This window comes from Ranitomeya variabilis, chromosome 7 (genome assembly GCF_051348905.1).
Source record: "Ranitomeya variabilis isolate aRanVar5 chromosome 7, aRanVar5.hap1, whole genome shotgun sequence".
NCBI lineage: Eukaryota > Metazoa > Chordata > Amphibia > Anura > Dendrobatidae > Ranitomeya > Ranitomeya variabilis.
Window position 1 is genome coordinate 181,235,553 of NC_135238.1, and position 109,108 is coordinate 181,344,660.

The 109,108-nt window shown below is 45.1% G+C and overlaps 1 protein-coding gene across 1 annotated transcript; it reads right to left on the reverse strand.

Annotated features, from left to right (window-relative positions):
* Positions 1–42,410: 42,410 nt before the first annotated feature.
* Positions 42,411–107,954, reverse strand: LOC143785118 (NEDD4-binding protein 1-like). The gene is made up of 8 exons (XM_077273794.1): positions 107,615–107,954; positions 57,618–57,694; positions 56,093–57,537; positions 45,702–45,832; positions 45,186–45,282; positions 44,449–44,556; positions 43,996–44,103; positions 42,411–42,628 (listed from the first exon to the last, which is right to left on the reverse strand). The coding sequence occupies exons 1-8, from the start codon at positions 107,952–107,954 to the stop codon at positions 42,508–42,510; spliced, it is 2,427 nt and encodes an 808-aa protein (XP_077129909.1). The 3' UTR covers positions 42,411–42,507.
* Positions 107,955–109,108: the final 1,154 nt, after the last annotated feature.

Consider the following 109,108-nt stretch of genomic DNA (forward strand, 5'->3'; position numbering starts at 1 on the left):
GTTGCTGTCGTATTTGAAAATGACAATGGAGAGCCACCATTTAATCGTGATATTTTAATACATTTACAACCGGACCCCAAAAATCCTTTGGCGCCAAGAACACAACAGGTCAGCATTCTACACAGTAATTTAGATGCTTTACTCTATCCTTTATTTTTCCCTTACGGAGACCAGGGCTGGCATGATGGCCTCAAGCAACAAGGGCAAAGTCCACGCAGAGTTACACAACTGCAATATTACTGCTATGTGCTGTCTGTCCGTAATCAGTTTAATCCACTCCTGAATGGTGGCAAACTCACTCAGCAGTACTTAGTGGATGCTTATGTGAAAATCGAGGCAAATCGCCTAAATTATATCCGTCAACACCAAAAGGATTTGAAAGTAGAGGATTATTGTGTACTCCAGGAACATCTCCAGAAAAAATCCATTGAGAAGGGCATCCCCATTGGAAAAACGGTCATTTTACCATCTTCGTTTGAAGGCAGTCCCAGGAATATGCAGCAGCGGTACCAGGATGCCATGGCTATTGTGACTAAATATGGTCGTCCTGATCTATTCATCACCATGACCTGTAATCCGAAATGGAATGAGATTACTGAGAATTTGGAACCTTGGCAGCGTGTGGAACATAGACCTGATTTGGTGGCACGTGTTTTCCAAATAAAACTGGAAGCACTCTTAAAAGACATTAACAATGGATTATTTGAGAAAGTTTGCGCTATGGTTCATGTAATTGAATTTCAAAAACGTGGCCTTCCACACGCTCACATTTTGATTATTCTGGACAGCAACTCCAAATTAAGGACTGAGGAGGACATAGACAATACAGTGTGGGCTGAAATTCCCAATCCTACCCACTACCCTCAGCTCCATAAAATTGTTCTCCAACATATGATTCATGGTCCGTGTGGAGAACACAACCCAAATTCTCCCTGTATGGATCTGAGGAAGTGTACAAAAGGTTTCCCTAAAGATTTGCAACCAAGAACCATCATAGCTAAGGACGCCTATCCTACTTATCGCAGACACTTTGGCCCATCTTTTCAACACCATTCTAACATGATTGACAATTCGTGGGTGGTTCCATATAATCCGTTCCTGCTATTAAAATACAAGTGCCATATAAATGTCGAAGTTTGTGGTTCCATTCAGGCTGTGAAATATTTATTTAAATACGTCTACAAAGGACATGATAAAGCCAATCTTGAAATCTGCCAGACTAACATCCAACATGATGAAACACACCAATTCATGGATTCAAGATATGTCAGTGCACCAGAGGCAGCTTGGCGAATATTCTCATATCCAATGCATAAACAATCTCATAGCATCATTCGCCTTGCTGTACATCTACCGCATTCTTAGCCACTCTATTTTCATGAGGATGACTCTATTGGAAACATCAAACAAAAGCTCCATCAAAATTCTACACTTATGGCCTACTTCAAGCTTAATCAGAACGACCATCATGCTCATATTTATTTATACCGTGAAATTCCCGAAAACTATGTTTGGAAAGAAGGTTCTTGGGAAGTTAGAAAGCGAGCAGGTGGTTCTGTGATTGGACGAATGTATACTGTCAGTGTGAAAGACCAAGAACGCTACTATTTAAGATTGTTATTGTTACATGTCAAAGGTGCAACCAGTTTTGACAGCATAAAAACTGTACACGGAGTCACACATGAAACCTTCAAAGATGCGGCATTAGCTCTGGCTTACTATTTGATGATAGTCTGTGGAGAAATACATTACTTGATGCCAGTATTCTCAACATGCCAGCACAGCTACGTGACATGTTTGCCTACATTTGTATTTTTGGTCCTCCAGCTAAACCTCGGGACTTATGGGATGAATTTAAGGAACACTTTGTAGAAGACTACTGCTATGCATACCACTCCGACACTCTGGAGTGTGTCAATTGTGAAGGCTATGCTATGACAGATGTCCAACATGTTCTTAAAGCTCATGGCAAAACTTATACTGATTTTAATTTGCCACGTCCAGTCAAGAAACAACACCTCCTCCCACAGTATGATAAAGATTATGAGTTATCAGCAGCTGCTGAAATGAAAGCTACTCTAAATGAGGACCAACTTTTTGCTTTTGATGCTATCACTCAAGCTTTAGAAGACACTAATTCTACAGCAAAGTGTTTTTTCCTTGATGGTCCTGGTGGCAGCGGAAAAACGTACCTATATCATCTACTCCTACATCAGCTAAGAGGACAAGGAGACATTGTGTCACCTGCTGCCACTACTGGAATTGCCGCCAACTTGCTACAAGGTGGACGAACCATTCATTCTCTTTATGGGATTCCAATTCCTGTGAATGAAACATCTGTTTCCAGGATTAAGAATGATACCAATGCAGCAAAAGATTTGCACAGCACTAAACTTTTTATTATTGATGAGTGCACAATGCTATCCAAATATGCATTGCATGTCATTGATAGAGTTTTACGTGATGTCATGACAACAAATGTAGCTCACAAAGAAAAAACACCGTTTGGAGGTAAAGTGATTGTTTTTGGAGGCGACTTTAGACAATGTCTTCCTGTCATCCCTCATGGGACAAGAACTGATGTTGTAGAGAGCTGTATAAAATATTCACAACACTGGCAACATTTTACTCGCCTGCCACTTATTAACAACATGCGCTCCATTGATCCTCACTACAGCAGTTGGTTGCTTCAACTGGGAGATGGTGAACTATCTAATGAACATAACCTTGGAGATGATGTAATTGAAATTCCTCCAGACATGGTATGCACTGGCTCTTTAATAATTGAAATTTTTGGAGATAATCTTTGTATTGATGTGAATGACACCGAAAGCATAAATACAGCTGCATCTCATGCAATTTTATGTCCAAAAAATGAGGACGTTGAGAAAGTCAATTCCCAAGTCATGGATTTATTGATAGGTGACTATACTGAATATATCAGTGATGATTCCATCGATCCTGATGAAGTTGATGACCTCGATCAATACCCACTTGAGTTTTTGAATTCACTAACACCAACTGGAATGCCTTCACATCGGCTGAAACTTAAAATTGGCACCATTGTCATGTTATTACGTAATCTGAACACGAACAAAGGTCTCTGCAATGGTACGCGGCTCATTGTCACTGCCTTACATGCCAATATCATACTGGCTAAAGTAATTAGTGGGTCAGCAGCAGGAAATGTGGTATTCATTCCACGAATTGATTTGTGTCCATCAGAGACTGGATTACCTTTTAAATTAAGACGGAGACAATTTCCCATCAAGCCCGCATTTGCAATGACCATAAATAAATCTCAAGGCCAGACCCTCCATCGAGTTGGCATTTATCTACCAGAACCTGCTTTTGCCCATGGTCAATTGTATGTTGCTTTTTCCAGGGTGAAGCAATTGCAATGTGAGGGTTAAAGTGGTTAATACATCACTTCAAGGACAATTATTGGCTGATAGTACTAAAGTCTTCACACGTAATATTGTCTACAAAAATATTTTAGTTTAAAGTTACTTTTCTTTTTTTTCATTATTCAGTTTTTCTAATAACATAGACAGCAATAGGCAAATTCTATGTATAGAGATAAGGAAAAAAAACAAAAACAAAAAAAAATTAGTGTAGCCATAGACATATAGATTTTAAGTACTTATGTAGGAAATACGTACCGTATTTTCCGGCATATAAGACGACTGGGCGTATAAGACGACCCCCCAACTTTCCAGTTAAAATATAAAATCTTCTTAAAAGTCGGGGGTCTTCTTATACGCCGTATGTCGTCTTATAGGCCCGGTGACTAATGTGCCTTTTGGGGGGGAGTGGTCCTGATGATGAAGAGGGGGCATCTCACAGGAAAGTGTGAGTGGAGTATCCCCCATTACCTCATTGTAGCTGCAGTGTGGGGTGCTGGGGAGCGGCGGCGGCCACCGCCCCACAGCACAGCACCCATGCGGCACAAAGAGGAGCAGCAGCTGCCGCCTCTCCCCAGCACAGAGACCCCATGCTGCAGCTACAATGAGGTAATGTGGGATACTCCACTCACACTTTCCTGTGAGACGCCCCCTCTTCGTCATCCGGACCACTCCCCCCCCACCCACCATATACACATTGGTGTCTGCACTCGGCGTACAAGACTGCACCCGGCGTATAAGACGACCCCCGACTTTTAAGAAGATTTTCAAGGGTTAAAAAGTAGTCTTATACGCCAGAAAATACAGTATATAACATACGTACTCATTAGCATATAGGGTTAATAACTCTATATCATATCTACATAAATTTAGAAATATGATATATCAATACATATTTTTATAGGTAAGTAGAACACACATTAAGTACAAGATGTAAGATGTGTATCATCCAAATGCCTGTATTTGGTGATAGGAACCTGTATTTGAAGCTCCAGCAGTATAGCTGCTGAGAGATTTCATTTTGTTTTTAAAAAGGATGAGGTTTTTGTGAACAGGTAAGAGACGGGTGGGATGGCTGTTCACACACATCTCTATCTCCAGGTGTGTTCTGTACATAGAAATAGATATATAGATAGGTACATATTTAGATAGATAGGGAAAGAATAGAGATTTTGCTTTCACATCAACATTTTTCTGCTATTTGGAGAATTTATGGTGGAAAAAAGCTATTTCTGCACTTCCTGCCTAAGGGCTAACCCACGCCACTCTTGCTGTAAGTTGCATGCAATGTATACGGAATTTGTACTTCACTTGCGGCAGGTGCGGCACATGTGGTTTCTGCAGTTTTCGCCACAAAATCTCCACTTACCAGTGTTTTTGTTGTGGCTGCATTTAATGCAATTGTCGAAGCCGCGTTTGCCGCATTTACTGCAAGTTAACTCCAAGCTTCATCTACATTGCATGGCACTTGCTGAAAGTGTGTTGTAGGTCAGTTCTTTGGTGCCAAGTGTGGAAGTTGTATTGTTTTTAACATTACTTCTGCAAATATCAGAAACATGCAGATGTGAAAGAGGTTTGAGTATTAAGAAATAGGAATCAGTTAGTTAGGACCCATCAGTTCAAAGGCTACTGTGACGTGGTTGATGGGCATGCTTATATTGGCCCATCGGTGTACTATGAACGTTGATTTCTTAAATTTTACACTTCTGTAAAAATAAACACAAAAAATTTGGGTACACAAAAAGGCTTTTATTTCTGTTGTACTTATTAGAATTATTTAAAATGAAGGCTTAGCTAAGCCCAAGAGATGATTAAAAACGTTTCATACCAACCCATCAGATGTAAAATTACTGTGAAAATACCTGATGGGCACACAAGTATGCGCCAGTATGGGTACTAAGAGCTTTTCCACATAATAATGAAATATTTTAAAATGTCATAGAACATACCAATATACATAGTTATTGATACATATTATTTATTATTTACATTATTGTTCTTAAGCAAAGAACCGTTGTTGTGGCATTTGCCACAACACGCAAAGTTGTTGTCTGATGTCTTTCATCACTCCCCTCATAAGCATGTTCATGGATCCTGTGTAACTGTACCTTAAATAACAAGAATTGTCAAGAGCTGGTGAGTGCAGCCATTTTTTGTTCTTTCTTACTATTATTTATTAATTGTATTATTCTTACATTTGAATAAATAAAGTATATATGGATTCTAGACTCCCGATTCTTTAGAATCGGGCTGCCATCTAGTGACTTAATAAAATCTCAGAATCTCTACCTTCATTACCTTGATTGATCATCGGTGATGACTTACCTTATATCTAATGAAAAAAGCATAGATTCTTTTTTTTAGAAACAGCGCATATAATCAACAGGAATACGGCTGTGATAAGAATAATTTCTCCATTAGTCGTCTTCCAATTTCATGCTTCATTAGTGATTTTAATCTAATTAAGGGATATTTGCTAAAATTCATTTTACAGTAGGTTATTTTTTTTCTGCATATACAGTATTTAAGTGTATGACTCTGGACCATGCTTTAAAGTATCACATAATTCAGTATGGAGGATTGGAGTTTAATAGACGGGAGACATCCACACGGCTGAATTTCTGCATTTTAAAGCTATGAGTCTCATGATATTTATTGCAGCGGTAGATAAACTAACAAGTGCACTTTTCAGGCACTCCAGAAGGGCAGTCCTTCCTGCTGTGATGTTTTGTTATGGGGTTATCAGGTTGAACTCTCCATCTTGTACCCTCACGTTTCTTGGCTCATGTCCTATTGTGGCAATTGTGTCTGTGTTGGGGAGCATAAGCTTTGCTAACTTTTACTTATTAAAGGGGGTTTCCATCCTCTAGTACTTTTACAGCAAGCCATGTAGGTCTCTGAATCCTAAGAGTGTGTTATGTACACATCATCAGTATTCATCTCAGCTTGTCTATTCCAGCAGACGTACGAGGGGCGTTCATTAAAGATTTCCCATGACCACTTCCTGTGGACTGAGAGCAATGAAACTTGGCACAGTTATTAGTCCTTCTCTACATTGGTGCCACCTATGGACACACACTTCTCCTATCTCTTTAAGCAACTGTAAACACCTCGCTTGTAGAAGTCGACAGGTTGCTCCAAGAGCCATGTTGCGACTTCGGAAATTAGAGTCTCATCATCTGGAAAATGCTTGCCCTTCAAAAATAACTTCATTGTTGGAAAGAGGTGGATGTCCGATGGTGCAAGGTCAGATGAATAAGGAGGATGCAGTAGAATTTCAAAGCCACAGGAGCATGCTACCATTTGGGCAACATGTGAGTTTTGAACAGGTGCATTATCTTGCAGAAGGCGGACACCTTTGGTGAGCATGCCACGTCTCTTGGCTTTGATGGCCTCCCTCAATTTCCGCAGCCGTGAAGCATAGTATGCCCCAGTGATCATGGTATCCTTTGCTAGGAAATCCATCAAAACTACTCAATGCTGGTCCCAAAATATTGTGAGTATGACCTTGCCTGCCAAAGATTGGGCACGTGCCTTTTTTGGAGGCGGTGAGTCATGATGCTTCCATTGCATTGTCTCAGGATCATAGTGATAGACGTAGCTTTCATCCTGTCAGTCTGTTGAAAACATCCTTCTAGTTTCTATGGCACATTGTTAATAGAGCCTGAGAGCATCCGACTCGTTCCTGTTTCTGGAAAGGTGTGAGCAGCCGGGGAACCCAGCGAGCAGATACCTTTTGTATGTGAAGATGGTCTTGGATGATTTTTTCCTTGGCCCCCACACTAGTCTTGACATTTTGGGCTAGATGGCGAATGGTTACTAGGTGATTTTCCACAATGGCGACCTCCACTTGCTGGATGATGTGTTCATCAATAGCAGAGTGGGGTGACCCTGGAATTGGAGCTCTTTGCAACGAAGTCCAACCACATTTGAATTGACGATGACAGTTCTTGACTACATTATATGATTGGGAATCATCATAAACCTATTTCATCTCATCGAATGTCTCCTTTGGTGTGCAGCCCTTCAAGTAAAGGAACTTGTTTACCACTCTGTATTCCACTGGGTCCATCATCAAACCTCACACCACTTCAGCACCTGTAAAATCAAGACCGTTATCAGTTCTGAGTTGCAATAACCTATAGAGTCTTATTTCATTAGACGTGCAGTTTCAGTGTCCTGTGATAAATAGAAGTGGGTCAGGGGAAATGTTTAATGAACGCCCCTCGTAGCTCCAATCACAGCAGTTTAACCCCTTGTAAGAAACTTTCAATCATGACAGCAGCACTTAAGAGGTTGGAAATGGGAATGAGATGTCCCCTCCTAATACTGACCAGCCCTCATTACACAATTCTAGGGTACCTGAATACGTTGTCATGTAACCCGGAGCCTACTGATGGGCCCCTTGTTTGTCATATGTGTACACATATGAAGCCCTGCTGCAAGGAGGGGGGAATAAAAGAAAGGTAAATGAGGAAGAAAAAATATATTATTGTAAATGTGCTAAATTTAAATATACCCCCCTTCCCCAGAACATCAATTAAATCTAAATGAAGTAAAAAAAAAAAAAAACAACTGTAAGTTTCCCAAAGAAATAAAAATATAATAATATTTTTCCCATGTGGTAAACATTGAAATGAATTAAAAAAGTAAAAATTGAAATGGCAGAATCACAGTTTTTAAGTCACTCCCCCTCACAGCCCAAAATAATAAAAATAAATCAGACATTAATATGGAACTGAAAACCCTAAAACCAATAAAAACTACAGATTGAACCATCCTCCCTCAGACAACAATATTGAATGAACAATTAAACATTTTGGGTGCTTTCACATTGCGTTTTATGTCCCTATCAGGGCCTACGTCCGAAATCCCCCACAAAATTGAATCCAGACGTATGCGCTAGTGGGGCCATAGACTGTAAATGTGATGGCAGAGCGAACATGCGCTATGACGTGCACTTTTTTTGGGAGTGTACGTCTACAGGAGGTGGACACTCAGATGTAGGAGACAAAAAAAAACAGAAGAAATGGCAAACTGGACATAATTTCACACAAAAGCCCCAAAATGAGCTGGAAAAATTATTGGCATCCTTCCAAAAGTGTAAGTAAACAGCTTTGCTTCAAGCATTTGATGCTCGTTCAAACTCACCTGTGGCAAATAACAGATGTGGGCAATATGAAAATCACACCTGAAACCAGATAAAAATGGAAAAGCTGACTCAATCTTCACATTGCGTGCCTGTGTGTGCCACACTAAGCACGGAGAACAGAAAGAAGAGATGAGAATTGTCTGAGGAATTGAGAACCAATATTGTTGAACAATATCAATAATCTCAAGGTTACAAGTCCATCTCCAGAGATCTTGATATGTGCAACTTTAGCTCTCCCTGTCCCTATCAGCTCCTGACTGAGCTGCTCTAGTCAGTCCTGCTTAATCACATTCCCTTTGCCCTCAGCATTGGCAGTTTCCAGAGTAGTTCTAATCACAGCTCTCACTTTCCTTTGATTATTCAAATGCCTTGTTATCTCTATATGCAAATATAATAACAGTGTAGACTTCAGAGCAATGTCCATAGCAGAAGAAAACGCACTGGAAATTTCATTCAAGGTGCCCCCCATCCTCAGTCTGCAACTAGGATGTAGGAAGACTACAGAGCTGTGAGTTGACCAGGATACAACTTAAGAATACCCTTTTGATCAACACGTGCCTTCTGGCTTTGGGATTTTAACATATATTCATCAATTGATACTACCACTGTGTTACACTTTTTTGCTTTCTTTTGCCAAATAAGTAGTATTTCAGAATTACATTTTATTTTGAGTTGACCCCTGTATTCAAGGAGAAAAATGGCAACTCACATTTTTTTGTTCACATTGTTAGTAAAAAAAATAAAATAGGAATAGAAATGGATGTCACGAGATTTCAAAATGGTGACATTTTTGAGACCGCTTTACCAAATTTCACAATTTTTCCTTTCAGACTGCAGAGATAGAACAGGCTGCACTTTCCCCAGTGGAATGAATTCTCTTTGGGCAGCACCATGGTCAAGTGGGAACCATGGGTGGACCCCAGGAAGTTCATAATTACATCATTGCACATCAAATGGGACTTACTGAAACATCAGATAAGGAGTAGGCAGCTTTTGAGAGCCTTCAGCACTTTTGCTAAGCTGCTTGAGACAAAATTAAAAGCAAGTGTTTTCATATGACCACAAATATAAAAGCTCAGAGAGTGCACAGAATTTCATAAACAGCTAGCTTATAAGGAGCACGTGGCTTGAAAAAGCTTTGTCTCAATGGTTCAGGCTTATGTGTTACTCCAAAAATGGGGGGGTGGAAAAATGTGTGAAGCTCAATGAAGTACTTTGGTGAAGAACTAATGCACAATGGCTGCATCATGTTCCCTAACTTCCATATTCTCAATAATCATGCTGATAAAGTAGAACATGGGAGCATGGCAGCCATACATATTAAACAGAGAGTAGGTGGACCAACCATTGGAGAAATGATTGTCTGGTGACCATATTTTAGGCAGTTACAGTCATTCAAACTTTATTGGGAACATTATTTTATGGAAATATTTTTCATAGGCTAGCTACCATTGGACAAATATTTTAACCCCTTAACGACCAGCAGCATTTTTGATTTTGCATTTTTCATTTTTGCTCCCCTTTTTCCCAAAACTTTTTTCTTTTTTGGTCAAAATGGCAATGTGAGGGCTTGTTTTTTTGTATTTTTGAACAACATCATTGGTTCTAACATATTGTGTACTGGAAAATGGGAAAACCATTCCAAGTGCTGTGAAATTGCAATAAAAGTGCAATCCCAAACTATTTTTTTTACCATGTTCATTAAATGCTAAAACTGACTTGCCATTATGATTCTCCAGGTCATTACGAGTTCATAGACAGCCAACATGTCTAGGTTCTTTTCTATTAAAGTGGTGAAAATAATTGCAAATTTTGTAAAAAAAAAAATTAAATGCGCCATTTTCTGATACCCGTAGCGTGGTGGGTGAGGGCTTATTTTTTGCATGCCGAGCTGATATTTTTAACTATACGATTTTGGTGCAGATACGATCTTTTGATCGTTCGTTATTACATTTTAATGCAATGTTAAAGGCGACCAGAAAAATGTAATTCTGGCGTTTTGACATTTTTTTCTCATTACATCATTTAACGATCAGGTAATTCTTTAATTTTTTTATATTGATAGATCGGGCAATTCTGAACGAGGCAATACCAAATATGTGTATGTTTGGTTTTTTATTTTTTTGAATGGGGTGAAAGGGGGTGATTTTAACTTTTATATATTTTTAAAAACTTTTTTTTCACTTTTGGCATGATTCTATAGTCTCCATGGGAGTCTAGAAGCTGCCCGATTGCCTCTGCTACATACAGGCGATGATCAGTGTCGCTGATCACCCGGTGTCGCTCATAACAATCTGGCTATGACAACCATAGAGGTCTGCTGGAAACCTCTGGTTGTCATACCAACCCATTGGTGACCCGCAATCACGTGGCGGGGTCACCGATGGGCAGGATTTCCGGCACGCTTGCTGGAAGCGCGAGTTAAATGCTGCTGTCAGAGATTGACAGCGGCATTTAACTAGTTAACAGCCGTGGGTGGATCACGATTGCACCCGCAGCTGTTAGAGGCACATGTCAGCTATTCAAAACATGTGCTGGAAAAGATGAGGGTTCACTTCCGGAGCCGACATCAAAGGGAGGGAGTCCGACATTGGCTTACTATTATGCCAGAAGATCGCTATCTTCCAACTTATTATTCCTTATTATTTCACCTGCGAACCATTATTTTGATTAAAATAATCTATTTTGATCAACTGTAGATTGATATGTATGACCCCCTTTAGATGTTTAGTATTTTACAGTAATCTTTTGTACAATAGATGCAAATTCTGTAGTTAAGAAATGCCACTTACTAGCTGTGAACAATAATTGCATTACATAGTGCTGTACGTTATACAGGCTTACACATCACATCTGCTTTAGCCATAAGCTCCTGCCCTAGAACTGCGATAAATCAAAACTTTGTAAGGATGCCCAGGTGTGATTCATAAAATATGAAAAACTATAATGCCTTAATACTAATATCCCTTATGGTAAATCCCCTCACGACCCAATTTCTGCGGAACGTTGCTCCTCCTTAGCATGTTTCTGGCCAATTAGTTATATATTGTACATTTGTAATTAGTGTTGAGCGATACCGTCCGATACTTGAAAGTATCGGTATCGGAAAGTATCGGCCGATACCGGCAAAGTATCGGATCTAATCCGATACCGATACCCGATACCAATACAAGTCAATGGGACTCAAGTATCGGACGGTATCCCTGATGGTTCCCAGGGTCTGAAGGAGAGGAAACTCTCCTTCAGGCCCTGGGATCCATATTAATGTGTAAAATAAAGAATTAAAATAAAAAATATTGCTATACTCACCTCTCCGACGCAGCCTGGACTTTACCGCCGTAACCGGGAGCCTTCTTTGCTTAAAATGCGCGCATTTAATGGTTTCCGTGACGTCACGGCTTCTGATTGGTCGCGTGCCGCCCATGTGACCGCGACGCGACCAATCACAACAAGCCGTGATGTAATTTTCAGATCCTGAATGCCTAATTCTAGGCATTCAGGATTTGAAAATTACGTCACGGCTTGTGATTGGTCGCGTCGCGGTCACATGGGCGGCACGCGACCAATCAGAAGCCGTGACGTCACGGAAACCATTAAACGCGCGCATTTTAAGCAAAGAAGGCTCCCGGTTACGGCGGTAAAGTCCAGGGGCCTCCGGACAGGTGAGTATATCAATATTTTTTATTTTAATTCTTTATTTTACACATTTATATGGATCCCAGGGCCTGAATGAGAGTTTCCTCTCCTTCAGACCCTGGGAACCATACACTGGAAACTTCCGATTCCCGATACCACGAAAGTATCGGATCTCGGTATCGGAATTCCGATACAGCAAGTATCGGCCGATACTTGCGGTATCGGAATGCTCAACACTATTTGTAATCCAATCTCAATAGAGATAATTGGGAGGTATTTATCTTGTTTTTTCCATGATTTCTAACAATTTTTGAGCAATCATGTTGCTAAAATGTTTGCCAACAACATTTCTTGATTGTGTAGACATACTTTACTGTAGGCGCTTGGTTTCACCATCAAACACATTGGGCCCAATTCATCATTTGTGATTTACTGAGCTCCCTTTTTTTTTGTTTTGTGGTATTGATGGTTTTTTGTGCCAAATTATTCAAAACTGTGTAAGTGGTTCATGAATTTGTCATATACTCAAGCTTGCTATTTATTTTTGCTTTTTACTGTTTTTTACAACTTTTCAACACCAAAATCACAAATCTTTTAAGAAGTTGCAAAAATGTGTCAAATTGAAAACTCATCCAGAAACCTTACACTGGAGAGTGAGATGGGCCAAAAATAGGCAACACTTGGTAAAAGTCATATTTCATGAACCTGTCTACACTCACCGGCCACTTTATTAGGTACACCATGCTAGTAACGGGTTGGACCCCCTTTTGCCTTCAGAACTGCCTCAATTCTTCGTGGCATAGATTCAACAAGGTGCTGGAAGCATTCCTCAGAGATTTTGGTCCATATTGACATGATGGCATCACACAGTTGCCGCAGATTTGTCGGCTGCACATCCCAAAGATGCTCCATACAAGGCAGGATGGATCCATGCTTTCATGTTGTTTACGCCAAATTCTGACCCTACCATCCGAATGTCGCAGCAGAAATTGAGACTCATCAGACCAAGCAACGTTTTTCCAATCTTCTACTGTCCAATTTCGATGAGCTTGTACAAATTGTAGCCTCAGTTTCCTGTTCTTAGCTGAAAGGAGTGGTACCCGGTGTGGTCTTCTGCTGCTGTAGCCCATCTGCCTCAAAGTTCGACGCACTGTGCGTTCAGAGATGCTCTTAGGCCTACCTTGGTTGTAACGGGTGGCGATTTGAGTCACTGTTGCCTTTCTATCAGCTCGAACCAGTCTGCCCATTCTCCTCTGACCTCTGGCATCAACAAGGCATTTCCGCCCACAGAACTGCCGCTCACTGGATTTTTTTTCTTTTTCGGACCATTCTCTGTAAACCCTAGAGATGGTTGTGCGTGAAAATCCCAGTAGATCAGCAGTTTCTGAAATACTCAGACCAGCCCTTCTGGCACCAACAACCATGCCACGTTCAAAGGCACTCAAATCACCTTTCTTCCCCATACTGATGCTCGGTTTGAACTGCAGGAGATTGTCTTGACCATGTCTACATGCCTAAATGCACTGAGTTGCCGCCATGTGATTGGCTGATTAGAAATTAAGTGTTAACAAGAAGTTGGACAGGTGTACCTAATAAAGTGGCCAGTGAGTGTAAAACATCTGAATAAACAAAGTTATCAAGAATAAATAAAAAAAAAAGTTTTAGAGAAGAAAGACAAGTGGTGCAACATGTTTCGAAAATATGAAACATACTGAAGCTGCTAAAAAGGACTAAGTACTCCAGAAAGCTGGAGAAACAGCAACGACGACGAATTAGAGCCATTGAGTTTGTCTTTATATAATAATCATAAAACAATACAGACTAGAAATACATGTAAAATACAATTTCATTCAGAAGTGACATTCAGATCAGTGAAATAAAAGGCATTTAACCGACAGGGCAGCGGAACACAGCACTCATCTATAGGATGGTGCCATGCATTGTTAATTGAATTACACATACTACACATAAAAACAAAGCACCAAAACGCAGTCAACACTGTCTGTTACAAACGTAGAAAACACTTTATTAGGGTAAAAACACAGGTACACAGCATGGCAGGAAAACATCCCCTATACAACCCGCACACACATGTCATAAAGGGACCGGATTAAGATGCATAGTTGTTTATAGATCACAAAGATACCAAAATCCAAGTGGAAGATCTTAATCATATAGAGACATCTATCTATGGTATCTGTGACCAGATGGATTAGAATCAGATAGTCAGAGTACATACCACAATGGTGAATCACAGTACCAACGCACAGCAATCCGGTCCTCCCCGACGCGCGTTTCGGCGATTTGCCTTCCTCAGGGGGGGTGCCCACAGACGAGGGGCATCAGTTTAAATACCTTATGCCCGGAAATAGCGGTAATCGCGCTTGTACACACTCGTGTCATCCCGTATCCGGTTCGCATGGTCTGCAGGGCCGGAAACACACAGGCCCCATGTGATCTGCCCCACAAGACACCACAGAAGCCAGAGACAAGAACGACGCAACTGCGCATGTGCGAAAAGCTGCCGCGGTCATCTTGAAAAAGGGCAAATATATTGGCATATAGAAAAACACCATTACAGCTCACAGATAAGCTGCACATGCCGAATAACCGCAGCATAGATAAAAAGACATCATAGAAAATAGAAAAACAATAAAAAGAATAAATGAACAATACAAAAAATATCTATATATAACACCAAAATACTCCGCTTAGTGACCATCCCTATTACAGAGTGCTACATATATGTTAGCAAAGGAACTTTTATTACATCAATATTACATTTAAAGGGTATAAAAGACATGTACATATATCTCCAAGATAGGCTTATAGAGGAACATATCATCTGTAATCAAACAGAATTTTGCCCATATGTAGAATCAATAACAATCCTATACATCCTCAAATCGTCTATACCGGATACATCATAACAGCGTCATATAGCAATATATCATGAATTAAATAGGCTACAACATATCCAATGTGTGAAGCTGATGTATAATAAAGGATAGTAGTATTCATTCCAGATAGTCATCATAGGTATATATACGATGAATCCACATTCAAGCACTTCTTACGGTGTGGTAGGATAATTCCCACATAGGCAGGTCACGATCCGGAAAAAGCTATAAACATGTAAAAAAATAAACACTAGTTAAAATCAAATATAGACAGCATATGTGGAATAGTACAGCGGAAAAAATGCACAACAGCCAGGCGACTAGAGGAACGGGGCAAACGACATACTCTCGTTAAGCCCATCTGGTTGGACAGTGTGTAAACGCCAGATCCAGCGTGTTTCCATCATACCGAGTTTCTTGGATAGACAGCCACCCCTAATGTTGATCCTGAGGGGATCAATGCCCCTCACTCTCAGCACCGTGGCATCACAATTGTGATATGCCTTAAAATGTCTAGGCAGAGTCTTTAGTGTGGTTGCATCAATGTGGCCGGCGGCCGCCTGTATCCCCAACACATGTTCCCTAACGCGGACCTTTAATTGGCGAGTAGTAAGGCCAATATATATTAATCCGCAGGGACATGTCGCGTAGTAGATGACGTATCTAGTGGTACATGTGATGCGTTGTCTAATTGAAAACATCTGTGTACCACTAGAGTCGGTAAAGGAATCACTCTTATCAATGTTGGGGCAGGCGACACACCGACCACATGGAAAACAACCCACACTTGGTGTAAATCTATCCAAAAAAGTCGTCTGAGATCGTCCCTCATGGTGGCTGTGGACCAATTGGTCTCTTAGGTTAGCAGCTCGCCTAAATGTGATGGATGGTCTTTTGGGGATGAACTTTTTGATTATTGGGTCAACTTGGAGGATAGGCCAAGCCTTATCCAAGGCTCTCCTTATCTGGTTGGCCTTAGAGTTATAGGTGGTGATAAACCTAACATTATTGTTGCTACTGTTACTACCACTTGGTTGTCCATATTGACTCCCATATAGTAACTCGTGGCGTGTAGTATGTTTAGCCCTCTGGTATGCCCTCTTGAGGGATCTGCCACTATATCCCCGTGCTTAATTCCTCAGCTCTTATTTCAAAATCATTCTCGGTGGAGCAGATCCGCCGTAGGCGAAGAAACTGCCCCACCGGAATAGATCGTATCATATGATGAGGATGACCTGAGGTTGCGTGCAACAGGGTATTGGTGGATGTCGGCTTCCGGAAGATGTCCGTACATAGAGTACCATATACATACTACACATACTAGACTGTTTCTTCTGAAAGCTGAAGAGCTTCATATAATATAGTGCATTTTTATTTTTTAAATTGTGAGACTAAGTTTCATTTAAATAAACTGTAGATACATTTAGGGAAGCATTAAATGTTTTTCGGACATGTGTCTACTGAATTGTTTGCACATAGCCATGGACAGAGAAACTCTATAACAGAATACACAAGTGGTCAGTTTATCACTATCCGTTTGATAGTAGATTTACATCACTATCTGCCTCTGAGTGCACTGAAGCATCCATCTTCTGGCATTGATGGAGATTTACACCTGCACCATTTATGAATTTACTCACTCGGTTAAACTTCGAAAAGCTTTTTCCAATGTTCATTCCTCCTCCTTTTATTGCCACAGATCCTGATATAGTCTCTGAAGAAGTGATTCCAACCTTGGAAAATGCACCTATTGAGATCAAAGGGGTTAACCAGACAAAATATTTATCTGTTAATAATTGTATAGAGGATGAATGGTAGATCGGTGGCAGTCCAACTATGGGAATCCCTACAGATTGGTATTTACCGGAACCTGTCATGGCATTATCATGACAGAGAGGAGCCAGAAGATCGAGCTTCTGATTTCTCCTACTCCTGCATTGATTAGAAGCACTTCACCATCATATTAAACGGTGCAGGTTTTTTTTAGCAGTACAGGGGTTAATCTCAGTTGAGAGCTCTTGGAAGCTTTCCTGTGTTAAGGTTCTCAGCTGTGCACTGTTAGGCTACTTTCACACTAGCGTCGGGAAAGACCCGTCGCTGTGCGTCGGGCCGACGTTCCCGACGCTAGCGTGGTCTCCGCCGCACAACGGGGGCAGCGGATGTATTTTTCCAACGCATCCGCTGCCCCATTGTGAGGTGCGGGGAAGTGCGGGGAGGTGGGGGCGGAGTTCCGGCCGCGCATGCGCGGTCGGAAAAAGCGGACCGTCGGGAGCAAAAAACGTTACATGTAAGGTTTTTTTCTCCCGACGGTCCGCTAACACACGCCCAAGCGTCGCAAAACGGACGCGACGTTTGGCAATGCGTCGCAAATGCGTCGCTAATGCGTCGCTAATGTTAGTCTATGATGAAAAAACGTATCCAGCAAGAACTTTTGCTGGATGCGTATTTTCGGCAAAACGACGCATTTGCGACGTATTGCAGTTAACGCTAGTGTGAAAGTAGCCTTAGCCACTCCCATCTCCTATATAAACTGGGCCCTGGCTAGCACTCATTGTCAGAGCTGGCTTATGCTGCATGGCTAGAGGTTGTTTGTGGTTGTTATTGGAGAAGGCTTTTGGTGGATTTATCTGTGACTGTTGCTAGGTTTTGAGGGTGTGATAATTCCCTTTTTTCTCCTACTTTAGTTTAGCCCCATCCTCCACTCCCCGGGGGTAACCTCTATTGTTTATGTGAGTATATTTGTATGATTGGTATTTTCCTTTATCCCTGTTCATATTACCTTGTTAGTCTGGTTGGTGTATTACGGTACACTACTACTCCCCTCTTTCCTGGGTGGGGGAAGGGTACAGACTGAGGGCCGATTCAGGAGCTACGTGGCCCCGGCGTCTTCACCATCAGAAGTAATTCAGGAAACAGGGCGAGCTAGGGCACCTCTAGCATTGGGGACAGAGAAGGAGCCCATGGTCCTAAGACACCCAACAATAGAATTGTGACAGAACCCCAGACTTTTGTTTTGCCCAGCCAGCCAGTTAGATTTAGGGGATGTTCACTAATGGTAAAAGCTGAAAACTTTAGATTGGTGATAAATGTTTTTGGTTGAAATTTTCCCATAACTAAAAATTTGCTTCAATTTTATTTAAAGTGTACTTAGTTTAATATTTTAATATGCTACCCTGTCATGATCTCTGCAGGCAGAGATCATAGCAAGCCTATAGAGGGACAAGCTCTCGGAAGATGGAACTATACTGACCATGAACTAAGCCTGCCGCGCAACTAGAAATAGCCAGGTAGCATTTCCTATTTATCGCTAGATGCCCAGCTCTGGCCTAAGACCTAAATAGCTAGCAGAGGGAAATATAAGACCTGGCTCACCTCTAGAGAAATATTCCAAAGAAGACAGTAGCCCCCCACATATAATGACGGTGAGTTCAGATGAAACAACAAACGCAGCAGGAAAATAGTCTTAGCAAATTTGAGGTCCGCTTACTAGATAGCAGAAGACAGATAGTATACTTTCATGGTCAGCAGAAAAACACTAACAAAACACCATCCAGAGATTACCTTAAACTCTGGCATTAACTCATAACGCCAGAGTAGCAATCCCTGATCAACGAGAGCTTTCCAGACACAGTAACAAAACTTCAGCTGTGAACTGGAACAAATAGGCAAAACAAAACATGGACAAAAGTCCAACTTATCTAGTAGTTGTCTAGAAGCAGGAACAAGCACTGAGAGGCATCAGATAACATTGTTGACCGGCAAGAAACCACCAGAGAAATGAGCTTAAATAGCGACACCCACTACTGATGGAACCAGGTGAAACAGGAAAGAGGATGACAAGTCCAATTCCACAAGCGGCCACCGGGGGAGCCCAGAATCCAAATTCACAACAGTACCCCCCCCTCAAGGAGGGGGCACCGAACCCTCACCAGATCCACCAGGGCGACCAGGATGAGCCCTATGGAAGGCACGAACAAGATCAGAAGCATGAACATCAGATGCATTGACCCAAGAATTATCCTCCTGGCCGTAACCCTTCCAGTTGACCAGATACTGGAGTTTCCGTCTGGAAACACGAGAGTCCAAAATTTTCTCCACAACGTACTCCAACTCACCCTCAACCAACACCGGAGCAGGAGGCTCAACTGAAGGTACAACAGGTACCTCATACCTGCGCAATAACGACCGATGAAAAACGTTATGAATGGAAAAGGACGCAGGGAGGTCCAAACGGAAAGAAACAGGATTAAGAATCTCCAATATTCTATAAGGGCCGATGAACCGAGGTTTAAACTTAGGAGAAGAGACCCTCATAGGGACAAAACGAGAAGACAACCACACCAAATCTCCAACACAAAGCCGAGAACCAACACGACGATGACGGTTGGCAAAACGCTGAGTCTTCTCCTGGGACAACTTCAAATTGTCCATAACCTGCCCCCAGATGTGATGCAATCTCTCCACCACCGCATCCACTCCAGGACAATCCGAGGATTCCACCTGACCGGAGGAAAATCGAGGGTGAAACCCCGAATTACAGAAAAACGGGGACACCAAGGTGGAAGAACTGGCCCGATTATTGAGGGCGAACTCTGCCAATGGCAAAAAAGCAACCCAATCATCCTGGTCAGCAGAGACAAAACACCTCAGATATGTCTCAAGGGTCTGATTAGTCCGCTCGGTCTGGCCATTAGTCTGAGGGTGAAAAGCAGATGAAAAAGACAAATCTATGCCCATCCTAGCACAGAATGCCCGCCAAAATCTAGACACAAATTGGGTACCTCTGTCAGAAACAATATTCTCAGGAATACCGTGCAATCGGACAACATTCTGAAAAAACAGAGGAACCAACTCAGAAGAAGAAGGCAACTTGGGCAGAGGAACCAAATGGACCATTTTAGAGAAACGGTCACAGACCACCCAGATGACAGACATCTTCTGGGAAACAGGCAGATCTGAAATAAAATCCATCGAGATGTGTGTCCAAGGCCTCTTAGGAATAGGCAAGGGCAACAGCAGTCCGCTAGCCCGAGAACTACAAGACTTGGCCCGAGCACAAACGTCACATGACTGCACAAAGACTCGCACATCTCGTGACAGGGAAGGCCACCAGAAGGATCTTGCCACCAAATCCCTGGTACCAAAAATTCCGGGATGACCTGCCAATGCAGAAGAATGTACCTCAGAGATGACTCTGCTGGTCCAATCATCCGGAACAAACAGTCTATCAGGCGGACAACGATCCGGTCTATCCGCCTGAAACTCTTGCAAGGACCGCCGCAGATCAGGAGAAACGGCCGACAAAATTACTCCCTCCCTAAGGATACCTGTGGGTTCAGAATTACCAGGAGAGTCCGGGTCAAAACTCCTAGAAAGGGCATCTGCCTTAACATTCTTAGAACCCGGTAGGTATGACACCACAAAATTAAAGCGAGAAAAAAATAAAGACCAGCGCGCCTGTCTAGGATTCAGGCGTCTGGCAGTCTCAAGATAAATCAAATTTTTGTGGTCAGTCAATACCACCACCTGATGCCTAGCCCCCTCGAGCCAATGGCGCCACTCCTCAAACGCCCACTTCATGGCCAAAAGCTCCCGATTCCCAACATCATAATTCCGCTCTGCGGGCGAAAATTTGCGAGAAAAAAAGGCACAAGGCCTAATGACGGAGCAGTCGGAACCTTTCTGCGACAACACTGCCCCAGCTCCGATCTCCGAAGCGTCAACCTCAACCTGAAAAGGCAGATTCACATCAGGCTGACGCAACACAGGGGCAGAGGCAAAACGGCGCTTAAGCTCCTGAAAGGCCTCTACAGCATGAGGGGACCAATTAGCAACATCAGCGCCTTGTCTGGTCAAATCAGTCAGTGGTTTAACGACATCCGAAAAACCAGCAATAAATCGGCGGTAAAAGTTGGCAAAGCCCAAAAATCTCTGAAGACCCTTAAGAGAGGAGGGCTGAGTCCAGTCACAAATAGCTTGCACCTTGACGGGATCCATCTCAATGGAAGAGGGAGAAAAAATATACCCCAAAAAGGAAATTTTCTGGACCCCAAAAACGCACTTAGACCCCTTCACACATAAAGAATTAGACCGCAGAACCTGAAAAACTCTCCTGACCTGCTGGACATGAGAGTCCCAGTCATCAGAAAAAATCAGAATATCATCCAGATATATTATCATAAATTTATCCAGAAAATCGCGGAAAATATCATGCATAAAAGACTGGAAAACTGAAGGGGCATTAGAAAGACCAAAAGGCATGACCAAATACTCAAAGTGGCCCTCGGGCGTATTAAATGCGGTCTTCCACTCATCCCCCTGCCTGATCCGCACCAAATTATACGCCCCACGAAGATCAATTTTAGAGAACCACTTAGCACCCTCTATACGAGCAAACAAATCAGTAAGCAATGGCAATGGGTATTGATACTTAACAGTGATCTTATTCAGAAGCCGATAATCAATACATGGTCTCAAAGAGCCGTCTTTTTTTGAGACAAAGAAAAACCCAGCTCCCAAGGGAGAAGAAGATGGACGAATATGTCCCTTTTCCAAAGACTCCTTTATATATTCCCGCATAGCAGCATGTTCCGGCACAGACAAATTAAACAAACGACCCTTTGGATATTTACAACCCGGTATCAAATCTATGGCACAATCGCACTCACGGTGCGGAGGTAACGACCCAAGCTTGGGTTCGTCAAAGACGTCTTGATAATCAGAGAGGAACTCAGGGACTTCAGAGGGAATGGACGACGAAATAGAAACCAAAGGTACGTCCCCATGAATACCCTTACATCCCCAGCTCAACACAGACATTGCTCTCCAGTCCAAGACTGGGTTGTGAGACTGCAACCATGGCAATCCCAGTACCAAATCGTCATGTAAATTATACAGCACCAGGAAACGAATAATCTCCTGGTGATCCGGATTGATACGCATGGTTACTTGTGTCCAGTATTGTGGTTTATTATTAGCCAATGGGGTGGAGTCAATCCCCTTCAGAGGAATAAGAGTCTCCAAAGGCTCTAAATCAAAACCACAACGATTGGCAAAGGACCAATCCATAAGACTCAGAGCGGCGCCAGAGTCAACATAGGCGTCCGTGGCAATGGATGACAAAGAACAAATCAGGGTTACAGACAAAATAAACTTAGACTGAATGGTGCCAATGGAAACAGACTTATCAAGCTTCTTTGTACGCCTAGAGCATGCTGATATAACATGAGTAGAATCCCCACAATAGAAACACAATCCATTCTTCCGTCTAAAATTCTGTCGCTCGCTCCTGGACAGAATTCTATCACACTGCATACTTTCTGGCGTCTTTTCCATAGACACCGCCAGATGGTGCACCGGTTTGCGCTCCCGCAGACGCCTATCAATCTGAATAGCCATTGTCATGGACTCATTCAGACCTGCAGGCAAAGGGAACCCCACCATAACATCCTTAACGGCATCAGAGAGACCTTCTCTGAAAGTTGCCGCCAAGGCGCACTCATTCCACTGAGTAAGCACAGACCATTTACGGAATTTTTGGCAGAAAACTTCAGCTTCGTCTTGCCCCTGAGATAGTGCCATCAAAGTTTTTTCTGCCTGAAGTTCCAAATGAGGTTCCTCATAAAGCAAGCCCAAGGCCAGAAAAAACGCATCCACATCGCGTAACGCAGGATCCCCTGCTGGCAATGAGAAGGCCCAATCTTGAGGGTCACCCCTGAGCAAGGAAATCACAATCCTAACCTGCTGAGCAGGGTCTCCAGCTGAACGAGACTTCAGGGACAAATAAAGCTTACAATTATTTCGGAAATTCTGGAAGCTAGCTCTATTCCCTGTGAAGAACTCCGGCAAAGGAATTCTCGGCTCAGATACCGGAGCATGTACCACAAAATCTTGTAAATTTTGTACTTTCGTGATGAGATTATTCAAACCCGCAGTTACACTCTGGAGATCCATTATTGTCAGGTGCACACAGAGCATACAGAGATTAGGAGGAGAGAGAGAAAAAAGACTGCAGCAAGGCAGACTGGAGGAAAAAAAAAAAAAAAAAAATTCCAGCAGACTTCTTATAACTCTCCTTTCTCAACCTGGGTCTTTAACACTTTATTGGCCGGTCAAACTGTCATGATCTCTGCAGGCAGAGATCATAGCAAGCCTATAGAGGGACAAGCTCTCGGAAGATGGAACTATACTGACCATGAACTAAGCCTGCCGCGCAACTAGAAATAGCCAGGTAGCATTTCCTATTTATCGCTAGATGCCCAGCTCTGGCCTAAGACCTAAATAGCTAGCAGAGGGAAATATAAGACCTGGCTCACCTCTAGAGAAATATTCCAAAGAAGACAGTAGCCCCCCACATATAATGACGGTGAGTTCAGATGAAACAACAAACGCAGCAGGAAAATAGTCTTAGCAAATTTGAGGTCCGCTTACTAGATAGCAGAAGACAGATAGTATACTTTCATGGTCAGCAGAAAAACACTAACAAAACACCATCCAGAGATTACCTTAAACTCTGGCATTAACTCATAACGCCAGAGTAGCAATCCCTGATCAACGAGAGCTTTCCAGACACAGTAACAAAACTTCAGCTGTGAACTGGAACAAATAGGCAAAACAAAACATGGACAAAAGTCCAACTTATCTAGTAGTTGTCTAGAAGCAGGAACAAGCACTGAGAGGCATCAGATAACATTGTTGACCGGCAAGAAACCACCAGAGAAATGAGCTTAAATAGCGACACCCACTACTGATGGAACCAGGTGAAACAGGAAAGAGGATGACAAGTCCAATTCCACAAGCGGCCACCGGGGGAGCCCAGAATCCAAATTCACAACACTACCCCCACTTATATTAACCTTGGACCTATAGATACTTACATTTTGTACTACTTTCAAAATTCTAGTTTCCATCCTCATGCAGATCTAGGGAAGACGTTTTAGATGAACCTAAACACACTCCACTGTTAAAGGGAACCTGACAGTAGGGGGAACTCTCCTAAGCTGTCTATATAGGCAGGGCAGGTCATAAAACGCTGAATAACATGATACCTTGATATGTGCGAGCTGATGTCTTATTCTAGAGAAACCCATGTTTTTCTTACCATGTAAATGAGCTGTTAAGATCTCCAGGACAGAAATAGATCTCCCTGAGAATCTGCCTCCAGAGCTTAATTTAAATTAAAGGGAGATTACCAGTGTGAGACATGTAGATCAGGAGAGCAGACTGTCAGTCATTATATGTCTCACACATATAATAATTTCTGGAGGCTGATTCTCAGGGAGATCCATGCCCGGCCCATAGATCTTAACAGCTCATTTACATATTAAGAAAAACATGGATTTATCTGGAACAAGAAATTGAATCGCAGATAACAAGGTATCATTTTATTTAGCTTTCTATGACCTGCATGCCTATATATAAGGCTTAGGAGGATGATCCTACTGACAGATTACCCTATATAGTTGATCTTCATGTCCATAACACATGCACTATTTTACAAATGTTTCAATAATAAGAACAAGGAAGGGATATAAACAATGTAATAAAAAATAATTAACTTTGTCTTCACATTTTCATGGTTATTTTTTCCTACTCAGCAGTATCATTGTGGCAGCCTGAGATCCTGTTGGGTGGGACTGAAGGATTATACTACAAGATTATCATGGACCGCATTCCTAATATCAATCATTTCACATTCATTTTGCAGTATGAACAGGCTTCCAATCACCTAACTAATAAGCAAAATACTCAAGAATTAATCTTTTGTGCTGCACAAAAGATCATTGTTCTTGACAGCGCATTGTCCTGTGTAAACAGGATTCCTGCTGCCGAGCACCTTCAAAGTAGCAACCAGCTTCTGTAACAGACACATAATCCTAACTTATGTACTGTTCTTGCACAGGGGCATATCTCAATAAGTAGTACTTGAAGTATCAATAATATTAGCAAATATCTCCAATTAGAAATGTAGTGTAGTTCTTCTAATTAGCTATGTCACTTATTCCTTGTGTAGGGCACTGCAGCAGCTTAGGTATCCATGGTTATGACCATACAGTAACAGTTAGTGAGCTGTTTGTGGTCGTAACCATAGATATGTAAGCTTCTGCAATGCCATGCACATGGGATATTCAACATAGCTAATCAGAAGAACTGTACTACATTTCTAAGTGGAGGTATTTGCTAATATTATTACTACACGTACTTACTGGGATAGGATCTTTAAGATGGGAATACCCCTTTAAGTTTTTGTTCTCCACTAGTCTTGCTTTACTGTTTGTGAGGCAGTGACCCCTGTTACAGCTAGGGGGCGCTGTATGTTCAACCCAGGATATGCATGGAGGCATATTGAGGCAATGGGAATGCAATGCAGTCACAGGCGTAGCTGGGATTGCAATGGTGAAGCAGTGACCGATGTCACAGTTAGGGGTGGCTGTGTAGTCTCCCCAGGATATGCATGAAGGTGTATGAAGGCCATAGGTGTGCATGGGAGTCACGGGCGTAACTGTGACTGCAATGCAGGTTACATGTAATAATTAGGGTTGAGCGAAACGGGTCGGCAATTTTCAGAAGTCGCCGACTTTTGGCAAAGTCGGGTTTCATGAAACCCGAACCGACCCCTGTGTGGGGTCAGCCATGAAGTCGGCGATCTTCTGAATCTGGAATCGGAATTCCGATACCGATTCCCGATATGTTTAAGATATCGGGAATTGGTATCGGAATTCAGATTTAAGTGTAAAATAAAGAATTAAAATAAAAAATATCGCTATACTTACCCTCTGACGGGCCCTGGTACTAACCGGGAACCTTCCTTCCTTAGAATCAGCCTTCCAGGACCTTGCGGTGACGTCGCGGCTTGTGATTGGTCGCGCGGCCGCCCATGTGACCGCTCGCGCGACCAATCACAAGCCGCGACGTCACTGTGACGTCACCGCAAGTATTAGGTATATACTCACCCTCGGACACGCCCTGCTTCTTTCCGGCAGCCTTCCTTCCTAAGAATCAGCCCTTCCAGGACCTTCGGTGACGTCACGGCTTGTGATTGGTCGCGCGAGCGGTCACATGGGTGGCCGCGCGACCAATCACAAGCCGCGACGTCACCACGACGTCACCGCAAGGTCCTGGAAGGCTGATTCTAAGGAAGGAAGGTTCCCGGTTAGTACCAGGGCCCGTCAGAGGGTAAGTATAGCGATATTTTTTATTTTAATTCTTTATTTTACACTTAAATATGGATCCCAGGGCCTGAAGGAGAGTTTCCGCTCCTTCAGACCCTGGGAACCATTGGAAACCCAATGCACTGCATTGGGTTTCGAGTTTCGGCCGACCCCGACTTTTTTATAGGATCGGCCGATTTCACTCGACCCGACTTTTGAAAAAGTCGGGTTTCGTGAAACCCGACCCGATCCTATAAAAGTAAAGGTCGCTCAACTCTAGTAATAATAAATAAGGTTAGTCTTGGACATGTTAGTGTCCAAGGAAGATGTAGCGAAAATCTGCTCTGGATGTTGTGTTTGAAACAGACTTCAGTATGATAGTGTTGCAGTCTGTTCCATTCCGGACCCAGGTTTTCCATGTGGCTGAAAGCCACAGGTTTCTATGTTAAAAGCCCTTCAGGGGGCGTGGCTTGGATCCCGAGCGGAGAGGACGCAGCTTGCTGTAGCTCCTGCCTTCAACCCACTAAAACCCACTTTTATTACCCCTATAGACGGGATAAAAGACTTACGGCGGTGTCCCCACACTGCCAAGATTACACCAGAGCAGCGGCGGTGCCGGTGGAGGAATTAGGCGGCTGTGGGCGAGTGGAGAGATCCCGGAGGGTTTTGGCGCCATTGCCTGGCAGGCGCCATCTTGCCGTGTAAACCCCCTCACTACGCCGGAACAAAGCCAGAGGACCAGCGGGGAGAAGCCCACACTGGAGCGGCAGGAGAGCCCCTGAGCAGAGCCGAAAACACCGCAGGACCCTCATCTTAGAACCGCCGAGACTCAGAGAGAGCAGATGCAGCTGTAAGCGCCCTCCCCCCTCCCTCCTCCACAGCATCCAGGCGCGAAGGAAATAGGTCTGCCTGCCTGCACTGAGACCTGACGCGGCAGAGTAGCTGGACGCTGGGGACACTCACGGGGGGAGGTGAAGACCCCTGAGAGCATTCAGACCGGACGGATCGCTATCTTGGTGCCGCAGTTCTGATCAGAGGCACCGGAGGTAAGAAGTCCCGGGACCAGCACTCGTTACAAAATAAACATTAATTATCTAGCAACAGCGTGACTATCGCTCTAGACCCGGTTAACCCCGGACGTCCTGCGCTCCATATCACACATCGCTGTACTTGGGGGCCAGGCACCCTCCCCCGCAGGGGTGTGCAGTCCACGGAAGGAGAAACTCCTGAGAGTGCTGAAAGCACAGCTATAAGCAGGAGTGGCTCTAATCTCCCCTCTGAAGGTTCTGATATTTCAGTCACAAACCAATTAGGATATAGAGTCCACAGAGCCCTATTGCCACTCTGAGAACATAGTACTTTCAAACAGCAGAAAGCAGCAGGCATCGCAACCGAGACTCCCCACACTAAGCACTGTACAAATAGCCTTCAGTCTACATTGTTTTCCCCTGCATGCAGCTCACCCCGCAGCTAAGTGAAATGAGCCAGTAGACAAAACTTTATTGATGGGGCGCATGTGCAGAGTACGGCAATGACAGGCATGTTGTGCTGAGCTCTGCTGCCCGACGGACCCCATTCAACCCTTTCCAGCGACCGGAGCACAGTACATATTTTCCCTCCGGGGACAGTTTATCTCTAAGAGCGGGGCAATCTGTAATGCCGAAAAAGGGAGGCGCAGCACAGCCGACGGGCCGCACTATTTCAGACTTCCTTATGAACAATACCTCTTCAAAGATGGCAGCAGCAACTAATCCTCCGTTTACCCCTGTTACTCAGGAAAACGGGAGCACAGAGCGGGATGATGCTTCCTCACACTCTGAAGCAATGATATCAACGGCTACTCTCACGAGGTCCCTACAAGAAACCTTTAAAGAGGAACTCTCCACCGCTATGCAGAGTATCTCATCCCAGTTACAAGACCTAGCACAGCGCACAAATAAACTGGAGGAAAAAATGGATGTTGTCTCTGACGCGCTGGAGGAGGATCAAGAAACTCTCAAGCGGCATACTGATCGCATTACTGAGCTAGAATTGAGATGTGAAGATTTTGAGAATAGGTCCAGAAGAAGCAACATACGAATTAGAGGACTCCCTGAACATGTCGTTGCCCTTAAAGATACAGCAGCAGCCCTCTTTGCGGCCCTTCTACCTGACCTGGATTCGGCCCTTCTTCATATTACAAGAATACACAGGGCGCTGGGCAAGCCAAGAGCTAATGATATGCCCAGAGATGTAATACTAAAGATGCATTATGAAGACACCCGTGATCAGATCTTGCTGGCAGCTAGAAACCACCCTATCTTACCCGGCCTCCCAGATTCAGTGCACATCTATGCAGACATTGCGCCCACTACATTGACCAGGAGAAGGGCCCTCAGGCCAATTACAACCTCCCTACAAGAAGCTCAGATTAAATACAAGTGGGGCTTCCCATTTGCTCTTATCTTTACATTTAAGTCTCAGCTCTATACCTGTCGGTCTCTGGAGGAAGGAACCCAAGCCCTGATTAAGGCTGGTATCTCACTATCTTCAGAGACATCTCCACTCCCACAGAGAAAACTCAGGCCAACAAGGGAATGGCAGAATCATCCCAGAACAAGAAGTCAAAACACTCGGGTCACCTGAATCGCATAACCCAGGATTTGACACCCTTAAAGTGATTTATGTGACTCTAGGTTATGTTAAGAGGCCAGTTGTTGAATATGCCCCGCTCTGAACCTAGGTCAACTACCTAGCAGTTAATGCTCGGTCTATTTGCAGTTGAATTACCTACTTTTGCATTATCCTGTACCCTTTTCCTTACCCACCCTTCTTCATTATTCCACCCTCCCCCCCCCCTTTTTTTTTTTTTTCCCTCTCTCTTCTTCTCCTCCCCTATCCCTCTTCCCCTTCCTTTCTCTCTCCCTCCCTCCCCTTATTATACAGCTAACCTTATATGATTCAAGGGTTGGGGTTCTGAGGGTTGCATCATGCTGCCCAACCCTGGCGACTTTTGGTGTCCTTCTTAATATGGGACCCCAGATCGCCATATCTTACGGGCTCAATGCCCTTTGGAAAACTTATGTTCTGTTCTGTGTTGACGTCTCCCCCCTGTTTGTCTCCTTCCCTCCGTTTCTGCATAGAGATTGTTGCTGCGATGGCGAGTTTGTGGGACGAGGTCGGGTGGAGGGTGATGATTTGCCTCTTATTAGCAGTGCTCACTTAATTAAGCATGTGTAGAGTGCTTTCCCATAATGTGAGGGGCTTCAACTCGCCTATAAAACGTAAAAAGGCCTTCCTCGATTATCAGAAACACAACCCAGATGTAATCTGTATTCAAGAAACCCATTTTTCCAATTCTTCCCATCCCAAATTCCTGGACGCACATTATTCAAAATTCTTCCTTTCAACCTGGGACCGCAAGACAAGAGGCGTGGCTATCCTAATTAAAAACAGCCTTCCATTCCAACCCACCAACACATACTCTGACCCTGAGGGCAGATTCATTATCCTGATGGGAACCTTGCAAGGTCTAAATATATGCATTGTTAATAGTTACCTGCCAACGGCCACTCAGACTCAAGTCATACGCTTAATCTTATCGAGGTTAGCTTCATTCTCTTATCATCATCTCATTTGGTGTGGCGACTTCAACCTCACTGTAAGCCCGTCGCTTGACAGCAGTTCATTAAATCGAGCAGACATATCAAAAACAGACAGGAAAAAGATCCTACAAATGCTGAAAGTAAATTGTTTGGCAGATATCTGGCGAGAGCTAAATGGCCCTCAGCGGGGATATACATATTTCTCTCCTGCACAAAAATCCTATTCCAGAATTGATTTACATCTCACATCTTCCAGAACTCTCCCCTCGGTTTTATACTCCCGGCATATTGTATCGTCTTGGTCAGACCATGATGCCGTCCTTTCTGTATTTAACTTTGCCATTACCTCTTCCAGACTCTTCAGGTGGAGACTGAATGAATCCTTGCTAGTAGACCCTTCGGTCTTATCCACTATAAAGGATGAGCTGAATCTATATTTCCAAACTAACAATACCGCAGACGTGTCCCCGGGAACTGTGTGGATGGCTCACAAAAAATTTATAACGGGGACTCTAATCAAAATTGCCTCTAACAAGAAAAAGCAAAGATCTGAACTACAATTGCAATTAGAAAATAAACTCTCAAAATTAGAACAAGCAAACCAAAACCTCCCCTCACTCTATCTAATTAAGAAAATTCGTGAAACTAAATTACAACTCAATACCATTTTAACAAATAGAACAGAAAGAGCCCTGGCATGGACTAAATCTACTTTTCACAAATATGCAAACAAACCAAGCAGCATGTTGGCCCGTAAACTTAGGAGTAGAGAGCTCCTGAATAATATCCCCTCCATTAAAGACCCTGCAGGCCATATCACTGCCCACCCAGACGCAATATATAAAACGTTTCAGCAATATTATCAAAATCTATACTCCCTCCCGCAACCCCCTTCCCCAACTCGCATTCAGAATTTCCTCAAAGACTTGACATTACCGAAAGTCCCGAATTCAGATATGGCATTTCTTCAAGCGCCAATCAGCTATGATGAAATAAAGGCAACAATTAAGAATTTAAAAAAAAATAAGGCTCCGGGGCCTGATGGGCTCACGGCACAGTACTACAAAAAATTTGACAGTCTACTCATTCCTCATATACAAAATTTTTGTAATGCCTTACTAAATGGTGCTCAAATGCCACCTGAATTCTACATAGCCCACGTAACTGTAATTCCAAAACCGAAGAAGGATCATCTCTACCCCAAAAACTATAGGCCTATTTCATTGCTAAATGTAGATTTAAAAATTTTTACATCTATAATCACAGCTAGAATAAATAAAATATTGCCCACCCTAATCCACCGGGACCAGGTAGGGTTTATCCCCAGAAGACAGGGCCCAGACAATATTAGGAGGAACCTTAATTTAATACACTCGGCTAGCCACTCCAAGCAATCCCTACTCTTGTTAGCACTCGATATAGAGAAGGCCTTCGACTCAGTGTCATGGTCATACTTGTTCGAGGTCCTCGCAAAGTTTGGCTTTCCGAGTAGTTTTACCTCCTGCCTTAAACTTCTGTACGACCACCCCACAGCCTATCTGAAATTACCCTCAAATCACCCTACCCCTATTAACATTCAACGTGGCACCAGGCAAGGATGTCCGCTCTCCCCAGCTTTATTCGCCCTTGCTATGGAGCCACTGGCAGAGGCTATTAGAGCCAACCCCAATATTAATGGACCTACAATTAGAGGCGACCAATACAAGGCTAGCCTTTTTGCGGATGACCTGCTGTTGTCCTTAGTCAATCCCACAATTACACTCCCGAACCTTTTTGTCGCTCTACATGAATTTGAATTGGTCTCGGGCCTTAAGATTAATGTCGACAAATCTGAAGCCCTGTTCATTAATACCCCCAGGGACACACAAAATAACATAACAGCGCAATTCAAATTTACTAGAAATGAGCAGTACTTAACCTACCTCGGCATCAATATAACCTCCCATAGGTCGACTTTATTTAAATGGAACTATGCCCCATTAATCAGAAATCTCAAATCGGACCTTACCAAATGGTCATCTATGTCCTTGTCCTGGTTGGGTAGACTTCACGCCATTAAGATGGTTTCCTTACCACGATTTCTGTATGTTTTCAGATCTCTACCCATTCCTCTCCCTGCCAAAACGTTACTAGATATCCATAACACAATTTCTAAATTTATATGGCAGGGGAAAAGGCCTAGGATAAGACTTAAAACTATGTTTATTAGCAGAAGACGAGGAGGTTTGTCTCTACCTAATTTCATTTTATACTATAGAGCGGCTCAATTAGCCCAACTGATAAGTGCTAATGCGGACAAACACAACACACCTAGATGGGTGGATCTCGAATCCCATCTCCTGACCCCATTTAGCTTACCGGGCCTTATGTGGTCGTTGCAAAGACCCCCGAAAGGGATCCATACCTCAGCTCCTTTTACATTTCACTCTTTGATGTTATGGAGGAAAGAAAGATTTAAACATTCCCTACAATCCAAAACTTCCTTATTGACGCATATTTTCCATAATCCAGCTTTCCCGCCAGGGTTGGAGCCTCGCTCCTTCCACTGGTGGGTTTCTAGGGGTTTAATTACCCTTAAACATCTTACTTCACCATTTAACATTCTACTTACTAAGCAGGAGTTCATCCAAAAATACTCCCCACCAAACTCTGAAATATTGCGTATCATCCAAATTTTTCACTTTGCCGAACAAATATTGGGACATGGTGTCACCCACCGCCCATCGGGATATGAGCAAATATGTTTAAATGACCCACTGGGCAGGGGAACTATCTCTTTAATATATTCGAATTTGAACGCAACACCAGAGGATGAAAAATTAAAATATATGATACAATGGGAAGGTGACTTTAATAAGACAATGTCCCCATTGGAGTGGCAAAAATGTTGTTGCTCTCTTACTAAGGGCAGTCTCCAAACCTCTATAGTAGAAACATCCATCAAACTCCTACATAGAACATATTTAGTTCCGAGCAAGCTACATGTTATTTACCCAAACTTATCGGATCGGTGTTTCAGAGGGTGTGGTGCCCTGGGCGATCTGAAGCACACGTGGTGGGACTGTCCGGTGGTTTCCACCTTTTGGTCTAAGATCAAATCTATTGTAGAGGAATTATATGGTGGGGCGATCCAGTTAGATCCAACGGTGTTCCTGCTGGGGGCCAGACACCCGGGCTTCTCCAACAGGCTCCATAATTTAGTCAATCAACTGTTCCTCGCCGCTAAGTTACACATAGCAATGAAATGGAAAACAACTACCCTATCTCTTTCCTCAGTAATTGACAAGATGAACACTATCATGCTATGTGAACGATTACAAGCTACAAGAGAGGACTCTTGGGAGCATTACTTTCGTTTATGGAGACCGTGGATTGAAAGGAACCCTAGCAGTAATCTTGACCAAGTCTTAACACTATCTATATGAGACCAATTTAACATCCGATAATTTTTGTCGGGCCCGCTCCCTGTACCTGACCATTGATTGACTGATTAGTAATACCCTGATGCAGCAATAGATCTCTTACTCCCCCCCTCCCCTCTTGTCTCCTCCAACTACCTGTCTTTGTCTATGTGTATAATTGTATTGTTTAAAAACCGTTAGAATTAATCCGGAATTTGATTATATTCATGTAAATTCCCCTGCGTGGGATTTTGTTGTGAAGCTTTCTTAAATTTTCTTGGAAAAATAAAAACTTGTTGAAACTAAAAGCCCTTCAGGAAAGGGTTAGTGAAGTCTTAGTGAGTCTGAGGTATCTCAGGAGCCTCAGGTGTGTCAGGGCCAATTGGTGTCTGCTGTCGTGCAGAGCAGTCGGTGAGTTGCAGAGCATGGCCTGTGTAAAGGAACACAGGACAGAGCAGAGCCAATAGGCCTGGCACCCACAGCGTATAGACGGGTGCTGTGATCCGCAGGAACTGATCAAAGGAGGACTGGCATGTGTCATGGCTGCAGACAGGATGTCAAGGTCTGTGTACGGCTGTGAGTAGGGACTGTGATACAGCAGTGCAGGACACCCACGGGAACTAGTCAGAGGAGGACTGGCATGTGTAGTGCCTGCGACATGTAATGCTGTGTGAATAGAGAATTTGATATGGCGCGCATACACCCACGGGAAGTAGTCAGAGGAGGACTGGCGTGTGTAGTGCCTGCGACATGTAATGCTGTGTGAATAGAGACTTTGATATGGCGTGCATACACCCACGGGAACTAGTCAGAGGAGGACTGGCGTGTGTAGTGCCTGCGACATGTAATGCTGTGTGAATAGAGACTTTGATATGGCGCGCATACACCCACGGGAAGTAGTCAGAGGAGGACTGGCATGTGTAGTGCCTGCGACATGTAATGCTGTGTGAATAGAGACTTTGATATGGCGCGCATACACCCACAGGATATAGACAGAGGAGGACTGGCGTGTGTAGTGTCTGCGGCATGTAATGCTGTGTGAATAGAGACTTTGATATGGTGTGCATACACCCACGGGAACTAGTCAGAGGAGGACTGGCGTGTGTAGTGCCTGTGACATGTAATGCTGTGTGAATAGAGACTTTGATATGGCGCACATACACCCACGCTAAGTAGTCAGAGGAGGACTGGCGTGTGTAGTGCCTGCGACATGTAATGCTGTGTGAATAGAGACTTTGATACGGCGCGCATACACCCACGGGAAGTAGTCAGAAGAGGACTGGCATGTGTAGTGCCTGCGACATGTAATGCTGTGTGAATAGAGACTTTGATATGGCGCGCATACACCCACGGGATATAATCAGAGGACTGGCGTGTGTAGTGCCTGCGGCATGTAATGCTGTGTGAAAAGAGACTTTGATATGGCGTGCATACACCCATGGGAACTAGTCAGAGGAGGACTGGCGTGTGTAGTGCCTGTGACATGTAATGCTGTGTGAATAGAGACTTTGATATGGCACGCATACACCCACGGGAAGTAGTCAGAGGAGGACTGGCGTGTGTAGTGCCTGCAACATGTAATGCTGTGTGAATAAAGACTTTGATATGGCACGCATACACCCATGGGAACTAGTCAGAGGAGGACTGGTGTGTGTAGTGCCTGTGACATGTAATGCTGTGTGAATAGAGACTTTGATATGGTGCGCATACAACCACGGGAAGTAGTCAGAGGAGGACTGGCATGTGTAGTGTCTGTACAAATGAAGGAAGCAGTATAATATGTGATTGCAAATGGTGAAATGGACACTAATTACGCACTGAAGTTATATGCACTTGTGTGAAGTGGGCCCTTTTAATGCTGTGAGGAAACACATTAAAGACGTTTTATGTTTGAACTTTGTGGGTCCCTGTCTCATGTCTGCATACGGTGCTACCGCTGCACTACATGTTGAACAGTGAGGAATACTATTATACTCATTCAAGATTCATTCACAATATGAAAACTTGAATCCATAAAGAATTCACAACCAGATATTTACTTCTGATTCAGAGTGTAACAAGTTAGCAAAACAGACAATCATCGAATTAAAGTCCAAAATTGATAGATAATCTAATGTACTATGGCAATCCTGGGTCTATTTTTGAACTGGATCAATACCCAAGTAATTGTGTCTCCTTCTTGAGCTGGAGCTGGGAGATTACTCATCAGTTTAATTTGATTTCTTTGTATTTGTTTAAGGACGTGACCTAAAGAACATATTTGATTGAGTTTCCATTATATTAAAGAGGCCTTTGGTATTGTGTGGTGAAAACATTGTAAGAAAAATTCTACTTTTTGGGTTTTTTTTGTACAAATCCTGAGAGTTATTTCAGGTTATTTTATCAGTACTGTTTTGTTAAAGGTTCTGCATTTTGTTTCCAGAAAAAGTGCCTTTCTCAATCAGTGATTGGTGCAGCAATATTAGATGCAGCTCTTGACCAAGAGGAGCTATAGTTCTTATTTTTACTTAAAAAAATTAAAAAATGCTTATATCTATTCAATGAGAAGAATAGACCGTTTACAGACAAAGGCTGAGTACATAAAGATCCTTGATCCAGAGACATAATAAGCATTTTTTATTCCATGACGCGTTTCAGTATTTTCCCTTTTGATGTTTTTTACACTTGATAAAGATGCCAGTCATGGAATAAAAAACACTTTTTATGTCTCTGGATCGAGGATCTTTATTTCAGTAGTGCAGCCTTAAACAGCCTCTTCTTGTCCAGTTTTCTGGTGGAGGTTAGGTGAGTGTATTACCTGGAACTATTGTATTTTATATAAGGGTACCACCATGTGGACTGGTGCTCTGTTTCTCTACAGTTTCTAACTACAGTGCCTTGCGAAAATATTCGGCCCCCTGGAACTTTTCAACCTTTTCCCACATATCATGCTTCAAACATAAAGATACCAAATGTAAATTTTTGGTGCAGAATCAACAATAAGTGAAACACAATTGTGAAGTTGAACGAAATTTAATGGTAATTTTAATTTTTTGTGGAAATTCAAAAACTGAAAAGTGGGGCGTGCAATATTATTCGGCCCCTTTTACTTTCAGTGCAGCAAACTCACTCCAGAAGTTCATTGTGGATCTCTGAATGATCCAATGTTGTCCTTAATGCCTAATGAAGAAAAAATAATCCACCTGTGTGTAATCAAGTCTCCGTATAAATGCACCTGCTCTGTGATAGTCTCAGGGTTCTGTTTGAAGCACAGAGAGCATCATGAAGACAAAGGAACACAACAGTCAGGTCCGTGATACTGTTGTGGAGAAGTTTAAAGCCGGATTTGGATACAAAATGATTTCCAAAACTTTAAGCATCCCAAGGAGCAATGTGCAAGCGATCATATTGAAATGGAAGGAGTATCATACCTCTGCAAATCTACCAAGACCCGGCCGTCCCTCTAAACTTTCATCTCAAACAAGGAGAAGACTGATCAGAGATGCAGCCAAGAGGCCTATGATCACTCTGGATGAACTGCAGAGATCTACAGCTGAGGTGGGACAGTCTGTCCATAGGACAAAAATCAGTCGTACACTGCATAAATCTGGCCTTTATAGAAGAGTGGCAAGAAGAAAGCCATTTCTCAAAGATATCCATAAAAAGTGTTGTTTAAATTTTGCAACAAGCTACCTGGGAGACACACCAAACATGTGGAAGAAGGTGCTCTGGTCAGATGAAACCAAAATCTAACTTTTTGGTAACAATGCCAAACAATATGTTTGGCGTAAAGGCAACACAGCTCATCACCCTGAACACACCATCCCCACTGTCAAACATGGTGGTGGCAGCATCATGGTTTGGGCCTGCTTTTCTTCAGCAGGGACAGGGAAGATGGTTAAAATTCATGGGAAGATGGATGGAGCCAAATACAGGACCATTCTTGTAGAAAACCTGTTGGAGTCTGCAAAGGCCTGAGACTGGGACGGAGATTTGTCTTCCAACAAGACAATGATCCCAAACATAAAGCAAAATCTACAATTGAAAGGTTTACAAATAAACGTATCCAGGTGTTAGAATGGCCAAGTCAAGTCCAGACCTCAATCCAATCGAGAATCTGTGAAAAGAGCTGAAAACTGCTGTTCACAAACGATCTCCATCAAACCTCACTGAGCTCGAGCTGTTTGCCAAGGAGGAATGGGCAAGAATTTCAGTCTCTCGATGTACAAAACTGATAGAGACATACCCCAAGCGGCTTCCAGCTGTATTCGCAGTAAAAGATGGCGCAACAAAGTATTAAGTTAAAGGGGCCGGAAAATATTGCACCCCCACTTTTCAGTTTTTGAATTTCCACAAAAATTTAAAATAAACAATAAATTTCGTTCAACTTCACAATTGTGTTCCACTTCTTCACCAAAAATTTTCATTTGGTATCTTTATGTTTGAAGCGTGATATGTGGGAAAAGGTTGAAAAGTTCCAGGGGGGTGAATACTTTCGCGAGGCATTATATTTATATTCAAGAACACCCTCCTTACCAACTCTATCCAGCTGTGATCTCTTGGAAAGGTAGGTTACAAACCCTTAACCCCTTTCTGGCATTGGACGTACTATCCCGTCGAGGTGGGGTGGGCCCGTATGACCACTGACGGGATAGTACGTCATATGCGATCGGCCGGGTGTCAGCTGACTATCGCAGCTGACATCTGGCACTATGTGCCAGGAGCGGTCAAGGACCGCCTCCAGCACATTAACCCCCGGCACACTGCGATCAAACATGATCGCAGTGTTCCGACGGTATAGGGAAGCATCGCGCAGGGAGGGGGCTCCCTGCGTGCTTCCCTGAGACCCCCGGAGCAACGCGATGTGATCACGTTGCTCCGAGGGTCTCTTACCTCCTCCTCCCTGCGGCAGGCCCGGATCCAAGATGGCTGTGGCATCCGGGTCCTGCAGGGAGGTGGCTTCACAGCGCCTGCTCAGAGCAGGCGCCGGGAAGCCTCCAGGATCTGTGCACTTCAGATCGCCAATCTGACACAGTGCACAGCAAAGTGTCAGATCGGTGATCTTACACTATAACATCATGCCCCCCCGGGGCAATGTTATAGTGTAAAAAAAAAAAATTTTCACGTGTAAAAAAAAAATAAAAATTCCCCCAAAAAATGCAAAAAAAATAAAATATATTGTTCCTATAAATACATTTCTTTATCTAAATAAAAAAAAAAAATAAAAGTACACATATTTAGTATCGCCGCGTCCGTAGTGACCCGACCTATAAAACTGTCCCACTAGTTAACCCCTTCAGTTAACACCGTAAAAAAAAAAAAAAAAAAACGAGGCAAAAAACAACGCTTTATAATCATACCACCAAATAAAAAGTGGAACAACACGCGATCAAAAAGACGGATATAAATATCCATGGTACCACTGAAAACGTCATCTTGTCCCGCAAAAAAGGAGATGCCATACAGCATCATCAAAGAACAAAATAAAAAAGTTATAGTCCTCAGAATAAAGCGATGCAAAAATATTTTTTTTTTCTATAAAATAGTTTTTATCGTATAAAAGCGCCAAAACATAAAAAAATGATATAAATGAGGTATCGCTGTAATCGTACTGACCCGAAGAATAAAACTGTTTTATCAATTTTACCAATTGCGGAACGGTATAAACGCCTCCCCCAAAAGAAATTCATGAATAGCTGGTTTTTGGTCATTCTGCCTCACAAAAATCGGAATAAAAAGCGATAAAAAAATTTCACGTGCCCGAAAATGTTACCAATAAAAACGTCAACTCGTCCCGCAAAAAACAAGACCTGACATGACTCTGTGGACCAAAATATGGAAAAATTATAGCTTTCAAAATGTGGTAACGCAAAAAATATTTTTTGCAATAAAAAGCGTCTTTCAGTGTGTGACGGCTGCCAATCATAAAAATCGGCTAAAAAACCCGCTATTAAAGTAAATCAAACCCCCCTTCATCACCCCCTTAGTTAGTGAAAAATTGAAAAATTAAACAAATGTATTTATTTCCATTTTCCCATTAGGGTTAGGGCTAGGGTTAGGGCTAGGAATAGGGCTAGGGTTAGGGCTAAGGTTAGGGCTAGGGTTAGGGTTGGGGCTAGGGTTAAGGCTACAGTTAGGGTTGGGGCTAAAGTTAGGGTTAGGGTTGGGGCTAAAGTTAGGGTTAGAGTTTGGATTACATTTACGGTTGGGAATAGGGTTGGGATTAGGGTTAGGGGTGTGTCAGGGTTAGGGGTGTGGTTAGGGTTACAGTTGGGATTAGGGTTAGGGATGTGTTTGGATTAGGGTTTCCGTTATAATTGGGGTTTTTTCACTGTTTAGGCACATCAGGGGCTCTCCAAATGCAACATGGCATCCAATCTCAATTCCAGCCAATTCTGCGTTGAAAAAGTAAAACAGTGCTCCTTCCCTTCCGAGCTCTCCCGTGCGCCCAAACAACTTTTGGGGTCCAATTTCTCCTGTTACCCTTGGGAAAATACAAAACTGGGGGCTAAAAAATAATTTTTGTGGAAAAAAAAAGATTTTTTATTTTCACGGCTCTGCGTTATAAACTGTAGTGAAACACTTTGGGGGTTCAAAGTTCTCACAACACATCTAGATAAGTTCCTTGGGGGGTCTAGTTTCCAATATGGGGTCACTTGTGGGGGGTTTCTACTGTTTAGGTACATTAGGGGCTCTGCAAATGCAATGTGATGCCTGCAGACCAATCCATCTAAGTCTGCATTCCAAATGACGCTCCTTCCCTTCCGAGCTCTGCCATGTGCTCAAACGGTGGTTCCCCCCCCACACATGGGGTATCAGCATACTCAGGACAAATTGGACAACAACTTTTGCCATCTAATTTCAACTGTTACCCTTGGAAAAATACAAAACTTGGGGCTAAAATATAATTTTTGTGGAAAAAAAAAATAATTTTTATTTTCATGGCTCTGCGTTATGAACTGTAGTGAAACACTTGGGGTTCAAAGCTCTCACAACACATCTAGATGAGTTCCTTAGGGGGTCTACTTTCCAAAATGGTGTCACTTGTGGGGGGTTTCAATGTTTAGGCACATCAGTGGCTCTCCAAACACAACATGGCGTCCCATCTCTATTCCTGTCAATTTTGCATTGAATAGTCAAACGGCGCTCCTTCCCTTCTGAGCTCTCCCATGCGCCTAAACAGTGGTTTACCCCCACATATGGGGTAACAGCGTACTCAGGACAAATTGTACAACAACTTTTGGGGTCCAATTTCTTCTCTTACCCTTGGGAAAATAAAAAATCGGGGGAGAAAATATCATTTTTGTGAAAAAATATGATTTTTTATTTTTACGGCTCTGCATTATAAACTTCTGTGAATCACTTAATGGGTCAAAGTGCTCACCACACATCTAGATAAGTTCCTTAGGGGGTCTACTTTCCAAAATGGTGTCATTTGTGGGGGGTTTCAATGTTTAGGTACATCAGGGGCTCTCCAAACGCAACATGGCTGTTGTGAATTCTGCTTTTGGGTTCCCTCCGGTGGTGGTAGGTGGTAATGCAGTTGTCCCTGAGTTGCAGTCCTGGTCAGGTGTTTCTGCTGATTGCAGTTCTGACTGGGGTATTTAGGTGTGCAGGATCCATTAGTCCTTGCCAGTTGTCAATTGTTGTTGGGAGGTGTTGGACCTCTGCCTGGTTCCTCCTGCCTTTCTGCCAAATCAGCAAAGATAAGTGTCTGTTTTTTTTTTCTGTGGCACACATGCTGTGTGCTTCATGATTCAGTGCTATTCTTTTGTGTTTTCTTGTCCAGCTTAGATTGTGTCAGTATTTTCTCAGTCTTGTTGGATTCTCTGGAGTGGCAGATATACATTCCATGTCTTTAGTTAGATTGTGGAACTTTTTGTATTATCTGCTGTGGATATTTTTGGAAGGGTTTTAATACTGACCGCTTAGTATTCTGTCCTATCCTTTCCTATTTAGCTAGAGTGGCCTCTTTTGCTAAATCTTGTTTTCTGCCTGCGTGTGTCTTTTCTTCTCCTACTCACAGTCAATATTCGTGGGGGCTGCCTATATTTGGGGTTCTGCTCTGAGGCAAGGTAGTATTCCTATTTCCATCTATAGGGGTATTTAGTCCTCCGGCTGTGTCGAGGTGTCTAGGGTTTGTTAGGCACACCCCACGGCTACTTCTAGTTGCGGTGTTAGTTCAGGATCTGCGGTCAGTATAGTTTCCACCTACTCCAGAGAAAGTTTCATGCGGCTCAAAGGTCAACGTATCATAACACATGGCGTCCCATCTCAATTCCAGTCAATTTTGCATTGAAAAGTCAAATGGCGCTCCTTCGCTTCCGAGCTCTACCATGCGCCCAAACAGTGGTTTACCCCCACATATGGGGTATCGGCGTACTCAGGACAAATTGTAAAACAACTTTTGTGGTCCATTTTCTCCTGTTACCCTTGGTAAAATAAAACAAATAGGAGCTGAAATAAATTTTTTGTGAAAAAAAGTTAAATGTTCATTTTTATTTAAACATTCCAAAAATTCCTGTGAAACACCTGAAGGGTTAATAAACTTCTTGAATGTGGTTTTGAGCACCTTGAGGGGTGCAGTTTTTAGAATGGTGTCACACTTGGTTATTTTCTATCATATAGACCCCTCAAAATGACTTCAAATGAGATGTGGTCCCTAAAAAAAAATGGTGTTGTAAAAATTAGAAATTGCTGGTCAACTTTTAACCCTTATAACTCCTTAACAAAAAAAAATTTTGGTTCCAAAATTGTGCTGATGTAAAGTAGACATGTGGGAAATGTTACTTATTAAGTATATTGTGTGACATATCTCTGATTTTATTGCATAAAAATTCTAAGATGGAAAATTGCAAAATTTTCGCCAAATTTCCGTTTTTTTTTCACAAATAAACACAGGTAATATCAAAGAAATGTTATCACTGTCATGAAGTACAATATGTCATGAGAAAACAGTGTCAGAATCACTGGGATCTGTTGAAGCGTTCCAAAGTTATAACCTCATAAAGGGACAGTGGTCAGAATTGTAAAAATTTGCCCTGTCATTAACGTGCAAACCACCCTTGGGGGCAAAGGGGTTAAAAGGGTAATCCCATCTCCAAGATCATATCCTATTATGTAGTAGGCGTAAGAATAATAATATTGGCAAATACCTCCAATTAAGAATTTTGCATAGTTCTTCTGATAAGCTATGTCTCTTACCCCATGTGCAGAGAATTGTAGTATGTTTAACTTTTTTTGGCAGGTCGTGAAAGAAAGAATGTCATAGTATTCAAAGGATACATAAGAAATTGGGTCATCACAAGTAAATAATACTGTATAAATCATTACAAATTATAGGGGTCTTCCCAGAAACGGAGATGTCATTGCTGGGAAAAAACACTCCGCTGTCCGATGGGCGAGGAGTGAGAGGGTAAACTCTGGGGAAAGGAGAGAGAACAAACAAGTCGTGTCAGTACAACATATAGAAATAAGGAAACATATACACCCCATCCCGATTCTGCCCTAAATCCTAAGAGTGCGGAGACTGTAAGGCCACGTTCACACTTTGCGGCCTGCTCTGCGGGTTAATCCCGCAGCGGAATTGATAAATCTGCAGTGCAAAACCGCTGCGGTTATCCCAGCAGATTTATCGCGGTTTGTTCCGCGGTTTCCGCTGCGGGATTACTCCTATACTATTGATGCTGCATATGCAGCAATATGCAGCATCAATAGTAATGTAAAAAATAATAAAAATTGGCTATACTCACCCTCTGACGTCGCGATCTCCTCGGTGCTGCAGGCGGCTGTGCCGACAAGGAACTTCGTGACGTCACGGTCATGTGACCACGGCGTCATCACGGTCATGTGACCGCGGCGTCATCACGGTCATGTGACCGCGACGTCACCACGGTCATGTGACCGCGACGTCACCACAGGTCCTGCAAGCACAGCAACTGAGACCGGACGCCGCGGGCAGCGCTGAGAGGTGAGTATAGCATTATTTTTTATTTTCTTTTTTTTTTACACCAAAATATGGTTCCCAGGGCCTGGAGGAGAGTCTCCTCTCCTCCACCCCGGGTACCATCGGCACATTATCCGCTTAACTTCCCGCAACGTGGGCACAGCCCCATGCGGAAAGTGAGTGGATCAATGCATTTCTATGGGTGCAGAATCGCTGCGATTCTGCACCAAGAAGTGACATGCTCCTTCTTTTTTTCCGCAGAAAAGCCGTGCGGCTTTTTCCGCGGAAATCCGCAGCGTGGGCACAGCAGGTTTTGTTTTCCATAGGGTAACATTGTACTGTACCCTGCATGGAAAACTGCTGCGGATCCGCAGTGTCAAATCCGCTGCGGATCTGCGGCAAAACCCGCAAAGTGTGAACATAGCCTAAGGCCGAGAGTGGAAATGACGGAGGAATCGGCTGCAGCAAAATCCGCATTGGAGCACAGTGCCATCTGCAAAAAGCGCAGAGATGATTGGAGACCAGAAATAAACCAGAGCCAAAAAAATAAATAAAAGCCCTATTTGGCTGAAAAGCTTTTAATGTGCTTTTAATATTTTTAATAAACAAGACACAAACACAGAGGAGGCCAGGGGCGCTTTGATGGGCAGGTGTGTCAGTCTGCTGGTCCCAGTATAGTAACCGCACTGGAGGTCGTCAGTAATTATAAGGTCTGTGCCTCTGCATCACCCTGAAAAATCAAATCAAGGCACAAAATAGAGAGTCTTGGAAGTTTACCCCTTAATTCCTCATCCTACGAATGGAGGGTAAAAGGACACGTGGAGACACGGCGAGACGTCTCACCTGTGCTCAGACTCCTTGCTGAGGAAATTATCCAGCTTCGGGCCATGTCGTCCCAGTGGGTCATCCGGGATCATGAAAATGTCCCCAACAAATGTGAACTGTAATAATCTGAAGAGATAGAAAAAACACGAAACTGAGAAATCTGCGGAGTCCACACCGAGACACTAGCGTCCGGTAACGGCACAGGGCCGGGTACAATATCTGCTGATCACGCTCGGATCCTCTGCCCACCCGCCTCCTCTGCCCGCCCACCTCTGGGTGCAGAGTGAGCAGAGGAGGTATAACCCTGACTGCAGCAGAGGTAACACTGTGCAGGATCCGCAGCACGGAGGCGGCGGGGCACTACATCCATTCTCAGGATCAGTAAGCGCTGACGTATCCGATCAATATCCCACCAATTACTAAAATGAAAAAACCTCGGATCTCCGCACCCAGAGAACAAGGAGCACCGACCTTTCCTTTATAATCTTGGTCCATGCCAGAGATTCCACCACAAACTCTCGGAGATTGTCATTTGTGACTATGATTCCTCCCGTCTTTTCAGCCAAGTGCAGCAGGAACCTGCAGGACAAGAAGAAATAGAGTTTACCCCGGAGCCGAACATCGCACGTCATACCCGAGACCCTAACGTGCGGATATCTAATGCACGGCTGCAGGAGGATGATTAGTTAGTACGGGGCAACGAGACGACGCCATGGGGGGAGAGGTACGTGCTGACGCCATGAGGGTGGGGGGAGAGATACGTGCCCATGCCACGAGGGTGGGGGGAGAGATAAGTGCCGACGCCACGGGGGTGGGAGGAGAGATACGTGCCGACGCCACGGGGGTGGGAGGAGAGATACGTGCCGACGCCACGGGGGTGGGGGGAGAGATACGTGCCGACGCCAAGAGGGTGGGGGGAGAGATACGTGCCGACGCCAAGAGGGTGGGGGGAGAGATACGTGCCGACGCCAAGAGGGTGGGGGGAGAGATACGTGCTGATGCCAAGAGGGTGGGGGGAGAGATACGTGCTGATGCCAAGAGGGTGGGAGGAAACATACGTGCCGACGCCACGGGGGTGGGGGGAGAGATACGTGCCGATGCCATGAGGGTGGGGGGAGAGATACGTGCCAACGCCACGAGTGTGGGGGGAAACATACGTGCCAATGCCATGGGGGTGGGGGGAGAGATACGTGCGAAGACCTACACACCTGTCATCGTGAGAGCAGATTCGGGAGCCCAGCACGGTCCTTGAGGGGGTGAACGATAGGATTCCCAGCTCTTCCAGCTGCTGGAGGAAGTGCTGCTCTGTAGAAATGTAGAAAAGGAAACACAATGGTCATGTGTTAGTATGGCTGCAATTAAAGGGGCCATCCACGATATATATACTGACAACCTATTGAAGGTAATGGGCTGGGCTGCAGTTCCTGAGAATAGCCACTACACAGTGTATGGCGCTGTTGTGTTCACCATCTACATCCAGGAACTGCAATCGGGTGATTGGTCGAAATGTCAGACCACGGACCCCCCACTACCTTTGTACTGAAGACCACTGGAAGGAAGTAGGGGTGGAGGGGTGCAGAGGGTCTCGCACAGCTTATTCTGCTTTCCTTCCACACATGCACGCTCACTGGAGTGTGTACCGGGTGTACACATCTGGGGCTGTAATGAAGAAAGAGCTCACAGACCTTACACACACATCAGTGACATGTGACGGCGCCCGTTACCTGTAATGTTGGGGTCTCGCTTCGTCCTCCACTGAGGAACAAACACTGTTATATTCCGGTGTCCTTTATTCCAGAAATATTCTACGGCGATCGCGATTCCCCGACAGGAAAAGAACTTATGTAACCCGTGACTGCAAGAAGTAGACCCCATAATCAGAAAGTGTGAGACAATCGCCCCGCTACCACACCCCAAAAGCGCCCCACTGCCACATCCGGCTGCACCCCAAAAGCGCCCCCGCTGCCACATCCGGCTGCACCCCAAGAGCGCCCCACTCCCACATCCGTCAGCACCCTAAGAGCTCCCAGCTTCCACATCAGGCTGCACCCCAAGAGCTCCCCCCCACCCAGCTGCACCCCAAGAGCGCCCCACTGCCACCTCCGGCTGCACCCTAAGAGCGCCCCACTTCCACATCCGGCTGCACCCCAACAGCACCCCGCTTCCACATCCAGCTGCACCCTAAGAGCGCCCTGCTGCCAAATCCGCCACCGCCCTGAGTGTACCCCGCTGCCACATCCCGTGACATCCTGAGAGTGCCCTGCTGCAACATCCTGTGGTGTCCTGAATGCGCCCCACTGCGACATCCGGTGGGACCCCGAGAAAGCATTGCATACATCTGGCAGTGTCCTGAGTGCGGTGTCCTGCGACATCCAGCAGCGCCCCGAGAGAGACCCGCTGCAACATCAGGCGACATCTTACATCTGATACACAATACGGGTATTTCGTGCTAAAAGCTTACCAAGTCGCTTTTGTTATTTTTAAGTTTTGGCTCAGATACTTAAAAAAAATTGGTGTAATAAGTCGCATAAAACACTGATAAATTTTCTGCCCAAATTTAAGACAAAGATATGTCACAATAAAAACAAAATCCTGGGTGCAAATGTAATGATAGATGCCCCCCCAACCACCCAGTTCAAGTTATCACTACAGCCCCGCACAGGAATATAACGAGCGCTGCTCCAGCCCCGCACAGGAATATAACGAGCACTGCTCCAGCCCCGCACAGGAATATAACGAGCGCTGCTCCAGCCCCGCACAGGAATATAACGAGCGCTGCTCCAGCCCCGCACAGGAATATAACGAGCGCTGCTCCAGCCCCGCACAGGAATATATCGAGCGCTGCTCCAGCCCCGCACAGGAATATATCGAGCGCTGCTCCAGCCCCGCACAGGAATATAACGAGCGCTGCTCCAGCCCCGCACAGGAATATATCGAGCGCTGCTCCAGCCCCGCACAGGAATATAACGAGCGCTGCTCCAGCCCCGCACAGGAATATATCGAGCGCTGCTCCAGCCCCGCACAGGAATATAACGAGCGCTGCTCCAGCCCCGCACAGGAATATAACGAGCGCTGCTCCAGCCCCGCACAGGAATATAACGAGCGCTGCTCCAGCCTCGCACAGGAATATAACGAGCGCTGCTCCAGCCTCGCACAGGAATGTAACGAGCGCTGCTCCAGCCTCGCACAGGAATATAACGAGCGCTGCTCCAGCCCCGCACAGGAATATAACAAGTGCTGCTCCTGCATTAATTGCAAAATTAGTCCCAAACGCATTTTTATGTATATTGAAAAAGGTACATAAGTTACCCAGCAAACATTTGCTTACACATGCTAAATTGCATGTTGTGAATATAGAACAAACGACTCAAAAGATCATATATAAATAAGGAGAAAACGGAGTCTGATCTAGTATAACAAAGTATGAAACAAGCTTTATTATCAATAGTACATCACATATAAAAGATAAAAACCAAAGAGCACAAAGCAGAAAATAGCACATATACCAGTGTATATAACTAGAGGTAATTCCACAGATAAATCCAAGCTAGGTGCTAGCACAGCATAAATACAGCAAAAGGATGTTTTATAGCATATATACATATGTGTGGTGTATCACTTCTATGCTGCCAAAACGGATATATAGAGCTAATACTGGATAACTGACTGTCAGCCAAAAAAGAAGAGTATATTTCCTAGTAATGATTAGCTTAGCAGCAGCAGTAGCTGCCCCAATAGTGTTACACAATACCCATGTATAGAGAATCAGTCACCATCGCATGATACCGCATAATATAACATCCCTTGGTAGCATAAAATAGTGACATAATAGAACACACTATGCCAAAGAAGTAAAAAGTAAGTTACCCATCATAGCTGCAGATAGCTGTGCTGGCACTAGCTCCCCAACGCACGTTTCGGTGTTTTAGTTCCTTCCTCAGGGGGCGTGGCTAAGCTAACAACTAATTCCGCCCTATATACCAAACATCAGAGGTCATGTGATCGCAGCAGAGCCAGTCACAATAACTCTGCCGCGCACGTGCAGAGCCGACCCACACATTCCCCGTCTGCACAGATGGATCTCCCCACCTACACACAGTCACGTGGGGCGGCCGGCGCCTGGCCGTCACCACGCAACCGCAGCAAGCAGAGAGGAACACAGCTGAGCAGACGGAAAAAGCGCAGGGCAGCAGAGCGCACGCGCAGACAGAGGTGACTCAAAAATATAAATATATAGTGGCTCCTATAAAGTTACGCTAGACAAATACACATATGCAGCACAAATATTATTAAGAGACAGATTAGAAATATATCCATCATATAGACATAGGAGACCGATCGCACATAATAAAAGTATGACCATAGTAAATAGTCTGTGAATATTATAGCACCATTTACATATTTAAAGATAGTCCAAAATTAATTCCAGGATCAATTTCCAAAACATATCACACTAACATCGCGTGAAATGCATAAGCATGCCATGGGTCCAAAAGGTGAAGATGATCATGAGATAAAATCTTCATTTTTTCAGTGAAATTTGCTCCCTGCATATAAATACATTGTAAACAATGTTATTGACTGTAGTTGGTTCACTTATATCATAGATATCTCGAAATTCACAGATATTCATATCTGCTCCAGATAAGAGATGCTGCATAGGACAAAGGCACTATAAAGGCAGAAAAGAAACTCAATTAATAAAAACACTTAAAAACCAAATTAAAAACATCAAGTGGCAGGAAAATCAGCAAAGAGAGACACAGAAAGGCAAAATATAAATCCCAGTACAGAACCAGCTCAGAGAAAGGAAGCGAATCCCTGGGATTCATTTAATCCGTGGGGGGACATTGTGCCCAAAGTAGTGATCCATTTACATTCCTTTTGGGCTAACATGCGTTTAATGTCCCCACCACGTATCCCACTCTGAATATGCTGGATACCTCTGACAATAAACGATTTTGGGTTGCTATGGTGGAATTGTTTATAGTGTTTAGGTATTGTCTTCAGCAAAGTCAGGTCAGTAACGTTGGCTGATGCAAGAATGTCTCGTACATGCTCTCGGGTACGAATTTGTAATTGGCGTGATGTTAATCCGATATAGATTTTATTACAACCACATGTGGCATAATAAATCACCTGTGTGGTGGCACAGGTAATATGTTGGTTAATTGAAAAATTACGTGTACCATCAGCTGTAGCAAAGGTGGTTGTTCTCAGGATATTTTTACAGGACAGGCAGCCGCCACAGGGAAAACAACCCCACGGAGGTCCACCTGTATTGAAAAAGTTTTTCTTGGTTGGAACATAATGGCTTTGCACCAGAATATCTCTCAAATTCTGGCTTCTCCTTGCTGTCATTAAGGGATTCTTGGGCAAGAAACCCGAGATGACAGGATCAGATTGTAGGACACTCCAATGTCTATTAAGACATAAGTAGAAAATACTTGGCACTCTGGAGAGTTTTTTGCAAATTTAAGAAATACATTTTTATTCGGTGCATCCAGCTCAATATTTAAACGTTTTCGGTCTATACAATCAGACCTTCATCAGAAATAGTTGTGAAAACTGAAAAGTATATATACAAAAAAGAAAGAAACATTTTTTAGACAACATTCATGATGCACAGCGTATATATAAATACATGTATAAATACAGCTCATTACGTTTTACCACAACATACTGTCAAAAAAAACATGATAAGTGACAAACAGCAACTGTGGCGGTCTGAGCGAATCCGGCCTGGAGAGATGTGAGACGTAGGTCTTATACTGAAGATGCTAGAGCTAGAAAGCGTGATAAGGACACATATATGCACAGAGAGGTGAGTAAGTACAGTCTATTACCATGCGAGACTGGGGCATTTAGCAGATGGATATATTGCTCCACAAGGATACAGGTTATAGAGTGGCCCCAGACTAACGGGGATGTGCAGGTACAGTGCACAGTGAGCTGCCTAAAATAAAGAGAAACAGAAACATGAATACATGAGATACTCGGCGTGATGCTAGGTGATGGGCCAAGGAGCCCCATGAGCTATGTCATAATGCCAGTGAAGTCTATGGTGTGACCACTCAGTATCCAGGTCCCCGGTTACTGGTTGTGAGACATGCAGCTGTACCGAAGAAAAGCAGTTATATGGACAAAAATAAGGTTCTTAGGGACTAAAATATAGGTACCTGGAGACCACAGTATGTGTGTGTGGATATACACACAACGGTCAGAAGACAGCAGGGGAACAGGAGCGCTGGGCGTCTAAAGAGACACAGCATGACAGCAGGGATGTACATGAAAACTACAGAGCTAAGGCTCACATGTCCAGTCTAGCAAAAAACGCCATGTTACATAATGCGATACCTTACTGCAGGTGGCGATAAGTGAACAACGCGCTGAGGGAGGCGAGAGACTGGCAGGGACAGAAGCGCTGTGGAAACAATAGAGCAATGGTAGTAAATTACCACATGGAGGAGGGGTAGAGAAGATCGTGGTGCCAAGCGAACCGCTGCTATACCTGAGACCGCCAGTGTTGAGGGCGCCGTGCCACGAGGATAGACGCGCTCCAGGGCTGCTGAAGGAGGATGGCACTTCCGGGTTTAAGTGCTCACCGCAGCCAGTCAGCTGACCCAGCGCGTCATGGGGCCACGTGACCGGAGGGGGCTGCGCCTGCGCAGAAACCAGGCTGGAGGAACGGTCAGGCCTGATGCTGGGAGAGCTAGCGCCTGCGCAGTAAATGGAAGGGGCATAGGAGCTGCTAGTCTGGGAATGTATATGGGGGTGCTGAAAGGGGAAAATCCCTGGGCAACGCACCCAGTAGCGGTGGAACAACCCCAAATATAGTTTCCTGTGAGATGGTCACACCAGCATGATAGAGAATTAGTTAACGCTCTATATGATGAATGGCAAAAAGGAGTGCATACTATACCCAGTGAAGTGCACGGTGCAGGGAGTGCAATTTAACGATTCTGTGAAGAGAAAAATGAATAAATAAAGATGAAACAATACAGTTAAAAAATGACACTATATAACAATAAGGCTACAACAGCTTGCTAATGTCACCTCTGTTACTACTTACACATATAAACACTGTTACAGAAAAGCTGAGACGTCGTAGTCCCTATTTAACCCTTTTGGCTCAAGAGTCTGTAGTGTATGAATCCAGTATGCTTCTCTCCTGAGAAGCATGTTGGTACGGTTTTGGCCTCTCCTAGGGATGTCTACCTGTTCTAGGGCCTGGAACCGGAGTTGAGAGATGTTATGGTTTCTTTCAGAAAAATGGTGTGGAAGGGGAAGGTGTGTTTTATTGCATCGAATCGTGGACTTATGTTGGGCCACTCGATCTCTCACCATCTGTGTGGTCTCCCCTACGTATGCCAGACCGCACGGGCACTTGATGACATAGACCACGTGTGTGGACTCACAGGTAAAAAAGCCTTTTATGGGGATGGCCTTGCCCGTCTGGGGGTGGGAGACTGAAGGGCCCTTCTGGACGTTGCTACACTGCAGGCAATTTAAGCACGGGAATGTGCCTTGTCTCTGGGTCTGTAGAAAGGTCTGTTTCGGGACAGTGGTACTAGAGCCAATGTCTGCACTGACCAGCCTGTCCTTGAGATTCCTGGCTCGCTTAAAACAAGACATGAACGGTGATTTAAACTCTGGAATGTGGGGGTAACTTCTAGTCAGAATACCCCAATGCCTCCTAATGGTGGACTGTATAAGACCCGAGAATGGATGGAATGTGGAAACGAAGGGGATTCTCTTGCGGTTATCTTTGGGCTTGCTCACGGATATGTTCCGTTTAGCCTCAGTTAGGATCCCCCGAGGGTATCCCCTAGCCGTGAACTTCTGTTCCATCTCAAGGAGTCTGGTTTGTTTAATACTGTCATCCGAGACAATTCTATCAACTCTATGGAATTGAGATTTGGGAATGGAATTTTTGATAGAGGGTGGATGGCAGCTGGTGAAGTGTAGGAGGCCATTGCGGTCCGTTGGTTTAGTATACAGATCGATAGACAAGTGGCCCCCCCTATCTTTATAGATCACGGTATCCAGGAAATTAATCCTGGACATATCATATTGCATGGAGAAGCCAAGCTCGGGCCAAATGTTGTTGATATGATGATCAAATGTTATCAGTGACTCAAGGGGCCCATCCCAGATGCAAAAAATATCATCTATGTACCTACGCCAGGTTTTGCAGTGGGCTGTGAACAGGGGGTGATTGAACACGAAATCGCTCTCAAAGGCCGCCATGTACGCTATAGCGTACGGGGGCGCTACATTCGCGCCCATTGCTGTACCTTGTAGCTGGGCATAGAAAACGTCCTGAAACATGAAGTAGTTCTCCTTGAGAACCAAACCCAGGAGATCGGCACAAAAATGTCGGATTTTAATGTCAATCCTATTTTCGATCAGTAATCTGTCAGCAGCTGCTAGACCTTTTTCATGGATGATGGACGTATACAAGCTATTGACATCCCACGTGATAAGGAAAGAAGAGGGAGATATGGGACCCAGAGATTTGATGACTAGAATAAACTCATTGGTGTCCAGAAGGAAAGACCGGGTGGTTTTTACAAGTGGTGTAAGAATTTTTTCCAGTACCATTGATAGTGGTGATAAGACTGAGTCTGTAAGGGAGACAATGGGCCGGCCAGGAGGTTTGGTTAATTTTTTATGTATCTTGGGAAGCACATAAAATAAGGGGGTGATGGGTTCCTTTTTGATGAGAAAATCCCTCATCTTACTGTCAATTGTGCCTTCTTGGAAATGGAACTCAACAATGGGTGCAATTTTCTGTACTAGTTGGCTCACTGGATTATGTGGTAATATTTTATAGACCCTAGTATCCCCCAACTGTCTAAATACCTCGTCCAGGTAGTCAGTCCTGTCCATCACTACCGTCGCCCCACCCTTGTCTGCTGGTTTAATGATTAACAATTTATCGGACGAGAGTTGCTCCAGTGAAAGTCTTTCTGAAGCTGAGAGATTCGTCTGGAACCGGAAGCTCCCTTGGTCCATTTGCCGAATAAGGGTGTGAATATCTCTCTCAACAAGGGAAACAAAAGTTTCCACTGGGGGATTGGACCGTGGTGGCATATAGAGGCTATGGTTCCGAAGCCCCAGGTTGTGGAGTTCCAGAATAGATTTGTCCTGTCTGACGGGATTCGACACTGGAGGTTGGGCTGAGAAATGGACGCGCAAGCGGAGGTTCCGATAGAACCGTTGCAGGTCCATGCTGAGTTCGAAAGAATTAAATTTATACATGGGGCAGAAGGACAAACCCTTCTGGAGGACGGCCAATTGGTGTATGTCCAAGCTTTTTGACGAGATGTTCACTACCAGGGGGAGGTCCTTACCTGTGAGCGTGTCGCCACCTGGTTTCTGGGTTCCCCGATTGCATTGGCCCCCCCGCCTCATCTTCCTCTTTGGCGGCCGCGATTGTTCCCTAAAAAAGAAGCAGAGTTTGAAGCCCCGGGCCTGCTGTCGGTGGAACCAGAAGAGCTTATCGAGCTGTGCCGTCTGGTGAAATGCCGAGTATCCCGCCATTGATAGACGCGGTTCTGTAGGTAGTCCTCGGTATCTCGTAGAAACTTTGATCTCTTTCTTTTTTCTACTTCCAATCTGTGTAGCCGTAGTTGTTCCTGATTCTTCGTCTTGAGCTCCTGGAACTCCTCCCGGGGCATGGTACTGGTTAATTGGGTTTCGATGGCATTTATTTGGGTATTCACCGTGTCCAGGTTTTGTTGAAGATAAGAAAGAGTTAAGGTCATGAGGTCTGCTGAGCATTTGTTCAGGATATGTTCAAACTTTTCACAGTACTCTTTATCCTCCCTGAAGAAGGTTGGTTGTAGAGGGACCCGTAGGCCTCGTGGGATCCTCTGGACCCGAAGGTACTCAGCTATCGTAACAATGTGTAGCTCTAGATTAACCGCTCTTCTGGACTCACGTTCCAAGTCGCGGTTCTTGATTTCTTTAGTTGGGATTTGGAGGAAGTCGCTAGGTGCGGTTACTTTAGAAAGAATTTCCACCGCTTCTACTGCGTTGAAGGAGAAGGTTTCAGACATTGTCCAAGGTGCTCGTGTAAGGATACAACATGTAGAGATATGAACCACGGCACTCAGGGCTTCTTGGAGGTGCCCAAGTTAGGTATCCAACCCGTCAAACATAAGTAGAAAATACTTGGCACTCTGGAGAGTTTTTTGCAAATTTAAGAAATAAATTTTTATTCGGTGCATCCAGCTCAATATTTAAACGTTTTCGGTCTATACAATCAGACCTTCATCAGAAATAGTTGTGAAAACTGAAAAGTATATATACAAAAAAGAAAGAAACATTTTTTAGACAACATTCATGATGCACAGCGTATATATAAATACATGTATAAATACAGCTCATTACGTTTTACCACAACATACTGTCAAAAAAACATGATAAGTGACAAACATTAAGACATTCTCGCATTTGAGACCATTGGGCATTAAAGGTAGAAATAAATCTTATTGGCTGTTGATCACTTTTAGCCTTTTTCTGACAATGTAGCAATGCAGCCCGACTACTCTTCTTTGCCCTAACAAAACCTTGCTTGATACATCTATTGCTGTATCCACGCATTCTAAAGCGGTCACCAAGATCATTGGCCTGTTTGCGGAAGGTCTCCTCAGAGGAGCATATCCGTCTGATCCTTAGAAATTGGCCAACTGGGATGGCCCTAATGGTGGCATTCGGGTGGCTAGAGCTAGCATGCAGCAATGCATTGACCGAGGTGGGCTTCCGATATACGTCTGTCTGCAACTGCAGATGTCCATCTACCAAGATTTTAATATCTAGGAAGTCCACCTCGGTCCTACTATACTTATATGTTAGTTTGATATTAAATGGGTTGGTATTGAGATCATCCATAAAACAATGCAATTGCTGCTCACTACCCTGCCAAATAATAAATACCCTAAGAGCGCCCTGCTGCCAAATCCGCCACCGCCCTGAGTGTACCCCGCTGCCACATCCCGTGACATCCTGAGAGTGCCCTGCTGCAACATCCTGTGGTGTCCTGAATGCGCCCCACTGCGACATCCGGTGGGACCCCGAGAAAGCATCGCATACATCTGGCAGTGTCCTGAGTGCGGTGTCCTGCGACATCCAGCAGCGCCCCGAGAGAGACCCGCTGCAACATCAGGCGACATCTTACATCTGATACACAATACGGGTATTTCGTGCTAAAAGCTTACCAAGTTGCTTTTGTTATTTTTAAGTTTTGGCGCAGATACTTAAAAAAAATTGGTGTAATAAGTCGCATAAAACACTGATAAATTTTCTGCCCAAATTTAAGACAAAGATATGTCACAATAAAAACAAAATCCTGGGTGCAAATGTAATGATAGATGCCCCCCCAACCACCCAGTTCAAGTTATCACTACAGCCCCGCACAGGAATACAACGAGCGCTGCTCCAGCCCCGCACAGGAATATAACGAGCGCTGCTCCAGCCCCGCACAGGAATATAACGAGCGCTGCTCCAGCCCCGCACAGGAATATAACGAGCGCTGCTCCAGCCCCGCACAGGAATATAACGAGCGCTGCTCCAGCCCCGCACAGGAATATAACGAGCGCTGCTCCAGCCCCGCACAGGAATATAACGAGCGCTGCTCCAGCCCCGCACAGGAATATATCGAGCGCTGCTCCAGACCCGCACAGGAATATAACGAGCGCTGCTCCAGCCCCGCACAGGAATATATCGAGCGCTGCTCCAGCCCCGCACAGGAATATAACGAGCGCTGCTCCAGCCCCGCACAGGAATATAACGAGCGCTGCTCCAGCCCCGCACAGGAATATAACGAGCGCTGCTCCAGCCTCGCACAGGAATGTAACGAGCGCTGCTCCAGCCTCGCACAGGAATATAACGAGCGCTGCTCCAGCCCCGCACAGGAATATAACAAGTGCTGCTCCTGCATTGCACAGTAATATAACGAGCGCTGCTCCTGCATTGCACAGTAATATAATGAGTACTGCTCCTGCATTGCACAATAATATAACGAACGCTGCTCCTGCACAGTAATATAATGAGCGCTGCTCCTGACATGCACTGTAATTCACCCACCAGTCTGGTAACAAGCACTGACCTGATAGCGACGTTGCTCCCATCGATGATTATGTGTTTCAGGTCCACTCTCCCCGGCTCATTTTTTAGCTCCAGCCTATAGGGGGTCTTGATGGAGTTGAGGTATATCTGCACCCCGGTCACCGGCGGGTTGTACTTCTCTGGTCTCACAGATGCCGAGGGCTTCACGTCACTCTGCACAGGTTTCAGTGGATGGGTAGAATTGAAGCATTTTATGGGAATCTGTTTTGTTACCTGCGGCCATGGGAGGACGTTGGAAGGTCCCGGTGTGTCTGGGATTACGATGATATTATTCTTTGGAGGGCTGGAGGCACCTCTTGCAACAAAAGTAAAATTCTTTGGTAAACTACCTTCCGTTCCGGATACTTGAGTCTGAAGTCTTTGAGTAGCTGTTTGGCTGTTCTTCATGACGTTCCCCAAGTCCTCATTGCCGGCTGTGCGTGTCCTGACCGGATCCTCCATCACCTCCTGCCTCAGCTTAGATGCATTACCGTCTTTAGCATTTTGCCGTCTCTCAATATTTGCCGTCGGCACCTTGTTGCTTTCTTTTTTTATCTCATCAAGAAGTTTTAAGAGCTCCTCGGACTGCCCCAGCTCACGGATAACCTTCTCAACCACCTCCTTGGAATATCCCATGTTCTTGAAAAAGTTTACAAGGATCTTGTACTCGGATTCGGAGCTTATGGGATCGTCTTCGTCCATGTCGATCAACGAGTCTTCGCTAGAGTCAGCCATCAGATCTATGATGGGCAAGTTGGTAGTGGCGGCGCTGGCACTTGAGACGGGACCGTCTTTCTGGATGCAGTCTAAGGAGAACGGCTTCTTCAGACATCGATCTTCAGTCTCGGAGCATCGCCTCTTTGTGGACAATCTGTCCTGTTGGGTGAGCGACATGAGTGCGGGATGAGCTGCTGTCTCGGGTACACTGGAAAACACAGAATCCAGCTGGCTGGTCAACTCCGTTACGGGGGCCCGAGGTTTTTTTCTAGATGTTTCTGCGCACGGACTACTACGTGTCTTAGCATTGGTAATAACTGCGGCAATCTCCTGATCGGCGTCACAAGATTGATCCTCCAACGTGAGGTTCAGCAGCTCCTCCTTTAAGGCGCTGGGCAGTGACAATAAGTCCATGGTGTACTTATCTACATTGGCCTCCACAAAACATTTAAACCTCTTTTTCACTTCCAGTTCTCGGCTTTGGGGTAAACTTTCATTATTTTTAAAAAGTCTTACAAACTGCTGGATGTGACTCTGGGCCATAACCACGGGCTCTGTTCCTCCTTTAATACCGAGGAGTTCGATCTCCAACATGGTGATGTGGGCGCAAGTGTCCATAATCAGATGGTTCAGGAACAAACTCTGGGCCCCAGCAAATATACAATGCATCTCCTTGGGGTAGCTTTCCTTCCTCTCCATCTCAGGTTCACAAAGGCCTTCAATATATTCCTGCAAAAATAAAGAAAAAAGAAGAGTAAGATCCTCAGGTAAAGGCAGTGGTGCGGTGAGGGGGAGGTATAAAATCTCACCTCTCTATACCCCACAAGGTCAAAACGATCCGAGACGAAAGGAGCAGCTTCAATTAGCAATGAATGGCGGCCAGCACCTATGCAGAGCACAACAGTAGAAATGGCTGTCACCGGCTGCTGCGCTCTACATAGATGCAATTATAATATTGGTGAGAAATAAGTTATAAAAATCAGTTTGAAGAATAAAAAAGGATGAATGAATAAGGCGAGCATCGGCGGGACTCTCCGTCATTTCTCAGTATATCATGGAGCACGGTGTGGAGTTTCCCTGCGCTGTGACCCGACTCCACACACTTCCCTCTGTCCGACCGCAGAAATCCACAACAACTTCCTGTATAGCAGAAACTTCCTCATAGCCCTCACTGGGATTTCCACACGTTATCAGGCACATTTCATATCTTGGCTCACACGACGTCCCGGTTAATGACTAATTCATCATTTGTTTATAGCCTTTACAGGAATCAGCACCAGGGAAGGACAAAGGGAAGAAGGCATCTTATTACCCAACCCTCAGGGTATTTTATAAATCAATGGGACCACACAGAGTCCGGCACTGATTTACAGTATTATCACTAATGTGTGTAGTGCGTTATACTCTGAGCATGACCCGAAGGCCACATTATCCCATCACTACAGAAACAGCAGACCAAAACCAAATCAGTAGGGTCCCAGCTCATGTACGTGATTGTCACCATACATCCCGAGAAGTGGTAAGCCACAGCTGTTCCCTCTCCACGCACACGCAGGCTCATCATACACATCTTCAGTAAGGCCAGTGTCACAATTGCGAGTGTGATGCGAGAAACTCGCGCCAAGTCTCTCGCATCAATACCCGGAACTGCCACCGGCACTCGGGACCGAAGCGTGCGGTTGCATGTATTTCTATACAGCCGCACACGCCGGTCCTGAGTGCGTCGACAGTGCCGTGTATTGATGTGCGAGTTTCTCGCATCACACTCACAAGTGTGACCCCGGCCTAAGGAATGCGGCATAAACCACTGCTATATGCATCTTCCCACCTCCCCAGAACCTTCTCAGCCTGCCACCTCCTCCCCAGACCCCTCTCAGTCTGCCACCTCCTCCCCAGACCCCTCTCAGTCTGCCACCTCCTCCCCAGACCCCTCTCAGTCTGCCACCTCCTCCCCAGACCCCTCTCAGTCTGCCACCTCCTCCCCAGACCCCTCTCAGTCTGCCACCTCCTCCCCAGACCCCTCTCAGTCTGCCACCTCCTCCCCAGACCCCTCTCAGTCTGCCACCTCCTCCCCAGACCCCTCTCAGTCTGCCACCTCCTCCCCAGTCACCTCTAAGGGTACCGTTACACAAAACGATTTACCAACGATCACGACCAGCGATACGACCTGGCCGTGATCATTGGTAAGTCGTTGTGTGGTCGCTGGGGAGCTGTCACACAGACAGCTCTCCAGCGACCAACAGTGCTGAGGTCCCCGGGTAACCAGGGTAAACATCGGGTTACTAAGCGCAGGGTCGCGCTTAGTAACCCGATGTTTACCCTGGTTACCATCGTAAATGTAAAAAAAAACAAATAGTACATACTCACATTCCGGTGTCCGTCAGGTCCCTCGCCGTCTGCTTCCCGCACTGACTGACTGCCGGCCGTAATTCTGTAATGCTGTAGTTAAGCCTCCAATGTATCCTAAAAGATGAGAAAAAGAGGTTATATTATACTCATGCGGGCGGTCTGATCCAAGTCGCGGTCCGGTCCTGGGCCTCCCATCTTGATAGGATGACTTCCTCTTCTTGTCTTCACACTGCGGTGCGCAGGCGCCGGGAAAGGTCAGAGAGGCCTGGGGCCTGCACACTGCAGTACTTTGTGCTGGAGCCGCAGCGTGAAGACACGAAGAGGACAACATCCGATGAAGATAGGAGGCGCCAGACCGGCCCGCGATGCCCATCGGACAGGACTGGGACTGTCCCTGGGTGAGTATAATATAACCTCTTTTTCTAATTTTTAAGGATACATCGAGGGCTTATCTACAGCATTACAGCATGCATTACAGAATGCTGGAGATAAGCCCCTGATGCTGGTGGGCTTAGCTCGCCCTCGATTTTGGGGGTGACAGGTTGCCTTTAAGCACCACAATACAATTTTTGCAGCTAAAGCACAGGGGACTTTGGTACAAAATGTGTTTTTCTTTTTTGTAATTAATCTGTCTTTAATGTTTAATTCATTGTTTTAATTTCTAAAACTCTTTATTACTGATTTGTATGTATGCATACTTATATATTTCTCTTTTTTTTTTATTTCTAACTATTTGACTTGTAATAAACTTGTTTGACAGCTATGAATTGAAATTTCATTTCCTTGCGGATTTACATTCTATGGGGAAGAGACAAAAGGTCGGGGGTGCAGCAGCTCGGGTGGTGGTGAGGCGGCAGAATGGTTATTGCAGGCTGTAGGCTTTCCTGAAGAGATGGGTTTTCAGGTTCCGTCTGAAGGATCCAAGGGTGGTGGATAATTGGACGTGTTGAGGCGTGGAATTCGAGAGATGGGTGATATTGGGGAGAAATCTTGGAGGCGGTTGTGTGAGGAATGAATAAGTGTGGAGGAGAGTAGGAGGTCTTGGGAGGATCGAAGATTACGTGAGGGAAGATATTGGGAGATTAGTTCAGAGATATAAAGAGGGGACAGGTTGTGGATGGCTTTGTAGATCAGTGTTAGTAGTTTGAACTGGATTCGTTGTGGAATTGGGAGTCAGTGGAGAAATTTGCAGAGGGGAGAAACGGGAGTAGAGAGGTGGATTAGCCGGGCAACAGAGTTAAGGACAGACTGGAGTGGTGCAAGAGAGTTAGCGGGGAGGCCGCAGAGGAGGATGTTGCAGTAGTCGAGGTGAGAGATAAGGGCATGCTCAAGCATTTTAGTAGATTGAGGGCAGAGGAAGGGACGGGTTCTGGCAATATGTTTGAGTTGGAGGCGACAGGAGGTGGCAAGAGTTTGGACGTGCGGTTTGATGGACAGGGCAGAGTCGAGAGTTACCGTGAGGTAGCGGATTTCAGGTGTGGGAGAGAACGTGATTCTGCTTACCATAATAGATAGATCAGGTAGGGGAGATTGGCATTGTCTACATTGAGTTTTAGGAAGCGAGAGGTGAAGGAGGATATGGCTGATAGACACTTCGGGATTCTGGACACCGGAGAGGTGACATCTGGGCCAGAGAGGTAGATCTGAGTGTCATCAGCATACAGGTGATACTGGAAGCCATGGGACTTTGAGTTATCCTAGGCCAAGGGTATAGATGGAAAAAATTAGGGTCCCCAGGACAGAGCCTTGAGGGACTCCAACAGAGAGAGGGCGGAATGAGCCAATACCGTCTGCTGTGCCTGCCCAACGACCGCAGAGTTGCCCAGATCATACCCCTACTGATTACTGGGAGGCCACCCTGCTGCAAAGACAAAGTACCATTATTACTTCCGTCACTGGAGCGGGATGGCAAAATGTGTGAATACAAGCACATGCTGGTAGGGGCACTACTGACGGCATTCCCACCTGACAGAAGAAACACAAGGCAGAGGAGGAGGAAGTCGCCAACGCAGCTGGGGCACCACCTCAGAAGGGAGCGTTAACATGGCTAAAATGTGAAAAAAATTCATCAGCATGACACATCATCCAGCACCACCATCTGATACGGTCTATACAACCAGGTGCCAGCGTTATAACAATATGGTGGAAGAGTACATGTCTAAGTTGGGTCTGCCCATTTAACTTCTTGGTTTCCAAACTGGACACATGGCCTAGGCTTGTACTTTTTGACTTGGAAGTGCCGGCATGCCCCGTGGCAAGTGTAATGTTGGAACACGTGTTTATCACAGCAGGGGATATCACACATAGGCGCATCCACCTGTCCAAAGCCAACATGGGCACTCTCGCATTCATTAAAAGAAACCAGGAGTGGAGTCCACAGGACTTGTCTGTACCTCTGGCAAACCAGACAAATGTACCATCTGCACCTAGACATTGTTATATTTTATTTGCCATTTGTTTTATTTTGGGGCCTTACCAAAAAGGAAGAGAAATAAAATCCACAAAAATAATGTTGGATACCATCAGACCTGCCTCTTCCACCTACACTGCAATGTCCACCTCCTGCTAGTCCACCTACACCACCTCCTCCTCCACTAGGACATCCGACTACTGTATCTACATTGTTCTTTTTTTATTTTATATTATGTTCTTCTAAGTGCTGTCCCTAAAAAAAAAAAAACTTGGATACCTCATCCCCTGCCTCTTCCACCTTCATCGCCACATTCGCCTCAAGCTCCTCCACCTACTACACCTCCTACATTTGGACCTATGCCTCTTTTTTCAAGATTATTATTATTACTTTTTATTCTCTGTTGTTCCATTTTTCACCTTTACCGCTTACTACCCCCATTTTACATCACGAAAGTTCGAGACCACATTGGCTGTGAGCTGGTCTCATTATGCTGGGAAGGGCCCAATAAACATTTACCTTTTCAGCCTATTAATCAGTGAACAGCTCTCTGTTTTTTCTTAGCTAGTTATTAAAAAATGGGTGGACTCACCCAAAAAATTAATTGGGCCCCCTCCATTTTTAATAACCAGCTAAGGCAAAACAGACCGCTAAGGGCTGATGTTAAATAGCTGTGAAGGTCCATGGATATTGGCCCCTACCAACACTAATAAGACTAGTCCTCAGCTGCACGAGAAATGGAGCATCCTGATTGCTTTTGTGCAGTGGCAATTGGGGTAATATATACAGCTCTGGACAAAATTAAGAACCCACCACATCAAAACCCTGTCATGGGCAGCCCATTCTCCAGACCTGAACCCAATTGGAAAACTTGGAATGTAATCAAGAGGATGATGGATAGTCACAAGCCATCAAACAAAGAAGAACTGCTTACATTTTTGTGCCAGAAGCAGTGTGAAACACTTCTGGAAAGCATCCCAAGATGCATGTAAGCTGTGATTAAAAATTATGGTTATTACACAAAATATTAATTTCTGAATAGTGATGGGCGAGCACTAAAATGCTCGGGTGCTCGTTGCTCGGGTCGGGCAAATTGGAATTCTCAGGTACTCGGCCAGAACAGCGAACCCAATATAAGTCTACGTGAGACCAGAGTATTTTTACTGCGATCCCCCCGGGGGTCCTTTTAATTTCTAAAAACATCTGAAAATGATGGAAACACTGCTCAAAAGACACAGGAACATCATGGGGATAAGCCCTAGAAGCATTCCTGACTCCTAGTTCCCAGCCTTAGGCCGGTTTCACACTTGCGTTGGTAGCAGCTGCGGACTTCCTCCGTGAAGCTCCGCCGCTAGCTCCGCCTATTTCTGCATGCGGCCGGCATGCAGCCTGTATACCTACAGGTCCTTCTCAAAAAATTAGCATATAGTGTTAAATTTCATTATTTACCATAATGTAATGATTACAATTAAACTTTCATATATTATAGATTCATTATCCACCAACTGAAATTTGTCAGGTCTTTTATTGTTTTAATACTGATGATTTTGGCATACAACTCCTGATAACCCAAAAAACCTGTCTCAATAAATTAGCATATCAAGAAAAGGTTCTCTAAACGACCTATTACCCTAATCTTCTGAATCAACTAATTAACTCTAAACACATGCAAAAGATACCTGAGGCTTTTAAAAACTCCCTGCCTGGTTCATTACTCAAAACCCCCATCATGGGTAAGACTAGCGACCTGCCTAGGTTCCCCTGCCTGAGCTGGATTGTACTTCTGTCTCTCTCTTGCTTGGAGTCCTTGGTTGTACAACAAACTCTTGACGTCTGCTGCCAGCGTTCTCACATGGGAATTTTCTAAGTAATTCCGCTACAAGGGCCCTGTGGTACTGCAAAATTTTAGTACACCTCTCTGCCTCAGGCAGAAGAGATTGAAAGTTCTCCTGGTAGTGTGGGTCTAGAAGTGTCACCAACCAGTAATGAGTGTCACCCAAAAGTTTGATAATCCGAGGGTCACGTGAAATACAGTGCAACATAAAGTCAGCCATGCGTGCCAGACTGCTAACAGGCAAGACTTCCGTGTCCTTATCAACAGGACGCCTGATGATGCTGTCCTCCTCCTCCTCCCTGTCCTCAGGTCATCCCCACTGAACAGAAGCTAATACAGATGTGTTTGTAGTACCATCTATAGCACATGAAAGTAGCTCCTGTTCTTCCTCCTCCTCCTCATTGCCTAACAATCCAGGTTGAGAAGACATGAGGCTGGGCTGAGTGTAATCCCCCTGTATGTTTCCTGTCATGATTCCCAATGGCAGGGACTTAGGCAAAAAACGGACAAGCTCTAGGATGATGGAATCTCAGCTGACCGCGATGCTGAACCTAACACACAACTAATAGCAGCCGGGGGGCGTACCTGCGTTTTATCCCTAGACGTCTCGCACCAGCCGGAGATCTAGCTACCCCTAGTAGAGGAAAACACAGACCTGGCTTGCCTCCAGGGAAACCCCAAAAGTGATAGTAGCCCCCCACATATAATAACGGGTAGGTAAGAGGAAAACACGTACGTAGTATAAATATAGGTTCAGCAAAGAGAGGCCCTCTAACTAGATAGCGGAATATACAAAAGAGGACTTCGCGGTCAACTCAAAACCCTAAAAAACCATCCTGAAATTACTTTAACTCCGATATCAACTCATGACACCGGAGTAGTAATTTCAGTTCACTAGAGCTTCCAGCAGCAAGAGTCATATAACTGCATGCTGGACAAACAAACACAAAAATGCAAATGATCCAACTTAGCTGAATAGCAGACTTGGAGCAGGTAGCAAGCAACAGAGGTATTCTGGTAACATTGATAGCCGGCACTAGAATGACTGAGAAGCCAGACTAAATAGGAAACTCCCGAATCCTGATGGGAACAGGTGCACAGGAAACAAAAGACAAAAGTAAGCCAGTACCACCAGTAGCCACCAGAGGGAGCCCAAAAACAGAATTCACAACAGTTTCCTTGCTCCATGTCCTCGTGCTCCGCCTGCAATGCATCCTCTCTGATTGTGAGCAGATAGTTTTTCAGAATGCTGAGAAGCGGGATAGTGATGCTAATTATGGCATCATCACCACTCACCATCTTAGTGCAGTCCTCAAAGTTTTGGAGGATGTTACATATGTCTTACATCCATGTCCACTCCTGAGGTCTTATGTGTGGAGTCTGACCTGAAATTCGATGGCCTTGTTGATGTTGGTAGTCAACAACGGCACTCTTCTGCTCACAAATCCTTTCCTACATATGCAGCGTAGAGTTCCAGCGCGTGGGGATGGGGACATCATACAATAGTCGGTGAGCTGGAATCTGAAAACGCTGCTGAAGCATGCCAAGGGCGGCTGAAGCTGTAGCTGGCTTTCTAAAATGGTCAGACAGACGGCATACTTTCACTAGCAGATCCGGCAGCTCCGGGTAGCTTTTCAGAAATCGTTGAACCAAGAGGTTAAGCACATGGGCCAAGCAAGGTGTGTGTATGAGCTCACCTTGCCTCAGAGTAGCCATCAGGTTACGGCCATTGTCACACACGACCATGCCTGGCTGTAGGTTCAGTGGTGTCATCCAAACACCTGACTGCTTTTTCAGCGCTGTCCACAACTCTTCTGCATTGTGCGGTTTGTCACCTATGCAGATTAGCTTCAGCACAGCCTGTTGCCGCTTGACTGAGGCAGTGCTGTAGTGCTTCCAGTTTCTGACTGATGTGTTGATTTCAGAGATGGAGGATGAAGAGGAGGAGGAGGAGGTGCAGGAGCTGTAGACTGTGGGGGCAACCCTGATTGACATAGGGCCAGCAATCCTCAGCGTGGGGAGGAAGTGTTCCATCTCAAGGTCCAACTGGGTCCCGGCTTCCACTATGTTAACCCAGTGTGCCGTCATTGAGATGTACCGTCCCTGCCCACAAGCACTTGTCCACGTGTCCGTGGTTAGGTGGACTTTCCCGGTAACAGCATTGTTGAGGGCACGGGTAATGTTGTGGGACACATGCTGGTGTAATGCCGGTACGGCACACCGGTAGAAATAGTGGCGACTGGGGACCGAGTACCTTGGGACAACCGCCCCCATCAGGTTGCGGAATGCTTCTGTCTCAACTAGCCTAAAAGGCAGCATTTCTAGCACAAGCAGAAGAGAAATATTAGAATTGAGGACTGTGGCCTGTGGGGCGTTGGCTGGGTATTTCTGCTTGCGTTCCAAAGACTGGGTTATAGACAACTGAACGCTGTGCTGGGTCAAGGACGTGGACGGGCTTGCTGATGGTGCTGCTTGACTGTGGGCCACAACAGGTGCAGGGCTAGAGGCATCTTCACATGCACGGTGTACTTGGGATTGGCTTCTATGCAAAACAGTGGAAGAAGCAGTGGTGTGACCAGCAGGCAGTGGTCCTCGAGCCTGGGGTTCGGCCCACAAATTCAGGTGCTTTGCTTGCATGTGCCTGATCATGCTGGTGGTCAGGCTGGTTGTTTTACTACCCCTGCTGAAGCAGGCATGGCAGGTGCTGCAAATGGCCTGTTTAGGGTTATCGGCAGAGTCTTGAAAAAATAGCCAGACTCTGGAAGATCTCACAGGTGGAATGGCAACTTCACTCATGTTTGCGTTACAGGGAACGCATGCATGCCCTCTGTCTGTGGCCACCACACTGCTTCTTCCTGCCTGTTGGGGAATATGCCTCCTTCCCCATTTGTGCTGCTGTCCTCGCTACGCATGTCCTCCTGCCAGCTTGGGTCAGTTACTATGTCATCCACCACCTCGTCTTCCACATCTGCACTCTGATCCTCCTCCTGACTTTCTAGAAATTGTCTCATCATGGTCCACCTCTTGTGACACTTTCCCACCATTGCCTTCGTGTGACTGGGGCTGGTCAAAGCTTTGGGCAGCTCTACATGCGATCTCATCTTTCCCCACTTCAAGTTGACTGGGAGAGATTTCTGAATCTTGAAATGGAAAACTGAACAGCTCTTCAGAGTGTCCAAGTGTGGGATCAGTTGTCTCAGGGCACTCGGCATGGTGGGAGGAAGGAGGATCAGGGTGAGGAATATCCTGGCCTCACTCACGGCTACTCAGACTTGACTGTGTGGAAGACAAGGTGGTGGTGGCTAAGTGACTGGAAGCATTTTCCGCTATCCAGCCAACCACCGTTACACACTTCTCTGGCTTCAATAGTTGTGTCCTGTGGTCCCCTAGAAACTGGGACAGGAATGTCGAGAGAGAAGATGTGGGTCTTTGTTGTTGCCCACTTTCACCTTGCCCATGGCCTCATCCTCTGGATGCACCATCAGCATCACATCCACTTCCTTGTCCCTTGCCCCTTGCCTTAACCATTTTAAATGGACTACTGCACTATTTCAAATGCTCAACACAAATGTCTTTATTAGTAGCGAAATAATATGTGATCAGTATGCCTGCAAATCTATGATTTTTCAAACCCAAACACCAGGCAGGCCTCAGCCTGACCTAACAGACTGTATTCAATTTTTTTAAGTTAATTCATGCAAAATAGTGCTGTATAGAATTTGAGTATCACACAGCCAAAAAATAAGTACACCGGTCTCCAATGCCCAAACTAGGAGCACAGAGATACACTCACTGGCCACTTTATTAGGTACACCATGCTAGTAACGGGTTGGACCCCCTTTTGCCTTCAGAACTGCCTCAATTCTTCGTGGCATAGATTCAACAAGGTGCTGGAAGCATTCCTCAGAGATTTTGGTCCATATTGACATGATGGCATCACACAGTTGCCGCAGATTTGTCGGCTGCACATCCCTGATGCGAATCTCCCGTTCCAACACATCCCAAAGATTTCATGTTGTTTACGCCAAATTCTGACCCTACCATCCGAATGTCGCAGCAGAAATCGAGACTCATCAGACCAAGCAACGTTTTTCCAATCTTCTACTGTCCAATTTCGATGAGCTTGTGCAAATTGTAGCCTCAGTTTCCTGTTCTTAGCTGAAAGGAGTGGTACCCGGTGTGGTCTTCTGCTGCTGTAGCCCATCTGCCTCAAAGTTCGACGCACTGTGCGTTCAGAGATGCTCTTAGGCCTACCTTGGTTGTAACGGGTGGCGATTTGAGTCACTGTTGCCTTTCTATCAGCTCGAACCAGTCTGCCCATTCTCCTCTGACCTCTGGCATCAACAAGGCATTTCCGCCCACAGAACTGCCGCTCACTGGATTTTTTTTCTTTTTCGGACCATTCTCTGTAAACCCTAGAGATGGTTGTGCGTGAAAATCCCAGTAGATCAGCAGTTTCTGAAATACTCAGACCAGCCCTTCTGGCACCAACAACCATGCCACGTTCAAAGGCACTCAAATCACCTTTCTTCCCCATACTGATGCTCGGTTTGAACTGCAGGAGATTGTCTTGACCATGTCTACATGCCTAAATGCACTGAGTTGCCGCCATGTGATTGGCTGATTAGAAATTAAGTGTTAACAAGAAGTTGGACAGGTGTACCTAATAAAGTGGCCAGTGAGTGTATAATTACAACTGTGATTTGTCAAAAATCACAGCTGACATCAAGCCCAGGGTTAGTAATAGAGAGGTGTCTATGAAACACCCCGTTTACTAACACTGTAAGTAAAACTAAAGAAACACAGATTAAAAACATGTAATTAAAATATAAAAACAGACACCCTCTTTCACCCATTTACCCCCCAAAAAAACACCTGCAGGTTCAATGAGATCCACAAGGTCCAGCGTAATCCACATCGAGGTCCCAAGACGATCCCCTGCTCCAATACATACAGAAGCCATAGTGACATCATAAAACGTGACCCCTCCCCGTGTCCGCCGTACACACACTAAGGGTGGCATGGAAGCCGCCACCTGTGAGGTCACTGGAGATTACAGTTTGCGGTTATCACAGCACCCTCTGAGCTGTCACTTGAGGTGAACTCAAGGAGCACAGTGACCGGCAATATGCATAACCTGACGGAAACATTGTAGTAGGTTGGATTGCCGGACTGCCCCCTGCGTGACACAGGGGCACTACAGTATGTAAGTCCGACAGTGAACCGTGGAATCATCACAGTGCATCAGATTGGTGAATCACTGTTGGACTGCGTTGCCCACTAGACTTTGTTATATACAGCAAGCTAAAGCTAAGTGGGCAGAAGGACCTGGTGTTTTAGCTTACTAAGTCTGGTATTAAACCACTCCAAGGGACCTGGTCCTTTATCCCACTTGGATTTAGCTTTCTCACAGTGAGCAGGCTAAATCTAAGTTGGCAGAAGGACCTGGTCCTTTATCCTGCTAGATTTAGTATTAAAACACTCACAGGGACCTGGTCCTTTACCCAAATGGGATTTACCTTTCTCACAGAGAGCAGGCTAAATCCAAGTCGGCAGAAGGACCTGGTCCATTTGGCCAATAATTATAGTATTAACCCCTTCACAACGCATGATGCAGTTACGTTATATATAGAAATATAAGAAAAAATATTGATTTTGCTCAATTAAAAAAAATACACAAATTGGGACTTGACATGTTTAGAAACGTCTGACCAATCAAAATGTAAAATAATCTGATCAGTAAACGGCATAACGAGAAAAAACTCGAAACGCCATAATGACTTTTTTTGGTCTCCGCAACATTGCAATAAAATGAAATCAGAGGTGATCAAAACATGGTATCCGCGCCAAAATGGTATCAATAAGAACGTCCCGCCAAAATAAAAAAAATTCCCAATGGCGATGTGGATGGAAAAATAAGTTATGGGAAGGAAAAAAAATTTAAAAAACGGAAAATCGCCTGAGGGTTAAAACACTCCTAGGTGCATGCATGGAAAAAAATCTGTGGTTGTGTGATCTACAAAAATGATCACCAGTAAATAAAACGGGACGAGGATGAGATTGGCGCAGAATATTGTACACACTGGGATTACGGGGAAAATTTGTGTGTATAATTGTCACATATAAATAAATATGTAATCAGATGTCATATCTAGTCTGCGGCTCAATATTACTGCAAAAAATCACATGACAGGATTCATATATATCTATATACAATAAGGGTCCTTCTATCTACTGGGATTTAGCATTCTTATATAGAGCAGGCTAAATCCAAGTCGGCTAAAGGACCTGGTCCCTCTGCCGACTAGGAAATAGCCCACTCTGTGTGAGAAAGCTAAATCCCAGCGCACAGAAGGACCTGGGCCTTTAGTCGACTGGGATTTAGCTTTCTCACAGAGAGCAGGCTAAATCCAAGTCGGCAGAAGGACCTGGTCCATTTGGCCAATAATTATAGTATTGACCCCTTCACAACGCATGATGCAGTTACATCATATAACATAAAAATATCCGAAAAAAAAAATATCGCTTTTGCTCCATTTAAAAAAATAAATAAATTTGGAATTGACGTGATCAGAAAGGTCTGACCAATCAAAATGTAAAATAATCTGATCGGTAAACGGCATAACGAGAAAAAAACTAGAAACGCCATAATTACGTTTTTTTTGGTCGCCGCAACATTGCAATAAAATGAAATAAGAGGTGATCAAAACATGGTATCCGCGCCAAAATGGTATAAAAAAGAACGTCCCGCCAAAATAAAAAAAAAATCCCAACGGTGATGTGGATGAAAATATAAGTTATGGGAAAGAAGAAAAATGTAAAAAAAATGAAAATCGCCAAAGAGTTAAATCACTCCTAGGTGCATGCATGGAAAAAAATCTGTGGTTGCATGATCTACAAGTTACGTCATATATCATAAAAATATAAGAAACAAAAAAAAAATCGCATTTGCTCCATTACAAAAAAAAAAAATAAAAATCCCCGCCAAAATGGTATAAATAAGAACGTCTCGGGGCCAAAATAAATAAAAAATCCCAATGGCGATGTGGATGGAAAAATAAGTTATGGGAAGAAATTTAAAAAAAAAAAAAAAACGGAAAATCACCCGAGGGTTAAAACACTCCTAGGTGCATGCATGGAAAAAAAAATCTGTGGTTGTGTGATCTACAAAAATGATCACCAGTAAATAAAACGTGTCGCAGATGAGATTGGCGCAGAATATTGTACACACTGGGATTACGGGGAAAATTTGTGTGTATAATTGTCACATATAAATAAATATGTAATCAGATGTCATATCCAGGCTGCGGCTCAATATTACTGCAAAAAAATCACATGACAGTATTCATATCTATCTATCTATATACAATAAGGGTCCTTCTATCTGCTGGGATTTAGCATTCTTATATAGAGCAGGCTAAATCCCAGTCGGCTAAAGGACCTGGTCCCTCTGCCGACTGGGAAATAGCCCACTCTGTGTGAGAAAGCTAAATCCCAGTGCACAGAAGGACCTGGTCCTTTAGCCGACTGGGATTTAGCTTTCTCACAGAGAGCAGGCTATTTCCCAGTCGGCAGAGGGACCAGGTCCTTTAGCCCAGTGTTCCCCAACTCCAGTCCTCAAGGCCCACCAACAGATCATGTTTTCAGGATTTCCTTTGTATTGCACAGGTGATGCAATTATCACCTGGGCAAGACTAAGGAAATCCTGAAAACATGACCTGTTGGTGGGCCTTGAGGACTGGAGTTGGGGACCCCTGCTTTAGCCGACTTGGATTTAGCCACAACTAGGGTTGAGCGACTTTCATTTTTTTAAAGGGAACCTGTCACCACTAGGGTTGAGCGACTTTCATTTTTTTAAGATCGAGTAGGGTTTTGGGAAACCCGATTTTGTCCAGAGTCGAGTCGAGTGCAGTCGGCCGATTATCGCTAAAAGTCGGGGATCGACCGAAACACGAAACCCAATGCAAGTCAATGGGGAAGCATAGTCGGCAGTGAGTGGAGGCCAGGAAAACACCTACAGTGCCCATTTTAATGCCAAAAACATCCATTCTTGTTTCTGAAGCTTGTCAATCTTAATTAACTTTATAATAATAGTTGGGCATAGGGAATTGGGGGTCATTTGGCAAAAGTTGTGGGGGGAGTAGGGCCGGCTCAAGTTTTTCGTGGGCCCAGGAAATGCGGACTACGTCACGGCGGTGTTGCAGGGAAAGGTAATTATTTAAAAGTTGCAAGTGCTGTGATCCTGAGCAAGCAGGGGGGGGGGCCCACTCGTTCGCATTGCCACTGGCACAGGGCCCCTCAAAGTACGGCGGTGTGTTTGCATGGCGGGGGCGCCTCCCACCAGCAGCGACACTTTTGCGTACTCTGAGGGGCCCTGTGCCAGTGACGTCGCCAACGAGTATGCCCCCCCACCTGATGAAGGAACCTGCACTTTCATCTGCACCTTCCTCTTTGTCCCTGTGTAAGGTGGTATAACATGCGGGAAGGGGAACCTTACTTTCAGCAGGGACAGATTCTGGCTGTGTAGAGTACAAGGGGAATGTAGTGGTCTCGGTCAATGTACCAGCAGACTCATTTAGCAGTGGCTGGGCAATGGGCAGGATGAGGAGGAAACAGATATAGGGCCAAAGAATAAAGTAGGCTACATGCAGTTCAAAATTGGTAACAGGACTAAACAGGCGGCATTGCTTTGTTCAGTGGAGTAGCAAACCCAAGAGCAGCAGACACTGTTTCAAGGGCCTAACCACACTAGTAGGCCAAATGCAGTTTAATATCTGATAGTATAGGGCGAAAGCCAGAATGTGGAAGCTCAGCTTTGTTCAGTTGAGGACAACACCAGGGAGGGGCAGACACCTTTAGTAGGCCGGAAAAGCCTATTGCATTTTTTAAAATGGTAATTTGGAGCAGAAGGTTGAAGCTCAGCTTTATTTAGTTGAGGGCAACACCAGGGAGGGGCAGAAGCCGTTATTAGGCCCTAACCACCATTTTTTTTTTAAAACCACTTAATGAGAGCCGGAAGGTTGAAGCTCAGCTTTATTTAGTTGAGGACAACACCAGGGAGGGGCAGAAGCCGTTAGTAGGCCCTAACCACCATTTTTTTTTTTTAAAACCACATAATGAGAGCCGGAAGGTTGAAGCTCAGCTTTATTTAGTTGAGGACAACACCAGGGAGGGGCAGAAGCCGTTAGTAGGCCCTAACCACCTTTTTTTTTTTAAAACCACATAATGAGAGCCGGAAGGTTGAAGCTCAGCTTTATTTAGTTGAGGACAACACCAGGGAGGGGCAGAAGCCGTTAGTAGGCCCTAACCACCTTTTTTTTTTTTAAAACCACATAATGAGAGCCGGAAGGTTGAAGCTCAGCTTTATTTAGTTGAGGACAACACCAGGGAGGGGCAGAAGCCGTTAGTAGGCCCTAACCACCTTTTTTTTTTTTAAAACCACATAATGAGAGCCGGAAGGTTGAAGCTCAGCTTTATTTAGTTGAGGACAACACCAGGGAGGGGCAGAAGCCGTTAGTAGGCCCTAACCACCTTTTTTTTTTTTAAAACCACATAATGAGAGCCGGAAGGTTGAAGCTCAGCTTTATTTAGTTGAGGACAACACCAGGGAGGGGCAGAAGCCGTTAGTAGGCCCTAACCACCTTTTTTTTTTTTAAAACCACATAATGAGAGCCGGAAGGTTGAAGCTCAGCTTTATTTAGTTGAGGACAACACCAGGGAGGGGCAGAAGCCGTTAGTAGGCCCTAACCACCTTTTTTTTTTTTAAAACCACATAATGAGAGCCGGAAGGTTGAAGCTCAGCTTTATTTAGTTGAGGACAACACCAGGGAGGGGCACACAGACAGACTCCTTTAGTAGGCCTGAAAAGCCTATTGCATTTTTCAAAATGGTAATTTGGAGCAGAAGGTTGAAGCTCAGCTTTATTTAGTTGAGGGCAACACCAGGGAGGGGCAGAAGCCGTTAGTAGGCCCTAACCAAAGTTGAAGGCCAAATGCAGTTTAATTTCTGATACTATAGGCCGAAAGCCAGAAGGTGGAAGTTCCGATTTAGACAGTGGAGCACAATTTGAATTAGGGACTGCAGACAGACTTAGTAGGCTGTCCCCTGTGGACCATGCATCCACCACATTAACCCATTGCGCCGTAATGGACACGTAATCTTCCGTGGCCATGCCTACAGGTCCATGCGTCTGTTGTCAGGTGCACCTTTGTACTCACAGATTGCCAGAGTGCATGGACAATGCGGTCTTCTACATGCTGGTGGAGGGTTGGGATGGCTTTTCTCGCAAAAGAAGTGTCGACTGGTTAGCTTGTAGCGTGGTACAGCGTAGTCCATCATGGCCTTATTAATAGTAAATAAAATATATAACTAGGCTCTATGAACTTTTAAATAGGTTCCAGGGGTACACGGGCAGCATTGGTGTGGTCAGTGGAGGAGTATTGCAAGTAGGGGCTGCAGACAGGCTATCAAAGGCCTAAAATAACAAACAGTAGGCAGTCATGGCAGTTTTACATCGGTTACATGGATACACAGGCAGGCACTCCAGGCAGCATTGTGGTCAGTGGAGGAGTATTGCAAGTAGGGGCCGCAGACAGGCTATCAAAGGCCTAAAATAACAAACAATAGGCTCATTGCAGTTTTACAGCGGTTACATGGATAGACGGGCAGGCAGCTTGGTGGTGGTGAGTGGAGGAGTATTTAAAGTAGGGACCGCAGACAGGCTTCAAAGGCCTAACATAAGAAAATGGGCTGGCTGTAGGCACTTTATAATTGGTTCCAGGGGTACACGGGCAGCAGTGGTCTGGTCAGTGGAGGAGTATTTAAAGTAGGGACCGCAGACAGGCTTCAAAGGCCTAACATAAGAAAATGGGCTGGCTGTAGGCACTTTATAATTGGTTCCAGGGGTACACGGGCAGCAGTGGTCTGGTCAGTGGAGGAGTATTTAAAGTAGGGACCGCAGACAGGCTATCAAAGGCCTAACATAACAAACAATAGGCTCATGATGGCAGTTTCACAGCGGTTACATGGATACACGGGCAGGCAGCTTGGTGGTGAGTGGAGGAGTATTTAAAGTAGGGACCGCAGACAGGCTATCAAAGGCCTAAAATAACAAACAATAGGCTCATGGCAGTTTCACAGCGGTTACATGGATACACGGGCAGGCAGCTTGGTGGTGGTGAGTGGAGGAGTATTTTAAGTAGGGACCGCAGACAGGCTTCAAAGGCCTAACATAAGAAAATGGGCTGGCTGTAGGCACTTTATAATTGGTTCCAGGGGTACACGGGCAGCAGTGGTCTGGTCAGTGGAGGAGTATTTAAAGTAGGGACCGCAGACAGGCTTCAAAGGCCTAACATAAGAAAATGGGCTGGCTGTAGGCACTTTATAATTGGTTCCAGGGGTACACGGGCAGCAGTGGTCTGGTCAGTGGAGGAGTATTTAAAGTAGGGACCGCAGACAGGCTATCAAAGGCCTAACATAACAAACAATAGGCTCATGATGGCAGTTTCACAGCGGTTACATGGATACACGGGCAGGCAGCTTGGTGGTGAGTGGAGGAGTATTTAAAGTAGGGACCGCACACAGGCTATCAAAGGCCTAAAATAACAAACAATAGGCTCATGGCAGTTTCACAGCGGTTACATGGATACACGGGCAGGCAGCTTGGTGGTGGTGAGTGGAGGAGTATTTAAAGTAGGGACCGCAGACAGGCTTCAAAGGCCTAACATAAGAAAATGGGCTGGCTGTAGGCACTTTATAATTGGTTCCAGGGGTACACGGGCAGCAGTGGTCTGGTCAGTGGAGGAGTATTTAAAGTAGGGACCGCAGACAGGCTATCAAAGGCCTAACATAACAAACAATAGGCTCATGGCAGTTTCACAGCGGTTACATGGATACACGGGCAGGCAGCTTGGTGGTGAGTGGAGGAGTATTTAAAGTAGGGACCGCACACAGGCTATCAAAGGCCTAAAATAACAAACAATAGGCTCATGGCAGTTTCACAGCGGTTACATGGATACACGGGCAGGCAGCTTGGTGGTGGTGAGTGGAGGAGTATTTTAAGTAGGGACCGCAGACAGGGTTCAAAGGCCTAACATAAGAAAATGGGCTGGCTGTAGGCACTTTATAATTGGTTCCAGGGGTACACGGGCAGCAGTGGTCTGGTCAGTGGAGGAGTATTTAAAGTAGGGACCGCAGACAGGCTATCAAAGGCCTAACATAACAAACAATAGGCTCATGGCAGTTTCACAGCGGTTACATGGATACACGGGCAGGCAGCTTGGTGGTGAGTGGAGGAGTATTTAAAGTAGGGACCGCACACAGGCTATCAAAGGCCTAAAATAACAAACAATAGGCTCATGGCAGTTTCACAGCGGTTACATGGATACACGGGCAGGCAGCTTGGTGGTGGTGAGTGGAGGAGTATTTAAAGTAGGGACCGCAGACAGGCTTCAAAGGCCTAACATAAGAAAATGGGCTGGCTGTAGGCACTTTATAATTGGTTCCAGGGGTACACGGGCAGCAGTGGTCTGGTCAGTGGAGGAGTATTTAAAGTAGGGACCGCAGACAGGCTATCAAAGGCCTAACATAACAAACAATAGGCTCATGGCAGTTTCACAGCGGTTACATGGATACACGGGCAGGCAGCTTGGTGGTGAGTGGAGGAGTATTTAAAGTAGGGACCGCACACAGGCTATCAAAGGCCTAAAATAACAAACAATAGGCTCATGGCAGTTTCACAGCGGTTACATGGATACACGGGCAGGCAGCTTGGTGGTGGTGAGTGGAGGAGTATTTAAAGTAGGGACCGCAGACAGGCTTCAAAGGCCTAACATAAGAAAATGGGCTGGCTGTAGGCACTTTATAATTGGTTCCAGGGGTACACGGGCAGCAGTGGTCTGGTCAGTGGAGGAGTATTTAAAGTAGGGACCGCAGACAGGCTATCAAAGGCCTAACATAACAAACAATAGGCTCATGGCAGTTTCACAGCGGTTACATGGATACACGGGCAGGCAGCTTGGTGGTGAGTGGAGGAGTATTTAAAGTAGGGACCGCACACAGGCTATCAAAGGCCTAAAATAACAAACAATAGGCTCATGGCAGTTTCACAGCGGTTACATGGATACACGGGCAGGCAGCTTGGTGGTCAGTGGAGGAGTATTTAAAGTAGGGACCGCAGACAGGCTATCAAAGGCCTAAAATAACAAACAATAGGCTCATGGCAGTTTTACAGCGGTTACATGGATACACAGGCAGCTTGGTGGTGAGTGGAGGAGTAGTGCAAGGAGTGTCTGTCCCAGTACTCCCAAAATATAAATAGATGTTAATGTCTCGCAAAACAACCAAAACAAAAAAAAAAGGTGGCATACTTAGGTACAGGGGTGGGCTCATCTACTGAGTTTCTGACATTGTAATTTGGCAGTAACTATTTAATGGTGCCAATATAGGACACAGACACAGACTACTTTAAGTTGCATCATAGATGTCTACAAATTTGTATTGTCAGTGCCAGACATTGAATGATGTCAGCGAATAGACTAAAGATTGGTGGAGCTGTGCGACATAATTTTGCACGTGGTAGAGCACATTTTGAGCTGGGGTAGGGGGGAACTCTCTTGAGGCCGGCGGGACCGCCCCAGGGCCCCTCATGTTACAACGGTGTGTCTGACGTTGGGTGCGCACCACCACCGCCAGAGACACTACATTGTACTATGAGGGACCCAGTAGCAATGCCGTCAACCAAAAGCGAGCACACCCACCTCTTCAGACAAACAGCAGTCTCACGGGTGCTTGCGCCAAGTCGCGATACCACGGCCCCGTGTGGGGAGTTTTGCCATTTAGGGAGGTGTAAACATGTCGTATGCTGTACAATCAGCTGCAGCAAATTAGACATTAGAAAAGTAATTCACAGGCAAGAGCTTTTCATAGGAAAGCTAGGTGTCGGCCGGGCAAGGTGGGGCAAAAGATTTCGAAATCCAGTTGTGGTTCATTTTAATGAATGTTAGATCGTCAACATTTTGGGTAGCCAGACGAGTCCTTTTTTCGGTTAATATTGAACCTGCAGCACTGAATACTCTTTCTGATAGGACACTTGCTGCCGGGCAAGCAAGCTCCTGCAATGCATATTCTGCCAATTCTGGCCAGGTGTCTAATTTGGAGGCCCAGTAATCAAATGGGAATGACGGTTGAGGGAGAACATCGATAAGGGATGAAAAATAGTTAGTAACCATACTGGACAAATGTTGTCTCCTGTCACTTTCAATTGATGCAGCAGTACCTGTCCTGTCTGCGGTCATAGCAAAATCACTCCACAACCTGGTCAGAAAACCCCTCTGTCCAACGCCACTTCTGATGTGTGCACCCCTAACACTCCTAGTCTGCTGCCCCCTGGAGCTTGTGTGAGAACGATCACGTGCGCTGTGTGCTGGGAATGCCTGAAGCAAACGGTCAACAAGAGTTGATTGTTTGGTTGCTAATATTAGTTCCAAGTTCTCATGTGGCATAATATTTTGCAATTTGCCTTTATAGCGTGGATCAAGGAGGCAGGCCAACCAGTAATCGTCATCGTTCATCATTTTCGTAATGCGTGTGTCCCTTTTTAGGATACGTAAGGCATAATCCGCCATGTGGGCCAAAGTTCCAGTTGTCAAATCTCCGGTTGTGATTGGTTGAGGGGCAGTTGCAGGCAAATCTACGTCACTTGTGTCCCTCAAAAAACCAGAACCCGGCCGTGACACGCAACCAATTTCCTGTGCCCCCGTGAAAGTTTCCGCATTAAAAATATACTCATCCCCATCATCCTCCTCGTCCTCCACCTCCTCTTCGCCCGCTACCTCGTCCTGTACACTGCCCTGACCAGACAATGGCTGACTGTCATCAAGGCTTCCCTCTTCCTCTGGTGCAGACGCCTGCTCCTTTATGTGCGTCAAACTTTGCATCAGCAGACGCATTAGGGGGATGCTCATGCTTATTACGGCGTTGTCTGCACTAACCAGCCGTGTGCATTCCTCAAAACACTGAAGGACTTGACACATGTCTTGTATCTTCGACCACTGCACACCTGACAACTCCATGTCTGCCATCCTACTGCCTGCCCGTGTATCCTCCCACAAATAAATAACAGCACGCCTCTGTTCGCACAGTCTCTGAAGCATGTGCAGTGTTGAGTTCCACCTTGTTGCAACGTCTATGATTAGGCGATGCTGGGGAAGGTTCAAAGACCGCTGATAGGTCTGCATACGGCTGGCGTGTACAGGCGAACGTCGGATATGTGAGCAAAGTGCACGCACTTTGAGGAGCAGGTCGGAGAACCCAGGATAAGTTTTCAATAAGCACTGCACCACCAGGTTTAAGGTGTGAGCCAGGCAAGGAATGTGTTTCAGTTGGGAAAGGGAGATGGCAGCCATGAAATTCCTTCCGTTATCACTCACTACCTTGCCTGCCTCAAGATCTACTGTGCCCAGCCACGACTGCGTTTCTTGTTGCAAGAACTCGGACAGAACTTCCGCGGTGTGTCTGTTGTCGCCCAAACACTTCATAGCCAATACAGCCTGCTGACGCTTGGCAGTAGCTGGCCCATAATGGGACAACTGGTGTGCAACAGTGTCATCTGCCGATGGAGTGGTTGGCCGACTGCGTTCTGTGGAAGAGCTGTAGCTTCTGCAGGAGGACGAGGAGGAGGAGGAGGGGGTGCGAACGCCTACAGCCAACTGTTTCCTAGACCGTGGGCTAGGCACAACTGTCCCTAAATTGATGTCGCCTGTGGACCCTGCATCCACCACATTCACCCAGTGTGCCGTGATGGACACATAACGTCCCTGGCCATGCCTACTGGTCCATGCATCTGTAGTCAGGTGCACCTTTGTACTCACAGATTGCCTAAGTGCATGGACGATGCGCTGTTTAACATGCTGGTGCAGGGCTGGGATGGCTTTTCTGGAAAAAAAGTGTCGACTAGGTAGCTCGTATCGTGGTTCAGCGTACTCCATCAGGGCTTTAAAAGCTTCGCTTTCAACTAAACGGTAGGGCATCATCTCTAACGAGATTAGTCTAGCTATGTGGGCGTTAAAACCCTGTGTACGCGGATGCGAGGATAAGTACTTCCTTTTTCTAACCAGAGTCTCATGTAGGGTGAGCTGGACTGGAGAGCAGGAGATCGTGGAACTTTCGGGTGTGCCGGTGTACATGGCAGACTGAGAGACGGTTGGAGACGGTATTGTTTCCGCCGGTGCCCTAGATGCAATATTTCCTCCTACTAAACTGGTGATTCCCTGACCCTGACTGCTTTTGGCTGGCAAAGAAACCTGCACAGATACTGCCGGTGGTGCGGAAAATGGTGGCCTTACAGTGACGGAAGGGATGTTGCGTTGCTGACTAGCTTCATTGGCCGAGGGTGCTACAACCTTAAGGGACGTTTGGTAGTTAGTCCAGGCTTGAAAATGCATGGTGGTTAAGTGTCTATGCATGCAACTAGTATTTAGACTTTTCAGATTCTGACCTCTGCTTAAGCTAGTTGAACATTTTTGACAGATGACTTTGCGCTGATCAGTTGGATGTTGTTTAAAAAAATGCCAGACTGCACTCTTCCTAGACTCGGATCCCTTTTCAGGGATTGCAGACTGAGCTTTAACCGGATGGCCACGCTGTCCTCCAACAGGTTTTGGCTTTGACACGCGTTTTGGGCCAGATACGGGCCCGGCAGATGGAACCTGTTGCGATGTTGATGCCTGCTGCGGCCCCTCCTCCACCTCCGCTTCTGAACTACTGCCGCCTGCACCCTGTTCCCCCAATGGCTGCCAATCGGGGTCAATAACTGGGTCATCTATTACCTCCTCTTCGAGCTCGTGTGCAACTTCGTCTGTGTCACTGTGTCGGTCGGTGGTATAGCGTTCGTGGCGGGGCAACATAGTCTCATCAGGGTCTGATTGTGGATCTGTACCCTGAGAGGGCAATGTGGTGGTCTGAGTCAAAGGAGCAGCATAGTACTCTGGCTGTGGCTGTGCATCAGTGCACTCCATGTCAGAATCTACTTGTAATGGGCATGGCCTGTTAAATGTTTCACTTTCTAAGCCAGGGACGGTATGTGTAAAGAGCTCCATGGAGTGACCCGTTGTGTCGCCTGCTGCATCCTTCTCTCTTGTTGTAGTTTTTGCTGAGGAGGACAAGGAAGCGACTTGTCCCTGACCGTGAACATCCACAAGCGACGCGCTGCTTTTACATTTACCAGTTTCGGAAGAGGAGGCAAAAGAGCTAGAGGCTGAGTCTGCAATGTAAGCCAAAACTTGCTGTTGCTGCTCAGCCTTTAAAAGCGGTTTTCCTACTCCCAGAAAAGAGAGCGTTCGAGGCCTTGTGTAGCCTGACGACGAAACTGGCTCCACAGCTCCAGACTTAGGTGGAATATTTTTATCCCCACGACCACCTGATGCTCCACTACCACTACCATCATTACCAGCTGACAATGAACGCCCACGACGACCTCTTGCACCAGACTTCCTCATTGTTTAAAAATCGTAACCAAACTAACTTTATTTGTTGCTGTCAAACAACTTACACGGTGAGCTATAACTTCAGTATGATTTCAATATCCCTTAACAGGTTGGTGAGACCACAAGGAAAATCAGGCACAATGTTACACACTCTGTTTTCTGTGACACCAAATCACAGAGATGACACACACGCAGGACTGTCACTCAAGCACTAATGTCAATATTAATCTCCCACCTAATTTATTTTTTTTTTTTTCTCTGTGAGACTTTAGAAACCAAATAATATTTAAAAAAAAAACAAAAAAACAAGGCTTTCTATGGCCCACTGAATGAGAGATGGCACGCACAGGAGTGGCACACAAGCCCTGACTGAGGCCAATATTTTTCTCCCACTGATTGATGTAGTGTTTTTGTGTTGAGGTTGATTTTAAAACACAAATGAAGGAAAAAAATAAAAAGGCTTTCTATGGCCCACAATTAGAGAGAGAGGTGGCACACCCAGGAGTCAAGACTGGCACACAAGCTGAAATGGCAATATTACTCTCCCACTGTTTTTTTATGTATTTTTTTTTTATTTTCAGGGAGACTTTAGAAACCAAATAATATTTAAAAAAAAAAAAAAAAACAAGGCTTTCTATGGCCCACTGAATGAGAGGGACAGAGGTGGCACACCCAGGAGTCAAGACTGGCACACAAGCTGAAATGGCAATATTACTCTCCCACTGTTTTTTTATGTATTTTTTTTTTTTATTTTCAGGGAGACTTTAGAAACCAAATAATATTAAAAAAACCAAAAAATAAATAGGCTTTCTATGGCCCACTGAATGAAAGGGAGAGAGGTGGCACACCCAGGAGTCAAGACTGGCACACAAGCTGAAAGGGCAATATTACTCTCCCACTGTTTTTTTATGTATTTTTTTTTTTTATTTTCAGGGAGACTTTAGAAACCAAATAATATTAAAAAAACCAAAAAATAAATAGGCTTTCTATGGCCCACAATTAGAGAGAGAGGTGGCACACCCAGGAGTCAAGACTGGCACACAAGCTGAAATGGCAATATTACTCTCCCACTGTTTTTTTATGTTTTTTTTTTTTATTTTCAGGGAGACTTTAGAAACCAAATAATATTAAAAAAAAAAACAAAAAAACAAGGCTTTCTATGGCCCACTGAATGAGAGGGAGAGAGGTGGCACACCCAGGAGTCAAGACTGGCACACAAGCTGAAATGGCAATATTACTCTCCCACTGTTTTTTTATGTATTTTTTTTTTTTATTTTCAGGGAGACTTTAGAAACCAAATAATATTAAAAAAACCAAAAAATAAATAGGCTTTCTATGGCCCACTGAATGAAAGGGAGAGAGGTGGCACACCCAGGAGTCAAGACTGGCACACAAGCTGAAAGGGCAATATTACTCTCCCACTGTTTTTTTATGTATTTTTTTTTTTTATTTTCAGGGAGACTTTAGAAACCAAATAATATTAAAAAAACCAAAAAATAAATAGGCTTTCTATGGCCCACAATTAGAGAGAGAGGTGGCACACCCAGGAGTCAAGACTGGCACACAAGCTGAAATGGCAATATTACTCTCCCACTGTTTTTTTATGTTTTTTTTTTTTATTTTCAGGGAGACTTTAGAAACCAAATAATATTAAAAAAAAAACAAAAAAACAAGGCTTTCTATGGCCCACTGAATGAGAGGGAGAGAGGTGGCACACCCAGGAGTCAAGACTGGCACACAAGCTGAAATGGCAATATTACTCTCCCACTGTTTTTTTATGTATTTTTTTTTTTTATTTTCAGGGAGACTTTAGAAACCAAATAATATTAAAAAAACCAAAAAATAAATAGGCTTTCTATGGCCCACTGAATGAAAGGGAGAGAGGTGGCACACCCAGGAGTCAAGACTGGCACACAAGCTGAAAGGGCAATATTACTCTCCCACTGTTTTTTTATGTATTTTTTTTTTTATTTTCAGGGAGACTTTAGAAACCAAATAATATTAAAAAAACCAAAAAATAAATAGGCTTTCTATGGCCCACAATTAGAGAGAGAGGTGGCACACCCAGGAGTCAAGACTGGCACACAAGCTGAAATGGCAATATTACTCTCCCACTGTTTTTTTATGTTTTTTTTTTTTATTTTCAGGGAGACTTTAGAAACCAAATAATATTAAAAAAAAAACAAAAAAACAAGGCTTTCTATGGCCCACTGAATGAGAGGGAGAGAGGTGGCACACCCAGGAGTCAAGACTGGCACACAAGCTGAAATGGCAATATTACTCTCCCACTGTTTTTTTATGTATTTTTTTTTTTTATTTTCAGGGAGACTTTAGAAACCAAATAATATTAAAAAAACCAAAAAATAAATAGGCTTTCTATGGCCCACTGAATGAAAGGGAGAGAGGTGGCACACCCAGGAGTCAAGACTGGCACACAAGCTGAAAGGGCAATATTACTCTCCCACTGTTTTTTTATGTATTTTTTTTTTTTATTTTCAGGGAGACTTTAGAAACCAAATAATATTAAAAAAAAAAAAAAAAAAAAAAATAGGCTTGCTATAGCCCACTGAATGAGAGATAGCACACACAGCAGTGGCACACAAGCCCTGACTGAGGCCAATATTTTTCTCCCACTGATTGATGTAGTGTTTTTGTGTTGAGGTAGATTTTAGAACACAAATCACGGAAAAAATAAATAGGCTTTCTATGGCCCACTGAATGAAAGGGAGAGAGGTGGCACACCCAGGAGTCAAGACTGGCACACAAGCTGAAAGGGCAATATTACTCTCCCACTGTTTTTTTATGTATTTTTTGTTTTTTCAGGGAGACTTTAGAAACCCAATAATATTTAAAAAAAAAAATAAATAGGCTTTCTATGGCCCACTGAATGAGAGGGAGAGAGGTGGCACACCCAGGAGTCAAGACTGGCACACAAGCTGAAAGGGCAATATTATTCTCCCACTGTTTTTTTAGGTTTTTTTTTTTTTTTTCAGGGAGAATTAGAAACCAAATAATATTAAAAAAAAAAAAAAAAAATAGGCTTGCTATAGCCCACTGAATGAGAGATAGCACACACAGCAGTGGCACACAAGCCCTGACTGAGGCCAATATTTTTCTCCCACTGATTGATGTACTGTTTTTGTGTTGAGGTAGATTTTAGAACACAAATCACGGAAAAAATAAATAGGCTTTCTATGGCCCACTCAGTGAGAGATGGCACACACAGGGATGGCACTGTAGCAGAAATGCCAATCTTAATCTCCCACAAAAAAAAAAAACAAAAAAAAAAAAAAAACTGTCCTACAATTACTATCTCCCTGCAGTAATGTAAGCCAGGTATGGCAGGCAGCAATAGGAGTGGACTGATGCACAAATTAAATAAAAAGTGTGGAAAAACAGAAAAGATAGCTGTGCAGAAAGGAAGGAACAAGAGGATATGTGCTTTGAAAAAAGCAGTTGGTTTCCACAGTGGCGTACACACAGCAATACAGCTATCACGGAGCCTTCTAGGGCAGCCCAATGAGCTACAGCGCTGAGGGGAAAAAAAAAAAAAAATAGCTTCCACAGTCCCTGCACACCGAAGGTGGTGTTGGACAGTGGAAATCGCTGCAGCACAAGCGGTTTGGTGGTTAGTGGACCCTGCCTAACGCTCTCCCTGCTTCTGATGAAGCGGCAGCAACCTGTCCCTAAGCTCAGATCAGCAGCAGTAAGATGGCGGTCGGCGGGAACGCCCCTTTATAGCCCCTGTGACGCCGCAGACAGCAAGCCAATCACTGCAATGCCCTTCTCTAAGATGGTGGGGACCAGGATCTATGTCATCACGCTGCCCACACTCTGCGTTCACCTTCATTGGCTGAGAAATGGCGCTTTTCGCGTCATTGAAACGCGACTTTGGCGCGAAAGTCGCGTACCGCATGGCCGACAAGCACAGGGGTCGGATCGGGTTTCATGAGACGCCGACTTAGCCAAAAGTCGGCGACTTTTGAAAATGATCGACCCGTTTCGCTCAACCCTAGTCACCACGTTTTTGGAAGATGGGATAAAAATAGCGTTAAATAGGGGCAGAGGTGGGCGTTACACTAGAGTGTTTGTTATGCGTTTATTACCCACCTAAGTTGCCGAAATACCTTTGCAAAGTCTCCGTTTTCGCCTGTCAATCAGGCTGGTCTGGTCAGATGGGCGTGGTGTCTTCCCCCAGATCTTGTTTAGTTTTCCGTTGGTGGCGTAGTGGTGTGCGCATGCCCAAGGTCCCGAATCCTCTGCCAGGGGATTTCAAAGAGCGCGGTGTCCGTTATTGCATTGGTGATCGGTGGGCGCGGCCATCTTCCTTTGGCCGCGCGTGCGCAGAAGCGGCGCTCTGCTTGCCGCGGCGCTCTGCTGGCCGCGGCTTCAGGAAAATGGCCGCCGCGATATCCATCTGCGCACGCGCGGCATCCCGCGGCCATTTTCCTGATGCCGCGGCCAGCAGAGCGCCGCTTCTGCGCACGCGCGGCCAAAGGAAGATGGCCGCGCCCACCGATCACCAATGCAATAACGGACACCGCGCTCTTTGAAATCCCCTGGCAGAGGATTCGGGACCTTGGGCATGCGCACACCACTACGCCACCAACGGAAAACTACGCAAAATCTGGGGGAAGACAACGCCCATCTGACCAGACTAGCCTGATTGACAGGCGAAAACGGAGACTTTGCAAAGGTATTTCGGCAACTTAGGTGGGTAATAAACGCATAACAAACACACTAATGTAACGCCCACCTCTGCCCCTATTTAACGCTATTTTTATCCCATCTTCCAAAAACATGGTGACAGGTTCCCTTTAAGATTGAGTCGGGTTTTGTGAAACCCGACTTAGTCCAGAGTCGAGTCGAGTGAAGTCGGCCGATTATCGCTAAAAGTCGGGGATCGACCGAAACACGAAACCCAATGCAAGTCAATGGGGAAGCATAGCCGGCAGTGAGTGGAGGCCAGGAAAACACCTACAGTGCCCATTTTAATGCCAAAAACATCCATTCTTGTTTTCTGAAGCTTGTCAATCTAAATTAACTTTATAATAATAGTTGGGCACTGGAAATTGGGGGCGATTTGGCAAAAGTTGTGGGGGGTAGGGCTGGTTCAAGGTTTTAGTGGGCACAGGAAACATGGACTACGTCACGGCGGTGGAGCAGTGAGAGGTAAGTATGTCAAGTTTGCAAGTGCTGTGATCCTAAGCAAGCAGGGGGGCCCACTCGTTGGCATTGGCACTGGCACAGGGCCCCTCAAAGTACAGCGGTGTGTTTGCACGGCGGGGGCGCCTCCCACCAGCAGCGACACTTTTGCGTACTCTGAGGGGCCATGTGCCAGTGACGTCGCCAACGAGTATGCCCCCCCCACCTGATGAAGGAACCTGCACTTTCATCTGCACCTTCCTCTTTGTCCCTGTGTAAGGTGGTATAACATGCGGGAAGGGGAACCTGACTTTCAGCAGGGTCAGATTCTGGCTGTGTAGAGTGCAAGGGGAATGTAGTGGTCTAGGTCAATGTACCAGCAGACTCCTGTAGCAGTGGCTGGGCAGTGGGCAGGATGAGGAGGAAACAAATATAGGGCCAAAGAATAAAGTAGGCTAAATGCAGTTCAAAATTGGTAACAGGACTAAACAGGCGGCATTGCTTTGTTGAGTGGAGTAGCAAACCCAGGAGCAGCAGACACTGTTTTAAGGGCCCAAACACACTAATAGGCCAAATGCAGTTTAATATCTGATACTATAGGCCGAAAGCCATAAGGTTGAAGCTCAGCCTTTTTTAGTTGAGGACAAACACCAGGGAGGAGCAAACAGAGCTATTAGGCCCCATCCAGCAATTTAAAAAAAAAAAAAAAGAGCCAGAAGGTGGAAACTCAGCTTTGTTCAGTGGAGGACAACACCAGGCAGGGGCAGACACCGTTAGTAGACCCTAACCACCAATTTTTAAAAACACAGCACTTAATGAGAGCAAGAAGGTTGAAGCTCAGCTGTATTCAGTTGAGGGCAACACCAGGGAGGGGCAGACACCGTTAGTAGGCCCTAACCACCAATTTTTAAAAACACAGCACTTAATGAGAGCCAGAAGGTTGAAGCTCAGCTTTATTCAGTTGAGGGCAAGACCAGGGAGGGGCAGACACCGTTAGTAGGCCCTAACCACCATTTTGTTTTTTAAAAAACACTTAATGAGAGCCAGAAGGTTGAAGCTCAGCTGTATTCAGTTGAGGACAACACCAGGGAGGGGCAGACACCGTTAGTAGGCCCTAACCACCAATTTTTAAAAACACAGCACTTAATGAGAGCAAGAAGGTTGAAGCTCAGCTGTATTCAGTTGAGGGCAACACCAGGGAGGGGCAGACACCGTTAGTAGGCCCTAACCACCAATTTTTAAAAACACAGCACTTAATGAGAGCCAGAAGGTTGAAGCTCAGCTTTATTCAGTTGAGGGCAACACCAGGGAGGGGCAGACACCGTTAGTAGGCCCTAACCACCAATTTTTAAAAACACAGCACTTAATGAGAGCCAGAAGGTTGAAGCTCAGCTTTATTCAGTTGAGGGCAACACCAGGGAGGGGCAGACACCGTTAGTAGGCCCTAACCACCAATTTTTAAAAACACAGCACTTAATGAGAGCCAGAAGGTTGAAGCTCAGCTTTATTCAGTTGAGGGCAACACCAGGGAGGGGCAGACACCGTTAGTAGGCCCTAACCACCATTTTGTTTTTTAAAAAACACTTAATGAGAGCCAGAAGGTTGAAGCTCAGCTTTATTCAGTTGAGGGCAACACCAGGGAGGGGCAGACACCGTTAGTAGGCCCTAACCACCATTTTGTTTTTTAAAAAACACTTAATGAGAGCCAGAAGGTTGAAGCTCAGCTGTATTCAGTTGAGGACAACACCAGGGAGGGGCAGACACCGTTAGTAGGCCCTAACCACCATTTTTTAAAAACACAGCACTTAATGAGAGCAAGAAGGTTGAAGCTCAGCTGTATTCAGTTGAGGGCAACACCAGGGAGGGGCAGACACCGTTAGTAGGCCCTAACCACCAATTTTTAAAAACACAGCACTTAATGAGAGCCAGAAGGTTGAAGCTCAGCTTTATTCAGTTGAGGGCAACACCAGGGAGGGGCAGACACCGTTAGTAGGCCCTAACCACCAATTTTTAAAAACACAGCACTTAATGAGAGCCAGAAGGTTGAAGCTCAGCTTTATTCAGTTGAGGGCAACACCAGGGAGGGGCAGACACCGTTAGTAGGCCCTAACCACCATTTTGTTTTTTAAAAAACACTTAATGAGAGCCAGATGGTTGAAGCTCAGCTGTATTCAGTTGAGGACAACTCCAGGGAGGGGCAGACACCGTTAGTAGGCTGTAACCAAAGTTGAAGGCCAAATGCAGTTTAATATCTGATACTATAGGCCGAAAGCCACAAGGTTGAAGCACTGCTTTATTCAGTTGAGGGCAACACCAGGGAGGGGCAGACACCGTTAGTAGGCCGTAACCAAAGTTGAAGGCCAAATGCAGTTTAATATCTGATACTATAGGCCGAAAGCCAGAAGGTTGAAGCACAGCTTTATTCAGTTGAGGGCAACACCAGGGAGGGGCAGACACCGTTAGTAGGCCCTAACCACCATTTTGTTTTTTAAAAAACACTTAATGAGAGCAAGAAGGTTGAAGCTCAGCTGTATTCAGTTGAGGGCAACACCAGGGAGGGGCAGACACCGTTAGTAGGCCCTAACCACCAATTTTTAAAAACACAGCACTTAATGAGAGCCAGAAGGTTGAAGCTCAGCTTTATTCAGTTGAGGGCAACACCAGGGAGGGGCAAACACCGTTAGTAGGCCCTAACCACCAATTTTTAAAAACACAGCACTTAATGAGAGCCAGAAGGTTGAAGCTCAGCTTTATTCAGTTGAGGGCAACACCAGGGAGGGGCAGACACCGTTAGTAGGCCCTAACCACCATTTTGTTTTTTAAAAAACACTTAATGAGAGCCAGATGGTTGAAGCTCAGCTGTATTCAGTTGAGGACAACACCAGGGAGGGGCAGACACCGTTAGTAGGCCGTAACCAAAGTTGAAGGCCAAATGCAGTTTAATATCTGATACTATAGGCCGAAAGCCACAAGGTTGAAGCACAGCTTTATTCAGTTGAGGGCAACACCAGGGAGGGGCAGACACCGTTAGTAGGCCGTAACCAAAGTTGAAGGCCAAATGCAGTTTAATATCTGATACTATAGGCCGAAAGCCAGAAGGTTGAAGCACAGCTTTATTCAGTTGAGGGCAACACCAGGGAGGGGCAGACACCGTTAGTAGGCCCTAACCACCATTTTGTTTTTTAAAAAACACTTAATGAGAGCCAGAAGGTTGAAGCTCAGCTGTATTCAGTGGAGGACAACACCAGGCAGGGGCAGACGCCGTTAGTAGGCCCTAACCACCATTTTTTAAAAACACAGCACTTAATGAGAGCAAGAAGGTTGAAGCTCAGCTGTATTCAGTTGAGGGCAACACCAGGGAGGGGCAGACACCGTTAGTAGGCCCTAACCACCATTTTGTTTTTTAAAAAACACTTAATGAGAGCCAGAAGGTTGAAGCTCAGCTGTATTCAGTTGAGGACAACACCAGGGAGGGGCAGACACCGTTAGTAGGCCGTAACCAAAGTTGAAGGCCAAATGCAGTTTAATATCTGATACTATAGGCCGAAAGCCACAAGGTTGAAGCACAGCTTTATTCAGTTGAGGGCAACACCAGGGAGGGGCAGACACCGTTAGTAGGCCGTAACCAAAGTTGAAGGCCAATTGCAGTTTAATATCTGATACTATAGGCCGAAAGCCAGAAGGTTGAAGCACAGCTTTATTCAGTTGAGGGCAACACCAGGGAGGGGCAGACACCGTTAGTAGGCCCTAACCACCAATTTTTAAAAACACAGCACTTAATGAGAGCCAGAAGGTTGAAGCTCAGCTGTATTCAGTTGAGGGCAACACCAGGGAGGGGCAGACACCGTTAGTAGGCCCTAACCACCAATTTTTAAAAACACAGCACTTAATGAGAGCCAGAAGGTTGAAGCTCAGCTTTATTCAGTTGAGGGCAACACCAGGGAGGGGCAGACACCGTTAGTAGGCCCTAACCACCATTTTGTTTTTTAAAAAACACTTAATGAGAGCCAGAAGGTTGAAGCTCAGCTTTATTCAGTTGAGGGCAACACCAGGGAGGGGCAGACACCGTTAGTAGGCCCTAACCACCAATTTTTAAAAACACAGCACTTAATGAGAGCCAGAAGGTTGAAGCTCAGCTTTATTCAGTTGAGGGCAACACCAGGGAGGGGCAGACACCGTTAGTAGGCCCTAACCACCATTTTGTTTTTTAAAAAACACTTAATGAGAGCCAGAAGGTTGAAGCTCAGCTGTATTCAGTTGAGGACAACACCAGGGAGGGGCAGACACCGTTAGTAGGCTGTAACCAAAGGTGAAGGCCAAATGCAGTTTAATATCTGATACTATAGGCCGAAAGCCACAAGGTTGAAGCACAGCTTTATTCAGTTGAGGGCAACACCAGGGAGGGGCAGACACCGTTAGTAGGCCGTAACCAAAGTTGAAGGCCAAATGCAGTTTAATATCTGATACTATAGGCCGAAAGCCAGAAGGTTGAAGCACAGCTTTATTCAGTTGAGGGCAACACCAGGGAGGGGCAGACACCGTTAGTAGGCCGTAACCAAAGTTGAAGGCCAAATGCAGTTTAATATCTGATACTATAGGCCGAAAGCCAGAAGGTTGAAGCACAGCTTTATTCAGTTGAGGGCAACACCAGGGAGGGGCAGACACCGTTAGTAGGCCCTAACCACCAATTTTTAAAAACACAGCACTTAATGAGAGCCAGAAGGTTGAAGCTCAGCTTTATTCAGTTGAGGGCAACACCAGGGAGGGGCAGACACCGTTAGTAGGCCCTAACCACCATTTTGTTTTTTAAAAAACACTTAATGAGAGCCAGAAGGTTGAAGCTCAGCTGTATTCAGTTGAGGACAACACCAGGGAGGGGCAGACACCGTTAGTAGGCCGTAACCAAAGTTGAAGGCCAAATGCAGTTTAATATCTGATACTATAGGCCGAAAGCCAGAAGGTTGAAGCACAGCTTTATTCAGTTGCAGCTTCTTTGCAATAATATAAAGAAGACGCGACAGGACAACACTCGGTGGATGCCATATCTGTGTTTTCAATGGAAAAAAACCTTTCAGTTAACTACTTGCAGGAGAAAGTTTTTGTAGCTGGTGGCCAATTTTGGTACTGTACCAGTTTTTGGTTGTATGTGTTTTTGTTTTTAATGTTAAAATGTATGCATTTGATATCTCTCCAGTATTTTCTTTATTATAAGCAAAATACTTATTTTTATATTTTCTGATGTTTTATACCGGAGTGTTCCTCGGGACACGCTTATAAACTTGATAATTGGTTCCAGGGGTACACGGGCAGCAGTGATCTGGTCAGTGGAGGCCTAGTGGAAGGAGGGACTGCAGACAGGCTTCGGAGGCCTAACACAATAAAATGGGCTGGCTGTAGGCACTTTAAAATTGGTTCCAGGGGTACATGGGCAGCAGTGGTCTGGTCAGTGGAGGCCTAGTGGAAGGAGGGGCCGCAGACAGGCTTCGAAGGCCTAACATGATAAAATGGGCTGGCTGTAGGCACTTTATGATTGGTTCCAGGGGTACACGGGCAGCAGTGGTATGGTCAGTGGAGGCCTAGTGGAAGGAGGGACCGCAGACAGGCTTCGAAGGCCTAACATAATAAAATGGGCTGGCTGTAGGCACTGTAAAATAGGTTCCAGGGGTACACGGGCAGCAGTGGTCTGGTCAGTGGAGGCCTAGTGGAAGGAGGGACCGCAGACAGGCTTCGAAGGCCTAACATGATAAAATGGGCTGGCTGTAGGCACTTTAAAATTGGTTCCAGGGGTACACGGGCAGGAGTGGTCTGGTCAGTGGAGGCCTAGTGGAAGGAGGGACCGCAGACAGGCTTCGAAGGCCTAACATGATAAAATGGGCTGGCTGTAGGCACTTTATAATTGGTTCCAGGGGTACACGGGCAGCAGTGGTCTGGTCAGTGGAGGCCTAGTGGAAGGAGGGACCGCAGACAGGCTTCGAAGGCCTAACATAATAAAATGGGCTGGCTGTAGGCACTGTAAAATAGGTTCCAGGGGTACACGGGCAGCAGTGGTCTGGTCAGTGGAGGCCTAGTGGAAGGAGGGACCGCAGACAGGCTTCGAAGGCCTAACATGATAAAATGGGCTGGCTGTAGGCACTTTATAATTGGATCCAAGGGTACACGGGCAGCAGTGGTCTGGTCAATGTAGGCCTAGTGGAAGGAGGGACCGCAGACAGGCTTCGAAGGCCTAACATAATAAAATGGGCTGGCTGTAGGCACTGTAAAATAGGTTCCAGGGGTACACGGGCAGCAGTGGTCTGGTCAGTGGAGGCCTAGTGGAAGGAGGGACCGCAGACAGGCTTCGAAAGCCTAACATGATAAAATGGGCTGGCTGTAGGCACTTTATAATTGGTTCCAGGGGTACACGGGCAGCAGTGGTCTGGTCAGTGGAGGCCTAGTGGAAGGAGGGACCGCAGACAGGCTTTGAAGGCCTAACATGATAAAATGGGCTGGCTGTAGGCACTTTATAATTGGTTCCAGGGGTACACGGGCAGCAGTGGTCTGGTCAGTGGAGGCCTAGTGGAAGGAAGGACCGCAGACAGGCTTCGAAGGCCTAACATGATAAAATGGGCTGGCTGTAGGCACTGTAAAATAGGTTCCAGGGGTACACGGGCAGCAGTGGTCTGGTCAGTGGAGGCCTAGTGGAAGGAGGGACCGCAGACAGGCTTCGAAGGCCTAACATGATAAAATGGGCTGGCTGTAGGCACTTTATAATTGGTTCCAGGGGTACACGGGCAGCAGTGGTCTGGTCAGTGGAGGCCTAGTGGAAGGAGGGACTGCAGACAGGCTTCGAAGGCCTAACATAATAAAATGGGCTGGCTGTAGGCACTGTAAAATAGGTTCCAGGGGTACACGGGCAGCAGTGGTCTGGTCAGTGGAGGCCTAGTGTAAGGAGGGACCGCAGACAGGCTTCGAAGGCCTAACATAATAAAATGGGCTGGCTGTAGGCACTGTAAAATAGGTTCCAGGGGTACACGGGCAGCAGTGGTCTGGTCAGTGGAGGCCTAGTGTAAGGAGGGACCGCAGACAGGCTTCGAAGGCCTAACATAATAAAATGGGCTGGCTGTAGGCACTGTAAAATAGGTTCCAGGGGTACACGGGCAGCAGTGGTCTGGTCAGTGGAGGCCTAGTGGAAGGAGGGACCGCAGACAGGCTTCGAAGTCCTAACATAATAAAATGGGCTGGCTGTAGGCACCGTAAAATAGGTTCCAGGGGTACACGGGCAGCAGTGGTGTGGTCAACGGAGGCCGATTGTAATGAGTGTCTGCCAGTTAGTAGTCAAAAAACAACAAATAAATGTGAATGTCTCGCATTAAAACAAAGACACTAAAGGGTGCAATCATTAGGTTCAGGGGTGGGATCCTCTGCGTTGTTTCAGACCTACTAATTTAGCGCAAAGTATTTACTGTGGTAAATAGAGGACACTGCCCCTGACTATGTTATGTACCATCATACATGTCAACACAATGGTATTGTCAGTGGCAGGTATGGAAGGATGTCAGCGCATAGACTAAACATTGGTGGAAGTGTGAGAGATAACTGTGGAAGTGGTAGAGCAATGTTTGACCTGGGGGTGGGTGAACTCTCTTGTGGCCGGCGGTACAGGCCCAGGGCCCCTCATGTTACAACAGTGTGTCTGACGTTGGGTGCGCACCACCACCGCCAGAGACACTTTATTGTACTATGAGGGACCCAGTACCAATGCCGTCGACCAAAAGCGAGCACACCCACCTCTTCAGGCAAACAGCTGTCTCACGGGTGCTTGCGCCAAGTCGCGATACTACGGCCCCGTGTGGGGAGTTTGGCCATTTAGGGAGGTGTAAACATGTCATATGCCGGACAATCAGCTGCAGAAAATTAGACATTAGAAAAGTAATTCACAGTAGTCCACAGGCAAGAGCTTTTCATAGGAAAGCTAGGTGTCGGCCGGGCAAGGTGGGGCAAAAGATTTCGAAATCCAGTTGTGGTTCATTTTAATGAATGTTAGATCGTCAACATTTTGGGTAGCCAGACGAGTCCTTTTTTCGGTTAATATTGAACCTGCAGCACTGAATACTCTTTCTGATAGGACACTTGCTGCCGGGCAAGCAAGCTCCTGCAATGCATATTCTGCCAATTCTGGCCAGGTGTCTAATTTTGAGGCCCAGTAATCAAATGGGAATGATGGTTGAGGGAGAACATCGATAAGGGATGAAAAATAGTTAGTAACCATACTGGACAAATGTTGTCTCCTGTCACTTTCAATTGATGCAGCAGTACCTGTCCTGTCTGCGGTCATAGCAAAATCACTCCACAACCTGGTCAGAAAACCCCTCTGTCCAACGCCACTTCTGATGTGTGCACCCCTAACACTACTAATCTGCTGCCCCCTGGAGCTCGTGTGATAACGATCACGTGCGCTGTGTGCTGGGAATGCCTGAAGCAAACGGTCAACAAGAGTTGATTGTTTGGTTGCTAATATTAGTTCCAAGTTCTCATGTGGCATAATATTTTGCAATTTGCCTTTATAGCGTGGATCAAGGAGGCAGGCCAACCAGTAATCGTCATCGTTCATCATTTTCGTTATGCGTGTGTCCCTTTTTAGGATACGTAAGGCATAATCCGCCATGTGGGCCAAAGTTCCAGTTGTCAAATCTCCGGTTGTGATTGGTTGAGGGGCAGTTTCAGGCAAATCTACGTCACTTGTGTCCCTCAAAAAACCAGAACCCGGCCTTGCCACGCAACCAATTTCCAGTGCCCCCGGGAAAGCTTCCGCATTAAAAATATACTCATCCCCATCATCCTCCTCGTCCTCCACCTCCTCTTCGCCCGCTACCTCGTCCTGTACACTGCCCTGACCAGACAATGGCTGACTGTCATCAAGGCTTTCCTCTTCCTCTGGTGCAGACGCCTGCTCCTTTATGTGCGTCAAACTTTGCATCAGCAGACGCATTAGGGGGATGCTCATGCTTATTACGGCGTTGTCTGCATTAACCAGCCGTGTGCATTCCTCAAAACACTGAAGGACTTGACACATGTCTTGTATCTTGGACCACTGCACACCAGACAACTCCATGTCTGCCATCCTACTGCCTGCCCGTGTATGTGTATCCTCCCACAAAAACATAACAGCCCGTCTCTGTTGGCACAGTCTCTGAAGCATGTGCAGTGTTGAGTTCCACCTTGTTGCAACGTCTATGATTAGGCGATGCTGGGGTAGGTTCAAAGACCGTTGATAGGTCTGCATACGGCTGGAGTGTACAGGCGAACGTCAGATATGTGAGCAAAGTCCACGCACTTTGAGGAGCAGGTCGGAGAACCCAGGATAAGTTTTCAATAAGCACTGCACCACCAGGTTTAAGGTGTGAGCCAGGCAAGGAATGTGTTTCAGTTGGGAAAGGGAGATGGCAGCCATGAAATTCCTTCCGTTATCACTCACTACCTTGCCTGCCTCAAGATCTACTGTGCCCAGCCACGACTGCGTTTCTTGTTGCAAGAACTCGGACAGAACTTCCGCGGTGTGTCTGTTGTCGCCCAAACACTTCATAGCCAATACAGCCTGCTGACGCTTGGCAGTAGCTGGCCCATAATGGGACAACTGGTGTGCAACAGTGTTATCTGCCGATGGAGTGGTTGGCCGACTGCGGTCTGTGGAAGAGCTGTAGCTTCTGCAGGAGGACGAGGAGGAGGAGGAGGAGGTGGTGCGAACGCCTACAGCCAACTGTTTCCTAGACCGTGGGCTAGGCACAACTGTCCCGAAATTGATGTCCCCTGAGGACCCTGCATCCACCACATTCACCCAGTGTGCCGTGATGGACACATAACATCCCTGGCCATGCCTACTGGTCCATGCATCTGTAGTCAGGTGCACCTTTGTACTCACAGATTGCCTGAGTGCATGGACGATGCGCTGTTTAACATGCTGGTGCAGGGCCGGGATGGCTTTTCTGGAAAAAAAGTGTCGACTGGGTAGCTCGTATCGTGGTTCAGCGTACTCCATCAGGGCTTTGAAAGCTTCGCTTTCAACTAACCGGTAGGGCATCATCTCTAACGAGATTAGTCTAGCTATGTGGGCGTTAAAACCCTGTGTACGCGGATGCGAGGATAAGTACTTCCTTTTTCTAACCAGAGTCTCATGTAGTGTGAGCTGAACTGGAGAGATGGAGATCGTGGAACTTGCGGGTGTGCCGGTGGACATGGCAGACTGCGAGACGGTTGGAGATGGTATTGTTTCCGCCGGTGACCTAGATGCAATATTTCCTCCTACAAAACTGGTGATTCCCTGACCCTGAGTGCTTTTGGCTGGCAAAGAAACCTGCACAGATACTGCCGGTGGTGCGGAAAATGGTGGCCTTACAGTGACGGAAGGGATGTTGCGTTGCTGACTAGCTTCATTGGCCGAGGGTGCTACAACCTTAAGGGACGTTTGGTAGTTAGTCCAGGCTTGAAAATGCATGGTGGTTAAGTGTCTATGCATGCAACTAGTATTGAGACATTTCAGATTCTGACCTCTGCTTAAGCTAGTTGAACATTTTTGACAGATGACTTTGCGCTGATCAATTGGATGTTGTTTAAAAAAATGCCAGACTGCACTCTTCCTAGCATCGGATCCCTTTTCAGGGATTGCAGACTGAGCTTTAACCGGATGGCCACGCTGTCCTCCAACAGGTTTTGGCTTTGACACGCATTTTGGGCCAGATACGGGCCCGGCAGATGGAACCTGTTGCGATGTTGATGCCTGCTGCGGCCCCTCCTCCACCTCCGCTTCTGAACTACTGCCGCCTGCACCCTGTTCCCCCAATGGCTGCCAATCGGGGTCAACAACTGGGTCATCTATTAACTCCTCTTCGAGCTCGTGTGCAACTTCGTCAGTGTCATTGTGTCGGTCGGTGGTATAGCGTTCGTGGCGGGGCAACATAGTCTCATCAGGGTCTGATTGTGGATCAGTACCCTGAGAGGGCAATGTGGTGGTCTGAGTCAAAGGAGCAGCATAGTACTCTGGCTGTGGCTGTGCATCAGTGCACTCCATGTCAGAATCAACTTGTAATGGGCATGGCCTGTTAAGTGTTTCACTTTGTAAGCCAGGGACGGTATGTGTAAAGAGCTCCATGGAGTAACCCGTTGTGTCGCCTGCTGCATCCTTCTCTCTTGTTGTAGTTTTTGCTGAAGAGGACAAGGAAGCGACTTGTCCCTGACCGTGGACATCCACAAGCGACGCGCTACTTTTACATTTACCAGTTTCAGAAGAGGAGGCAAAAGAGCTAGAGGCTGAGTCTGCAATGTAAGCCAAAACTTGCTGTTGCTGCTCCGCCTTTAAAAGCGGTTTTCCTACTCCCAGAAAAGAGAGCGTTCGAGGCCTTGTGTAGCCAGACGACGAAACTGGCTCCACAGCTCCAGACTTACGTGGAATATTTTTATCCCCACGACCACCTGATGCTCCACTACCACTACCATCATTACCAGCTGACAATGAACGCCCACGGCCACGACCTCTTGCACCAGACTTCCTCATTGTTTTAAAAACTTAACCAAAGTAACTTTATTTGTTGCTGTCAAACAACTTACACGGTAAGCTATAACTTCAGTATGATTTCAATATCCCTTAACAGGTTGGTGAGACCACAAGGAAAATCAGGCACAATGTTACACACTCTGTTTTCTGTGGCACAAAATCACAGAGATGCCACACACGCAGGACTGTCACTCAAGCACAAATGTCAATATTAATCTCCCACCTATTTTTTTTTTTCTCAGGGAGACTTTAGAAACCAAATAAGATAAATTGTTTTTTTCAGGGACAATTTAGAAACCAAATAATAATAATAATAAAAAAAAGCTTTCTATGGCCCAGTGCCCACTGAGTGAGAGATGGCACACACAGGAGTCAGGATAAGGAGTGGCACACAAGCCCTGAGGACAGTATTAATCTCCCACTGATGGATGTCGTGATTTTTTTTTCAGTTAGATTTTAGAACCCAAATCAAGCAAAAAAATAAATAGGCTTTCTATGGCCCACTGAGTGAGAGATGGCGCTCACAGGAGTCAGGATCAGGAGTGGCACACAAGCCCTGAGGACAGTATTAATCTCCCACTGATGGATGTAGTGTTTTTTTTTTAGGTAGATTTTAGAACCCAAATCAAGCAAAAAAATAAATAGGCTTTCTATGGCCCACTGAGTGAGAGATGGCGCGCACAGGAGTCAGGATCAGGAGTGGCACACAAGCCCTGAGGACAGTATTAATCTCCCACTGATGGATGTAGTGATTTTTTTTTCAGTTAGATTTTAGAACCCAAATCAAGCAAAAAAATAAATAGGCTTTCTATGGCCCACAGAGTGAGAGATGGCGCTCACAGGAGTCAGGATCAGGAGTGTCACACAAGCCCTGAGGACAGTATTAATCTCCCACTGATGGATGTAGTGTTTTTTTTTTCAGGTAGATTTTAGAACCCAAATCAAGCAAAAAAATAAATAGGCTTTCTATGGCCCACTGAGTGAGAGATGGCGCTCACAGGAGTCAGGATCAGGAGTGGCACACAAGCCCTGAGGACAATAATAATCTCCCACTGATGGATGTAGTGTTTTTTTTTTCAGTTAGATTTTAGAACCCAAATCAAGCAAAAAAATAAATAGGCTTTCTATGGCCCACTGAGTGAGAGATGGCGCTCACAGGGATGGCACACACACGGATGGCACTCTAGCAGAAATGCAAATCTTAACCCCTTCACCCCCAAGGGTGGTTTGCACGTTAATGACCGGGCCAATTTTTACAATTCTGACCACTGTCCCTTTATGAGGCTATAACTCTGGAACGCTTTGACGGATCTTGGCGATTCTGACATTGTTTTCTCGTGACATATTGTACTTCATGTTAGTGGTAAAATTTATTCGATATAACTTGCGTTTATTTGTGAAAAAAATGGAAATTTGGCGAACATTTTGAAAATTTTGCAATTTTCCAACTTTGAATTTTTATGCCCTTAAATCACAGACATATGTCACGCAAAATACTTAATAAGTAACATTTCCCACATGTCTACTTTACATCAGTACAATTTTGGAACCAAAATTTTTTTTTGTGACGGAGTTATAAGGGTTAAAAGTTGACCAGCAATTTCTCATTTTTACAACACCATTTTTTTTTAGGGACCACATCTCATTTGAAGTCATTTTGAGGGGTCTATATGATAGAAAATACTCAAGTGTGACACCATTCTAAAAACTGCACCCCTCAAGGTGCTCAAAACCACATTCAAGAAGTTTATTAACCCTTCAGGTGTTTCACAGGAATTTTTGGAATGTTTAAATAAAAATGAACATTTAACTTTTTTTCACACAAAATTTATTTCAGCTCCAATTTGTTTTATTTTACCAAGGGTAACAGGAGAAAATGGACCCCCAAAGTTGTTGTACAATTTGTCCTGAGTACGCTGATACCCCATATGTGAGGGTAAACCACTGTTTGGGCGTATGGCAGAGCTCGGAAGGAAAGGAGCGCCATTTGACTTTTCAATGCAAAATTGACTGGAATTGAGATGGGACGCCATGTTGCGTTTGGAGAGCCCCTGATGTGCCTAAACATTGAAACTCCCTACAAGTGACACCATTTTGGAAAGTAGACCCCCTAAGGAACTTATCTAGATGTATGGTGAGCACTTTGACCCACCAAGTGCTTCACAGAAGTTAATAATGCAGAGCCGTAAAAATAAAAAATCATATTTTTTCACAAAAATGATCTTTTCGCCCCCAATTTTTTATTTTCCCAAGGGTAAGAGAAGAAATTGGACCCCAAAAAATGTTGTGCAATTTGTCCTGAGTACGATGATACCCCATATGTGGGTGTAAACCATTGTTTGGGCGCATGGCAGAGCTTGGAAGGGAAGGAGCGCCATTTGACTTTTCAATGCAAAATTGACTGGAATTGAGATGGGACACCATGTTGCATTTGGAGAGCCCCTGATGTGCCTAAACATTGAAACTCCCTACAAGTGACACCATTTTGGAAAGTAGACCCCCTAAGGAACTTATCTAGATGTGTTTTGAGAGCTTTGAACCCCCAAGTGTTTCACTACAGATTATAACGCAGAGCCGTGAAAATAATTTTTATTTTTTTTCTCAAAAATGATTTTTTAGCACCCAGCTTTGTATTTTTACAAGGGTAACAGAATAAATTGGACCCCAAAATTTGTTTTCCAATTTGTCCTGAGTACGCTGATAACCCATATGTGGGGGGGAACCACTGTTTGGGCGCATGACAGAGCTCGGAAGGGAAGGAGCGCCATTTGGAATGCAGACTTAAATGGATTGGTCAGCAGCCGTCACGTTGCATTTGCAGAGCCCCTGATGTACCCAAACAGTACAAACCCCCCACAAGTGACCCCATATTGGAAACTAGACCTCCCAAGGAACTTATCTAGATGTGTTTTGAGAACTTTGAACCCCCAAGTGTTTCACTAAAGTTTATAGCGCAAAGCCGTGAAAACAAAAATTCTTTTTTTTTTTCACAAAAATGATTTTTTAGCCCCCAGTTTTGTATTTTCACAAGGGTAACAGGATAAATTAGACCCCAAAAGTTGTTGTCCAATTTGTCCTGAGTACGCTGATACCCCATATGTGGGGGGGAACCACTGTTTGGGTGCATGACAGAGCTCGGAAGGGAAGGAGCGCCATTTGGAATGCAGCCTTAAATGGATTGGTCTGCAGGCGTCACTGTTGTGAATTTGCTTTTTGCTCCCTCTAGTGGTTACTAGTTTTTTGACTCTGGTTTTTCTGTCATTCCTTTTATCCGCACCTGGGTCGTTAGTTAGGGGTGTTGCTATATAAGCTCCCTGGACCTTCAGTTCAATGCCTGGCAACGTAGTTATCAGAGCTAGTCTGCTGTGCTCTTGTCTACTGATCCTGGTTCCAGTTATATCAGCTAAGTCTGCCTTTTGCTTTTTGCTATTTGTTTTGGTTTTGTATTTTTGTCCAGCTTGTTCCAAATCTATATCCTGACCTTTGCTGGAAGCTCTAGGGGGCTTGTGTTCTCCCCCCGGACCGTTAGACGGTTCGGGGGTTCTTGAATTTCCAGTGTGGATTTTGATAGGGTTTTTGTTGACCATATAAGTTACCTTTCTTTATTCTGCTATCAGTAAGCGGGCCTCTCTGTGCTAAACCTGGTTCATTTCTGTGTTTGTCATTTCCTCTTACCTCACCGTCATTATTTGTGGGGGGCTTCTATCCAGCTTTGGGGTCCCCTTCTCTGGAGGCAAGAAAGGTCTTTGTTTTCCTCTACTAGGGGTAGCTAGATTCTCCGGCTGGCGCGTGTCATCTAGAATCAACGTAGGAATGATCCCCGGCTACTTCTAGTGTTGGCGTTAGGAGTAGATATATGGTCAACCCAGTTACCACTGCCCTATGAGCTGGATTTTTGTATTCTGCAGACTTCCACGTTCCTCTGAGACCCTCGCCATTGGGGTCATAACAGTTTGCCAGGCCAGTATTAAATGTTTAATGCATTGCAGAAGAGGGATTATAAGAAAGAAGATTCTGAGTTTTTTTTTTTTTCTCCTTCCCCTTTACCTCAGAGTGGCTATGCTTGCTGCAGACATGAATGTCCAGACCTTGATTACAAGTGTGGACCAGCTGGCTACTCGTGTGCAGGGCATACAAGACTATGTTATCAGAAATCCTAGGTCAGAACCTAAAATACCGATTCCTGAACTGTTTTCCGGAGACAGGTTTAAGTTTAGGAATTTCGTGAATAATTGTAAATTGTTTTTGTCCCTGAGACCCTGTTCATCAGGAGATTCTGCTCAGCAAGTAAAAATTGTTATTTCGTTCTTACGGGGCGACCCTCAGGATTGGGCTTTTTCGCTGGCGCCAGGAGATCCGGCATTGGCTGATCTTGATGCGTTTTTTCTGGCGCTCGGTTTACTTTATGAGGAACCCAATCTTGAGATTCAGGCAGAAAAGGCCTTGCTGTCTATGTCTCAGGGGCAGGACGAGGCTGAAGTGTATTGCCAAAAATTTCGGAAATGGTCCGTGCTGACACATTGGAACGAGTGTGCACTGGCCGCTAATTTTAGAAATGGCCTTTCTGAAGCCATTAAGAATGTTATGGTGGGTTTTCCCATTCCCACAGGTCTGAATGATACTATGGCACTGGCTATTCAAATTGACCGGCGGTTGCGGGAGCGCAAAACCGCAAATTCCCTCATGGTGTTGTCTGAACAGACACCTGATGTGATGCAATGTGATAGAAAAACCGCAAATTCCCTCATGGTGTTGTCTGAACAGACACCTGATTTAATGCAATGTGATAGAATCCTGTTTCAATATGTTTATTTAAAGTTTTCATAGCAATATATAACAAAAACGACCTTCCATGTAAAAAAGATATAGTTATTTGTAGAGCATCGTGACAAAAATGTAAAAGTAACCATATCAATAAAGGTCGATCATATAAACCAAACTAGAAAGACAAGACAGGACAGACTAGGGATAGGAACAACAAGGGGGATAACATCACTTCGTTTTACCAATTATGGGGGAAATCCAACATGTCATGTCATCAGATGTTGATAATTAGGTGAGTGCTGATTTGTCGCAATATACTAATAATGTTAATAAGCTTTTACAGATATAAGATGTAAGAAATTCATGGAGACAGTAGGAGGGTTCGAGTCAGAGGGGTGCTAGAGTCGAGATCGAGCCAAGGGCTCCAGATTCGAAAAAAGGCATCCATGTCATCACATCTAGTTGCTTGGATTCTCTCGCACATTAAAATTTCATTCATTCTGTCTCTCACCATTGAAATGGACAGTGTCTGAGTTCTCCATTTAGAAGCTATATGAATTTTAGCTGCCATGCACAATGTATTCGCTAATCTCCAAAGACTCTTCGAGAAACCATGTGGCATCTTTCCCAATAGGAGTACTGTGGGGTCCATTATAATTGGTTTACCAAATAATTGGATAATAATTGAATTAACTTCTTGCCATAATTTCTCAACGATCGGACATTTCCACCAAATGTGGAGCATATCCCCAGGGATATTACAACCCCTAAAGCAATCTTTAGAGATGTGCGGACAAATGGCATGCAATTTGGTTGGTACATAATATGCCCTATGTAACACCTTAAGTGATGTTTCAGTCAGAGATGTTTGATGACTACCTCTAGACAGGGTTTCACTGCATTTATGCCACGTCTCCATGGGCAGGACGAGCTCCAGGTCATTCTCCCATTGCAGCATATAATTTAATTTCTCTGATGTATGAGCGGCATTCATCGTGGAATATATTAGTGAGATTATCCCATTACCCATAGGGTTTCCAGAATACCTTTGTTCAAAACCAGTGAGCCGAAAAGGGGTCCCACGTGACAGATGCTGACTGGCAAAATGAAAAACTTGATTGATACGCATAGCCTCTCCAGTTGGGGGACTATGACATTGTATAAATTCTTGCTTAGTGAGTAAAATATTGAAAGGGGAGCAAAGGTGTTTTAGCATGGTAATCCCCTTCCCGATCCACCAGGAGAACAATGCAGGCTCTAACCCCGGCTGAAACATAGGATTACGAAACAATGATGTAAGGGGTGAAAATTTAGATTGAAGATTGTGCTTGAATCTCTCCTTTCTCCATATGATCAGAGAGAGAGCGGAAAAGGGAGCTATGACCTGAATGTCCGGCGGGAGTCTCACCGTGGACCACAAGAGGCCACAAAGTGAATAAGGCTGCAGGAAGTAAGATTCTAATTGCACCCACCTAGGAGTATTACTGTTAGGTGATAGTTTGGACAATTGAGCTATTTGGGCTGCTTTGAAATATGTCAAGAGACTAGGCATTGACATGCCTCCATACTTTCTGTGTAAACACATTATGTTTTGTTTGACACGGGGTCTCTTTCCATTCCATATAAATTTGGAAATAATTGACTGAATCTCTTGGAGACACTTCGAAGGTACCGCGATAGGGAGTGATCTAAATAGGTATAGGAATCTCGGCAAAGTAACCATCTTTATAGTGTGTAACCGGCCAAGCCATGAAATTTTTAAACGAGACCATTTTGCTATGTCAGTCCTAAATTTTGCAATTAAAGGGGAATAGTTCCACTTGAAAAGGGAAGATTTATGAGTCGTAAGGTTAATTCCTAAGTAGGATAGGGAATGTTCCTTTCTCGTAAAGCCGAATTGTGAAATTAAATTATCTTGATCAGCCTTAGGAATGTTGATGAATAGGGCCTCTGACTTATCAACATTTATCCTGAGACCTGATATTTTTTCAAATGTACACAGAAGCGAAAATAGGTTGGGTAGAGTAGAGTAGGGGTTGGACAGTGTGAGTAGAAGATCATCTGCAAAAAGGCTCAGTTTGTATTTTTCACCCAAGCCTGAGGGTCCTAATATGTTTGGATTTTCTCTTATGGCTGCGGCCAACGGCTCCATTGCTAAAGCAAATAATGCTGGGGACAAGGGACACCCCTGACGAGTACCTCTTTGTATATTTATAGATAACGGTTTAGTGGAAGGGAGTTTGAGGTACGCTGATGGATTGTCATATATTAGTTGAAGACAGGAAATCAGCTTTTGAGGGAAATTAAATTTATCTAACACTGAGAATAGATAAGGCCAAAGAACTGTATCAAAAGCCTTTTCTATATCTAGAGCCAGTACCATCAAAGGCTTCTGTGTACGGTTCGCTGAGTGGATAATGTTGAGATTTCTACGTATGTTGTCAGGTCCTTGTCTCATCGGGATAAAACCCACCTGATCCTTATGTATAAGCGAAGGCAATATTTTGTTCAGTCTATCAGTGATGAGTGAAGTGAAAATTTTTAAATCGACGTTTAATAAAGAAATAGGACGGTAGTTTTTAACTAATAAGTGATCTCGTTTTGGTTTGGGAATGACAGTTACGTGAGCAAAATAAAACTCAGGGGGCATTTGGGAGCCAGAAAGAAGGGCGTTGCAGAAATTTTTAATGTGGGGCATTAGGAGATCTCCAAATTTTTTGTAATAAAGGGCTGACAGGCCGTCAGGACCCGGAGCCTTGCCCGACTTTAATTTTTTGATTATCATAGTAATTTCCTCAGGAAGGATTTCCGACTGAAGTTGCTGTATGGCAGGTTCAGAAATTTTTGGAAGGGAAACACCTTGTAAAAAAGAGTTCAGAGATTTCAAGGGAGTGTTTTGAGGGGAGGAGTACAATTTTTGATAGTACTCATAAAAGACTTTATAAATACCCTCTGGATGGGCTGATATACGTCCAGAGCCATCCCTTATGGAGGGTATAGAGTTTAAGTACTCTCTTGCGCGTAGTTGGCGTGCTAACATTCTGGAAGGTTTGTTTGCCTGCTTGTAAAAGGAGGCTCTGGTCCAGGCGAGGGCTTTCTCCGTTTTAACAGTGAGCAATGAGGTCAGCTGTTTTTTGACATCTGAGATTTGTTTTATTAGATAGCGAGACGTTGATAGCTGATTAGCCTGCTCGAGCTTGAACAGCTTGGCTTCCAATTTATTTTGAAGGGCTGACCTGTTTTTTTTCCTGGTGGAAGCTATCTTGATTATAGAGCCAGTTATGATTTTTTTATGAGCCATCCAGATGTTACCAGGTGAGGAGTCATTAGTTACATTAGTTTGAAAGAAAAGTTTAAGATCTTCTTTAAGTTGAGAAGATATAGTGGGGTCTGTAAGCAGGGATTCATTTAAGCGCCACTTAAAAAGGCCAGACGTGGTAATATCAAATTTAAAGACCGACAGAACAAAATCATGATCCGACCAAGCTGATGGGACATGTCGTGAGTACAGAGCCGATACTAGAGTATTTGCAGTCGTTAACTGTAAGTCAATGCGCGAGTACGATTTGTGTACTGGTGAGTAAAATGTGAAGCCCCTTGCCTGCCCATTAATCTCCCGCCAGACATCCACCAATCTATTCTCCCTCATCAAGTGCAAGATTTGTTTCCTATCTCTCTTGGAAACATCAGACCTCTGTACTGCACTACTGTCCTGAGTTGGATCAAGGACCATGTTGAAATCCCCACTCCAAATCAGGTGGTGGTATGAGACTTGAGAGAGCTTTGATAAAATTAATTTAAAAACCCGGATCTGGGTGTTTGCAGGGAGATAACTATTGATAATACAGATTGTTTTACCCTGTAGAGTTCCCTGTAGTATTAAAAACCTCCCTTCAGGGTCTGAGTATGATTCAGTCAAATGGAAGGGGAAGGAATTTTTTAGTAATATAGCAACACCTCTGGTTTTTCTGTCCCAAGAGGCAAGGAAGTAGCGAGAATAGCTCGAGTCAAAAAATTTAGGAGAAGATGAAGAGGAGAAATGGGTTTCTTGTAAACACAAGATATCTGGCTTGTGTTTATGGTAATCTATGAACGCTCTCCTCCGTTTAATGGGCGAATTAAGACCCTTTACGTTGTGTGAAATAACCCTACACATTAGTAAAGATACAAGTAATGCTTACAGACTCAGACACTCGACCAGTCCTGCCAAATCTCCACCGTTGGAAACTGCGAAGTGAACAATGTGTGGTAAATCTACTAGAAAACAAAGGGAGAAAAACAAAACAAGGGAAAACATACACATATAACATTAATAGAACAATAATGTGAGTTCTAGCCTCACAAAAGATGGAGATCCGGAATACCATATTAAAAGTAGACCGAGAATCGCCAAAATAGGGCAACATGTAGTAAACCCGAGGCCTTACCCGTTATGATTACTAGCCCAGTCAAGGGGGGGAGGGGGAGGTAGGGGGGAGGAAAGGGGAGGGGAGAAGAAGGGAGGTAGGAAAGGGGGGGAAAGAGGGAGAGGATGGGAAAACTGGTAGAAAAATAATAAACAGGTTAAATAGGGAGAGTAAATTGGTATGGGCATATGCAGAAAAGTTCGAAATCAGGAAAATATAGATCAGTCTAATGATCATTAACAGATAACTGAAGATAACTCAATGCAGTCAACCGAAGGAGTCTATGTAAAGCCACGTCTCAAAAATTAAATCCAGGGAATCCAGGAAACAGTCAAGTAATTCGTGAACGTTGGCTTCTGGTCGCAGGAACCTGCTGCCATTCTTTAGCTGGTCTGGGTCTTCTTTGCGGAAGTGGAGGCATAACATCAGGAAGCGGAATTCCAGCTTGTTCTAGAACCTTTTTGCCTTCATCCAGTGTACGACAAATATACTGCTCATTCTTATGTGTAAAAGATAAAGAGAATGGGAAGCCCCAGCGATATTTCACTTGCACTGACTGTAGTGCCATGGTGATTGGTTTAAGGGCTCTCCTACGAAACAGCGTGGCAGGTGCTATGTCCGCAAACAATTTCACAGAATCTGGAAGTCCAGGAAGTGTAGATAGAGATCTTGCAGCATTAAGAATTAAATCTCTAGATTCCTCATATTGCATTTTGAGGACCACGTCTCTGGGAATGTCTGTGGAACGTGTTCTGCCTAGAGCCCTGTGGATTCTTGTGATATGTAATGAGGATGGATCTGCCTGCGGCAGGAGCGCAATAAATAGAGCAGTGACTGTCTCTTTTAATGTCACATAGGATTCTGGTAAGCCACGCACTCTAATATTACCTCTTCTGGACCTATTCTCTAGGTCTTCACTGCGCAGCTCTAAGTCCATGATGCGGTCAGCATGGAGTGTGAGGGTCTCTTGATCTTCACTAAGGGCCTCTGCTGTGGCCTCCATTTTCTCCTCTAAGCATGCTGTGCGCTGGGAGATATCTTGTAGCTGGGCGGAGACTGCAGTCATGGCTGCAGAAAGTTCTGTGCGGAAGGTCTCCCGGAGGGATTTGGTGAGTGCAGCAGTTGAAATAACTGCGTCCCCTCCATTATTCAGATCCGCATCGTCTGCCCCTTCACTGAGCTGCAGCGCCGGGATGTGAGAGAGAGTGAGGACAGGCGCGGCGGCCATTTTACCTGCACCGCCGCCCGCCAAGAGTTCTGATATCGGGCGGCCAGCCGGCTGTCCCGCGCCGGCTTTCCTGGGCATTGCGGACCTCGGCGCTCTCGGAGGCGAGGGGAAGCAGACTGCCGTGAAAAGGTCCCGATTCCGGTATCTAAACGGGGGGGAATCAAGCCTCGGGATGCGGAGCTCAGCCGAGCACTTCCTGCTCCATCAGAGTCCGCGCATGCGCCCATGTGATAGAATCCTGACTAGAAATGAGCGGAAAATTCATAGACGCCGGAATGGCTTGTGCTACTACTGTGGTGATTCTACACATGTTATCTCAGCATGCTCTAAACGTATAGCTAAGGTTGTTAGTCCTGTCACCGTTGGTAATTTGCAACCTAAATTTATTCTGTCTGTAACTTTGATTTGCTCACTGTCATCTTATCCTGTCATGGCGTTTGTAGATTCAGGTGCTGCCCTGAGTCTCATGGATCTCTCATTTGCTAAGCGCTGTGGATTTACTCTTGAACCATTAGAAAATCCTATTCCTCTTAGGGGTATTGATGCTACACCATTGGCAGCAAATAAACCGCAGTATTGGACTCAGGTTACCATGTGCATGACTCCTGAACACCGCGAGGTGATACGTTTCCTGGTTTTACATAAAATGCATGATTTGGTCGTTTTAGGGCTGCCATGGTTACAGACCCATAATCCAGTCCTGGACTGGAAGGCTATGTCAGTCTCAAGTTGGGGCTGTCGTGGTATTCATGAGGATTCCCTGCCTGTGTCTATTGCTTCTTCTACGCCTTCGGAAGTTCCGGAGTATTTGTCTGATTATCAGGATGTCTTCAGTGAGTCTGAGTCCAGTGCACTGCCTCCTCATAGGGACTGTGACTGTGCTATAGATTTGATCCCAGGCAGTAAATTTCCTAAGGGAAGACTGTTTAATCTGTCGGTACCTGAACATACCGCTATGCGTTCATATATCAAGGAGTCTCTGGAAAAAGGACATATTCGTCCGTCTTCTTCCCCTCTTGGTGCGGGATTCTTTTTTGTGGCAAAAAAGGACGGATCTTTGAGACCTTGTATTGATTATCGGCTTTTAAATAAGATCACTGTCAAATTTCAGTATCCTTTACCGCTGTTGTCTGACTTGTTTGCCCGGATTAAGG

Coding starts and splice junctions, on each gene's coding strand:
- LOC143785118 (XM_077273794.1), bottom strand. CDS start 107,954: ATGGCCGCCGCGCCTGTCCTCACTCTCTCTCACATCCCGGCGCTGCAG. Junction 45,833..56,092: donor GGGAGCAACGTCGCTATCAG/GTCAGTGCTTGT, acceptor TACTTCTTGCAG/TCACGGGTTACATAAGTTCT. Junction 42,629..43,995: donor AGCAAGGAGTCTGAGCACAG/GTGAGACGTCTC, acceptor TCCTTTCCCCAG/AGTTTACCCTCTCACTCCTC.